Here is a 140075-nt window from a genome sequence, read left to right as displayed (position 1 = left end):
ATTTGCCTAAACGGAGGAGATTTCTGTGAAATCTCCGATAGGCAGTTAATGCATGGCAAGCATTCTTAAAAGACGCAGAAACTGTGTTTCCGCATCTTTTAATTGTCAAATTAGCTTAATGCATAGACCCCTTAACGTTGCTGAACGCAGACCCCTATATTAATTTGGGGACCGCAAGGCCTTTCCAATTTACAAAGCTGCGAAAAGCTTCAAGTCTTAAAGCCATATCTAGATGGCGTAGGCACCAATCATGCACAGGCCCCATAGAAACTTATATTTATCCAGCTGGAGAGGATATCGCACAAGAGAACTGCTCATGCCCATGATACTTTGCCAGTACATGCACAGAAGATCAATAGGAAGTCAGAAGTAAGAAGAAGAATCGTGTAGGATCATCGCATCGGTGTAAGGAGTAATGCAAAGCTCCATCCTCTATCACAGAGGAGAGGGATTTCGCATTGCATCACAAGGCAAGTACTTTTTAATAAATACCTGCCATACTACATTATGCATCGCAGCAATATGACGCAATACATATTGTGGTATATCACAGTACACTGGTGCTGAATTAGTAATTGGATCCCTTAGAACTATATACTTTGTACTTTGTTTGCATAGTCATAGCATTTTTCTATTTTTAGTATATATACCCTATGGGATATATTTACTAAACGGTGGGTTTGAAGAAGTGGAGATGTTGCCTTTAGCAACCAATCAGATTCTAGTTGTCATTTTGTAGAATGTACTAAATAAATCATAACTAGAATCTGATTGATTTCTATAGGCAACATCTCCCCTTTTTCAAATATCAACTTTAAATTTCAGTGCACAAATAAGCTATCAAGTATTTGTGTGCTACATGAAAAAACAGCCAGTATTTAACTTACATGCAAAACAGAATACTAATTTGCACCCCGTGCATTGTAACATGGTTTTGTCCAGGAGACTGAAATAAGAAGTTTCTCAAGTTAAGATCCTTAATGAATCAGGCTCTAAGAGAGGAGAGAGAGAAAGAGCTGTGACTTGTTGGCATTCTGGCTGCCTCTTGTCTTTCCCCAACAGCCTATTGACTCTTAGGGTTAGATTTACTAAGCTGCGGGTTTGAAAATGTGGGGATGTTGCATATAGCAACCAATCAGATTCTAGCTATCATTTTGTAGAAGGTACTAAATAAATGAAAGCTAGAATCTGATTGGTTGCTATAGGCAACATCCCCACTTTTTCAAACCCGCAGGTTAGTAAATCTAGCCCTTAGACATCAGTGGAAGGTAGCCAGCATTTGCTCATTGGGAGGCTTGCCCCATAGTACCACTGGCATGAGTAGGAAAAATGTAAAACTTTTCCTCTTAGCCTGTGTCTGAATTTGCGTGCAAGAGTGAACCAGTATGATGCCAGCTCCTGCATACAGGTTCACATATACTCAGCCAATCAGATTTTTTTTCTTGGGATAGAGGAGGCAGTGCTGGTTGTTACCGCAGGCTCACTGCAATTGCCATCCATTAAAGTCAGCAAAAAAGGGAAAAGTCGCTCAAAAACGGTAACATCCATTAATGTCCCTCTACACGAGGAACCTAAGTACAAAATGAAGTAAAATGTCCCATCAGAAGAGTTCTTCATACTCCATCCTCTGAGTCTAAAGAGTGTCACAAATCGGGGTCTTAGTCCTGTTTACACCACTTGGCGGTACCATATCACCGTACATCTCCCTCCTGGTCACTCACCGAGTGTCAGAGTGAAGATTTTATACAGGCAGGGTTTTGAATTCCCTGCCTCTGGGTTGCGGTCATGTGACCGCCGAACCTGGAAGTGCGGCATCCGGACCAGCGGCGGTGAGAGGTAAGTTCATAACAGTACCCCCTGCCCCAAGGGTGGACTCCGGACACCTTATAGGGTTTCAGGGGAAACTTCTTGTGGAACAGCCTGAGTAGGCGGGGGGCGTGCAGATCAACAGCTCTTACCCAAGAGCGCTCCTCCTGGCCGTAACCCCTCCAATCCACCAAGAATTGTACAGCACCTCGAACCTTGCGAGAATCCAGAATAGTCTTAATCTCATATTCCACCTGGTCTTGATGTACCACAGGAGGAGGAACTCTGGACGGAGTGCAGAATTCGTTGGTTACCATAGGTTTCAACAATGAGACATGAAAGACATCTGGTATGTGTAGGGAGGGAGGCAGACTTAATATTTATGCTACCGGATTGATGACCTCAGAAATTGTGAACAGACCAATGAACTTGGGAGCGAATTTGTTACTGGGAACCTTCAAACGAATGTTTAGCGTGGATAGCCATACCCTGTCACCAACCGACAATTTTGGACCAGGTCTTCTTCTTTTATCGAAGGATTCCTTGGAACGAATAGTTGCTCTCTTCAGATTTATCTTGGTCTGTTCCCAGATGGAGGAGAAGTCACGAAACAAAGAGTCCACCGCCGGAACTTCAGAATGTGCAATATGCGAGAAGGTGGGCAGTTTCGGGTGACAGCCATAAAGGACAAAAAAGGGGGAACTAGAGATAGCCTCATGGAAATGGTTGTTATGGGCAAACTCAGCCCATGGGAGAATATCCACTCAGTTATCTTGATTGCTTGAGATAAATATTCTTAAAAATGTTTCTAACTCCTGGATAGTTCTCTCCGTCGACCCATTGGACTGGGGATGATATGCGGAGGAAAAATCAAGTTTAATTCCGGACTTACTGCAAAAAGACCTCCAAAACTTGGAAATAAATTGGGATCCTCGATCGGAAACAATATGTTGAGGACAACCATGGAGGCGAAATATCTCTTTAACAAAGATATCGGCTAAGGAGGAAGACGAAGGAAGGCCTTTAAGAGCAATAAAGTGGGCTGTTTTAGAGAAGCGGTCCGTGACCACTAGCACCACCGTACAGGATTTGGAAGGGGAAGGTCCGTGATGAAGTCCATGGAGATCTGCGACCAGGGATATTCAGGAATGGGTAGTGGAAGCAAACATCCATAAAGTCTTCTCCTGGGGGTCTTGTGTCAAGCACATTCGGAACAGGCAGAAACAAATCTCCTTACATCCCTCAGTAAGGAAGGCCACCAGTAACTTCGGGACAACAAGTCCCAGGTTTTGCGAATGCCGCCATGTTCGGAGAAAAGAGAACGATGAGCCCAGCCTAGAAGTTGGGTACGTAGAGGTGGGTGGATGAATGTGTTGCCTGGGAGGGCAACCTTTTTTAAGGTGTGTAGCTGCCAAAACCTGACAAGGGTCCAGAATGAATTTACTCTCCTCCAAAGGCTCTGTATCAGCTGTATCAAAAGAGCGAGATAAAGCATCTGCTTTAGTATTCTTTAATCCAGTATGAAAGGTGATGTTAAAATCAAAGCGCGAGAAGAATAAAGACCATCTTGCTTGCCGGGGATTCAGACAACGGGCAGTACGTAAGTATAATAGATTCTTGTGATCCATATAGATGGTAATTGCGAATTGTGCCCTTTCTAGGAGATGCCTCATTCGGAGAGAGCCAACTTGACGGCCAGGAGCTCCTTATCACCAATTCCATAATTCCTCTCGGCAGGTAACAGATGATGGGAAAAGAATCCACAAGGACGAAGTTTGCCAGAAGAGTCCCGTTGTGAAAGTACAGCTCCTGTGCCCACTAAAGACGCATCCACCTCCAAGACAAAGGGACGAGAACAATCAGGCTGTTGGAGGATGGGTGCAGAGGATAAGAGAGACTTCAGTAGAACAAAAGCTTGGGATGCTTCAGCAGACCATACTTTAGCATTAGCAGACTTACAAGTTAATGCAGTGATGGGGGCCACTAGTGAAGAGTAACCTTTGATGAATTGGCGATAATAGTCGGAGAATCCTAAGAAGCGTTGGGTTCTCTTAAGGCCCGAAGGTTGAGGCCAGTCAAGTATGGCCTTCAATTTGGTAGGATCCATTTGCAGCCCAGTGCCATAAATAATATATCCCAAGAAAGGAATTTGTCTCTGCTCAAAGGTACACTTATCTAATTTACAAAATAGAGAATTTTTCCTGATGCGGGACAAAATCTCCAGTACATGTTTGTGATGGGATAATAGATCTTGGGAAAATATGAGGATGTCGTCCAAGTAGATGACTACCGAATGATACAAGGGGTCTTGAAAAAGCTCATTCATAAAGCCTTGGAAGACAGCCGGGGCATTGCATAACCCAAAGGGCATCCTCCTTGTTGTTTCCGTGGCGCGACCTGTGAGGGGAAAAAGTAGGGGAGGGGGGAGGGAGAAGGAGAGAGAGAGAGGGGAAGGGCGAGAGCAAAGGACAGGCGAGGCAGTATACACGATTGGGGTATGTTTATAGCTCTTTTTGCAATGTAGGTCCTAAGCTATTGGGCCTTGTTTATAGCTCTAGTGCCATGTATACTTTGGGGCACTGAGGTTGGTAAGGCTTATGCGGGCACGGGGACTTATGTGCCTTGCCTCAAGCTTGTATTAGAAGCTTTTGCAGATAATCTGCTATAAAATGACTAGGCCCGCTTTCCTTAAAAATGTGTATTGGTGTGTCTGGCTGTGGGGTGAACAAGCAGGCTTTTACTCCTATGAGTGTATTATTGTACCCTAATGGTGGATATGTGTGGTTTGGATACCTTTTTAGGGGGGTGGGGGAGGATAGGTGTCTCTTAAGGAGATGTAGGTGGAGATCTAAGTGGGGTGGATAACGGGGTTTAAAATGGTGTGTGTGCTTTTAAAGCGGGTGTAGTAGAAATGAAAGTAGCTGTTTGCAGCTCTAAAAAGAGCAGTTATGGTATTTTACCTTTATCTTGTAGTTCCTCAGTGAGTGGATGTTGCAGTAAGTGTGGAGAAGTAGATTAGGGCAGACAGTCGCGGTGGCTATGGATCTGCGACTCTCTTCCTGTGTTCTTACTTCCGGTTTGTGTGTTTGGAACGCACAGGCGCCTGTGCGTTCCACTGCAGAGCTGAGACTCTGTTCTTGTTGTTTTTTGCTTGTCGGGAGGTATGCCGGTTCTCGCTGGATCGGGTCTTGTGTAAACTCTTTCCGGATTGCGGGCAGGTTCCTCGTGAAGTGGTCAGTTCCAACGCGTTTCGTCCGGGTGGACTTCGTCAGGGATGTCAATATTCAAAGTGGCCATCCCGGTATTAAACGCTGTTTTCCATTCATCCCCGTTCTTTATGCATATGAGATTGTACGCTCCTCTGAGATCTAATTTAGAGAAGATGGTGGCACCTTCAATCCGATCGAACAACTCAGAAATCAAAGGCAGAGGATACCGATTCTTAATGGTGATAGCATTTAGACCTCTGTAATCTATGCAAGGATGTAGGCCTCCATCCTTCTTTTTCACGAAGAAGAAGCCAGCCCCAGCCAGGGAGGTAGATTTACAGATGAAGCCCCTTTTTAAGTTCTCTTGGACACACTCCTCCACAGCCTTAGATTCAGGAACGGAAAGTGGGTATACACGGCCTTGAGGAATGGGTTTGCCAGGCACAAGGTCAATATCGCAGTCCCAGATCCTATGTGGAGGGAGTCTCGTGGCCTCTTGCTCGCGAAAGACGTCAGAGAAGGCTTGGTAGGGCTCAGGTAGAAGAGTCAAGGGAAATATTTTGGAGTGTTTGAAAACATCTTGAGGAACCACCTTTCGGAGACAGTGGGAGAAGCAGAACTGACCCCACGACAGGATATGACTGGACTGCCAGTCAAATGTGGGAGAATGGAGACGCAGCCAGGGAAATCCAAGGATGATAGGATTAGTGGATCTCTAGATGACCAGGAAAGAGATGTTCTCCTGATGGAGTGCCCCTATTTGAAGCAGAAGAGGAATCGTGCGAACCCGGATAGAATGTTCAGGGATCCTCCCTCCGTTGATGGCCAAGAGGGAAATAGGTTGGTCCAAAGTTTCCGTGGGAATGAAGAGTTGTTTCACCAGGGCGGCAGAAATGAAATTACCCGCGTCTCCGGTGTCAAGGAGTGCGGCTAGGGAGAGGGTGGAGGAACCCTGGTGTATAGAAATTGGGATGGTAAGACAATCGTTAGCTTGGCAGGTAGAGGGGGATTGACTAGAGAGGCCCAACAAAATCCCTCCTGAATGCGTTAGACCTTGTCATTTCCCGGACGTTTATGACAAGAACTCAGAAGGTGACCACTCTCCCCACATTACAAACATAGCTTATTACAAAATCTTCTCTCTCTCTTCAGCTGAGAGGCGAGTCCTTCCTAGTTGCATCGACTCCTTAGGAGGAAGAACTGGTGTTTGGAGACTCTGAGCTAGGCGAACATGCTGCAACGGGTTTGTTCTTTCTCTGCACTGCGTTCCTTGAAACGAAGGTCTATCTTAACACAGAGAGAAATTAGATCGTCCAAAGATGGGGGAAGTTCCTGGGATACCAACTCATTTTTAATACGGTCAGAGAGACCCTGCCAGAAGGTGGCCACAAGAGCCTCGTTGTTCCAGCTGAGCTCAGAGGCCCACAGTCTGCATCCCCTGGCGCAGACGTAACAGGCTGGTGGCAGCATTGGAAACTCTTCCAGGCTCATCGAAGATCTTCTTAAAGGTGGATAAGAAGGTGGAAAAATTGTGCAATATAGGGTCATTCCTCTCCCATAAGGGTGAGGCCCAGGCCAAGGCTTGGACAGAGAGTAGAGAGATTACATAAGCTGCTTTGGATTTCTCAGAAGGAAAATTCCCTGGCAGAAGCTCAAACTGAATGGAGCACTGGTTCAAAAATCCTCTACATAGTTTAAGATCCCCATCAAATTTGGGAGGACTAGGAATACGCATCTGGGAGGATGAAGCAGCTGCGGAAGCAGGAGGGTCCGGTGCAGACACCACGGGTGCCGGTGGTCTGGTGGCTACTAAGGTATTCTGAATGGTGTCCATCCAGGTGGATAGGATCTGAAGGAATTTTAAAAGTTGCTCCTGATTTGCCTCTTGTTTCTCTACCCTCCCCGCTAAATGCTCCAGGAGGTCCCTCGCTGCAGGATCCATGGTCAGAGCAAACTGTAACGGATTACTGGATATACTACAATCTAAATATAGCTGGCTTACCTGAGGTGCGGAGTCTAACGATCTCCCCGGTGTTCACCAAGAACCGCAGCAAGGCGGGATGGGTTTTGCTGCCAGGAGTCGCAGGTCGCGGTCCTCAGGCTCGCCCTTAGATGTTGTGCAGCGTAGTAGGAGCAGGAGTAGTGTAGTAAGACGGGCCGGGTCGGTACACTGAGAGGCAATGCAGACAGAATCAGAAGGCAGGCTCGAAGTCAATCAGGTCGGGTCGGTACACGGGTCACCAGAACAGGAGAGTAGTCAGTAAGCCAGGTCGGTACACTGGGACTGAAGATGAAGAATGGTCAAATAGGCAGAGGTCAATACTCAGGAATCAGCAGGAGTCTAGGAAGCAGAAATCCACAGGAAACAGGAGCCAGGAACAGGAGAAGTTGCTCTGACACTCACCGAGTGTCAGAGTGAAGATTTTATACAGGCAGGGTTTTGAATTCCCCACCTCCGGGTTGCGGTCATGTGACCGCCGAACCTGGAAGTGCGGCATCTGGACCAGCGGCGGTGAGAGGTAAGTTCATAACAAATACAGCATTCTATCCTGGGACAAGCGTGACTTCTGTCTGCAGTAATGGAGGCTGCCATCTTGGGTGAGACATTTGCTAAACATCCTGCTGAGTCTGAAAACCTGATCTCATCCATCAATTGGCTTCCTCTGCAGACTATAAGAGTCTCCTCCTACACTCAGCAAATTGCCAGTGCAACACTTTTCTAGTTCCTGATCATCACAGTTATTGTTGTTTTGCTGCCTGCTGTATACAGATCTCAACCCTTCATGTGAATTCAGCTTCATCCTGGTTGCTGTTTCAATCTTCCTGCTGTATACAGATCTCCACCATTTATCCTCTGAGGGAATTCAGCCATATCCTGCAGTTGTGTTATGGACTTCTCTGTGTGAGTTCAACTTCATCTTGCTGGCTGTTATATGAACTGCAAACCAGTAACCCTTTGTGTGAATTCAGCTGCTTCATCTTATTGTTGTTATATGAACTGCAAACCAGTAACCCTTCGTGTGAATTCAGCTGCTTCATCTTGTTGCTGTTATGTGAACTGCAAAGCATTAACCCTTGTCTGAATTCAGCTTCATTCTACCTGCTGAAATAAATACTTTGGTTTTATTCCTTGTGTGGATTCACCTTTATTCCACCTGCTTGTGTACAGATTCCAGCTATTATCTTCTGTGTGGTGCCTCTTCCCAGTTTCCCCTACACTCCTGCCGCAGCTAGTCCCAGGGGTCCCAAGGCCGATTCCAGAAACCCTATTGCCGTGACAATTTGCACTGGCCCAATGGATCCGGCAGGGGAACATACCCCAAGGGCGGACTCCGGACTAGTCCGAAGCCTAGTTGAACGCATGGAAAAACAGGAAACTACTTAAGAGCAAGTGATGAGATATTTGCAAGAGCTTTTTGCTTGTATGGCAAACCTACAGACCGTATTGACACAATAACCTACATAAATCCCTTCATAGAGTACCAGTGCTAATGTTGTACCAGGTTCTCCCTACGCCAGCCAAATACGATGAAGACCCAAACAGCTGTAGAGGATTCCTGAACCAATGCAGTATTCACTTTGAGCCACAGCCATCTAATTTACCTACAGACCAAACTAAGACTGCCTATATTATCTCCCTTATATCAGGGCAAGCCTTAGCCTGGGCATCCCCACTCTGGGAGAAGTCTGATCCCATTCTGTCCAACATCAATGGGTTCCTAACCCTTTTCCGGAGAATATTTGACGAGCCTGAGGGATCATCATCTGCCGCTGCCAACATTCTGCGGTTGCGACGGGGTCAATCAGCTGTAGGACAATAGGTAGTCTAATTCAGAACCCTTTCATCAGAACTCTCTTGGAACAATGACGCACTAGTGGCAGCAAGGTCTCTCTGACCGCATTAAGGATGAGTTAGTCACACAAGACTTGCCCACCAACCTGGATGAACTGATCATGTTGTGCAATCGGATAGATCTGAGGTTCCAGGAAAGAAGTTTAGAGAAAAGGGGTTCAGAGTATATCAAACCACATCAGACACCTCAAATCTGGTCTCCTTCTCCCTCTCAAGGGAAATCTTATCCCCAGAGTTCGGGAAACGCCACCTCCTAACCAACAGTGAGGAGGTTGGGTTAGAAGTTACTGTTCGTCATCCTCAAGCTAGAGACTGTGTTCTGCGTGTGAGGTTGAGACTGTCTCAAAATCCCATGTACACCTCTGCTCTCTTAGACTCAGGAGCTGCAGGCAACTTCATGTCAGCACAGTTAGCCAAGCAGTTAGCCATTCCTCTGGTCCAGATATCTTCACCTATCTTTCTAACAGCTGTAGATGGGAGGCGTATCCCTGGTGGCACCATCTCCTGCCTAACATCTCCAGTAACCTTGCAGGTAGGGGTCCTAGTGATTCCGAGGCCACCAATTTACTGTTCTTGGTTTCCCGTGGCTCCAACACCACAACCCCTGGTCTTCTCCCCAAGTGCTCTACTGCGGCCTGAAATGCACTAAAACCTGTTGTCAGGATTCGAACCCAGGGCTTCTGCCTCCGTGGACTGCTGCTCTGCTGACTGAGCTATTCTGGCTGCTGGACTGTTCCTTGTCTTTATTCAGTGTTCTAGATCAGTTCCAGTGATCTCCTGATCTTCCAGCATGCCTTAGCTCCACCCCTTGACTTCCTATAAAAGCCTGGCCAGTTCCTGTCTCCAGTGCCTGATTATTGTGCTCTGTGCCTGTGATCTAGCTCCTGCTCCTGTTGCTGTTCCTGTCTACCTGCATTTACTACACGTGTACCGACCTCGGCTTGCCCTCCACTACGCTTCTGCATCAACCTTTGGACCGCTACGCCTCTCTGTGTACCGAACCCGGCTTGTTTGACCTTTCTTCCATCTTATCTCCTGTTAGCCAGCCTTCCTCCCTGCCACTGGGCTCCTATCCAGTCTCCGGACCGTGACAGAATAACAGGCCCAAAAATGAATCCCGTGGGAGTAACTGCGCTAAATACTCTGAAAAACCAAATAAAGGAGTTGCAAGAGTTTGCCTGCATTTCTCAGAACAAGATGAGAGAACTAGAAGTCCTTGTTGAAGCTCAGCAGAAACAAATAGCTCAATTGCATAAAGAATTAAAAGATTATGATGCCACTGCTGCACAAGTTTCGCATCCACCATTGCCTACTAAATTCTGTGGCGATCGTCGGTTATACAGAGGCTTCTTAAATCAGTGCAACATTTATTTTCACATGTTACCTACACAGTTCAAAGATGATAAGATGAAGATCTTCTTCATAATCAATCTCCTGATAGGGGAAGCCCTAGCCTGGGTCTCTCCTTACATTGAGCAAGACAGTGCTATTCTGCAAGATCTGGATTTGTTTACGTCCGCCATGGGACAAGTCTTTGATGATCCTAACCGATGTGCCACCGCTGAAGCTAAACTCCATAGACTGCAACAAGGAAGATGCTCGGTGGCTGAGTATACCGCTGAATTCCGATGCTTGGTTGCAGACACTACATGGAACGATTCTCCAAAAAAAAGTCAGTTCCGTCGCGGCCTTTCTGAGCAAGTAAAGGATGAACTGGCCAGAGTAGACACCCCAGATGATCTGGACGATTTTATCCAGCTGTGCATTCATATTGATCAAAGGCTAAGTGAGAGGAAAAATGAAAGATTAAGAGCCTTCAGTATGAGCAGTAATTTGCATCAGTTTAATAGACCTACAGTGTTCAAAGCTGCACCATCAGACAATCCAAGCATCTCCCCCGACCAATGCAAATTGATGCAATTAGGAAACCACTCAGTTTTAATGAGAAACAGAGACGCCGGGAGGAGAATCTTTGTTTATATTGTGGTGATCAAGGACACTATGCCTTCACTTGCCCAAATAAGATTCACCAGACCATCGCTATGACTGACTTAAAGCAAATGGACTCCAAAGAGTCTAGTCAATCCAGTTCCATCTCGCAATCACTTAACCCCTTGGCTCATGAAAACGGAGATCCTCTGCCTCAACAATCACATTTTGTTATCCCAATAACACTTTCATCCGGGTCTCTTTTAATTTGCAGTTTGGCTATGCTTGACTCGGGTGCTGGTGGCAATTTCATGGATATCACCTTTGCTCAGGAAAACTGCATTGAATCAAAGAGTACACAAGCTCCTGTAAATTTGGAGACTGTAGATGGATCCCCTTTGTCTTCTGGGCCAGTAACTCACGAAACAATCCAGCTACAAATGACTATTGAACCAGGGCATCAGGAGGCTATAAGCTTTCATTTGATTGCTTCACCTAAATTTCCCATTATACTGGGAATCCCCTGGCTGTCTACCCATAATCCTTCTGTCAACTGGGATACTCGCACTTTATCCTTTCCTTCTGAGCACTGCAAACTAAACTGCCCATCTAGAACTGTGGTATCTGTAGATCAGCAGGTCACCGAACTTCCTTCTAAAGATTTGAAATTGCCTCTGCAATACAGTGAATTTTCAGATGTCTGCGATAAAAAGAATGCAGATATATTACCTCCACATCGCCCTTATGACTGTCCTATTGAGCTGCTACCAGGATCATCCATACCTTTTGGACAACTTTACTCTCTATCCGAACCGGAGTTGAAATTCCTTCGGGAATTTCTGGATGAAAATTTAAACAAAGGCTTCATTCGCCATTCTACTTCACCTGCTGGTGCTGCCTTATTCTTTGTTGAAAAGAAAGATTCTACCTTACGCCCCTGTATCGATTATAGGGAACTCAATAAGATTACAGTTAAGAATCGTTATCCACTCCCCTTAATTCCTGAATTATTGGAGAGACTACAGAAGGCAAAGATCTTTACAAAGCTTGATTTGCGTGGGGCATACAATCTTGTTCGTATTCGACCCGGGGATGAGTGGAAAACCGCCTTCCGGACAAGATATGGACATTTTGAGTCTTTGGTCATGCCTTTTGGCCTATGTAATGCCCCTGCAACTTTTTAGCATTTCATCAATGATGTCTTAAGAGACTTATTAGATCAATTTGTTGTTGCCTATCTGGACGACATTCTTATATTCTCTGATAATCTGGAGGAACATCGCAAACATGTCTGTACTGTATTCGAAAGACTTCGGAGGAACCAATTGTATATCAAATTGGAAAAGTGTGAATTTGAACAAGCCAAGATTCAATTCTTAGGATACATAATTTCCCCTGATGGTCTGAGCATGGATCCCAGTAAGATCGATGCAGTCATTAACTGGCCTGTACCTAAGAACGAAAAACAAGTGCAACGGTTTATTGGTTTTGCCAATTTTTACCGAAAATTCATAAGAAACTTTTCTGGAATCGTTTCTCCTATTACACAACTTACAAAGAAGGGCGTTCCTTTTGAATGGTCACCTGAAGCTCAAGAAGCCTTTACCCAACTAAAGACTCTTTTCACATCAGCACCAATCCTGATACATCCAAATCCTGAATTACCCTTTATTGTGGAAGTTGATGCCTCTGATTCTGCAGTGGGAGCAATTCTTTCTCAACGTGCTGGCGAGAAGATGTTGTTGCATCCTTGTTCTTATTTTCCTCGCCAGATGACATCCGCTGAGAAAAACTATGATATTGGGAACAAGGAATTACTGGCCATTAAGTGTGCTTTCTCAGAATGGAGACAACTTCATGAGAGTTCTATCCACCCTGTGAAAGTCTTTACTGATCACAGAAATCTTGAATTTTTACGCACCGCTAAACAATTGTCTCCTAGACAAGCCAGATGGACTTTATTCTTCTCTCGCTTTAACTTCATAATTTCTTACCGACCCGGATCCAGAAATGGCAAAGCTGATGCACTCTCAAGAATGTTCTCCGATCCGCATCTAGAAAAGGATTCTGGAAAGACTATCCTACCTAAGCACAACTTCTTAGAGGCAACTGTTCCTACGGATTTACTCTCTCTTTTGAAGAAAGGTTATGACAATGATCCTTTCCTCAGAAGTCCTACTTCAGATGTTAATTTAACTTTTAATAATGGCTACTGGACTCAGCTTCTTCGCCTTTATGTACCAGAGTCAGTACGAATTGAAGTACTGAAATTAGTCCATGATTCCAAACCCGCTGGACATTTAGGAGTATACAGGACTCAAGAATTGTTGACACGTTCCTTCTGGTGGCCAAAGTGTAAAAGCGATGTTAAAAAATATGTTTCATCGTGTCTGACATGCGCCCGAAACAAGACTCCTCGCTCCTCACCACTAGGTTTGCTACAACCTCTTCCAATTCCATCTCGTCCCAGGAGCTCTATCTCGGTAGATTTCATAGTTGATCTACCTCCTTCCAAAGGGATGACAACAATTCTGGTGGTAGTGGACCGTCTAACTAAGATGGCTCATTTTATTCCTGCTAGAGGAGTACCTACTGCTGAACAGACTGCAGAGCTTCTAATTCAGGAAATATTTAAGCTTCATGGCATCCCTGATGACATAGTCTCTGATCGTGGTGTTCAGTTCACTTCTAAGCTCTGGAAAAGTTTTTGCACTGCTTTGGGAATAAAAATTAATCTGTCCTCTGCTTTCCACCCACAGTCTAATGGACAGACTGAAAGGACTAATCAGACACTTGAACAATATTTGAGATGTTTTATTAGTTACCTTCAAGATGATTGGATGAATTTTCTTCCCACTGCTGAATTTTCTTATAATAACTCTGAACACAGTTCAATTTCCCAGACACCTTTCTTTGCCAACTTTGGACTCCATCCAACGTTTATTCCAAATCTCCCGGTTTCCACACCAATTCCAACAGTAACTGATAGAATCAGAACATTACAAGAAGTTCAAAAAAGGCTTATTGAAAATTTGAGAGAAGCCCAGGAACATTACAGACAAGCTGCCAACAGACACCGTAGAGCTGCACCCAATTTTCATGTTGGAGACAAGGTCTGGCTATCCACTAAAAACCTTAAACAACGGATACCCTCATCAAAATTGGGTCAAAAGTTTATTTGGCCATTCAAAATTCTATCCCAAATTGGTCAAGTTGCCTTCCGCTTAGATCTTCCTACCTCTATGAAAATACATCCGGTATTTCATACTTCCCTGCTCAAACCCTTTCGAGACAACCCCTTTCCTGGCCGGATTTCTGTCCCACCACCACCAGTCATGGTGGAAGGAGAAGAAGAATTTATTGTTGAAGAGATCCTGGACTCCAGAATGCACAGAAATAAATTACAATATTTGGTAAAATGGAGGGGATATGGTCCAGAAGAAAATTCATGGGAGCCTGCAGAAAATGTCCATGCCTCCAGATTGACCGCACTGTTTCACCAGAGACATCCTGGTAAGCCAGCTCCTGAGACGTCCAGAGGACGTACTGGAAGGAGGGGAGTACTGTCAGGATTCGAACCCAGGGCTTCTGCCTCCGTGGACTGCTGCTCTGCTGACTGAGCTATTCTGGCTGCTGGACAGTTCCTTGTCTTTATTCAGTGTTCTAGATCAGTTCTAGTGATCTCCTGATCTTCTAGCATGCCTTAGCTCCACCCCTTGACTTCCTATAAAAGCCTAGCCAGTTCCTGTCTCCAGTGCCTGATTATTGTGCTCTGTGCCTGTGATCTAGCTCCTGCTCCTGTTGCTGTTCCTGTCTACCTGCATTTACTACACATGTACCGACCTCGGCTTGCCCTCCACTACGCTTCTGCCTCAACCTTTGGACCACTACGCCTCTCTGTGTACCGAACCCGGCTTGTTTGACCTTTTTTTCCATCTTATCTCCTGTTAGCCAGCCTTCCTCCCTGCCACTGGGCTCCTATCCAGTCTCCGGACCGTGACACCTGTCTTCAGAAAATATTGCCCCATCGCAATACCTCCAACAAAGAGACTCCTGTTATTCCTGTGCCCTACCGATACTTCATAGATGTCTTTAGTAAATGGGCTGCAGAGACTTTGCCATCTCACCGGATCTGGGACTGCCTCATAGACTTGATACCAGGAAAGATTTCACCCCGTGGTTGGGTTTACCCTGTCTCTGTTCCTGAGACACAGGCTATGTCTGAATATATCAAGGAGAATTTAGAAAGGGGCTTCATTCGCCCATCTTCTTCACCTGCTGGGGACGGATTTTTTTTTGTTAAAAAGTAGGATGGCAATTTTCGCCCCTGTATAGACTATCGGGGACTTAATAACATCACTGTAAAAAACAGATACCCGCTGCCTCTCATCACAGAATTCTTTGATTGGGTCAAGGGAGCTACCATCTTTACCAAACTTGATCTCCGTGGAGCCTATAATTTGATCCGGATTAGACAAGGTGATGAGTTAAAGATGGCATTTAACACCAGGGATGGACATTATGAGTTTCTCGTTATGCCCTTTGGTCTCAGTAATGCTCCTGCGGTCTTTCAAGGCTTCATGAACAAAATTTTCCGAGATCTTTTGTACAACACCCTAGTAGTTTACCTGAATGATATTCTTATTTTCTCTCCAGATATCAAGTCTCATAGAGCCCGTGTCAAGGAGGTCCTTCAACATCTCCGTAAGAACACGCTGTACTGTAAGCTGGAAAAATGCACCTTTTGAGGTTAACTCCATCCCTTTCCTGGGTTACATCATCTCAGGAACCGGTCTACTCATGGATCCAGACAAGGTACAAACAATTATAAATTGGCCTCAACCTACCATCTTGAGAGCAATACAACATTTCCTTGGGTTCACTAATTATTACCGTAAATTTATTCGAGGCTACTCTACGGTAGTAGTGCTTATTATCGCTTTAACCCGAAAAGGTTCCAACCCTACTAAGTGGTCTCTTGAAGCACAGAGAGCTTTTCAGCAATTGAAACAAGCATTTGTTTCGGCTCCTATCCTCTCGCAACCTGACATTAACTGCCCATTCTATCTGGAGGTTGATGCTTCCTCCTCAGTTGGTGTAGGGTCCGTACTTTCCCAGAAGTCTCCCAATAAACAACGGCATCCATGTGGATTCTTCTCTAAGAAATTTTTCCCAGCTGAGTGGAATTATGCCATCGGAGACAAAGAGTTGCTCGCTATTAAGTTGGCTATAGAAGAATGGAGATATTTGCTGGAAGGGGCTCGTTATCCAGTGACAGTTTATACAGATCATAATAACTTGTTGCACACATCATAGCAGCAAATGCTTTGGGGGAGGACAGTAACCAACACTGGGGCTAGGACATACCTGTATCCTACACCCAGTTAGGTTAACTGAGAATCTTAGGGAAGAACCTACAATGACAGTTGATGTATCTGGTGTAGCACAAACATTTCTTGTGGATACAGGGGCAGCCAGATCACTAATAACTTCTCCTTTAAGTCTACAGGTTACTAACAAAACTGTTCCAGCTATGGGAGTAACGGGGAGAGTGCTACATTATCTTTTGACTAAACCTGCAGAGGTTACTATCGGGCCCTTGCATACTAAGCATTCTTTTCTCTTGGCTGCAGCAGCTCCTACTAACCTACTGGGCAGGGATTTATTGTGTAAAATGGGATGTATCATTTACTGTAGCCCTGATGGTGTATTTCTAGTCATAGCAGGGAAGGTTGCACATGAGGTACGGGAAATATTGGACACCCTGCAAAGGTTAATGTTGCACTCTGCCTTTCTAGAACAAAGTTCATCTCGGGTAAAGGAAATGTTATCATAAATTTCGGGTTCCTTATGGACCAAAGATGGACAGGACACTGGATTGATAGCAAATGTAGCTCCTGTATTGATTAATCTGAAAAGCGGCAGGCAAGCCGCAAAAATCTCACAGTACCAATTAAAACCGGAGGAGGAATTATGGGTGTATCCTGTAATTGAAAGACTGCTGCAAAAAGGGATTTTAATTCGTATATCCAGCACAGCCAATAGTCCCTTTTTTCCAGTGAAGAAGAGTGGAGGGAGGGGCTACAGATTAGTCCAGGATCGAAGAGGAATTAACAAAGTTGTTGAGAGCCAATACCCGTAGTGCCCAATCCAGCTGTCATCCTTATGCAGATTCCAGCATCTGCCAGTCATTTAACTGTCATTGATCTCTGTTCTGCCTTCTTCTCTATCCCTCTTCATTCTGACTGTCGATATATGTTTGCATTCTCCTTCAAGGGGGTGGATATACATGGACAAGGTTTCCCCAAGGGTTCATTGACAGCCGTAGCATTTTCTCTGAGGCCTTACACGACTGTTTGCAATCCTTTCAACCAAGCAATGGATCTGTTCTAATTCAATATGTAGACGATTTATTGCTGTGTTCTGATTCATTTATGTCATCTGTGAATGATACTAAACTGTTGTTGCTCCATCTCTCTCAAACAGAACACAAGGTTGCAAGGGATAAATTACAGCGATGTCAGACCAAGGTTAAATACTTGGGACACTGTCTCACCCAGGGGCTAAGACTTTTGACAATGGACAGAATACAAGCAATACAAAACATGACCCTGCCGCAGAAACAATAGCAGATCCGTACCTTCTTGGGGATGTGTGGATATTGTAGATCATGGATCCCAGGTTATTCTATTTTGGCATAACATTGCAGGAATTAGTCTCGTCCTCAAAGCCTCAGCATGTTACACACACACACACACACACACACACACACACACACACACACACACACACACACACGAATAAGAGCAGACTTTCTTTAATCTTAAAGATAGTCTGACTAGAGCACCTGCATTGGGAATACCTGATTATGAGAAAAGCCCTTTGAGTTATATTGTACGGAAGCTGATAGTTGTGCAGCAGGTGTCCTCACTCAGAAACATGGTGACGCTAACAGACCGGTAGCATACTACAGTGCAAAATTGGACACTGTGGCAAGATCACTCCCAACGTGTTTAAGAAGTGTAGCAGCAACTGCTCTTCTGGTAAGTAAGCGTGAGGACGTAGTATTAGGACATGATACAACTGTCTATACACCACATGCAGTATCTGCTCTGTTAAATTCAGCCCAAACCAGACATGTCTCTTCGGCTAGGTTCACAAAGTGGGAACTAGCTCAGATGGCACCTGCAAACATCACCATCAAACGGTGCAATACTTTAAATCCAGCAACATACCTACCATATGTGCCTCGAGATGCACAAAGGGTGGAAGGAAAAGAGACTCTGGCTGGGGGTGAGTTTTGCAGGTATACTGATACACATGATTGTATGGAATATCTGAACCAGACTTTTACTGCGAGACCTGACATACGTGACACACCCTTAGAAAATATAGATATTACGTTTTACATGCATGGGAGTTGTCATAGACAGATACAGGAGAACTTTATACCGGTTACACTGTTGTAGATGGCAAGGATGTTATAGAAGCTGAACCCCTTGGCCCACTTCACTCAGCATAAGTGGCCGAACTAGTGGCACTAAGGAAAGCGTGTGTGTTGCCAGAGGGTAAATTTGCTAATATATACACTGACTCTAGGTACGCCTTCGGGGTAGTGCATGAGTTCAGGGCCCTTTGGCATCTTAGGAACTTTATGATAGCAACAGGCACACCAGTAGCACATTCACATCACATAAAACGACTCTTGACAGCGATACAGTTACCTAAGGCAGTAAGGCAGTAGTCGTCATCAAATGCAAAGCCCACACATACAAAGAAAACCCGGTGTCAGTGGGCAATAGCAGGGCGGTAAAAGCTGCCAAATGGACAGCAGGGTTATCTGTAAATGTATCAATTGATAAAATTTTGGTTTTTCAGACGACAAACACACAGAAATTAATTGAAATGCAAGATTTGTGTTCCTTACAGGAAATGGCGGTCTGGATGGCGAAGGGATGTGGGCAAGAGTCCTCTGCAATCTGGAGAGATGGACAAGGTAGGCCCGTGGCTCCCAAACCATATTACCGAGGCAGCACATGATCTGACTTGTCTTGGTAAAGAAGGTATGTGTAAGCTGGTTAGAGCATACTGGTGTGCACCAGGCTTTTCTTCTCAAGCTGGTAAGAAGGAAATGTCTTGTCTTATTTGTTTGAGGGAAAATGTCGGGAAGGCAATACCAATTGAGCCATCCCATATCCCTCCTACAGACGGACCTTTTTAGGTAATACAAATTGACTTCATCCAATTACCACCTTGCAGGAATCTCAAATATGTATTAGTTTGTACTGATGTGTTTTCTAATTGGGTAGAGGCATTTCCAGCTGCCACTAATACTGCTGTTTTTACTGCTAACAACATTTTTCAGGAATTTGTATGCAGATATGACATCCCTAGACTTATAGAAAGTGATAGGGGTACTCATTTTAATGGTGCTATCTTTCAGAACATGTGTAAACTTATGGGAATTGATAGCATACTCCTTACCAACCGCAAGCCAGTGGTAAGGTTAAAAGGGTAAACAGTACCATTAAGAATAAACTAAGTAAGATAATGGCTGAAACTGGATTTTCGTGGCCGGAAGCTTTGCCACTAGTCCTCCATAGCATCAGAACCACTCCCAGACCTCCTCTTAATCTGTCCCCTTTGAGATACTTTATGACAGATAACCTCATTTGATCATAGGTCCACAGGACGATTTAAAGTGCAATAATGAAGTGACTGTGCAATATCTCATAAAAATCAGCAAACAGCTAAAACAACAACAGAAACTCAAAATGCTGTCACCTGGTATGCCAGAAACAAACTGTCATGATGTGAACCTGGGGAATATGTTATGATCCGCAATTTCTTACGCTCAGGTTGTTTAGCAGACCGTTGGGAAGTGTTGATGATCAGTACCACATCTCTGAAGGTAGCAGAAAGAGACACTTTGATCCATTCTACTCACTGCAGGAAAGTCAATAACACGGAGAAGGTACAAGGCAAAGCCAAGACTGACAACACAGATATGTCACTTGCGAACCTGTTCCGGGAGACCTAAAAGACTGCAGCTAAGACACCGGAGTCAAGGACGTTGAACAGACTATCATCCCAGCAATGGAGTGGCAGTTTTTATACTTTTTTTGTTCCAGAATTTTTCTCATTTTTATTCTTTTTAGGACATTCTATTTTTGTGATGGAAGACAGATGACGGAGAAAGGGACCAGTAAAACTCAGTTCAGGAGTCATTAAAAGATCTGCTAGCTCTGGAACTCAGAGACAGTGTGAGGGGCTATTGTCTGAGGAATATTGTATCTGTAAATACTGTGACTCCCTAGTTGAAGAGAAGTGCATCCAGCAATGCCGGTCCAAAAGTAATCTGGACTTTGGCGGGCATCCTCTAGATGATTATCATTCCTTAGTGGGTAAGGTCTTAAACCAAACCAAGTGCTGGGTGTGCTCTCATGTGCCTCAGGGACAACATAATGTAGAACTAGTACCATTCCCATTTAACATCTCTGAGGTCCTCGAATAACTGGGAGGCAGCACCATAGACGGGAGATATATCACTAGATCCCCTAGTCTAAAACTTCGCTAATACTCCTTAGATCGGTCTTTGTTATGCCTAAATCTTTCACATATGAAGAGACTAGAGAATTAAGAAACTGACCTACCTGATCAGACAATGGCTCGCCACACCTGTATTGATGCGAGAATCTCAACAGCACCAATAACCAGGAATAGCGATGGACATCATAGACGAGGATATATTAACAAACATAGGAGAGTATTCGTTGGGAAAGTTCCTATAGGTTGTCATCAAAATGTTATCCATGCTGAAACTTGTCTTGAACAGATGGAGACAATAGGCATGGGTAGTTTCGTCAAAACTTTATGTAATCTTATCAATGATCTTACTATACCTTATGTTCTCCCAGATGATGTGTATTATGTTTGTGGAAGGAAAGCTTACTCCTGGTTAACTCCGAGTTCCAAGAGTTTATGTTTTCTAGGAAAATTGGTTCACCAAGTTATTATCATTGATGAAATGATTGATATCCATAGAACTACATCACTTCCATACATGTATACACACAGTATGAACATCGTAGCAAAAGAAACAGGATTCCCGATGAAGAACCTGTAGCTACCAAGTTAATTAGTGAAATTACAGGTTTTCAAATAATGGTTGCATTAGACCCCATTAGGATCGCTCGGGAAACCTTACATTTTAAGTATATTCAAGACCTGGCTAAATTGATAGACAATATCACTGAGATGTATGATGACACTTTCAAGTATATGGGTAAGGAGCTACTAGCTTATAAAAAGGAGTTAGTGAACACAGACTGGTGTTACATTATCTCACATCTATTACTGGTGGATATTGTGTCACGCTAGCCACACAAGTTGGTGTCAAATGTTGCACATACATTACCAATAATACAGACGATCCCAAAGAAGTTATTGACCGGAAAATGGACGAAATCTTACAATTAAAATGGGAGTTTCAGAAGAACCATAACTGTTCGCTGTACGATATAGGAGAAAATGTAGCAGGATGGCTTTCATGGTTGAATCCTACAAAATGGTTCTCAGGTCTAGGGGAGTGGTACAGGAAATAGTTGCTAGTATAGGTAAGTTCCTTATTCTTATATTTGGTTTCATCTTAGTAACTGGCTTATGAGTCAGATGTGTTCCTACTGTGTTGAAGTGTTGAAAACGTTCTGCTGAGGTAAATACTGAAAATGAAACTGTAATGGTGATGACAAGGACAGGTATCATGGTTAACGAAGAACTGCATTATAATCCTGTTTTAGAAAGTATAATTAGGTAATAGTTTTCTACACTATCAAAGGGTGGAACTGTGGAAGTCGAATTGGATGGAGTCGTTTCAGTTAATAACCATCAATTTAATTTTTATTGTATGTGAAAATATGCGAATAGCACGCTACGGCGTGCTATGGCGTATTTAGCAATAACACTTGCGAACACTTCTGCATACACTTACACTCACACATTCACTTGTAATTAGTTCACCTTGATAAAGTTCCAACACACAGTCTTTTATACTCGAATGTAATTGATTAATGGTTTAAAATAATAATGTTAAAACCACTTTGTTGATATCTAAGGTTCAGTATAAAGGAAACATATCATATTTAGTGTCGATCTAATCCACATTTTCCCATCAGACATCCGCTATGATCGGCTAAGCGGTCGCATCTTGCGTATGCAAGATATGGATGCTAGAGGAATAATTATCAGAAAGATATTGTGTGTATAATGCAAATATACCAGTTTAAACTAGTTTTTTGGCAGGAAGACACGTATGCAGCTGTTGGAGAGTGGCCCCCCGACCTTGAAGGGCATCATCATCATCACCATTTATTTATATAGCGCCACTGATTCCGCAGCGCTGTACAGAGAACTCATTCACATCAGTCCCTGCCCCTTTGGGGCTTACAGTCTAAATTCCCTAACACACACACACAGACAGAGACAGACTAGGGTCAATTTTGATAGAAGCCAATTAACCTACTAGTATGTTTTTTGAGTGTGGAGGATACCGGAGTGCACCCGGAGGAAACCCACGCAAACACGGGGAGAACATACAAACTCCACGCAGATAAGGCCATGGTCGGGAATTGAACTCATGACCCCAGCGCTGTTAGGCAGAAGTGCTAACCACTGAGCAACCGTGCTGCCCAAACAAGGGCATTGTTTGAACTGACCTATGACTTGCAGTATACTGCGGCGAAAGTGGGCTTGAAGACCCTTGCCTCCTAAGGGTCCTTGTGGCTTGGGCATTGGTGATGTTAAGGGGCCCCCTAGCTTCGGCAAAGGGGGCCTGAAGGCCCTTATTCTCCTAAGAGGCCTTATGGCACCTGGGGAAAAACAGAGACATATCCCTTTAGGGAATGGTTCAACAAGCCAAGCTCCCAGCACAGGCTTTTGCACTGCACTGGGAGATTTGGAGCACCACACTTGGGGCTTCAGTTAAAACAGAAATATATTGCAGTGAGTGAAAATGTTTTATTAGGCAATATTTTAAGTAAATATGACCAGCTGAGCAATGCTTAGTTCCTGGTGATACTTGCTAGAGTCTTACCTCTTCCCGAGCCAGTCCTCTGTACATGCTGGAGTCAAAATGCCGGCTTGGGCCTGCGCCCTGGAAGCCTGGACACGGTAATGGTAAAACATTGAACATTTTCACCTCGCCTGCAGGAGTTAACCTCCTTCCCTGATCAGCGACTGCACCTGTTCCACTACCTTATATACCTCCCCCAATCATTGCTCCCTGCAGTTCATTGATTGTTCTTTTTGCTGCCATTTGTCTGTAAACCCTGTGAATATTCTGCTCCAATCTGATACTCAGTTTTGACCTCTGCCTGTGACCTGACCACCCCTGATTGCTGCCTGGATTGACCTTATTGCTTGTGACCCTGACTACGTATATCGCTGCCTGGACAGGCCCTTTTGCCTGGTGTTTGACTCCGCCTATCGTCTGTAATTCCAATTCCCAGCCTCAGGTTTGTGGTGCCCGCTATCTGCTCCATTACTTACCTGTGTTTCATCATCCAGATTTACAGCTCAATCTTGCTTCTACACTTTCTCTTGTTCTGTGTTGCTCTCCAACACCATCTCCACATAGGCCGCAACTGGCATTACATCCATCCAGTGTCGGACTGGGGCATGAAGGGCCCACCAGGGGACAGCAACGCTAGGGGCCCACCAGAGGGGGTGTGGCCAACCATCAAAGAGGCGAGACCAGACACTAGAGGGGGAGTGGTCAACCCACAAAGGACAGCTAGCACAATAGTGTAGTATATAAAGAATGCAGTGTGTATAAAGAGTACGGTCTTGATCTGCACCTTAGATTGGGCAGAACAGTCACCAAAAATCGGGATTATCCCACTAGACTAGGCTTGACTAACCTGTGGCACTCCAGGTGTTGTGAAACTACAAGCCTCAGCATGCTTTACCAATATATAGCAGCCTATTGCTGGAAGGGTATGCTGGGACTTGTAGTTTCACAAAACCTGGAGTGCCACAGGTTAGCCAAACCTGCACTAGACTCAGAACATTTGACAGACTGTCCTACCTGTTCTTGTCACCACCTGTGGCTGCTGGTTTCTTTAGCTGCGGCTTGTCTGGATCCTGGAATGTTGAGGGGTCCTATTTGGAAAAAATAATGGGTACATTTAGAAAATTCCAACCAGCCCCGGCATTAAATCAATAGGACCCACATTTAATACTTAGGACTTCCTCCAGCCTCAACATAAAAGTAATAGTATTCCCATTTAATAAACCTATTTCCCTCCCAACAGACAGCCCCTGCAATAAATTAATCACATTTACATATAATAAATATATCTATTTCCTGCAACCGTCACTGCCATTAAATAATTCATATTCACATTTAATAAATATACCTCATGCTCCTCAAACTCAGCCCCACATTCAATTAATAGCGCCCAAACCACCCCAGCTTAAATTAATAGTCCCCACTATAAAATTAAATTGCCCCATCTTCACCCTACAAAGAAAATAGCACCCATTATTTAGCCACCACCTACCACACACACATTACATTGCCACAAGCCCATTGTGCCATCACACACACATTACTACGCCCCTTCATCACCATGATGTGCCTCCTTATAATCACACTGCACCCTCCATGCTGCTTTTGCTCCACCCTTCTCCTGGCTCCCCTTCACACACTGCCATACTGTCTTTGCTCCCCCTTCACTCTGCCATGCTCCCCCTTCACTCTGCCATGCTCCCCCTTTACTCTGCCATGTTCCCCCTTCTCTTTTCCATACTCCTATTTCTGTTCCATGCTCCCCCTTCTCTGTTCCATGCTCCCCCTTCTCTGTTCCATGTTCCCCCTTCTCTGTTCCATACTCCTATTTCTGTTCCATACTCCTAATTCTGTTCCATGCTCCCCCTTCTCTGTTCCATGCTCCCCCTTCTCTGTTCCATACTCCTATTTCTGTTCCATACTCCTATTTCTGTTCCATGCTCCCCTATCATTTACCTTTTCTATCCGCTTCTTCCTTTTCTTCTCTGTCTTGCCGGCGCTCCTCACTGAAGGTCGGGCGTGATGACGTCACGCCCGGCATTCAGTGCGAACGGAGCCGGCGCTGCGGTCACGTGAGATTTTTTTTTTTGTTGGTTTTTGTTTTTTACTATTAAAGTTTCTAGCTCCCCCCACCAACGAAGAGGGGAGCGATTCAGGGTCGGGGCCTACCGGTGGATAGTCCGGTCCACCGGCGGGCCAGTCCGACCCTGCATCCATCTTCAACTCTACACTGCCAAGATTCCCAGCTTACCAGACCTCCGTGCTACCTGTGCCTGCAGATCACCTCACGGGCCTGGTAACTAGAGTCCTCAGCTCCACTGCTTTATCATGCAATCCTGCCATCCTGTGCCAACACTTAACCTGTTACCCTGTGCCGCAGTTTACCCTTTACACCTTGGAACCTGCTGATTTTATGAACTGAATTCTTGACTTCACTGCATTTGTACCTCATTATATTATCAGAGTATACCTGCTATTTCTGCTGTTTAACCCTGCAATTCCTATGAACTGAGTCGCTGTTTGATATTGTCTGCACCAACTGGCTTTCTGTGTATCTCTGCCTTAATAATAAAAACGCTTTGTTTTTTCAGGCACCATTGCCTCTCCCTGACTTCGTACTAGGAATCTTAACAGGATGAACTGCCATAAGATTTGAGCTTGCTGAATGCACGCGTTCTGCTTTTGTTCAGGAAATTCCTAGTACCTTGGTTTTGAACTCTGTATTTGGCATCCTGGAGACCATGACAGAAACTCCACAAATTCAAATGCTTTAAATAGACATTCTACAGCTCCGTTCTCAAATTACACAGGTGTCTACATTACTACAAGAATTGCTTAAAAAGCTTCCTGTTCCTGCTTTGTGTAGTCACTACCCAAATTTCAGTTATGGAGCAGAAAATTCTTTTTTCAGAGACAATGTACAGAACGCAATACCTTTTCCGGAGACTTTTTCTGATCATAAAGACTTTAATGGTGCAGCACCTGTGCTAGTGCCCGAAGCGTCTACCTTTGAAGATTCCAAACTGGCAGGTCACCCACTTCCCTTTGTCTAAGGAGGGACGCACGCCCAGGAGGGTTAACCATTTATGCCTCTACTGTGCCAGCCCAGAACAATTCCTGATACAATGCATGCTGCGCAGACCCAAGTCACCTCCCAGTTATTCCAAGGGTTACTTGAGGTTACTTTCTGAACCTACACCAGAGAGGGTTCGGTCCCTCCAGCCGGCTCCAGAGGGGGTACGGTCCCTCCAGCCGGCTCCAGAGGGGGTTCGGTCCCTCCAGCTGGCTCCAGAGACTGTGCTGTACCTTCAGCCAGAGCGGCCTCATGGCTTTATCCAGTTAGAGGTGTCTCAAAGTGCTGCCCAATTCGAATTGTGTGGCCAGTCTGGGCCTTCCATGTTGTGTGCCCAGTTTGGGTCTTCTGCCAAGTGTGCTCAGTGTGAGCTGCCAAGTGTGCTCAGTGTGAGCCGCCAGGGACGAGTGCTCAGTGTGAGCCGCCAGGGACGAGTGCTCAGTGTGAGCCGCCAGGGAACTGTGCTCAGCCGGAGCCGCCAGGGACGAGTGCTCAGTGTGAGCCGCCAGGGACGAGTGCTCAGTGTGAGCCGCCAGGGACGAGTGCTCAGTGTGAGCCGCCAGGGAACTGTGCTCAGCCGGAGCCGCCAGGGACGAGTGCTCAGCCGGAGCCTCCAGAGGCCTTAGATATTTTCATACATGTTTCTTCCCAGACAAAGCATATAACTTCCTAAAACTGTATTCCACTGGATTTAATATACAAGTCTTATTATATTTTATAATACTATATAAAATATATACAGTACTGTGCAAAAGTTTTGAGGCAGTTGTGGAAAAAATGCTGCAAAGTAAGAATGCTTTGAAAAACAGAAGTGTTAATGCTTTACTTTTTATCAATTAACAAAATGCAAAGTGAATGAGCAGAAGATAAATCTAAATCTAATCAATATTTGGTGTGACCACCCTTTGTCTTCAAAATAGCATCAATTCTTCTAGGTACACTTGCACACAGCGTTTGAAGGAAAATGGCAGGGAGGTTGTTCCAAACATCTTAATGAAAAAGCCCAAACCATATGCCAAAGGGGGGTAGTCAGGAATTGTCAAGGTCAAAACCAGATAAGCAGAAGAGCCAAATCAGATTACAAGGAGAATGGTCAGGGACAATAGCAGAAGTTAAATCAGGAGTCAAGCAGGATATGTTTTAAGCACTGGAGCATTGCATGAGACCCAATACCGTGGTAGCAATAAGCTTTATATAGAGGCTCAAATTAGGCAGCCAGTGATGTCACTGACCGCTGACAGCGCTGGGAAGCAACGCACCCAGTTTCCTAGCAATGGAAACGCATGCGCACTGGGACTGGGCCCCAGACTTAGAATAAAGTGATACAATAAAAAAGTATTATGTTCCCTGTTTCATCAGAAATCAAATAATCCCTTTTCCTTCATGCGTGCAATTAAACACAATGAGGTTTAAATGTATGAAAAAATAGACCATAACTGTATCTGTAAAGAGCAGACAAACGGGGAAGGAAATATGGGGAGGATAGTTATTATAGATTAGTTACCTTTTCAAAATGTTCACAGAGGTGTTCATAGGCTAATTCCATAAAATGCAAATTTACAAATACAGTGCAAATTGGCAAAGCAAAATTCAATGATTGTGTTGCTGGAACTTTGGACCCCTGCAAAAGTCCTGATCTACCGCAAAACACTATTTACTAGACATTTTACAGCAATATTAGTTTTTATGATGTGAAGTCTGCTTTGTGTACTGCACAATCAGTATTCTGACTAAACTCAAATTCTGAGCTGCTGCATCTATGTTGCTCCTACTTAGCAACTCTTCCTCTGCACAATTATCAGGTATAGTGTAAGTAGCAGAGACTGAGACCCTATTCATACTGCATGAAAAACCCAGCTTTTTGCCGGGGAAGCCCAGACGACCCAGGTTTAGGAGCAGTATGAATGGTGTTAGTGAAAAATCTCGGGTCTAAAAACCCGGGATTTAGACACAGAACTTTTGGTGGGGTAATTACCGTGTCTGCCCTGGCATCCTGCAGTATGAATGGTGAGACCCGGGTTTTTCAAACCGGGTCTCACACATAAAGCAGCTGATTGGGTGTCTGGGACGCTTGAGGATGAGGTCATCGTTATGCTGCTGCAGAAGCGTCTACACAAAACTGACTTGTCGGCCATGATTAAAGCTGTGAACAGTCAACACCCACTTTGACCTCATCTTTGTGTGCAAAAAAAACTAGTCCCCTGTAATGACATCAGTATAGTATTTTTCAGCCAATGAAAGCTCCTTGTGTGATGACTCACACTTATTGCCAGGGCAGACCCGTGTTCAGTATGAATGGGGTCGACCGAGGAAATTCCCGGGTCCAAGGTGCAGTGTGAACGGGGTCTCTGAGCTGGGACGCTCGGAAACTCTGCAAAAACCAGGCTTGAAAAACCCAGGAAATTGCAGGGGCGACAGTATGAAAGCGGTATGAGTGAAGGTAGCAGCAAAATCAGTTAAATGCCTTCTGTAATTAAAGACAATCTTTTCAATACTGTACTAATGGTTGTAAGAGATGGCAGAGAATCAGACATTTTTCCATTTCCTGGACACGTAGCCTTACTGTATAATATATGTATTAAGAGGTGTAGCACAGGGTATGGTATGCCCCCCCACCCCCCAGTACAGAAGTGTGTCAGGGGAAGGAGTAGGGATTGCAGGTTGGGTGCAGGTTAAAGTGGGAAAAAAAAGGACAGTACTCTTCTCTCCTGCCTGTTATAGCAGCTATCACAACCTGCTGGTTTTTTTGTCTGGATCCTGGAATGTTGGGGCTGGTTTGTCAAATGTATAGGTACATGAAATATGGAAATACATATATAGTCCTGTGTTATGTATATACTACATAACACAGATCATGCAGTGTATAATACCTACATCCAGTCTTTAAAAGGGCAGCAACTCCTCTTAATCAACTTGAGAAAAGTGCTGTGCTTCAGCACGAAATGCGTCAGATAGTTCACACTTCATACTGGATGTGTATTCTGTTATTCTCCCTGTTTAATAATATCAGGTTGAGAGGAACAATTTCACCTGCCTATTTGTTTCCATCTAGACCGCAATTAAGGTGATAAACCGCCGACGCGGGATGCGGAATTAAGGTGTGAGACGGACGGCAGGATTGATTCCTCTTTATCACATTGGCTCTACTGCTACTCCCTCCGGAGGGTGGATAATTGGCTGTTACCGGTAAGAGACTTCTACCTGTGTGCTATTTCCTGTGCCAGAACGAAGCCGCATCTCATTACTGTCTTGAGAGAAAGAATGGTGAGGATCCATTATGCCCGCTGAGGTGTTAATATTGGGAACCGAACCCCTCCTTTACTGTGGTATTATTGATGACTACGGTTTCATGTGGTTATTGGTATATAAGAACATTAGTTTTTGACTTTCTGAAAGTGGATGTTGATATTATTGGTTCCCTGCAACCATATGAACTATTGATGAACGAGCTATTTTCATCCAAACGATTTCTTTTAAATTGAATATTGTGTTATATTACAATATTTTTATTTTTTTGTTTATGTCAATAAATGCGTGTTTTTAAAGAACCAATCCTTTATTTCAGTTAATTAAGAGGAGTTTTCTCTCCATTATTGTTATGGACATTTGATTCATTATTTTTTTTTTAAGTTACTCTCCACAGCGTGGTCCTCTTGGTTCGTCTCTTCAGAACTTTTTGCTATTTAGTCTAACAATTTCCTCCCTTCTTGGATTGATGCATTGGGGAAATTATTTGTTTTTTGAAAATCCAAAGTCCTAGGAGAGCATGGAAACATTTTCCTATACAGAATAGTGACACTTACCACATGCATTCAGGTGCCAGGTCAGAATAGTACCTTCCATTTCCCTTTCATATACTTTTTTATTGGTCAGCACAGCAGCACTACCTTATGGTGCAGCACCGCCTTGGTCCTTTCTCTTGTCATCAATACATAGACTCGCCTCCTTTCAGTAATAACCTCTGTCACCGGTTCTCTGCTGCAAAGTGATTGGCTGCAACTAGAGCTCGTCTAACATAGCTGCTAACAAGTGAATGTTAAACAAGGAAGCCATGTCCATCAAGCGCTGCCACTTTTTTTCATGCTAATTCTTGTGCCCGTTCACCACTGTGCCTGCTGTCTATTGGTAGACTCTTCCTGCAGATGGACATCTGTGCTCCCTGCCTTATGTTCAATCTGGCAACCCCCTCTCAGAGCTGGCACCCGGAGCACCTGCTCCAGTTGCTCTGCCCATGCTACACCCCTATATGCATGTCACAGAACAATATTTAAATCTAAACTCTTAAGATTGTGATTCAAGAGCAGAGTCTTACTTGCACCTGCATTACCTGCAGTCCATTTCTCGCTGTAGGGCTAATTACACAGTGGCGGTGCATTATACAGTTATCCAGGGACACCTCATGTCAAATACAATTCTATTTCATATGCTGTGGTTGACATGGGCTTGCACTTTTGGTCAGGGGAGTGAATAGAGGACAGCGGCCCAAAACCCAGCATGCAATTCAAGCACTTTAGATGCAAATGCAAATGCTGGTGGGAATTGGGTAGTTAGAGCCAATGGATGATCCCATTGTCATATCTCATCAGGTCCCCTACTCTGTATCCCCTGATGACAACCCGCTGTCATAAGAAGATGAGGCAGGGCACACACACAGACTAGGGTTAATTTTTGTCAGCAGCCAATTTACCTACTAGTATGTTTTGGGAGTGTGGGAGGCAACCGGAGCACCTGGAGAAAACCCACACAGGTAAGGCCATTGTGGGGAATTGAACTCACGACCCCAGTGCCAGCAACTAAGGCTAGGTACACACTGAAGAATTTTCCGACCAACGTGTTATCTCAAACAATTGTACCTACGACTGAAGGTCCGATCAGATCCATAATACATGTACATATATTTTCCCAACAGGCTCCAACATTTGAGGATCCAGATGAGAATCGTGTAGCAGGTTGTAAAAGCTGCAATATCAAGTAGGAGAGACCAACACAGTTTAATATGTAATATGTCATGTCCAAAAGAGCGCAGCTACAGCCAGTATGGCCACGCCCTATCACATTGTGACCACGCCCCCTTTGGAGGTATGCATACAACTACTCTTATCAGGGGGCCCAAGAATTTACTGTAACTGGGCCCTAAGTTCCTCTTGGCGGACCTGGTGATGGGGCAGCTCCCAGAAAGTACCAGCCTCATACTGAAAAACATTGGTCCCTTTACAGACACCCTGGGCGGTGGGAGCTGGATAATTAAAAAGATTGACACCACTGGAATGGCAAGTTTACCATTGCAGTGTTCCCAGTATAACTGGCAGTGGTCTCTAAGATTGTTGCCAATTATACCAAAAAAGTAAAAAAAAAACATTTAATTCTCCCAGAGGCTACAGGCCCCACACTGAAAAGCAACCGCACTGAAGAGCACTGGGGTTTTCACTGAATAACTGACCCCCCAAAAGTTTTGTTCATGACTTTATTAAATATAAAATAAAATTCCTTTTTCTTCTCCCTTGATCCTCTGTAATCAAAATAGTAATAATAAAATCTTCCTTTTCTTCTTCCATTTTATTCTGTCATAGTCAAAATGTTAAAAAAAAGAATCCGAAAATCTCCATAAAATAAAACAAAAAACTTCATCTGAAAAAATGAAAAAGTAAATGAGTATACCTGGTAGTAAGAGAGGGCATGATTCATTAAGGAAAGTTAAGTAAAAAATTGAGCAAGCAGTCTCCTGGAAAAAAACATGTTACAATGCAAGAGGTGCAAGTTAGTTTTCTATTTTGCAGAAAAGTTAAATACTGTCTATTTAATGTAGTACACAAATATCAACTTTAAATTTCAGTGTACAAATAAGCTATCAAGCAGGGCCGTAACTAGGGCTGTGCGACAGGGGCGACCGCCCAGGGCGCAACGCTGAAGGGAGGCGCAATTTAGTAATATTTTTGGTTCATTTGGTTAAAATTGAGTGTTAGGGGGTTGGCAATTGTCTTTCTCGCCCCAGGCGCTAGAATTCTAAGTTACGGCTCTGCTATCAAGTATTGATGTGCTACATGAAAAAGAAAAACAGATCCTGGGCCCAACCAACCAGAGAAAGAAATAGGAATAGCACTAGACAGGCTCTGATTGTCCAATAGGCTGCTTAAGATGCAGCCTAGGGCTCAAGGATTTTGGTTGGAGGGGACGTATAATTTTTGGAGGTATAAACTGAAATTAATTTTAAAATAAAAGAGAATAGTTGTTCTCCAAAGTAAGAAGAGATCATTAAAGAAATGTAATAAGATTTTAATCTTGATGTATTCCCATGGTAAAGACTGAAGACAATGGGCCTGAGTCATTAAGGCAAAAAAGGAGCAAATGTTCTCTGGGACAAACCATGTTACAATGTAAGGGGTGCAAATTAGTTTATTATTTTGCACATAAGTTAAATACTGGCTGTTTTTTCATCTAACACACAAATACTTAGCTTTATTATTACAGTGAAATTTAAAGTTGATCTAGGACATGCCCTAACCAAACTATAAATCTGTACCCACATTTTAAATTTACCTCCACCTCCAATACAACATGGTTTTACCCAGGTGCAAATGTTACTTCTTTTTTATGCTTTGCTCTCCTTAATGACTCAGGCCCAATGAGTCATGGATGCCAACAGAATGGAGTATTTGCAGTAGCAGGGCTGTATATAGATCAGGTCGTGTGCTTCCATTTTAATGCATACTTACTAAAAACAATCTCAGAGTTTATTTTATGTTCCACACATGTATATAGAATACATGAAAATGAAGGCAAAAATAGTGCTATAGTTCTCTGCCTCCAAAACCTGCTGCCAAAGACATTTGCAATAACCCTGATATCTGGGTTCACAGACCCTCCACCTTGGTCTCTTTCATACAGTTAAAGATGCTCCTAAATTTTCCTTATAATTTTCCATTGCAGATACCTTGCTTCAATTATTTAATTAATGTTTAATTGCACCTCTCTCAATTAATTCAGTCCACATCAGGGCCGGACTGGCCATCTGGCACTTCTGGCATTTGCCAGAAGGGCCGATGCCTAGATGGGCCGGTCCGACTCCCAGCTGTAACCGATCGGCTTCTCCTTCTTCTTTATCCAGGCGCCGGCGCTCGCAGTGCTCTTCAAGCCTACCTGCGCTCCCGATGTAACGTCATGACGCAGACGTCATGCGCAGCAAAGTAGAAGCGCGGTCTGGAATCTGGAGCCGCCGAGTGAATGCCGGCAGCGTAAGGGAATACAAGGTAAGCCAATAACTGCGGGGGGGGGGGGGGGGAAGAATAAGTAAAAAATACTGCAGGCGAGGCAACGGCTGTAGGAGGGGGAGGGTGTGCTTAGGAAATACCTGCAGTGGGGGAATTAGTAAAAATTACTTTGGGGGGAGGCAGTGGCTGTAGAAGGGGAGGTAAGTAAAAATTACTTAGGGGGGAGGCAGTGGCTGTAGAAGGGGGTGGGGTAAGTAAAAATTACTTAGGGAGGAGGTAGTGGCTGTAGAAGGGGGAGGTAAGTAAAAATGACTTAGGGGGCGACAGTGGCTGTAGAAGGGGGGGTAAGTAGAAATGACTGAGGGGTGCCAATGGCTGTAGGAGGGGATGCTAAGGAAATACCTGCAGCGGGGGGAGTTAGTAAAAATGACTGAGGGAGGGGCAATGGCTGTAGTAGGGGAGGTAAGAAAATACCTGCATGGGGGGACAATGACTGTTGGAGGGGGTATTGAAAATATCTGCAGGGGGGAGTAAGGGCAATGCCTGCAGGGGGTAATGAAAATGGCCGAAGGTGGGTAATGAAATGGATTTTTCTATTAATCAAGAATTTTTATATTATATATATATATATATATATATATATATATATATATTCAATTATGTACATTTCTATACACTTTACTGCCTACAGCGCTGTTCTTGTGTTTTGTGTTTAGATGTGTGGTTTAGTTAGAAGAAAAGCAATAGTCCCTTTTAACAGCTGCAGCGGGAAGTATTAACTTGTTTGGAAGTACACAATTTATTTTTGTGTATAGATGAGTTTATTAAATTAATTTTGTATTACTTTTTTACGCTGGTTTTCTCTTTTAATAGCACTGGAGATTATTTGTGCAGGGGTAATAAAATATCTTGGGGGTATTTAATAAATAGAGCAGCTTTGGGGGGAATGATCTCTTTATTGTGTGGTGGGTACATGAAAGCTCTCTGTGGCCTTAGCGATCACTAGAATACTAAATACTTCTGAGATGGGGCTGGTAGAGGTTAATATTTGACAGCAAATGTTCAGTTATTGCCTTTATATGCCTGTACAATGGGGTAGTTTTATTTGGCCATAATGGAGTGTTTTGTTTGAACTAAATGGCCCAATCATTCAGGGTTTATTAACAGTTTGCATTATAATAAAATATGATACAATGTTCAATACAGGACTCCAACTTTACAAAATCCATCAAAAAGACAACAAAGCTGCAAGAACAAGCAAGAGAGAAGAGCAAGAACAGGTAAGAGACAACGGCACAATCTGTCTAAACTTGAATGCTGGAGATTACATCTGAATATTCATATTAATGAGTATTTCTAATACATTGGAGGGGAGGGGGGGCGCAACCAGTGTATTCTACTAGGGCAGGCAGAACACTTAATCACCCTTAACCCTTTTTTTTTGCCTTACTCTCCTTAATGACTCAAACCCTATATGTTTAATTTTTGCAGAGAACCATTCCATTCACTTATTCTGCCTTAGTGAATTTAATCAAATTTAATTATTTGCACCAGTTTTTTGCAGCACTGTATTTTTTAGTCTTTCTGTCTTGAGTTGGGACATAGAGGGGCACATTTATCATTATTCACATAAAGTAAAAAATTAGTTTTCAATCCTTATCGCAATGATAAGGATTGAACTACTTCTCACATTTATGTACAGCCGTGCACAGAAACAGCAGTTCCGAAAAACTGCTGTTTCAGTGATAAAAAAAAACATACTTACCCCCCTCTTCGGAAGCGCTGTCTTCGGGTCTTCTCTTCACTCTTCAAGTGCGCATGTCCAGTTCCAAGAACTGGACATGCGCACACAGATCCCCTCTCTGTCTCTGCAACGATAGTTGCAGAGAGAGCGCACTGAGTGACAGGGAGGGATCATGTGATCCCTCCACACATGCGCTGTACAGCTCTGCTCTCCGGAGCAGAGCTGACAGCATTAGATTTCCTGAATTCGGATGATGTACGCCAGCTGCAGCTGGCGTACATTAACATGACAAGTTCCCGAAAAAAATGTTTTTTCGGGACTTGTTAGATTGCGGCCAGGAGCAGTCACCATTCTGTTGAATGGTGACTGCTCCCAAAAACGAAGAGGAGTGCAAAGCAGCAGATATCCATGATATCTGCTGCGATGCCCCCTTAATAAATTTGCGGAGGACACTGTGGGACCTTAATGACCCGTTAAAAGCACTATCGTGCTTTATTAAATATGCCCCATAGTAAGGTCCTCTATTACAGATGCAAATAAATTTTCCAACTGGTAAGAAGCAAGCTCAGCACCAGAATTTGCTCGTTGGTTATATTTTATAGACTCATAAACAAACAGTAAATGTAAAATGTAACTTTCATTAGGTATATTTAACATAGACGGAAATTACCTTAAAGCATTAAAATGATCCAAAGTGATTTATTTGGAAATGGCTTAAACAATATGTAAAAGATGCAACATTTATATCACTCCTTGTCCACAATGGAGAGATTAGAATCAATAACTATACCACTATATAATTCAGTCCAATGTTGTATCCTTTAGATATTGCTTAAGCTTATTTATACCGTCTGATTTCCAAATTATTATTTTAATACTTGAAGGTAATTTCAGTATATATTAAATATACCTAATAAAAGTTACAGCAAAGGTGACAACAGTCATAAATGGTGTGGGAAGTCCAGGGGCATAGCCTCTTGTACCTGGTGGAAGGGGTCATGTTGGAGGGTCTGCTGACTTATGGTTTGCTTAAATTTCAGTAATTAGGTCTTTTATTTCAATTCTATGCAATATTTATGTTTTACATGTTAATTTTAGTTGTTATATAAAATACTTGTTATTTTTGGTTTGATGCTGTGGCTTACTTATAGTATATTATGATTTAATAAATTGCTATTGCCATTGCATCTCAAAAAATTACTGTCTTATATGGTGCAGTGGGAAGTAGCATGGACACACTATACATTCTATTTTAACTATATATAATTTTTTTTAAAAACAAAAAAACCATTGTGGTTTTGTGCATTTTCCCAGTACTCCAGGTGCATTGCACAAAAAGGGAATTGATCAGGGTGGGCAGAAGACAATTTGTGATAAATACATTTGTGCTGAGACTTTATATTGCACTGCACCAGCAACACCACATCAGCACGCAGCAATATTGTGCATGGAGCCCACAGCAGGTGGGCCTGTGTACTTTAAATGCCAGGGCTGATTTTTAGTCCCAGTCCGGCCCTGTGTCAGGCATATGAGGTGGGTAAGAAACATAGTTACTCTAGTAAATGGAAAGGTAAACTCAGAAGCAGATCAATTTGTATTGGTTGGAATGGGTCATGATGGAGATTCTGCGAACCCTGACACAAGGATATGCAAGTAGTCAACTCAGTTTCACTGAACATACTGTAGAGCAAGGCTGAATCATTTAAAAACTAAGGGAAAAATCAGTTATGATCTGCAGCAGATCTAAGGAAGGGAAGGGACACAATTAAAGAAATAAACGAGAGAAACAGCTTCAAATAGTGTGTGTGGAATTGCACAAAGGGCACCATGTTTGTTACCTCAGACCCAATTTAGCCTTTTCACACTAAGGGGCACATTTATCAATCTTATCATAAAGTGAAAAATAGTTTTTAATCCTTATCGCATTGATAAGGATTGAACTATTTCTCACATTTATGAAAAACGCATCACAGAAACAGCAGTTCCGATAAACTGCTGTTTCTGTGATTAAAAAAAATCACTTACCTCGCCTCTTCAGAATGCGATGTCCACGGATCTCCTCCTAGTCCTCATTTTTCTTTACACAGGAATTGCGCATGTGCACATGCGCATAGACATCTCCGCTCTGTCTCTGCAACTAGCGAGCGGTGAGTGACAGGGAGGGATCATGTGATTCGTCCACACATGCGCTGTCCAGTTCTGCAGAGCTGACAGCACTGAAATCTTTCAATTATGATAATGAACGCGTACATTATCATGACAAGTTACCGAAAAAAACTTTTTTCGGAACTTATTAGATTGCGGTTGGGAGCAGTCACCATACTGTAGAATGGTGACTGCTCCCAAAAACGAAAAGGAATGCAAAGCAGCAGATATCCACAATATCTGCTGTGATGCTCCTTTCTTAAATATGTGGGACACACAGAGGGACCTGAATTTCACGGTAAGTGCACGATTTGTTAAATATGCCCCTAAGGTTTCTAAATGGGGGAAAAAAAACCTGGAAAGAAAGAGTTAAAGCCTAATTAAATGAGTATTACACCATGAAGAGTTCCATTTACAAATTGCAGGGTTGCTACAAACAAGTTAAAATTTTTAACTTGTATTTCGAGCTACATTAGTTTAGGGGACACAAAGTACTACATGTCCTTTGGATCAGAGCCAAAATCCCCAAAAAAATGTAATTTACTGTAGGTCTTTGGCACAGTAACCAATTGTTATTCTGAGAAAATGCTCTTAACTCAATAAACTATTGTATTCATAATAATTATATAATAGCAAAATATTTTAAAAATATATATATATATATCTGTGATATCCACAACAGTATCTACCAGTGCGCTGTAGAGGAATGCGATAAGTAACAGTGATCCAATTAAATGAATAACTTTTAAGCGGTGCCAGCTTCAGCAGCGGCCAAACGTGGAGTTAAATGCCCTCACCAGCTGATAGTCACACGGCAAGACGACGCATGCGCAGCGACACCTAGTGACGGGGCCTGAAAATGGCGGAAGCCCAGCGAGTGAGTGAGTGATTAAGTAAGTGAGTGAGTGAGCAAGCGAGCGGCTCAGGTTGTGGTGGGCGGGGGTAGATGTGAGCAGCAGAGACCGAGCCGCATAGGACTATTAGGGTAGAACGTGCTGCCAGACGAAGCGGGTGATACTGGAGGGGGAGGGTGGGCAGACATGACCCCTTACTGGGGTGAAGGGCTGGAATGAGGACAGGTGACAGATTACTATCGGCGTTATGTATGGGAATAACAGGGTGTTTGGGGTTACTAACATTTATTATGCTGAAACCATTAGATTTAACCGCATCATCGATAAATCATCGTGCGTTTAGCTTGTGATACGTTAGTCACATTTACCTTGCGTTCCAAAATTGCATTCTTTTACTTTAACTTGTCCATGCTAAAGAAAAGCAGGGTTTTAATAAAATATTTATAATCAGCAGTGTATTTCCTTTCCAGACTCCGCAATAAAATATTATTATTTTTTCTTGGCTTGCTGTTCTAGTTGCACCACTTCCTAGCTGTGTATACATCGGACATATGGAAAATCTTTTTCTAAATATTTTTAGTATACGTCATATGCAGAGTGACTATATCCTGAACTTAGTTATCTTGGCACATGGTAACATCACCTTCTGAGGGACCCAAGCCGCCTATTTCAAATGCACACGGATTGGATTTACCTTTTTAATGTGTAATTACTGTGTATTCCAAATCAAATGACAGAAGGTTAATTTCTGTGGGATATTTTGCTTGTTAATTAGATGTAACGTTTTCATGCATGGTTCTTACCCCTTAACGTGAAACATCTGCATAGTTTTATGGCTATTGTATTTAATACATCTTTTACAGTTTGCACAATGGTGGAGCAACTTTTAAATATGCAAACATGTAAATTGTTTGCCAACATTATAATCAGAATTTGTTAACAGCTTATCTTAGTCTTGTATGAAAAAAGTGTTTTTTTTTTATGACACGAATACATAAAAAGTGAGATTTCCTCAGTGTTCTTTTGCATTTTATTTAGTTATAAGCCTACAAATTGCCAATAGATTAAACATGAAGGCATTTAATTGGTTTCTATGACTATTATTTGTGAAATATCCACATGTTGAGAGTACTTCATATTAGGTTTTCTGCTCAACACACACATACATATACTGTTCTCAATGATCTGCTGTCATATTATGACTGTATGTACCAACATGTCTGATAACCATCTGATTGATTCCAGTTTGCTATTACATTGTTTTTTGATCCACACACAAGCTGTGATATTGCAGCACTTGGCTAGCACTGAAAGTGAAGTAATTTAGGTACACAGTAACTTCTTTCACCAATATTGCTAGCTCATTAGCTTGTGACATCCAGTATGATTTCTTTGTCTTTAATACCTACCTTTATATTCCTTTCTCCAAGTATAGAGCAGGACCGTGTACAGAAGTACCTTTAGGGGTCATAATCACAGGTAGTTTGATCTCCGCTTGTGGTGCTTTATTACCACCAGACTACACAAATACAGAATCTTCTGTGCTCCTAGTACACCCATAAAGAACAGCACAAGAATTCTATTCATCTCTTTAACTGCCCCCCATTTTAATCTATAAACCCTATCACTAATTTAACCACTAGTGGGTAAAAAAATGAAATGAAAAATAAATTCCAGTTTTAACTACTCCACGTCCCTGCAGCCTTTCTCCACAACATCTCCGCACTCGCCTGGCAGGAAAGTCGCATGTCAACGTTGCTTGGCAGTGAGTGCTGGGTCAATCTAGTGAGCTTGTGTGCCCACCAACCCTTTACCTTTCCTAATTTTTAGGCCTTCACTGGTCGTTCATTGAGTTTGGAATATACATTCATGTTAGTGATGAAAAGATCACTAGTTTAAGTTGTACATATGGTATGTTCACTTGAATACAGTGCAGGGTAAATCACCACAGGTGGATGTCAAACTGCCTTGAGGGTACATATCCTTAGAAAATCCTCAAGTAGGAATTTCTATTTGACTTGGTATTAATTGCAATGTTATCTGGAAAAGCATAGCTCTTTAAAAAGAGCAAAGAGGGCTTTGTTTTATTTGCAAACTTGTGTGACTACTTTTCTTTCCAAGGCAGATTTAAATATCACAGTGGAGCCATGGAGAATGAGCATACTGTAACAACATCCTCAACATCTCCTACAACGAGCACTTCTGTGTCCCATCCTCCACCCATCTCTGTCTACAGCTCAGACCGCCATGCCGTGCAGGTATGTCAATATCCACAAGCCAGCATTATATTAAAACTACTTCTTTTGAATACTATCTATGCTTGTATGACTTTATAGTGTTTCCATGTCTCTGATATACTTAATAGTATTGCTTGATAATGCCACAGAAGTTTTCTTCCATTTTTCATTTTAAAGTACATGAGGTGTCCTAAGGCGAACCCAGGGAGGACAGAAACTTCCTGTGGAGCAGAAGGGCAAACTAGTGGTCTGAGCTCCTTCTTTTATTCCGTCTTCAGTTCTTGCTTGCCCAGGATATACTCCACTTTGAAATGGGCGACTATTAGAACAACCTGTAGCCAATGAAATCATTGGAATGTTCTGTTCACTTCAGCTGTAAATGAGTGATGAGACAGTGACTTGTCCATTTGTTGTGTCATCCTTCGTTCACATTGCTGACCAGGCATTATACCAGGTATATGAAACCGGAATATTGCCGGGTCTCCGTGGCAACATCACTGATTGGCTCCTCTTATAATGTTTGTGTGTGTGTATATCTAATATATATAAGCCTAGTGGCGTGTGTTAGTCTGTGTGTGTGGAAAAAAATAAAACCAAGCTGCAGCGCCACCTGCTGGGCGGAGTTATACACTGACCTACTAAATTCTTAGTGTGTGTGGGGAAAAAAAACTCAGAAAGGGCTGAAATTTGGTATACTAAGATTTTTTTAATTTGTTAATTTCATTTGTTAATTGTTAAAAGTGTTTATAAAGATTTTAAAAAAATATATATATATATTTCTTGAAGGAGAAGTGACAGTTGAGAGTGGTTGGTGGTTGCCGGGGGTGACAGTGGGGAGTGGTTGGTGGTTGCCGGGGGTGACAGTGGGGAGTGGTTTGTGGTTGCCGGGGGTGACAGAGCGAGAGGAGTGTGATACTCAGGACCGCTGAGAGAGATCCCTGTGTCTGGATAGACATCTGGATAGATGTGGCGATAAAGATGAAGGATGAGGTGATGGAGAAAAATGATGAGGTGGTGACATGTGGACAAAACCACGTTAAAAAAGGGCGCTTGCGTCGGGAAGTAACGCTCTTCCCCTGAGAAGACCTGGGCTATGGCCCAAATGCATGACAAGAACCTTTTTAACACCTTAAGTAGCTTGCTTTGACTAGAATACATGAGTATCATGCACGGGTTAACATGTGTGTGAATAAATATATATATATATATATATATATATATATATATATATATATATATATATATATATTTATATTTATTTTACCTTTCAATAGTTTTCGGTGAGACCTGGGTTGAAAAACCCGGGTCTCACCGTTCAGGCTAGAATCTGCTCGGATTGGATCCGGGAATTACCCTTCAAAACACCTGGGTTCAATTCATGGGTCATCCAACCCAGGTAGTTGCAGGGGTACCCATTCCCACTTTGCCTCGACCAGGGTTGCTGGGGCTCCCCCGGTAATAACTCGGGTTTTTGAGGCAGTGTGCACGGGATATCAGTCAAGACAGGGCAGGGTCATGATGTGAGGTGTGGAATGGAGGTAAGAATAAAGTCCTAAAGAGACTTAAACAGTGAAAAAGACAGGGTTTCCCAAGAGTAAAAAGTAATTATGTGCGAGTATGATCAGACTGGTACAAGAAAACTGGTGGTAAACTTTGATAAGCTGGGTACACACTACACAGTTTTCATCCAATAATCGGCTAAATCAGCCGACATATGACCGCTCGTTCAAAAGTTGGGTCAGTGTGTGCAGTGACACGATGGTGGAAAGTCTGCCAAAATGGACGATTGTCGTCTCATTTGGTTGGTCGTACTGTTTAATATTTTCGTTCCAATCTTGTTTCCGCTGTGTAGTGTGTATAAACTTCCGACCGATCCACAACAGTGAGTACGAAATTACAGTCATTGCTCACGACAACATGGCTGTAAAAAGTCGCTAAAGGGACGTCCGCTCTTCCCTTTATGGTCCTAAACAAGGCTAGTGGGTATGCAGTCCACGGACCGAGCGATCGGAACATCGATCGCATGTAAAATCGCTCGGCATAAAAAGTTGGTTGAAATTTCTGTAGTGTGTACCTAGCTTTACATAGCATGACGTTCTTATATCTAACTTGTTTATAATAATGCAATTTTCTAATAGTATACCGGTGGCCTCCCATGTAAAGCAATACTAACAGATCATGTCAAATTGATCTAATAGTAGTACTACCATTACTATTTCTGTACTAGCTCGTATTTTGCATTGGATCTATTAGTGCTGAAAATAGTCTCAGGTGACCCCTTGAAGTATCTCTTGTTACCAAATGAAAGACCTAATGCTAACGAAATAAAAAAATAATAATAGTTAGAATTAGAAATAAAAACAAATTATTCCTGGTAAAGCCAACACGCTACAACAATTAAGCAGACAATGTTCCAGCCATTTAGGGGTTAATCATAGAACAATTGAATAGAACAACTTCTGTATGTTAAGCAGAAATCACAGATATTAAGACATTACTGCGTTTCAATTAGGGATGAGCGCGCTCGGATTTCTGAAATCCGAGCCCACCCGAACGTTGCGGATCCGAGTCGGATCCGAGACAGATCCGGGTATTGGCGCCAAATTCAAAAGTGAAACTGAGGCTCTGACTCATAATCCCGTTGTCGGATCTCGCGATACTCGGATCCTATAAATTCCCCGCTAGTCGCCGCCATCTTCACTCGGGCATTGATCAGGGTAGAGGGAGGGTGTGTTAGGTGGTCCTCTGTGCTGTTTAGTTCTGTGCTGTTTAGTTCTGTGCTGTTTAGTGCTGTGCTGTTTAGTGCTGTGCTGTGCTGTGCTGTGCTGTGTTCTGCAGTATCAGTCCAGTGGTGCTGTGTGCTGTGCTCTGTCCTTCTGAGGTCAGTGGTGCTGCTGGGTCCTGTGCTGTGTCCTGTTCAGTCCAGTGGTGCTGTGTCCTGTGCTCTGTGCTTCTAAGGGCATAGTTATTTCCCCAATATTCCCCTGTGTTTAAAAAAATAAAAAAAAGTTTTTTTTATAAAATACCAAAAACTACTTTAATATTTTTTAATTACCACAAAATTTTCACAACCAATCCTGCAGTATAAGCCCATTGGTACTGCAATATTACCAAGTTCACACATTCAGCAGTAAAAGTCCAGTGGTACTGCAATATTACAAAGTTTACACATTCTGCAGTATCAGTCCAGTGGTGCTGTGTCCTGTGCTCTGTCCTGCTGAGTTCCGTAGTGCTGCTGGGTCCTGTGCCGTGTCCTGTTCAGTCCAGTGGTGCTGTGTCCTGTGCTCTGTGCTTCTAAGGGCATAGTTATTTCCCCATTATTCCCAAGTTTGTAAAAAATAAAAAAAAAGTAAAAAAAAATAAAAAAATTAAAAAAAAAAAAAAATATATAATAATTATAACCAAATTTGCAAAACCAATCCAGCATTATAAGTCCATTGGTACTGCAATATTACCAAGTTCACACATTCAGCAGTAAAAGTCCAGTGGTACTGCAATATTACAAAGTTTACACATTCTGCAGTATCAGTCCAGTGGTGCTGTGTCCTGTGCTCTGTCCTGCTGAGTTCCGTAGTGCTGCTGGGTCCTGTGCCGTGTCCTGTTCAGTCCAGTGGTGCTGTGTCCTGTGCTCTGTGCTTCTAAGGGCATAGTTATTTCCCCATTATTCCCAAGTTTGTAAAAAATAAAAAAAAAGTAAAAAAAAATAAAAAATTAAAAAAAAAAAAAATATATATAATAATTATAACCAAATTTGCAAAACCAATCCAGCATTATAAGTCCATTGGTACTGCAATATTACCAAGTTCACACATTCAGCAGTAAAAGTCCAGTGGTACTGCAATATTACAAAGTTTACACATTCTGCAGTATCAGTCCAGTGGTGCTGTGTCCTGTGCTCTGTCCTGCTGAGTTCCGTAGTGCTGCTGGGTCCTGTGCCGTGTCCTGTTCAGTCCAGTGGTGCTGTGTCCTGTGCTCTGTGCTTCTAAGGGCATAGTTATTTCCCCATTATTCCCAAGTTTGTAAAAAATAAAAAAAAAGTAAAAAAAAATAAAAAATTTAAAAAAAAAAAAATATATATAATAATTATAACCAAATTTGCAAAACCAATCCAGCATTATAAGTCCATTGGTACTGCAATATTACCAAGTTCACACATTCTGCAGTATCTTGTGCTACATATAATGGAGACCAAAAATTTGGAGGATAAAGTAGGGAAAGATCAAGACCCACTTCCTCCTAATGCTGAAGCTGCTGCCACTAGTCATGACATAGACGATGAAATGCCATCAACGTCGTCTTCCAAGCCCGATGCCCAATCTCGTAGTACCGGGCATGTAAAATCCAAAAAGCCCAAGTTAAGAAAAAGTAGCAAAAAGAGAAACTTAAAATCATCTGAGGAGAAACGTAAAGTTGCCAATATGCCATTTACGACACGGAGTGGCAAGGAACGGCTTAGGCCCTGGCCCGTGTTCATGACTAGTGGTTCAGCTTCACCCACGGATCTTAGCCCTCCTCCTCCTCCCCCCCCCTACAAAAAATTGAAGAGAGTTATGCTGTCAGCAACAAAACAGCAAACAACTCTGCCTTCTAAAGAGAAATTATCACAAATCCCCAAGGCGAGTCCAAGCGTGTTGGTGGTTGTCAAGCCTGACCTTCCCATCACTGTACGGGAAGAGGTGGCTCGGGAGGAGGCTATTGATGATGTAGCTGGCGCTGTGGAGGAACTTGATGATGAGGATGGTGATGTGGTTATTGTAAATGAGGCACCAGGGGGGGAAACAGCTGATGTCCATGGGATGAAAAAGCCCATCGTCATGCCTGGTCAGAAGACCAAAAAATGCACCTCTTCGGTCTGGAGTTATTTTTATCCAAATCCAGACAACCAATGTATGGCAATATGTAGCTTATGTAAAGCTCAAATAAGCAGGGGTAAGGATCTTGCCCACCTAGGAACATCCTCCCTTATACGTCACCTGAATAACCTTCATAGTTCAGTGGTTAGTTCAGGAACTGGGGCTAGGACCCTCATCGGTACAGGGACACCTAAATCCCGTGGTCCAGTTGGATACACACCAGCAACACCCTCCTCGTCAACTTCCTCCACAATCTCCATCAGATTCAGTCCTGCAGCCCAAGTCACCAGCCAGACTGAGTCCTCCTCAATACGGGATTCATCCGAGGAATCCTGCAGCGGTACGCCTACTACTGCCACTGCTGCTGTTGCTGCTGTTAGTCGGTCATCTTCCCAGAGGGGAAGTCGTAAGACCGCTAAGTCTTTCACCAAACAATTGACCGTCCAACAGTCGTTTGCCATGACCACCAAATACGATAGTAGTCACCCTATTGCAAAGCGTATAACTGCGGCTGTAACTGCAATGTTGGTGTTAGACGTGCGCCCGGTGTCCGCCATCAGTGGAGTGGGATTTAGAGGGTTGATGGAGGTATTGTGTCCCCGGTACCAAATCCCCTCGAGATTCCACTTCACTAGGCAGGCGATACCAAAAATGTACAGAGAAGTACGATCAAGTGTCCTCAGTGCTCTTAAAAATGCGGTTGTACCCACTGTCCACTTAACCACGGACATGTGGACAAGTGGTTCTGGGCAAACGAAGGACTATATGACTGTGACAGCCCACTGGGTAGATGCATCCCCTTCCGCAGCAACAGCAACAGCTGCATCAGTAGCAGCATCTACAAAATGGCTGCTCATGCAAAGGCAGGCAACATTGTGCATTACAGGCTTTAATAAGAGGCACAACGCTGCCAACATATTAGAGAAAATGAGGGAAATTATCTCCCAGTGGCTTACCCCACTTAGACTCTCATGGGGATTTGTGGTGTCAGACAATGCCAGTAACATTGTGCGGGCATTAAATATGGGCAATTTCCAGCACGTCCCATGTTTTGCCCACACCATTAATTTGGTGGTGCAGCATTACCTCAAGAGTGACAGGGGTGTGCAGGAGATGCTTGCGGTGGCCCGCAAAATTGCTGGACACTTTCGGCATTCAGCCAGTGCCTACCGCAGACTAGAGGCACATCAGAAAAGCTTGAACCTGCCCTGCCATCACCTCAAACAAGAGGTTGTGACGCGCTGGAACTCCACCCTCTATATGCTGCAGAGGATGGAGGAGCAGCAAAAGGCCATTCAGGCCTACACAGCCACCTACGACATAGGCAAAGGAGTGGGGATGCGCCTGAGTCAAGCGCAGTGGAGACTGATTTCCGTGTTGTGCAAGGTTCTGCAGCCATTTGAACTTGCCACACGAGAAGTCAGTTCCGACACTGCCAGCTTGAGTCAGGTCATTCCCCTGATCAGGCTGTTGCAGAAGCAGCTGGAGAAAGTGAGGGAGGAGCTGGTAAGCCATTGCGATTACAGCAAGCATGTAGCTCTTGTGGATGTAGCCCTTCGTACGCTTTGCCAGGATCCGAGGGTGGTCACTCTTTTAAAGTCAGAGGAATACATTCTGGCCACCGTGCTCGATCCTCGGTTTAAAGCGTATGTTGTGTCTCTGTTTCCGGCGGACACAAATCTACAGCGGTGCAAAGACCTGCTGGTCAGGAGATTGTCCTCTGAAGAGGACCGTGACATGCCAACAGCTCCACCCTCATTTTCTTCCACATCTATGGCTGCGAGGAAAAAGCTCAGTTTTCCCAAAAGAGGCACTGGCGGGGATGCTGATAACATCTGGTCCGGACTGAAGGACCTGCCAACCATTGCAGACATGTCTACTCTCGCTGCATTGGATGCTGTCACAATAGAAAAAATTGTGGATGATTACTTTGCTGACACCATCCAAGTAGACATGTCAGACAGTCCATATTGTTACTGGCAGGAAAAAAAGGCAGTTTGGAAGCCCCTGTACAAACTGGCTCTATTTTACCTGAGTTGTCCCCCCTCCAGTGTGTACTCGGAAAGAGTTTTTAGTGCAGCGGGGAACCTGGTCAGTGAGCGGCGAAGGAGGTTGCTTCCTCACAACGTTGAAAAAATGATGTTTATAAAAATGAATAATCAATTCCTCAATGAAGTACAGCACTGCCCTCCAGATACTACAGAGGGACCTGTGGTTGTGGAGTCCAGCGGGGACGAATTGATAATGTGTGATGAGGAGGAAGTAGACACTGTAGGGGGAGAGGAATCAGAGGTTGAGGATGAGGACGACATCTTGCCTCAGTAGAGCCTGTTTAGTCTGTACAGGGAGAGATGAATAGCTTTTTTGGTGTGGGGGCCCAAACAAACCAATCATTTCAGTCAAAGTTGTTTGGTAGGCCCTGTCGCTGAAATGATTGGTTTGTTAAAGTGTGCATGTCCTATTTCAACAGCAGACCTCTCAACTGCAGCTCATCCCTCCTCTGCGGGGATAATGTCTCCTGTGCTCTGACACGTCACTCTGTGTACTCTCAGCCTCAGGATCTGACACTACAGCTACCATGCCTCTTGTAGCAGCCCTCACTCCAGGGCCTCTTCCATGTGCAGTGTCCCCCTCTCTCTTGGGTTCACTATAGTGGCATGGAGTTCTCCCCCTCATCCAGGGCACACATTCCTTGCCCTGGCTCAGTCACCACGCTCAGACTTCCAGGCAATGCTGGGGGAGCCTGGGAGCTTCCACCCCAGGTCCCCAGCTACAACTCTCCTCTCCTGTGTCTTCTCTCTCTTTCTGACACTTGAAAGATCGTGCCTTTAAATGAAAAAGTCAGTCTTGATTGCACGACTATGTGCAAGTGCAACAGGGACATTTTTTTGGGTTTACAAAGTCAAACAGTAACACTACGACCCTGTCTGTCTGGGGTCTGTCAATGACGAATTGTCTGGAGCATGTTTTGAGGAGGTATTGTGGCCCCGGTATCAAATTGGGTACCGGGGCCACCCCACTATGCAGTCCAGATACTTGTTTGGTGGAATTCCGACACGTGGAGGGTTTTTTAATTATATTGTGGCCTCGGTACCAAATTGTGTACCGGGGCCACCACACTACGCAGTCAAGATACTTGTTTGGTGGAATTCAGACCAGTTGAGGGTTTTATTATTATATTGTGTGGACCACTCTATCTATACCACACTACAACTCTATACCACTCTATTTCCTACTTTAATTCTATTTAATTCTATTTCCTACTTTAATTCTATTACTAATTAATTACCATAAAGAGGAACCAAAAAAACCAATTTTACCAAAAGTATAATATGACTTAGACTTACAAACACTACACTTGAAAGATCGTGCCTTTAAATGAAAAAGTAAGTCTTCATTGCACGACTATGTGCAACAGGGACAGTTTTTTTCTTTACAAAGTCAACTAATAACACTTGGACCCTGTCTGTCTTTAACATACTTAATGGGATCTCAATGACGAATTGTCTGTAGCATGTTTGGAGGAGGTATTGTGGCCCCGGTATCAAGTTGGGTACCGGGGCCACCCCACTACGCAGTCCAGATACTTGTTTGGTGGAATTCTGACACGTGGAGGGTGTATTTATTTTATTGTGGCCCCGGTATCAAGTTGGGTACCGGGGCCACCCCACTACGCAGTCCAGATACTTGTTTGGTGGAATTCTGACACGTGGAGGGTGTATTTATTTTATTGTGGCCCCGGTATCAAGTTGGGTACCGGGGCCACCCCACTACGCAGTCCAGATACTTGTTTGGTGGAATTCTGACACGTGGAGGGTGTATTTATTTTATTGTGGCCCCGGTATCAAGTTGGGTACCGGGGCCACCCCACTACGCAGTCCAGATACTTGTTTGGTGGAATTCTGACACGTGGAGGGTGTATTTATTTTATTGTGGCCCCGGTATCAAGTTGGGTACCGGGGCCACCCCACTACGCAGTCCAGATACTTGTTTGGTGGAATTCTGACACGTGGAGGGTGTATTTATTTTATTGTGGCCCCGGTATCAAGTTGGGTACCGGGGCCACCCCACTACGCAGTCCAGATACTTGTTTGGTGGAATTCTGACACGTGGAGGGTGTATTTATTTTATTGTGGCCCCGGTACCAAATTGTGTACCGGGGCCACCACACTACGCAGTCAAGATAGATAGATGCGTATCATAGATAAAGTACATTCAGTGGTGTGGGGCAAATTGAAAAATATTCAAAATGCACTGACATTATCAAAAACAAGAGGTTGTCACATGCTAAAACTCCAACATGTATATGATGGAGAGGATGGAGGAGCAGCCGTATGTGTAGTGTAATGCAGACCTGTTGAAGGTTTTTTATATATTTTATTGTGGTGCCCAGTGCCCACTCCTCTACGCAGTCCAGGTACATTTATTGGTGCGAATCAAACAAGTTGATGGTTTTCTTATTATATATATTGTGGTGACCCACTCCTCTACGCAGTCCAGGTACATTTATTGGTGCGAATCAAACAAGTTGATGGTTTTCTTATTATATATATTGTGGTGACCCACTCCTCTACGCAGTCCAGGTACATTTATTGGTGCGATTCATAAAAGTTCAGGGTTTTTAAGATATTGTGGTGACCCACTCCTCTACGCAGTCCAGGTACATTTATTGGTGCGATTCATAAAAGTTCAGGGTTTTTAATATATTGTGGTGACCCACTCCTCTACGCAGTCCAGGTACATTTATTGGTGCGAATCAAACAAGTTGATGGTTTTCTTATTATATATATTGTGGTGACCCACTCCTCTACGCAGTCCAGGTACATTTATTGGTGCGATTCATAAAAGTTCAGGGTTTTTAAGATATTGTGGTGACCCACTCCTCTACGCAGTCCAGGTACATTTATTGGTGCGAATCAAACAAGTTGATGGTTTTCTTATTATATATATTGTGGTGACCCACTCCTCTACGCAGTCCAGGTACATTTATTGGTGCGATTCATAAAAGTTCAGGGTTTTTAATATATTGTGGTGACCCACTCCTCTACGCAGTCCAGGTACATTTATTGGTGCGAATCAAACCAGTTGATGGTTTTCTTATTATATATATTGTGGTGACCCACTCCTCTACGCAGTCCAGGTACATTTATTGGTGCGATTCATAAAAGTTCAGGGTTTTTAATATATTGTGGTGACCCACTCCTCTACGCAGTCCAGGTACATTTATTGGTGCGAATCAAACAAGTTGATGGTTTTCTTATTATATATATTGTGGTGACCCACTCCTCTACGCAGTCCAGGTACATTTATTGGTGCGATTCATAAAAGTTCAGGGTTTTTAAGATATTGTGGTGACCCACTCCTCTACGCAGTCCAGGTACATTTATTGGTGCGAATCAAACAAGTTGATGGTTTTCTTATTATATATATTGTGGTGACCCACTCCTCTACGCAGTCCAGGTACATTTATTGGTGCGATTCATAAAAGTTCAGGGTTTTTAATATATTGTGGTGACCCACTCCTCTACGCAGTCCAGGTACATTTATTGGTGCGAATCAAACCAGTTGATGGTTTTCTTATTATATATATTGTGGTGACCCACTCCTCTACGCAGTCCAGGTACATTTATTGGTGCGATTCATAAAAGTTCAGGGTTTTTAATATATTGTGGTGACCCACTCCTCTACGCAGTCCAGGTACAATTATTGGTGCGAATCATAAAAGTTCAGGGTTTTTAATATATATTGTGGTGACCCACTCCTCTACGCAGTCCAGAAAGATACCTTGTTGCAACGTTTTGGACTAATAACTATATTGTGAGGTGTTCAGAATACACTGTAAATTAGTGGAAATGCTTGTTATTGAATGTTATTGAGGTTAATAATAGCCTAGGAGTGAAAATAAGCCCAAAAACTTGATTTTTAAACTTTTTATGTTTTTTTCAAAAAAAATCCGAATCCAATACCTTAAATCCGAACCGAGACCTTTCGTCAAGTGTTTTGCGAGACAAATCCGAACCTCAAAAATAACGAAAATCCGGATCCAAAACACAAAACACGAGACCTCAAAAGTCGCCGGTGCACATCCCTAGTTTCAATAAGTGGGGTCATTTAAAACTTTGTGCAGCAGTGTTTTAAAATAGGACAGGGTACTTATGTGGTTCCTGTATAAAGATATGCTCCTTGCAGCTGCTGCCTAATCAGCTGTGTTTATAGTGGTGTCTCTGGTAACTGGCTACCCATGAACAAACTTATGGAGTCGTGACTGCCTCCCTGTTATCTGCTAATATTCATACATTTTGGATCTCTTTACCTGTCTGTGCCTCTAATGATGTCCCTAATGCATCAGCCTCTAAATAATTTGTAATCTCCCATTTGCCAAGGAGACACTTTCAAAAACTAGTGTTGGAAAAGCTCAGATTTAACATTATTGTACCGAAGACTAATAATCCTTGCATAGATATACAGATAAAAATCCACTTGGTGGTCTAGTGGGGTCTGGAAGATGTGATGTTGGCCATAAGGGTTCTTATGAACCCCCAAGGAGCATTGCCTCCTGGGAGTCAAAGGAGGTCAAAAACTGCAGTGGAGCTCAGTGAGATCTGGCTGCTTCCCAGGGTCTGACTCCCAATCCCCCTGGAGCCGAGTTTGTCTTTGAGGTGATGCTAGATGTGTAATTGACACTCACAGTTGATGAGTGGCTGGCTTGGTCATGTGGTGCAAGTAGTAATCCTTGATCCCTAGCTGCTGAAAATGCAAAATCAAAACAAGGTGTTTGTGCGGTTGGTGATATAGTAAGCCTATCCTGTCAAACCACAAATGAATCTAAATGTGACACACAGGTCCATCCTGCAAATAAACCAGACTATGCATGCTTTCAATAAGAAGCACTTCAATGTTCATCTTTTTGTTTTGTCCCAACCAGTGTGACTGCCTTACTTTTATTATACTTCTTGTAAAAGACTTTAACAGCCCTAGTGACGCACATATCTACACACAATTGGCTTGGTGTAAACAATTCTAATTTGTTTCCTCCTGTCTTTTTTTTTCCTGCCACTTTGGTAGGTAAATTTCTTATATTGGTTACAGCCATCATTAGAACAAACCAAATAAAATGTAAAATAGACAGGCAAGATGGACCACTTGTTTTTTTTTTCTATTAGCAATCTGTGTTTCCTGTCTGCCAAGTTGCAATTTTCTGGTCACTAGGTAATGCTCTATAGAGTTGTTTTTAAATGGCAAAGAAAGGTTGAGCTAATTCAGTTCTTTTGTGATAACACATAAAATGCAGCAGATGTTTCCCTGTTTATGACAGGCATGCTGCACTATTTTACAGTGGTAATGTGTATTCCCTTGGAATATGAATTATGTAGATTCTATATCAGAAAACAGCCTGAGAGAGTTAGCAATGTGCTATCTATTGAGAGATCCAAACTGAGTACTTCAGTAAACAAAATGAAGTCCATTATTCTCTATATTACAACTATGCACTTCAGGAAGAATCGTGTTGGAAGAATCTATGCATTCCGTAAAGTGAATCTGTCACAGTGAATTACCATTTTTTTTTTGTTGTGCCAGCCACTTGCTGCAGAAATGCTGTGCTTGGTAGCACATCACTAATGCACTCAATGTTTTGAGCTATTTAGTGGAAATTATTGTGTGTGAGATTTTGGTTGTCCCAGTGATTACATGTACAACAGTTTTATGGGCTAACGTACTAACCTACTGTTAATTATAAGACTACCACAAGTCCCAGAGGAGTTCTATGACCATGGAATGTCATGAGGCCGCAGGTAAAGAGCTTTTATACAGGTCACGTCTCTCTGAGGTGACATCTAATATCCGTAATGATTTACAGTAGGTGGTGTATAAATATTATCTTTTATTTATCAAGCGCTTGCATACTACACAGCTCTGTACATTGAAGGGACATTGTGGCTGCTGGTGGGGAAAGTATCTGTGGCTACACAGATTTTACCAGATTGTGTGTGTATATGTATATACACAGTATGTATGATGGATAGTGTCGGGAATCTTTGTTGTAGAGCATCTCTAATGATCTGTGCTGGAGAGCAGCAGTAATTTTGTTGTAGTACAGATCTTTTTCCTGATGGATAAATATGTTGCTGAATCAAACATCAAGCAAATAGATGCCACACAGAGGAGAAGTCCTCCGAGGCAACAGAGCTGGTTTTAAGGTATAGGGGAGAATACAACAGTAACGGGATTAGGGGCAATGACCAGAAGCAGTAGGAGGAGAGAGTTGGACCAAAGATAAAATGCAAGCAGGAATGAGGAGTGATTAGGAAAGGACAGACACACATTTGAGGGAGGATCAAGTGGGGGTGAATTAAAAAAAAAAATTCAAACCATCAAATTCACTTACATTTTCCATCCGCTCCTAAATTTCCACTTCTATCGATCTATCTATCTATCTTTACTGATCACTTCAAACTAGCTCACCACAGATAATTTTTAGCAACTCTAGTTGCTAGGTGCAACAATACACTTTGTTTTTGCACCAATTTTCAGAATGGTTTTCAATATTGACCTGAATGTACAACTGCTATGTGTAATTTAGGGACGTTCATGGGCTAGCCCACTAGATGGTGCTGGTGAACAATATAACATGAAGCTCAAAATACATCAGTCTATAACTTTCAAACTATGTGATATTTTCAAGTATAATATTCACTACTTATTTTTGTCTAACACACACAGCAAGTGGTAATATCAAATACATATTAAACAAAATTATTGCACAGGAACTGTACAATTCCCACAGCTCATCTTTCCAATCCAGGGAAAACATGTTTTGGGAAAGTATTTATTTTTATGAATGGAAAGCGTGGTTTATCTGTTCAGCCCCCTTCCCCTTCCCTCTTCCATAGTTTGCTTGGTATGATCTCAGCAATAATATTCCCAGCCATCAGTCTTATTTCAAGGGAATTCCTAGAATTGGACTCAATACAAAAAAGGGCATTCAGCACTCACTAATAGCCCTTCTTTCCCATACCATCTCTTTTCCAAAGAGATACTTGTGTTGGTATGAATGGTTCTAAAATCTTTATTTACTAAATTGTAATGTGTTTGATGCTTGTAGGATGTTTGCCAACCAGAAAAAAATAAATAAATTGCTAGCCAAAAAAATTACCATGACCTGGCAGACACATTGCCTTCTGTTTATTAATGTAGCCTGCAGAAACCGTGCTCTGGGATTAACCTTTCACTTGTAGGATCAAAGTATATGGACTAGAAAACACTTTCAAGAGCCACTATCACGTATTAAAAAGTATGGGTATCTTATGTTCCCAAAGTACGAGGCAGCCGCTACACAACTACTACAGTGGGGAGTTGCTTTCTTCACAGTTACATCGCTTCATATATATACTTGGTAATATCTGTAAATATTTGCAAGAGACCTCGGAAAATAGATCAAAAGTGTGCAATATTATTTATTTAGAAAATAAATCCAAAAGTAACTTTTAAAATGTTATGGAAATGAAATAGCATATAACCAGAAGTGTACGTATATATGGTGTTATTGTATTGTTGAACGAATGAATAGGTTAATATTTTTATTAGACCCTGAATTTTGTCTGCTTTTTGTTTTCGGTTGTTTTATATCAGTATTTAAATTCAATATTGCCCCCTACACTGCCAGCTTTGCCACAATACAAAATGCCAAAGAAATGGTGTTTGTTTAACATTCGCAACACAATGGGCAAATTATTTGTAAAACAAAATACCATAGTGCAGAAAATAAAAGATTTAAACATATGCAGGCAAAATATGTCATCACTTTGGATAAATAACAAATAAAATAGAGTATGATCTAAATTAAGTGGGATTTTTTTGGAATTAAAACTGAACCCTGACACTTTTTTGTCTACAGAACTCTCATCATCATCATCTATTTATACTCTAAAAATAACCTTTGAAAATATATTCATTAAAAAAATGAACTGTAATTATTCAATCTCTCCTGTTCTTTTAGTAGTAGACAACATTAACTTTATCCACATGTTGGACTCTATCCTTAGAAGTTATATTTTAAATCTTCTGACATGACTATATTTTTCTTATTGATGTTATAAAAATAGTATTTTATTCATGCACTCCTAGGTCATCCAACAGGCATTGAATCGTCCTCCAAGTTCGGCAGCCCAGTATCTTCAGCAGATGTATGCAGCCCAACAACAACACCTAATGCTACAGACAGCTGCCCTACAGCAGCAGCAACAGCACATGAACAGCGCTCAGCTCCAGACTCTGGCCTCTGTTCAGCAGGTACTTTCTTTATCTACTGTCTCAGCATCTATGGAGAAAATGTAGGCGTATGTAAGAGCTGGCATAGATTCTTTGCCAATATGCGATATACAGATGGTGTGATAGGACTGCTTTTAGCACTGGTGCAAGGTTGTTTTTTTTGCTGCTGGAACCTTTGCAACTAAGTCAGAGTGTAAGTATTCAAAAATTGTGGCAGAGCCACATAGCTTGTTTGTTGTTCTTTCACTCGTACAGCAGGAACACATAGAATAAACCATAAAGCAAGACGTATATTGTCTTCTACCTTGCAGATTTTGCAATGACCAGTTTTGACACTTCATACTGTGCTTTTTATTTCTTTATTAACTCATTTTACATTATTAAGGCCAAAACATATCATCATCATCATTTATTTATATAGCGCCAACATATTCTGTAGCGCTTTACAATTGGGGACAAACATAATAAACTAATAAACAAACTGGGTAAAACAGACAAAGAGGTGAGAAGGCCCTGCTCGCAAGCTTACAATCCCGCCGGAAAACTCTCAGCTTGATACATTTACCCCCTGATCTTAATCTCTCCCTGTCTCTTCTTCTGCACTATAGTTTGTCTTACCAGTCTCCTATTGGTGTTAGCTAGATGGTAATAAAGAGATGGGTATTTACTGAGTATTCATGTGAACTGAAAATATATACATATAGATCCATATGTTAACATTTGCAAATATAGCAAATAGGGTTCTGCAATTTTTGCAGGGGTTTTACAGGTAGTTGAGGCAGTTCAGCACCTGCACAACATGCAGACTGACTAGCATGCAATGCACAAACACCAACTGCTCTTCAAAGAGGAAAGATCATCTGTAGAGAAACCTCACCTCTTATTCCTGCATCCATATACACACTGTAATTGTGTGTGTCTAGGGGTTTGGTGCCATAGATACTGCAGCCTGCTCTGTCATGCCTCTGTGTGCTCTTGGAATTTTACATAAAAACATAATTGTCAGACCTGCAACGAGGTTCCATTTACCTCACAAAGCTTTTTATCAGTATTTGCAGAATCAACACTTTACACCAATGTAGAGACCCTCCACCACCATTAGCTTTCATACAACTCTAGATTTCCTGTATCTTTTAAACTTCACTTCATATAAATTGTTACATTATATAGTAACCTTAATGCACCTCTCAAATGTATATAAATTTTCATATAATCTGTAATGGGAAAATGAGATGGGGTGGTTCTGGGAATCCTCTACATGTCAGAGTTCAAAAGAGTGCTTTCAACTCTTTTCCCAGCATCCATTGGGGGGGCTCCGGGAACTTTAAGGTGTAGGGGATCCAGGCGTGCGTGCACTTTAATAACTTAACATTTGACCTAGATCCCCCTCTAAACCTCCCGTTAGGCCTCAGTTTTGTTTAGCGCAATACTGTGGGAGGACATGCTTTTGATTTGGGGCTTTTGGGCAGAACTTTTTATTAATTTTTTAAAATTTTTTATTTCTTTGTTTACTTTGAGACTTTTGGCTTTTGTACCTAACGGAGCAGCATCGGCAGTTCCGTGGAGTCGCGATTATGCTGGTCATTTCTGCACAGCGCGGATGGCTGTGTTCTGCTTGGAGCTGAGGATCTGAGGTGCCATAGGGATGCCTCCCCCACTGCCGCTTTCACCACTGGACATTGCCGGAGGATCCGAGGGCAGCCGCCGCAGACTGTGCCCAGCGTTCCTTACACATAGTTAATGTATGTGTAAACATTAATGTCTGTCAATATTTCATTCTGCAGCAGGTATTTTTTCATAGGAGAGCATAGTTGTTAATGGTTAATTTTTTTGCCAAGCAGTATCCTGAGGATTATTTTGGCATCAAGAAAGAAGAAAAGATTATTTTCAACAACCTTTTATTATTATTTTTTTTATTTAATGGACAACTCCCAGACCTTGGATGATATTTTTTTTATGGACAACCAACTACAGGACCTGGGAATATTATGATTTTTTTTTTATGGTTTCAAGCAATCTGGATTAAAAGTTTACAAGATCGGATTGCTTACAGATGAAGACATCAGATGTTAAGTATATGGGTATTTATTATTTTTAATAAACATGTGTTAACAAGGAGGTGTCTGATTTATTTACATTTTAGTTATTTTTTTTTAAATTAAGTTAATGTGGTTGTAGCGAGGGGTGTGTTTTATTTCTCTTTTATTCCCCTGCTATAGTGCCACCAGCTGGTTTTCATGAAATCGCAGGGACCCCACGATTTTTTCCCCCTGATTTCGTGGCAGCCAGCACTAGGCTGGCAGCACAAGGATTAATATTATTAGGAGGTGGGGACTCCACACAGGTGTTTTTTTGTTTTTGTTTTCTTTTAATTCTTTACCTCTGTACAGAGACTCAGATCAGCCCCATAGCTGGAGCAAGAGATACTGCTGAAAAACAAGGATTCATCTTGGCTGCATGCGCTCGAGTGTGGCACACCCACACTTTAAATATTTACTATCAGAGACCACCTCTTGAAATCAGACGAAAAGGACTACATTGCCGGATGTATCTGTCTTTCTGAGCATGCGCAGGGTGGTTTTGCGCACAATTCACTCAAAATCAGCAGATACGTGCCTCGATAAAGCAGACCCATTATGTTTTATGTTCGGGAGGATGTTTCTGGTTTCCTCTTTCTCTTATGCCCATCTAGCTTGCCTTTTCAAAAATCAGGAAAAATGAAGTTAATAAATAAAAGGACAGCCTTAGAATTGCTTCAAGCCTTGAGAAAAGTCCACATATTAGACTTAGGACTTTGCTACACTTAGGAGCTCTATTCAACAACATTTTTTCTTCAGTATCCGAGGTTACACTAATTTTATGAACTTAACTTTGGCAAATCCTGTGAAAATATGCAATTTGCTTCCTTAATTGTGCTCATTTCTCTCTGTCATAGAACCATACATTTAAAATAGATGTAAATTTGGTATGGTCACGAAGGGGCATAAATATACCAATCATTAATTGTTATTATTAACATTTACTTATATAGCCCCAGAATGCACCATAGCACTTTTACTGTTGGGAACACAGTAATAAAACAAGACTAGGTATTAACAGACCGGTAAAGAGGTAAGAATGCCCTGCATGTAAACTTATGTTCTATGGGTAAACTGGTTACTATCCACCACACTTCTTATCAGTAGATATTGTCTAAATTCTTAATGGTTGTCTTGCTTTCTTTCTTATGTGTAAAGGTGAATCAGAATAATTTAGAATGTTGACTACAGGCTTAAATATAAGCTACAACCTGAAAGGAAGTAGAGCGGCCCATTACAGTCCTGCGAAATACAGAGATTGCAAAGTGCTTTTGCCTAACAAAACTGTGCTACACCTACCTGTGGAAGCCTCAGCTGGGCACTAGTCCTGTGTTTCCGGGTCCCTACACCGCCCCTCTTCTGACGTGAAAGTGACAACTGAACGCTTGACCACTTGTCCCTCTGTCACAGGGGATTGCTCATCATCCGACCTGTCGCTCTGTAGCTGGACCATTTCTGAAAAAGAAACAGATATGTAAATGGCCGAGGTAAAAGTCAAAGGCATACATCTGACATAAGATTTCCATTCTGGATTTTCTGTCCGGATCAGAGTGCATCGCGGCCAAATTCTTACCTTTAAATTCAGCCAGTTTGCCCCTGTCGACAGCCAATAACAGTTTGCTGATCTTGGCTATTTGGAGTGTACCTTCTGGGAGGCAGTAAGACTGCTGGTGCACCCTGATGTTGTGCCCAAATAAGTCTGCCAACTGATCCAGTTCTGTGTTGTTTAGGTTGAGAACCTTTGAGAGAGTGGCAACATGCTTTTGAAGCTTGTGGAATACACCATGTGGGGATGTTTGGCCCCACACTCTCAGGCAATCGGAGCCCCTGAAGTGTGACAAGGCAGCTGGTCTGGCAAACATGTAGACATTTTGTATATCCACTACACATTCTTAACGCTTCTCTGCCAGAAGTTCCATTGCAGCTTGCATGGCTGGTGTCAGCCTTATAAATAAATGATGATGGATATAATGTACAATATAAAATTTAGCTAAATTAGCAGTCCTATCCACACGATAATTAGTTCCCAAGTAGTTCTATAGTGGTGATGTCATAGCTGACTGTCTTATGTCAAGGGTGATACTATATACCTCATTGCACACTTTTTTTGTATTATTTTTTTTAATATTGTTGGTTTACTAATTGTTCTTGTTTCTAGGCAGGTTTGTCTAATGAAAGGCGTTCTGCTTCCCCTAGTATTACTAACCAGCAGTCAAGTGTTCCACAACCCTCTGTAAGTACCAGAATAAACCTTTTTCCCCACCATGATATTGTCTAATTGACCATTTCTCATTCTTTATTTACCAATATGTTAATAAGAAAGTATTTGAGGTATGATATTCTGAAAATATCTTTAATGTTCTGCCTAAACATATCAGCAGAGAATTCATCGGGTGTTTTAATAAAATGAAATATAGTCACAACTATTTTTGCGCTGCCCCCCTCCACTGGAACAAGCTCCCTCCCTCCATCAGAACTTCCCCTAATCTGTCCAGCTTCAAACGAGCCCTAAAAACCCACCTTTTTCTTAAAGCCTTTCTGTCTCCCACTTAACTTCCTACCTTATCTTCTGCCTCTGTCCCCCTACTCTCCCTCTCTCCCCTGCGTCTCTCTGTCTGTCCACCCCTCCCCTTAGATTGTACGCTCCTCTGAGCAGGGCCATCTCTCCTCCTGTTTCCACCACTTCTAACTCTGCTCTCCAGCTACTTAGCCCTCCTCCTCGAGGGTCCTCCACCCCACGTCCACTCTCGCTCCCTCCTCCCCCCTGGGGGTCTCCCTGTCTTCCGCGCCCTCCTTCTTGGGCCCCGTCATTTGCGGATCCTCCCTCCCCCTTCCCCGCCCTCTCTAGCTGTGCATTGAGCGTACTGAGTTGCTGTGTTTACTGTACTGTGCTGTCTCCCATTGTATTGTGATTTTGTTTGTCTCTGTACGGCGCTGCGGATGCCTTGTGGCGCCTTATAAATAAATATTAATAATAATAATAATAATAACTACTATAGCATTAAACAGTGAAACGATAAAGTAATTTCAGAACTTTATTTTTCTATTTAAACACATGACAGGGCCAAGCTAATATGTTTATGTACTTGATGTGCTTGCTTAGAGAATATCTTTCTTGTAATGCAATATAAACTTTATATAAATGATTTTCTAGTTTTACACAGTTGGAAACATTTCAGGAGTAACCTCAATTGAGGTATGAAGTTCAGGAAAGTAGTTGATCACTAAAGTCTAACTGTTACTGTACTTACTTTATTATATGGGACTTTTCAACACAACCTATAATCACAATTAAAAGTTTGTACTCATTAGCTTATGGCTACAAGTGACCAACACTGTTTTCTGGGAACATCTGGTGTTTATTCACTAGTGAGTCACAATTTTCGGTATTCATTCTTCAGCTGATTAAATTAACTTGGAAGACCCTAGCAGCAGTGATTAAAATGAATTGCTTATTGCTAGAATAGACAACTGTTTCTCTTTCCTGCCATTGGGGGACACTGACCATACAGTATAGCAGGTGGACCTGGAGCTGGGACTATTCAATAGTTTAAACTATTCAGTGTGTAATTCCTCCCTTATATAGCCCCTTCATCTGGTGCTAACTTGAGTTTAATTCAAGTCCCCTTTGGAGTAGGGGGTCTTTTAAATAGGCCTCCTGCCCTATGTTTTTATATTTTCATGTTCATTTTTTAGTGTGTGTGTGTTTTATTTATTTTTTAATTAAAGGAAAGGCTTACATCAGTGATGCTTCCAAGGGAGTGGATATCCAGTGAGCTGCCTCCACTCTGGGTCCTTGTGTTGAGGTGTGCAACCTGTGGGCCTCTCTCACCTCTCTCTCCTCTCTCTCCTCTGAGAGTGCATGGAGAGCAGTGTGCTGCATGCTTCACTAGCCTCCCCTCTTCAAAACGAGCAGTTCTTCCTAGGAGGAGAACGACTCATAGGGAGATGGCAGGCTCAGGCAAATCTCTGTCACAGAGAGAACAGCTGAGCAAGCGACGGAACGGTGAGTATTTAGGTGGGCACGCAAAGTACAGTGATTTCCGGGAAGCGCAGGTGGAGAAGGCTTTGAGTATGTTCTCCTCCCCTGTGTGTTTAAAAAAGGCGGACTTGCTCAGCAGAGGTGCTGTTTCAAAACTACTCTGGGTTTTCTTACTTACCTGCAGGTTCCCTTCTGTTTGAATTGAAACAAACTAGGCTTTAATAACGTTTTTGTTTACGTTTCTTTTTCTGTCTATCGGTATACTTGTTTCAGTGAATTTGTATGTCTCATTAAGTAACCTGTTTGTTGCTCTATGTAAGCAGTCAGTAATTACTTATGACTGGATCACTAATAAACAACTTATGGTATAAATTTATTTAAAGGAAATAGCGCAGGGCACTTATTTATATAATTGCACATGCACTTATTTTTGATATTGTGTATATTTTGGTAAGAGAAATCTTTAATTTCTGAGACCAGGGGGAGAAAATTTGTTTTTTTCTGTTTTAACCTTTCTAGAGGAAATGTCTTATTTTTGATGTTTATATCTGATACAATAAGCTTTTGTTTTGAAAGCCTTTTGTATATCTTGGTGTAAGGAAATATATTGTTTTGGGGTTTACAACTTTTCCTGGTGAATTCTTTTCTTTGGAGGAAATGTGTATTCTGCAACTGTTGGAAGAAAGGACTCATGCTAATTTCATGCTAATTAGACCTTTTGATGTGTGAGGGTCATAGGAAGATGTAATTAGACTTGCTGTCCACTGTAAGATGCAGGATATCACAGTAAGGTTTTAAGATATCACAGATAAGCGTAAATATTATTAGCTTTGCAATGCATGTAAATCCATGTTTGTGTAAACACATTGCATCCTGATTCTAAAAATAGCCTGTGTCCAAATCAGTATAAAAAGCACTGTCTTGTACACTGAAATGTATCATTCTGATGTTCCATCTGATCTGACCACTGATACCTTTAATCAATGGAACTGTCCTTGTCCGGGTACCTGAGCGAAATAAAACATCACTCTTTGCTTCAAGACCCTTCTTCAACATTGCTGTAATCCTGTGAACTGCAGATTAGACCCTAAACCTAATCCGTTCTCCGGTTGTTTCTGAGGTTGGACCCAGCTCTCCAGTACCACCGCTACCCAGCAGCTTTGGCCAGTGTGATAGGCCAGGGGGAATCCATCCACAGCACCCTGATCCATAGATCCATAGTAAGCGGTCAGGGGTACCAGCCCAAGTGTACCAGCATGGGAGTACACTGGTGGCAGCAGGCTCCTCCTACTACGGCAGTAGGGGCCTATTCGGAATAACAAAAGGGGACTGTAGCAAAGTAAGCCTAGCCCGTCCCCAGCAAAAGCAGACAGTGTGGCATAGGCGGTCCATCCTGTCACATATACATATCTATCTATCTATATATATATATATATATATATATATATATATATATATATATATATATATGCCTAGTGGCGTGTGTTAGTCTGTCTGTCTGTCTGTGTGTGTGTGTGTGTGTGTGTGTGGGAAAAAATAAAACCAAGCTGCAGTGCCACCTGCTGGGCGGAGTTATACACTGACCTACTAAATTCTTAGTGTGTGTGGAAAAAAAAAATTCAGAAAGGGCTGAAATTTGGTATACTAAGATGTTTTTAATTTGTTAATTTAATTTGTTAATTGTTAAAAGTGTTTATAAAGATTTAAAAAAAATATATATATATTTCTTGAAGGAGAAGTGACAGTTGGGAGTGGTTGGTGGTTGCCGGGGGTGACAGTGGGGAGTGGTTGGTGGTTGAGGCCTGGGCTATGGCCCAAATGCATGACAAGAACCTTTTTAACACCTTAAGTAGCTTGATTTGACTAGAATGCATGAGTATCATGCACGGGTTAACTTGTGTGTGTGTGTGTGTGTGTGTGTATATATATATATATATATACACATCAGTGTAAAGGATAAGCGCTGAGAACTGTCTTTTTGTTATATATGGGCATTCATATTGCCACGCAGCTGGCACCATATATAATATGGGATATACTGAGCGCGGGCTTGTTTTTCCTCTGATGTGTGTGTGTGTGTATATATATATATATATATATATATATATATATATATATATATATATATATATATATATATATATATATATATATATATATATATATATATATATTATACATACACACACACTATATATATATAAATATATATATATAGTATCATGTATGTGTATGTATATATGTTTGTGTGTATACATCATCATCATCATCTATTTATTTATATAGCGCCACTAATTCCGCAGCGCTGTACAGAGAACTCATTCACATCCGTCACTGCCCCATTGGAGCTTACAGTCTAAATCCCCTAATATACACACACACAGACCGAGAGAGACTAAGGGCAATTTAATAGCAACCAATCAACCTACCAGTATGGGGTTTTTTTTTTTTGGAGTGTGGGAGGAAACCGGAGCACCCCGAGGAAACCCACGCAAACACAGGGAGAACATACAGACTCCACACAGATAAGGCCATGGTCGGGAATTGAACTGATGACCCCAGTGCTGTGAGGCAGAAGTGCTAATCACTTAGCCACCCTGTGTGTGTGTGTGTGTGTATATGTGTATATGTATATATATATATATATATATATATATATATATATATATATATATATATATATATATATATATATATATATACATGCACACACACACACACACATATGTATAACACACACACACATATATATATATATATATATATATATATATATATATATATATATAAATATATAAATTTCTTCCACAAATACTTCTTTTAAAACATCTATGATTTATTTATATTCTTATAGCATTAATGATTTCGCTAGACAATCTCATGATAAATGTTATCTAAACAATTTTCTTCATTTCTTGTTGATCTAGATCTATACTAATGTTCTAATTAGGACTCAGATATGTATTATTTACACGTCCTTTCACAGAAAGCATAAAGATGCATTGAAATCAGAAAGAACATGAAATAAAATAAAACTAAAAATAAATATAAAAATATAAAAATGGAGTTATTAATGAAAATAAATACAAGTGATAGGGAAATAATGCCAAATTGGAATTTATTTGAAAATACATATACATATAAATATGAGACAATGATAAATCTCTTAACCCATCATCTTAGGAATCCCAAAATACCAGACCTCATACAGTCATGCACACATTTTCTTTTGTATTTCAATGCATTGTTATGCTGTCTGTGAAAGGAATGTCCCCAAGGTAGCCCCGTCCACAGATAGGATGTTGTAGAAAAGAGGATTTTTATACTTACTGTTAAATCCACTTCTCCAAATCAATCTGGAGGACACTGCTCTCCCACCCTTTACACACAATGTTCAGGTTTACCTTATCCTTTGGGGCTTTGCAAATTTTGAACTAAGGATCTGTGGGTATGGGAGAGGGGAGGGACTGCAGTGTTCAGAAGTTAAACCCTTTAGTGGCGAGCTCCTGCTCCCTCACCTCAACCCCAAGGTACATCGGACTCCAGGAGGTTGCTATGTTAGGAGGGAGGTGCTTTATAAAAAGATGGTAGAAAGTGACTGATAGCTTTGCAGACATGGCCCTTTAATGTAGTATTACAGGTTGCTTTGTATGCTACAGTTTTTAAACATTAAATATTAAGCAGCTATATACATACCAATAAGCATTTTCTTTAAAATTAAATAATGGCTTTTTGTGTGTTAGATTAGTTTGGAACTTATTTATGCTTTAGCTTGTAAACATAATTGTCCAGAATCAATATTCTTATGGAAAGCATTTGAGTTATTGATTTCCATAGATTGTTTGATCTATATCTGGTCCCCAGGTAGCTGTACTTATAATAAAGACAATATAAAATAAAGACAAAATGTTATGTTTCTTCTGAGGCAATGTTTCTTCATTATAATTATCTTAAAAATGATCTGCCTTCATCTCCGCTTCCTACTGTAAAGGTACGCTACAGTTATACAGCACACAGGCATATCTCCTGCTTTTAATTTTCATTGCTTAGTGTTGTTTTAATCTTTCCTTGTGAAACTAGTGTTAGAAGCTATCTTTCCCCGGAATAAATGATTAAAACTTGGTTACTAACATTTCTCATATGTGAAAGCTCATCTTTCTAAATGGAAAATTGGAATGACCCTTTCACATACTGGTTGCTCACTCCCAAATAGCATCCCTCTTTATAGGTCGCAAATGCAGTTAAAGTATTACTCGATTCTGTACCTACCAAGTGTCTTAATTCAGGGGTATCTGGAATCTGAAATGTTAAAATATATAAATTTACTCAATGAGGTTACACAATTTTGCCACCAATACATTTAAACAGAGACATACATGAATGCAAGTGAACTAGCAAGATTACAGAGTGCCTGTGCTAGTCCATGTGTCCATATCTCTATAGGCAATTTTATGGACATTTAAAACTAGATCAGTGTTACCTTTAGAGACTGTTGTTTTCTGGTCGATCTAAATTAAATTGGTTTTTTTTTTTTTTGGTTTTTTTTAAGCTGAATCTCTCTACTTCACCTCCTCCTACTCAAATCATTAGTCGATCACAGACCTCCAGCACAGCAAGCAGCAGTATCACTCAGAAAACAATGTTACTGAGAAGTACTTCCCCGACTCTGAGTGCAAGCCAAGCTCAGATGTATCTGCGAGCTCAGATGGTGAGTGTCTTCCTCACCATTGTGTGAGTTTTAGCATGCTATCTCTCAGAGATGATTCAACCCTTTAGTGATGGTCATAGCTGTGCGACTAGATTATTTTTAACATGGCTTTATGGAATAACACTATTGGTTAGTTTACACAAATTAATTTCATATTACTTTATCAAGATATTTAAGGCTTCATGGCTTACATAGTCAAATATATATGCATATTTGTTTTTCAATTTTGGATTATATAATGAAAAGGGGATACAATGTGCATGGTTATATTCACGCAGCTAATGCATTGTGTGGAATATTCCCTAATTCATTCATTCACTATTCATTGATTTATATACCAAATATGACTACTTTACTAACAGATTGACACAGTTTAGGATGCATAGTCATGTGCAGTTACCTACTGTTTCCATTCATCTTGGCTTCTTCCTGTTCAGTTTGTTCAGCTTGTGTGGAATACTTTGGCAATGCATATCAGTGTGACGGTCCTGTTGCCCTCTATATAGGTACCAATGATACCTGTTGTAAGTCTGTTCTACAAATCACAATGAAGCATTAGAGTGTGTATCTGTACCTTTCACAGCTCATTTTTACCCCAGCTGCCACTGTTGCAGCCGTGCAGTCTGACATTCCAGTGATCTCAACTACATCTTCAACTCCCTGTCGGTCATCGGTTCCTCAGGTGAGCAACTTTCGCAGCATTACTTCATGAAAGCAATGTAATTTCATGCATCATTGTGGTGATTTAGTTGTGTTGTCAGTGACAGCAATGGCAACTAGCTCGGGAGAGCACTGTTCTAAGTGAGATGTAGAGAGAGACAAGACCCCTTCCAGAACAATACCCCAAGAAAGGACAAACGTAGAAGAATGACTTTTATTAAGTGGTGCAAGGGAGAGGGATTGGATGAGTCAGTGTTGGGAAAGGTCAAAGGGAACACAATCAAAGGTGATAAGTTAATAGTTCGTTTCTATGAGAATTATTTTCTATATACAGTGTTTGTACTTCAACTACATCAGTTTTGAGGAAACAATAAACACCCCCAATTACTGACATTACAACAGAAAGCTAAGAAATCTTTTACCATCAATAAAATGTAGTTCTGCAGTGTTTTCTTCAATTACAGTCACTATCTTTATGAATCAATAAATGTTCAGTTTTAGCACTGTCTCTTTTCTCTTGTGTAGAACTAACTCCAATTTTTCCACAGCTCTGTAAAGGGCACTGATCAGCAGTAGTAATCTCTCCAAACTCTCTGTTAGGTGTCACAGTTTTCTCTTCATAGGTTTAGCTAATGTAAGCAAACTACCCTAACTATCATATTAGCTGGGTGTGCTGCTATGGGACCGACAGCTGGCGGAGAAAGCCCCATGTGCATATGTGTTTTTTCATGCTCATCTGATATATGAGGGCCCCTGCGAAATTTTGCTATTGGGCCCACAAATGTTTATTTCACCATTTTGTCTTAATAGTTCATAGTAATTGAAACATGCTTGGAATAGACATAAGGATATCTTTACAAAGATTAAATTATCAAATGGGGTTTGAGGTTAACATAGGTTAAAAATTGGGCAGACAAGATTGGCCAAGCGGTTCTTATCTGCCGTGAAATTCTATGGTATCACTTATCTGTCTTGTCAATCCGGCATTAACAGGCTAAGTTGTTGGTTGATATCCTCTTGTTAGAAATTGCTTGAAGAGTGGTAGCTGGCGGTCTTGGTCCTTGATAGACACACACACCTGGGTTTACTCCTGGTAGCTTGTGTTGTCTGCTGCTGTCTCTTACTCTTTCCTCTATCCTATTTTGTTAATTGCACTCCACTCACTATTACCCACTTATATCTCCTCTATCACTGACTTTCCCTCTGGCACTTCCCTTTTCTGTAATATTGTGCCTGCTACCTCCCTTTCCCAGACTAAACTCCCAGTGAATATAAACACTGTTACTCGCTCCTTGTTTCTCACTATCTACTAATTTATTTCTTTTTAATCATCTCTTTTCAGGAAATAATTAAGTCCCTTTTCTTTCCTATCAATTTCTATCTCTCCTTATAGTTCCTGTGTTTAAATGTTTCACTCTTAATCTCTCTCTCATGCTCTGCAGCTGTATAGTTTTCTCTTTAATCTCATTAGTGCTAGGTATCTTATCTTTTCCTCTTTTATAGTCTGTTTATTGCCAATATTTATAATTATCAAACATTATGCTGCCTTCATCATCTGCGCAATTTTTCATCTTTGTAAGTATCTTAAATATTGTCTGCCTTCAATTCTGCGTATAATTGTAAACACTCCTTCTGTTTTTCAGTTTTCTTTAACTCTAGTTTAATTTGTCAGCAAAGCTTCTTTCCTATGATTTCTCCTGTACAAAGACAATACTGGTAGGTTAATTGGCTAATGTCAACATTAACCCTAATGTGTGTGTGTGGCCCATGTAGTAAAGAATATGAATTATTAAGTCCCTCTAGTGTTGCATAATATGTATAACGCGTGGTGGGCACCTTGCTCAGACCCATGTTGTTCTTTGCATGGGCCACTAGGGCAATGGAGACCTGGGTCGACCAGCTGGCAACAGGGTTACAAGGCTCAGAACTTCCCTCCCTGGCTCTGCATTTGAAGAAAGCTTTGTGATACCTGTATGAGGCAACCCAAAACACAGCCTCAATTTCATCATGGCAGTATGGTTGCTGGAGTCAAAAAAAAATCCCTGGAGGCCCTTCGCTACTCAGGTTCTCTGTCCTCTTTGGCCCGGAATTAGACAATATTATGTCAGGCCACAGGAGGTAAGAGCACCTTCCTCCCAGTGTATGTTCCTAGACCATGGGTTCCAAGGTTTAGGTTCTTTCACCAGCCCGTTCGGGGTGGATCGTTGGTGAAAGGTCGATCCGCTGGGGGGCCACTCCCAGAGGGGCAGATCCTCATTCTTAACGAGGCATCCAGTGTCCAGGCTCCTGGATAAACAAGCGGAATGAGAGGACCCTCTGCATGGCTGCGGGGATAGGGGGATGCCTGCTGCTGTTTAGTGATCATTGGGCGGTGTCCTCACAGGATTGGTGGATAAGAGGAATCATGCAAAGAGGTTACATAATTGATCTCTTGGGTCAGGCCCCTTTCTTTGCCACCTTTCTTATACACGATCCCATAAAGAGAGCAGCAATGTGTCAGGCTGTCGCTTCGCTTGTTTCAGCAGGTGTCATCTACCGGGCCCCAATGGGGCAAAGAGGCCGGGGGTTCTACTCCAACCTCTTACTAGTCCCCAAGCCAGACTGTTCATTCCGCCCCATCCTGAATCTCAAGACTCTCAACCTGCATCTTCGGGTGGACAAATTTAGCATTGAATCAATCCAATTTATGATAAACGGTTTGGAGCTGCTATAGTTCCTGGCGTCCATCGATATTCGGGATGCCTTTCTTCATGCGCCCATCTTGGAGGGCCAGCAGCCTCATTTCTGGTTTACAAAGGGAAACTCACATTATCAGTTCTGGATGCTTCCTTTCGGCCTCTCCACGGCACCAAAGGTCTTTACAAAAATAATAGCGGTGGACTCAGAACAGCTGCTGCGGCAGCATCTCGCCCTCACCAGCCAGGTGGATAATCAGTCTCCCAAAATCTCAGTTCTCTCTGTATGATTTTTCTGGGTCTTTTCCTAGACACCAAGGCTCAAAAGATTTTTCTCCCAAAAAGCAAAATGCGTTCCCTACAGATCATGGTGAGATGGGTTCTGACAGTCCGTTTCCCTTCCATGCTTATCTGCATGAGGCTCTGGGGCTAATGGTCTCCATGTTTGAGACACTTTCCTTAGGGAGATTTAATTCTCGCATCTTGTAGTGGGACCTCTTGAGCAAATGGTCGGGCTCCCCTCTCCACTTGGATTCCCATATGATCTGGGTGTCACCCAATCCCGTCTCTCCCTTTGTTGGTGGCTGGGACAGGATCACTTGACTGTGAGCAGGTCTTTTGCCCTCTGGTCCAGGACCATAATTAAACTGGATTCCAGGCTCCAAGGCTGGGGTGCTGTGGTACTTCACCTTTGCTTCCAGGAGATTAGGTTGGCACGAAAGGACTCTCTTCTGATAAATATTTTGGAATTGAAGGCCAAGTTGCTAGCCCTTCAAAGAGCTCAGTGAATCCTTTAAAGGTCTCCTGTCTGACAATGCTACGGCTGTGGCATATGTCAACCAGCAGGACTGCACCAGGAGTTTCGGAGCCATGCACGTGGCTACTCAAATATTGACTTGGATGGAACTCTTCGTCCCGGCGATAACGGCAGTTTTTGTTGCAGGCTTGGACATTTAGGAGGCGACTACCTCAGCAGTCCGGCAGTACTGCTGGGGGAGTGGCCTCTCTATCCAGAGATTTTTCAGTCACTGGTTCAAAAGTGGGGCCTTACCGATATTGACCAGGTTCTGTTCGGGAGCCAGGGATCCCCTGGCAGTTGCAGTTGACATCCTAACCATGTGGTGGGAGTTCCAGTTGGCATACCTGTTCCCTTCCATCCCAATGCTACCCCTAGTTCTCCGGCGAGTCAAGCGGGGAGGACTTCCAGTGATATTGGTGGCTCCTGATTGGCTCCGTTAATTGATTTATGTGCTTCTAAATCACTTTGGTTCGTCTGGTGTGTGTGCCTTAAATAAATTAGTTGCTAAAAACATATTTACTTTGCATTATATACTGTGCAGTATGTTTAGTTTTTCTATTGTGTTTGCTGGAAAATTGCTGGATGTTTGTTGAGCACCTACTTCTGACTATTACACACACATTTTTTTTGGTGGGCCTTCGTTATCTGTAAGGTTTTACATTGGGCCTACCCCATCATTTATTTCAACTTTTTAATTTATCTCCCTGTATACTACTTGTTTGACTCTAATTTTTATTTAATAAACTACTGAAACTAAATGTACAGCGGGGTTTCTTTATTTCCTGAAGCAAGCAAGTTTGTTGGAATTCATGGAAGTACTGTTTCCTTCTACTTAACTGAGGTTAAATTTCAGGTCAATTTGTGGAGCTTAAAAGCCCTGGGCACACAACAGAATTCAGAATATCTTCAAATATGCATAATCTCTATACTTAGCAGATCATTTAAACATCTCAACCTTATTACCTTGGATTTGTGCTACAATAGCACCTACTTATGGAAAGATAAAGATCTTATAGTTCTGCAGATATGGTTATGTGGTTGTGAGCTGTAATCCGTGGTCATGCAAGAAGAGAAAAACTTGACCATAACGTTTCATTTGGAAATGGTTCACCAAAACAAAGATCAAACACGAATCTTAAGATTCAATCTCTTCAAAATCCCTTTCACCCCTTGCTTAAATACCCTTTTCACAGAAGGGAGTCAAGACTAGAAAGATTCAGTAAGTGTCATAACTGGAATGTGTGTGTTGGATAGCGAATTTTTATAATGTAAGCTCCAACAGGGAGAGGGACTAATGTGAATGATTACAAAGTTTATGTACAGCGTTGCATAAAATGATTGGTGCTATATAAATAAAAAATAATTATTTTTCTACAGTTATGGACTGCAATAATTTTCCCTTTTTTAATTGTCTTCATGTTAAACTCATCAGAGTGAGAGTTGTTTAAGTAAAGAATGGTAAATATTCTGTAGAGCTGTATTTGGCTATATGTGCTGCCATAAACATTTGTATACTAATGTGATGTAGGTTAAAGGACTATTGAAATCCAATTCTGAGCGAAGTGTCATTGCAACCTCATGTGAACTGTGCCTATGACGTGTGTTTATATAATATGTTGTTGCTAGAGTTATATTAGTTTTGTGTATTGTTCTTGTATTCCTATGTTGTAAGGTTTGCATCATGGGAACATTGCTGACATTAGCACCATTGTTTTAAGAATCTTAGGGCTAGATTAGAAGAATGCAATATGTTTACTACTGTTTAATTACTTATCTTCATATTATACCATATGATCAACATACCCTTAGCCACCCTTAATTTACTAATTGATAATTTTCAGATATATCTTTATCATTAGTAACACCAGCTCCAACGTATTTCAGATGCCTAACCTCACACTAGATTACACCTGTACCTTAGTCCATATATATATTCCCTTTGCTCCCCTTCTTAAATTCGGAGGTTTGTCCTCACTAAATTCCATCCCAATCCTAATCTTTAATGGTTGCTGATATCACTAACCTCTGTGACCCACACCGCAAAAAAATTATCTGGGAGATGAAAGTAATTGCCTTCCTCTTCTCTTCCTGGAGCGGTTTAAGTTATATTTGTTGTTCTTACATATATGTTTTATATTCTTTGCCTTTTTCTCTCACTTTCCTTATTTCTTCATTTCTCTCACAAAAATCCCGCCCCCACCTTGTTTCCTAGAGTTACTTATAATTTGGTTCTGGTCTCTGGCTTCTAGATATGCACTATATGGTTTTAACCTACCTACATGATTTCTACTCTTAAGTTTCCAATTAACGCTAAAGGTCTAAACTTACCAGAGAAACGTTCACAGGCTCTGAGGGGATTCCAAAAAGAAAGCGCTGATGTTGTTTTTGTACAGTACGCTTTTTAAGCAAGTATCCTCTCTGATGTTCCGAGATAGCTGCTATTCTAGCTCATACTTTAGCAGCAACAGTGCGGGAATGATTTTGGGAGTTGCAACGTTTTACAGAGACCAGACTGGTGGAGGCGAGAACCCTCTTAGTGAAATGTAAATTATATGACACTGTTTATACCTTTGTCAATTTATATACCCCAAACCAGAGTCAACATTTTATTCTCGGAAAAGGTTCTGAGACAGGTGGAGATGCTGGCATTGGGTGTGTTGGTGGTAGGAGGAGACTTCAACTGGTCCATGCATCCAGAACTTGATACGTCTAACCAGTCTACCAGGTGTCCTAAGTCCCTCCATCACAGGATAAGACACACCTTGCACAAGTTTCAGCTGGTCAGAACGTGGAGACTACAACACCCAACTGTCCGAGATTACACTTTTTTTCTCCCACCCACACGGAGTAAACTCTCGTTTTTATTATCTGTTCCTCTCACATAGATATCTCCCATTAGTTCACTCCACCTCCATAGAACAGGCGACATGGGCGAACGATGCACTCATTTCCATGACCTTACTATTATTACAACAGGTTAAAAGTTACTCATGGAGGCTCAATGAGCTTCTCTTATTGTAAGATACAAATTGGACAGGCTATTGACTATTACAGTGAATTTAATAATACGTCAGCAGTATCTGTCTGGGAGGTTCATAAGTGTATCCTTAGGGGCAAACTTATTCAACTGGGGATCTTTTATGAAACAACAAAAAGAAACTCAAAAACCAACTTCTCAATAAAATCAGTCACCTAGAATCCAGACATAAAGCCACTTTATCCTCCAAGGTACTAGTGGAACTGACTGAAGCGAAAGCGGCCCTGAATAAACTTATGTATGATAGAATAAAATGAGACTTTCATAAATGCCGCAATTGGTACTTCCAATGGGGGAATAAACCAGGTTCCATGCTAGCGAAAGGCTTAAGATCTCAAAGGGCCAAGACCTTCATAGCTATGGTTAAAGGTAAGGGTAAAGACTGTAAGCTCACCTCTGGAATGGCAACAGCCTTCTACTCATATTATTCTCGCTTTTACAATATCCTGGTTGGACCTAGCTAATAGAAGCCCAATAATTCTCACTTACCTGAAAGAGATCGACTTCCCCGCACTTTCAGATACCAATTGGACCTCTTAAATCCACCCCCTCTGATATAAGCCCCAGCCCCAATGACTTTTCTATTTCTTATTGTAATGCTTTCAAAAATAAGCTGATTCCCCTGATGGTGCAAGCCTTTAACGCTGTTTGCAAAGATACTTTTTTCTCCACCTAATCTCTAGAGGTCCACATTACAGTATTACCTAAAGAAGACAAGGATCTGTTACAATGTCCTAGTTACAGGCCAATATCTTTGCTCAATGTAGATATTAAATTATATGCAAAACTTATCGCTAACCGAATACAATTTATGTTTCTGGGTGTGATCCACACTGACCAAGGGCGAATTGTTCCAAGCCGTGAGGCACAGGATAACCGTTCTAAAGTTTATTGATTTTAATTAATTTGACTTTACACTCAATTACTTCATCCGGAATGTTGTCCACAGACGTCGAAAATGGCTTTGACCATATTGACTGGTCAATCATGCAGTGTTGATTGGTAATGGCACCAGACCTTTCTTTACTCTGTTCTGAGCGGACTTGGGAGAATGGTGGAACAAAAACTTCTCATGGGTAGGTAGGATCAACATAGTAAAATGAACATCCTCCCGCAAATTCTAGATCTCTTACAAGCTCTCTCAATTCACATACCTGACAGGTGGTTCCTAGATCTACAGAGATTACAGAGATAATTTGTGTGGGGTGGAGAGAAGCCCTGTTTCAAACATGACATCCTATACAGATGGAAACACTTTGGTGGTCTACTACTTCCACAATGGGTTATGATAGAAGGATCACACCTTCCATCCTTGACCAGATGCACCACTTGGCTGAGTAAATTGCCTTCTGTTAAACACCCATCAATTGGACCCATCATCACTAGGTGGTCCAAACTCTGAACACTTACCCATATCTCTACACCCATGTCTCCTATATTTGATAACCCCTTATTCCCTTTGGATTGACTCGACAGTGCTTTCAAGGCATGGGTTCAGGCAGGGATCACACGTGTCAGCCAGTTGATCGGATCCTCAGGTGTGTCTCGCTTTGAGGTGATCCAGGATAAATGGGACTTACCAGCCTCAGAAATATGTAGAAATCTTTAATTTAAACACTTCCTTGTCTCAGGTCTTTCACATTTGGCTACAACCAGAGACCTCACAAAATCTGAAATGTTGTGCACAACTATGAGCTGCCCTCCACACTTACACTCTAATATTTAGAAAGTTCTTATAGAAAACTTGTTTAGCTCCATGCCCAAGTTTACCACAGCTTGGGAACAGGACCTGGGTGATCTGATTTGGAAGATAGACTGGCCAGCTATTTTCTAGAACACCCATATAAGTTCCATCAGAATCTCTTTGGTAGAAACCATTATAGAATACTCATTAGATATAGAGGTCCTGTCCACTTGTCAAAAATCTTCCACGGGGTTTCTGACTCATGTTGGAGGTGCCAAAGCCTGGCACTCCTTTACATATATGGTGGGATTGTGCAATACTTCAACCTTTTTGGATTCAGATTATTAAGATTTCTAATGAAATTTTAGGTGAAGAGGTACCTGATAACCCTGCCTTCTGACTACTCAAGAAGACTAACATTCCAATATCCAGATTCAAAAGATTCATTTTGAAACCTCTTATTTCAACAACCAAAGCAATAATAGCGATCTACTGGAAATCATCCACCCTCTGTCTATATGAGACTGGTTCCAGAGACTGGAATTTTATAGATCCTTGGACGAAATAACACTGTCCACGACGATAAATTCACAGATTAGTGCGCTATTTGGTACCCCTGACTGTAATTCCAAAATCCAGAAAAATTCACATCCCTAGCCATCCCTGTTACAGCCCCCTCATAAAGCTCGAGTCCCAACCTCACTTTTTCTTTATAAAACAAGATTCAAGGCCCCTTGAGTGATATCAGTAACCTTCTGATTATTCTAGGAAACTCTTTCCTCTCCCTTACCGTTCCATTCTCATCTCTATCCCACTCTTGGATACCCTGGCAGTATCGTTTCTTTCTCTATTCTCTTCCTTCTTTCTTCTTCATATTGACATCATAAACTGTATTTGAGGGAGAGAAGTGCGGCAGTAACAAATTGTGAAGTGTGTGGCTCACCCGAAACTCCCAGTGATTAAATGAGGGAGTGCTGTGATGGGGCGTTCCTCCAGAAGTCTCTGTAGTTGTGGAGGTAAGAGACAGCGGCAACAAGGAGGGCGGAGGGGGTCCTTGAGGCTCACTGCCAAATCTGTGTCAGGTGCAGGTTGCTGAACTGGAACTTGATGTGGATGTTATCCCGGCACGGACGCCACTGGAGAAGGGGTCTGCCATACCAGAAGTCGGCCTCCAGCATTCTCTGCGACGCTAGGTGAAGCGGGCTCCAGCACAGTGTACAGAAGGCGCCGGATGGCTCGGACGGGCAGCAAGCTGAATCGCCAGACCGTGAAGTCCGACAGTCTAGGAGCCGGTCAGTTTCCGTCGGGTCCTCAGTTGAGCCTAGGTGGCTTACCCTTTGTTTAGAGCAAGGAGAGATCCCAAGGGATATGTCCGTCCGAGATGGTGCCCAGCCCACCCCTGCCCCCTAAACTCTGTTTGACTGCCTCATTAAGACATTATGTAATTTACTTTGATGGTTTTACCGACCTTGTCTGTATTTATTATACAAGGTGTTATTGATGTCTTGACAACTTAACAAAGAAAAATTATATAAAAAAATATAAATATATATATATCTATATAAATTCATGTTAATTAACAAGTTCCTTATAATGCACATAAATGCATGCACAATTCTATTTTATTTATAAGACATTCTCCAAAAATATTCTATTTATGTACCATATATATACTGATCACTATACTTGGGTCAACCAGGTATTACACACCTGATACTCAATGATCACTATACACAGGTCAGATACCTGGTACACACTAACATTCCCCCCTGCACACCAGCTTTTATCACACATACCATATGGCCACATCACACACAGATTACAAAATGATAATCTCAATCTATACAACATAAAGCAAAAAAGACGGTACCTGTCCTTAATACTTAATCCACCAAATCTAATATCTATATTGGGCATAAATTATATCATTAGCCTTCCTACATCTAATATTCATCTCTGACTCTAGTATTTTTTTTAACTATCAAAAGGCATGTAATACTTAGTATCCAATATATAGTATAAGAAATAATTCCTTTTCCTGGTATTCACAGATAAAGTACAGTATATTGCAGCTGTTATAATATTTTACTAATCCAATAGTTATATATTATTACTAATTATCAGTATTTTATATATACTAATATATAAAGTACTTACTATATGAATAAGTCAGGCCAGACTGGATGAAGAAGCAAGTGTCAAGGTACTTAATTCACACTTACTGTGCTGCTGTCAGGCTGTGTTCTTGTTGTGTCACGTCCACGCTGCTCACCCAATGATGTCACAGATAAGCATCTCCACTGACCGCTTTCTTCTGGCTGAACACTGGGTAAGTTGTCACTGGGATAACCTGAATGATTTCACAGCACAGGTACACATATGATGCGGCATCTATCATGACAGAGCAGCAGATCACCTACCAGACGGCCTAACAACCGGTGAACTGGGAATGGGGGGGGGACTAATTCGGCTCTGGGTGGAGTCACCTCACCACTGCTCCCCAAATCCCTTCACCCTAAACACCTGCCTAATGGTAGCCTGACTCTTACCTGTCTGCTTCAAATCCCTAGCTTCTCTGGAGAAGTACCAGGTAGCAGAGTCCATCCACGTGGGAATCTTGCATTAGTGTTTCTTTGCAATCTAACCCTCACCTAGAACATATAATTGTCTGATGTAGTAGAGGGGAGACATTTAGAGAGTGTCTGAGAAAAAAACCATAGAGAAAATGATCTATAAACCTAATGCAGACTGTGTCTTAGAATGGTCCAAGTACTGATTCTCCTCTGCTCTAACCGTTTGCATCCCACTCTTTAATATCATGTTATTGTGGTGGAAATATACCAATGGTCAGTTTTGTAAGTGATGAGAATGATCTTTTTTATTAAAAAAATAGAAGCAAAATACAACAAATTATATTTATTTTGGAGTCATCAATCGCAGTCAATATTTCTTTAGGCTGGCTCCCCTCAGTAATGACAATCATGCTTTGAAAGCCTTTATTTACATGCTTATTGCACATATGTCCAGTACATCAAAGTTTATCCTAAGACTGAATATTTTGTTATGAGGACATTTAGAACCCAAAACATTTGTTTTGTACATTTAATCTTAATATTTGTTTAGTATTTTTCCTAGGACACTTGCATTGTCTATGAATCATAGTTGATATTACAGCAAGTAAGTTAAAAGACAAATCTCTGGATTTAATGCTAATTCTTTTTAAAGAGACAACCCTCCTTTCAGTTCCATAATAATGAATGTAAGTGTAAACAAATTTATAATTAACACTTTCAAGTAATATCACCTCTTTGTGAAATTCATGCAGTGCCTCCACCCGAGGTGCTCTAGATCTTGTAGAGGTCTACCAAGGGTTGACTTGGACAACCCATTCCAGTCTTCATTTGCTTGTAATCACCACTCACACACCACGAAAAGGGGATAAGCCACTGGCCACATTTATTAAAAGACTGTAAATTAAAGGTCTGTAATCTGATTAGTTGTGAATAGTGTGTACACATTACAAGTTTAATCTAAGGATGAGGTGGCTGAGATCAAATATCAATTATACAATATCTTTGTGAGAAAATATCTGAACAATAGCAATGGATAATGACATTTAAAAGACACAATAATGATGACAATATCCGATATCAACACTCAACAAAAGAACAGTAATAGCAGTTGTGAATAAGCAGTTTCACAATGGCAATACCTGTAACTGACACTGATACGTAGGAGTGAATTCTAGGTTTCCAGAATGTGGTGTTTAAAAGTTACTATGTTAAAGTTTACATTCTCTGCTAAGATCATGAGCTGGCTTAAACTTAAAAGAGGGTACTGAACGCTACTGTTAAATATACTTGAGAGCACACACCCTTAAATAACAAAAAAAAAAACAAGTTACGAAAGCTACGTAACCTAGAGATACCAATCAATTAAAAGAAAAAACTGTATTTATTTCTTCTGTGCAAAATCTCTTCTATTCTGAAACTTCACTGGGATCATCAAATGGTATCATATATGAAAAAAACCATAATATAGTTTAGTATATATTTGATTTCTCTATACCACCGTTTCTGCATAATAGTGCTTCAATGAACAAACAAGTTTTGACCCGTGCCTGGTCTACAATTCACAAGATGTGTCTCCACCAAAAAATGTGCTTAATAATATCTGTCCACTCCCAAAGAAGAAGTCACGTTTTCGTTGCATACCCGTTTTTGTATTCACTCACAATACTACGCCTATACAATAATCTTTCAGTATGTATTGAATATCCGCTGCTGGTCTCACCTTATCTTTAATCTTCAATTTTGTAACTATATTCTCAGAGCAAAGGGAAGATAAACATAATACTCTAAAACATGGTATTCATTTATTTAAAAATTGTACTTGCAAATAAAAACACGTAAAAACTCATATCCCCTTATGTGCGTGTGAAGTTCTCTTACCAGAAACAGTGAGAATTATAGGCGATACAGCAGGTCACATAAAATTCCATATAAGACCTCGGAACGCTTCTGTTCAAGATGTTAATCTTTACCAATGTGTCCAAAGAAGGGGATCCTGTAGCACCAGCATTTTCTTCTGACAGAGTTTGACATTCTAGCAACTCCATATTTTTATGTCTCTATCAACCAACCACAATAAAGTCCCAAATGCAGCTTTAATTTTACAAACAAAATATCACAATGCAATAATACATACATAGGTGGATAATAAATAAAATATACTAGTTGTTAAACTAATTTTATGTTTCAAACAGAAAGAGAGGAATTTAATGAAAATATAAAGAGTCAGATAAACCTGCATGTGTCCAAAACTATACCTGTGATTATGGAGCTCAGTGTAAGCAAACTATTGTTTACCACCAGGTCATATCCAGTCAGGAGCTCCATTCTACTGTGCTGGGTAACATAGACACCAAAAATAACATTAGTGGAGCAATGCGATCCACATCAATACCCACTATCTAAGCAACTATATATATAATATATATATATATATATATATATATATATATATATATATATATATATATATATATATATATATATATATATATATAAGCAAATGGTAGGACAAAGCCATCTGGTCCAACCATGACTTCGGAGCAAACCTGGTCCTATGGAAGAGGTACATAGATGGCATCTTCCTCATCTGGCAAGGGGATGAGCAATCCCTCCTAGATTTCATCTCATATATGAGCACCAATACCTATCAACTCAAAATCACCAACAAATACAGTACAACGGAATTTCTGGATATATCTATATATACGCATGAGAACAATTTAGAAACTTAGACACACCATAAGCAGAAGATGTCAATAGGTATATCTTGGCTATCAGTAATCATTATCCCCTATGGCTCTCTAATATTCCAATAGGCCAATTCAAAAAGAGTTAGAAGGAACTTCTCAGATATTAAAAGCTACATAATACAGGCCAGGCATCTAAAGACACAATTTGAGGAGAAGCTGTATGAGGTGGAATACATGGTTAGATAAGACCCTTTAACATATAAAGACAAATCGCAACATGATAGGGCAGGAAATAACCTGTACTTTATCTGTGTTTCCATTATTTTATGCTGTTGATTATAAACCTTGCTTTCCCTATGGCAACATGTAAAAAAAACTATCCGCATAATAATTAGCAATTGAGCACACCCTGAAATGCATATGATACAATAAGATGAAATGGAGAAGTGAACACCTGCTGAGTGTGAATAATAACTACAGTCTCTGAATTCTGGTCTCTCTCTATTCTCTGGGCTAGACCTAGACTCTCCTTGTTCCTCTGGACTGGACCTGGACCCTCTGGCAGCTTGTACAGGGTTCCTGATGCTTACTCTTTGGCAATGACAGACTCTCCTGCGGGATTGCAAATTCCTTATTTTAGTCTGGCAGCTTTCTCTATTAACCTTGCATCTATTCTTGATAGTTTGCAGATCTTTTGGTAAGACTGACAGCTTTATCTGTTAGGTTGGCAGCTTCTGTCAAACATACCATTTTTTTTATGAAACTTGCATCTCTCTCTAAGGGATGTGTAGCTCTTGTCTCCTGCAATAACTCTATGTTGTGGTTGCCTTGTAGATCATTACCAGTGGCTTCTCTTCTCACTTGCACACTCAGTGATTAAGACCAGTATGCTTTTCACATAAAGATAATCTATTTCCTTTATTAAACTCTATTTTCTATGTTTGTTTTATGCTTCATTCTTGGAGAGCAAAGATTAAACCCATTAGCAGAGAATAGTTTCTGTTTGTTTTTGTATTTTAAATATGAATAAATTAACATTCTTCACAAATAGCATTGATTCCACCCTGAAGTCATATTCATTACATTCATCATCTGAGAGTGACATTTTATCAATATGTATAAATCCTTGCAGTATGAGCTCGGTGTGTTAAATAAAGACTCAGAACAGGAAGACCTGTGAGTTAAATTACAGAGCCAAAGCCAGCTATAAATAACCCATTGTTTCCCTCAATTCATTTTCTCTGGTTATTTGCTTTAAATCCTGATATGACTATTTCATTTTGTGAAAATAAACATTTGAGTAAGCATTCAAACCTGTCTTTTTTATTATCTTCAATATTAAGTAATACATATTTGATTTAATTGAGCTCATCTTTAAGTTTGAAGTTTTTAGTTGTGGTAGGATTCATATATTACATGGGCAGCCTTCTGGTGATGCACACACAGAGACAACCTCTTGTTGTATAAATAGAACTACTATTGTTCCATCACAATAAACAGCATACACTTCGTCAGGATGACACCAGGAAACCTAACACGGACTAGACATACTTTTCCTTTCTGGTCACCGGCCACTGTTTGGCATTGGTTGCATTGCATAGTAGCACAATGCAGGTTTTTATGCTTGAGACTCCTCCCACAGCCTTGATGAACAGGTGACACTCCCATCTTGCCTTTAAAAGGGAGTTCTCTGCAGGTGTTCTGTAATTGCGCCTTACTGCAGACAAACCATGTCCGCTTTGCTGTTAGCTGTGGAAAAGACACTTTCAAAGCATGTAAGTTAAATCACACTTTATACATTTACTTTGTCATACATGTCTTATACCTGTATAACTTAACCTAGGTTCACTGCTATACCTGTGTGTAACCTTGCCTGCAGACTTTACCTGCGGACTGTCAGCTGAATAGCTGATTCCTTTCTTAGAGGCCTGTGGCAAAACACTCCCTTTTTCACAATATATATATGTATGTCTTCTTACCACAACAGGTAAGCAGCATTTACAGGTCTTGCTATTTCTTTTTCTTTTATTTTTATTGCACCAGCACACTCTGCAGCACTCTACAAATTCTGATGTGTTACTTACATTATACACTGTACACCGATCAGCCACAGCGTCAAAAGTAGTAACAAGTGAAGTGAATAACATTTGAAAAGGAAAGGTGTTCCCTGGGCGCCAAGGTCAGAAACAAAATATTACGAACAAAAGTAATATGAATGTTTATGTATTGTACAAATACAATCAGTGCACTGAAAATTACATTTAAGTAAACACAATTGCAAATAGCATATACATATAGAGCTGAGTAAACATGCTCAAATAAAGTCACAAAACAACAATTTCTGTTTGTCTATCCAGTCCCGATCCAAGTCAGAGGGCTAGATATATTAATAAACAATGGACCAAAGAATAGGTTGACAATGGGAATAAAAGAAACCGTGTTGTAACATGTATACTCACATGCAACTGCAGTGAGTGTATATGCATATTAAGATTGGCTAGTCCCTTCAGCTGTTATAGTCTGGTGGGAAGCCTCCATATGGATAGAATAATGGTACAGTTAATGTGGCTAAATGTATCCTCTCCAGTGAGCCAACTGTCCAGAGGCACTAGGAAGTGTGCAAATACTCCAGGTGTCAATCCTGCTAGAATGGTAGGAACTGACACTAGGCTAGAGAGAAAGTTCCATCTCACAAAATAGCGTGATGACACCTCAATATAAAATAGCAGTCCTGGCGAGAATAGTATTCTCATAAACAGTAGCCAATATATAGATAAACTTGATCCAAATGAGGATAGTGCACGAGGAGTGGGGAGCGGGGGTTGAAGGTTCCACTCATCGCTGCTGCTGGTGGGTTGCCCGGAACCAAATTTATGAAGTTTTTGTTTTCATGGACTGGAATGTTCTTGTATTGGGATGACAACTACTGTAATTAAAGTGTGATTATCCTGTGAAGTTTGTGCTGTATACTTGTATAAACTGGTGGAATTACTGTGTTTTGTAATCATGCTTGTAGGAATGTCTTTTTCTTCCATTATCATCAGTTTGAGCTATCTCATGCTAGTCTTTTGAATGTATTTTATCTACTTTTCCTTTAGGTTCAGAATTTAACACTACGGAGCCAACCTATTCTGGAGATCTGTCCACAAAACATTCCACCAAAAATAAATAACCATGACCAGCCCCTAACTATGTGTCACAAGACAACTGTAACCAGTTCTAAAACCATACATACTGACTCCTGTTATGAGACAAGCCGTAAAGGAGAGAGTCCTGGATCTGAATCGCGTTGCACAGCTGTAACACGCACAGCAAGTTTACATCAGCTCATTGCCCCAGGTATATTTTATTGGGGCTTATGGGGATGGTGTTTCTGCTACAACATTGACTTACTGATTTGTGAGGCACAGTGGTGAAAAGAGTTCATGGGCATCTTTTGACAGTGTAGCTGTTGCTGAACTAAAATGTTTTGTGATGGTCTGCTAGCTAGAGGTTCGCTGAGCAACCTCAATATAGTCCAGCAACATAGTCCACAAGGGGGCGCACATTAACTTGGGGAAATGGTAGATTGTATTATTAGCAGAAGCATGACCTATTCCTATAGCCCAAGCAGTAGGTTAATGTTTGGCTAGTCAAGAGCTTGCACTCCACTAGCAGTCAGTAGTGAGAAGACATGACCATCAAATCTATGAATAACCAGCTACATAGAATGTGTGAATGGACTCTGCTTACTCTTACACCAGAATGACTAGGAAGAGGACCAAAAAGGGGAAATTGATATCGTCAGTAGGGGTGTATATGACACCTGGGATGGCCGCATATGGCTTTCAGGTTGCCAGATATCCAACATTAAATCTAGAGGTTATCTGTACTATAATTAATATTTACTATTTACCCACTCCTTTATATAACATTAGACAGCTAGTGCTGTCAACCGTGCCATAAGCTTGGAGATACCCTGCAGGATTTTATACACAGAAAAGCTACAGATGTGAAAAACTCTACCACCAAAACCCAGTCCAACAGATGTCTACAAGCATATTCAGCTATTATAGGAATACCAGTTACTAGATTTGTTAATGCAAATGACTAGGGTAGTAGCTGCTAAGATTGGACTGGGTAAAAAGGAATGGTTATAATAATAATAATACAAAGTCCTCACATGAGTTTCTGGTTAATTTTTTAAATAATGGTACAGCCAGAGAACACATTTTAAAAAATGCACATGTAAAGTAGAACTCTAGTCACAGAAATAATTTTCTAGTAAAGAAGCAGTATGTGTCCAAGGTCCAAGACCCTTGTCCTTGGGGATATACACTGGGACCTTGCTAGTAGCTAACTCTCCTGCCAGTGCTGAAAGGAAAATGTAAGGTTTCCATGCTTACGGCAATTTGTGTTGATGTAGCTGTTGGGTGCCTATGGGAGTCCTCTCTCCACTGATATAAGTGTTTAAAGCATAGACATTAAATACTCTCTAGCGACAGCAGTATAATCAACCATAATCGAGGTGCCTGGAGGATGACTCTTCCCTTTCAGTCTGCTAGTCAGAGGAGACAAGTTTACTATAAAAATATTGCTATGACTACAATTCTTTTAATTTTACCCAATACAAGTGATAAGTAAAACACCTCCTAAAACATTACAAATAAACAATATCTTAAATTTAAATGGTGATGCTATGCTGTGTCTCCATATTGTATACTAAGTTGGTTAAAGAGTATGTTGTCATTTCTTTATTGCAGTGTCATATTCTTCAGTCCAGCCACATTCTCTAACTAAACACCCAGCAATCCAACTCCATCCAGATCCCCCAAAACTGCCACATCATCAAATGATTTTACAACAGCAGCAGCAAATACAGCATCGGCATCGGATTCAAACTATTACCTTACATAATCCAACTTTAGAATCTCCATCTACCCAGCATTGTGTGCCAATCCAGAGCCCAACATTCCTGTCATTCCCCAGCAGTGCTCATTCACACCACAGTACCCCTGCCCAAACCCCACCTCCTCCATCTCTCTCACAATCTGCTCAACAATCTGTAGTAGTATCTCCTCCACCAGCACAGTCCCCGTGTCAGTCCCCGACTATTATAATCCACCCTCAAGCCCTCATTCAGTCTCAACCACCTCTGCTTGTACAGTCATGTCTTCCATCTACAGATACTTCTCAGCATCAACTGCACAGCACATTACATTCAACTCCACAGTTGGCTATTCCAACACATTGTTCATCTGCAATGATACCAGCAAACCATCCTGGATCATCACATCAACAAACAGTAGCCTCATCTGGACAGCAATTGATGTCTCCCCTAGACCCAGCCCAATCTTTACTCCACGCCCTGCCTCAGCATACAGCATCCTCTGCTAATTTACCTACAGCTCAAACTTCACAGCTCCAAGCATTACCTCTGCAGTCCATGCAAGCAATAGCAGTACAACCTGAGATTTTAACTCCAGGCCAAGTTCTGGTGCAGAATGCATTACTCACTGAAGAAGAACTTCCTGCAGCAGAAGCGCTTGTTCAGTTGCCGTTCCAGGCGCTTCCGCCACCCCAGACAGTTGCAGTAAACCTTCACATACCACCAACACAAGTGGAGTCGCCAGTGGTAAGTTTTCAATATGATTCCTCTATCTTCGAGCACACAGTAACAGCTGCATGAAAATTAACCCATCATTTGTTTTTTCTAGTCTAGACATAGGATTAGAACTTTTAAGATTACCAAGCTAACCTCCAAAACTTTTGTATATTGCTAAATTAAATAGTTCCTATAATGCAGAACATTACTATAACTGCATTCTGTTCACTTATTGATGAACTATATGTTTGCATAATATAAAATGCATAGGTCTTCCACCCTAATTAATACTGGATTTATATGTTTTCCATTAAATTAGCAAGTAAAGTGTCTTTGGGCATGAATACGTATCATGACATTTGACTTCTACTCCACACAAATAAAAAATAACCAAAAATTAATACATAATCATTAATATTTCTGCTGCCTTCTGGATGAAAAGCAAGCACATTTAAGTTTTTTCAAATATATCTACTTGAATATAGAAATATTGTTAGCCACAATGTATGAAATTGGTTTGCATTTCATTGCAACAGAACCCTGAATATTGTTGTTTATCTTACTTTTTATTTGTTGCAGCTCTTAACTCTTAGTACTGCAGAGAGAATAGTAAATTTAAATGTTTTTCAACCAAAAGGCAGCAGCAAATGGATCTGAAATGTTTCAAGTCATCCAATTCTTTAGTGGATGGCAGCTTGCAGATACTGAATCTAGATGGTCGGGGTAGTGTTGCGCAGGAGGCGGGGTCCATAGATAGTGACCAAGGGAGAGGAGTAAATGTAGGACCATTACTGGTGTAGATTGTGTGTCTGTGTTTTTTTGTAGGAGTGAGTAATCCTGAACATGTTTTGCCACTGCTAGTGCCTTCCTCAGTGTGTTCTTTTGGATGAACTTTTAGCATAGAACATTCTTGGAAGAGAGACCACTGAAGTAGCCACTACCGTTGACAAAACTCGTTTGGATTACTCCTACACAGAGGACCACCACAGACACACAGTCTACACCAGTAAATGATGCAACTTTTACTCCACTCTCTCGTCATCATCTATGGACCCTGGCTCCTGTACAACACATTTGCAGCCAATACCTGCAAGTAACCCTTCACAGATACGGACAGCTACGTATCACTTTTTGTTAGATTCACTAGTTAGATGACCCCCTGTTTCTATCACGCACATTCTGCCATAATAGTGAACCTATTTTGGTTTGGTTTTAAAATAAAACATTTTTTATGACAATGGACATCTTCTTTACTTAAACTTTTCCAGGGTGCTGTCTCTTCTATTCTTCAGATAACAGACAGTAAAAAAAACAATACTGAGAAAGGGTAGTTTTTCTCCCTTGCATTCCTCTGGGGCACTGGGAAACATGTACTCCTAGGTAACAGAACTGTACAGTGGTGACCTAATGCACAGGCAAGGCCAGTCATTTCTCAGCATTCAAACTGATGTGCTTTCTTTTATCAGTATATGTTTAGACAGATTCTAGAGTTTTGCGTTCAGTACAACTACCGGTATTTTATAAAGGCGACAAAGAAATACAATACAATTTAAAATCATCTTTATAACAAAGATGCAGTGGAAAGAATAAGACTAAATAAAGTAATTTATGTCAATAACTCGTAAAAGAAAATTTCAGATTTCAATTAGCCCATGTCCTATACCATCTAACTGTTCATTAATCTTTATAAATATCATTAAATCTAAATTGCAAGCTGTATTATATAAGATACTAATATTTACAAATAATAATGTAAATATTTTAAAGTGTTTAGAAATTAGTATAACATAAAGATGTTGAAGGTCTGGATGGTTTTCCAGTGCCTCTCCTCTCTGAATGGTAACGTAGCCGTAGTATAAGCAACAGGGACCTGGAACAATGGAAAGGAAACAGGACAATCTGCAGATAATTTGCAGACAGCTAGAACAACTCCAGACTATCCTTGGACCTCTGAGCTGAACCTGGGCTGTCTCTCTCCGTCTAGGCTGGATCTGGACTCCTTCCATTCCACTGTGATTGGCTTCTATCCATTAAATGTTAGTGCCATTCAGTTCTCATAATTATAAACTGAACTCAAAGTGAGCTGAACTCAGCATGTATTTCAGATTACATTTTTTGCCTGCTATTTATATACTGGCATATTTGTTTCTTAGGTTTTATTGATTTAATAATAGGCTCTTGTGTGCAATAAGCGGTTTCTAAATCTGTAGCTTCTATTTAAAGCATAGTATTTGAGGATTATTTGCTATGTCAAAATTAGCAGAATAAAAATAACAGTGTCCTTCAAGTAGAAGTACACAGTAATTAACATAATTTCTTTGTGTGGTGGATATGTTACAGTTAGTGAACATTTTCTCTATTTGTAAATTAATGGATATCGATTGCTGAACAAACTTGCGTACACTGCTTGTACTTTATATAATGAAATATCTACTTGGTAGGAGGTGATTTGTAATCTGAAAGCCAGAGTATCTGTGGAATGACCTAATATTACTTTTTATTTTATTATTTACCCATTCTGAAAGGGGCAGAATGTTACTAATTACATTTGTTATGCAACAGATGGGTCTGCCTCTGCCGAAGGTTAAAATATACTTAAGTTCTATTATGTACTTTTAATTTTATGTGTAGGTTACTTGTCTTTTTACTATATATTGAACACATTTGGACCTGAGTCATTAAGGAGAGCAAAGCATAAAAAAGAGTATCTTTACACCTGGGCAAAACCATGTTCCATTGGAGGGGGAGGCAAATTTAAAATGTGGGGACAGATTTATAGTTGGGGTAGAGTATGTCCTAGATCAACTATGAATTTCAGTGTACAAATAAAGCTATCAAATATTTGCGTGCTAGATGAAAAAACAGCCAGTATTTTCCTTATGTGCAAAATAAGAAACTAATTTGCACCCCTTGCATTGTATTATGGTGTGTCCCGGAGAACATTTTACTCTTTTTTTTGCCTTACGTTCCTCAATGACTCGGGCCCATTTGTGTTTAGACTGTTTAAATAATTATTCTATAAGGGGACGATCAGGCTAAGGTTCTAAGCAATCTGCTTAGTTAAATATGACTGGTAAACACATTCTCCTCTGATAAAACTGTTTTAGTATAGTGCGGAGAAACACGTCAGGATATTTTAAACCTAGATGCTACCTAAATACAATTTGTTGGAACCAGGTCTGCATTGGACATCTGCGAAGAGTAGCGGTGAGCTTGAATAACAATATTACTGTTGCCTGCTAAACTATTGATGATCTGTTCACTGATGAGCTGAATTATTTACCTTCAAAGGAAGTCTATCTTGCTTTACACAGGAAATGCTTATAAGAAAGTTATCTGTGTATATTGAAACTTAGTGTATCAGCTACATAGGGTGCCAGCTGCTAATGATTCATTTGATATGGAGCTATTGCTTATTGTTTAAAAACTTGAGGTTATGCTTGTTGTGGGATAATTAGGAAAGAGCAACAATTTGTTTGGGATTCATCTTACATATCTTCCCAAATTTGGAGTTTGTTGAAAAACTTATTTGAACTATCAGCTCTTATGTGTGTCTATTATATAGTTGCAAGTGATTACAGCTTGATCACAGTAGAAGCTAGTTAGCTTTTATTTTTATGAGTTAGACAACTGCTAATTATTATAGGTCAGCATACATTTGTTATTATTCTATTATGATTTTTTTTAACATTTATGTTATATATGTGAAGAAATTTATTTTGTTTGTTTTAATTCACAAATTGTTTAGTGATTTTTAATAGATCTTACACAGTCAGCTCTCCTTGCTTTTGTTTTTCGAAGTTTATACTTTAGGGGTCCAGATAACCCTTTAGGGAAAACAACTTGTGTAATTCTAATTTATACCAATAGTAACAGCATTGGCAGTGATTTTTAGGTGTGCGCCTCGATTTTGGGGCTGGACCTGGGCTCCCTCTGGTCCTCTAACAGCTTGTACATAATCCTTGGCAGCTTACTCTCTGGCAATTACAGACTTGCCTCTAGGACTAGCAGTTCCTTTTGTTAGTGTGGCAGCTATCTCTAGTAAAGTGGCAACTCTTCATGGCTGCTCTTTTGAAAACTGGTAGCCCTCTCTAACAAGTTGGCAGCTCTCTCTGTCAAATATGCAGCTTTTTCCGTGAGACTTGCAGCTTTGTCTTGGGGTGTGTAGTCTTTCACATCTCCTCCAATTTCTCTGTGCTGTGTGTGGCATCTGTTTCTCTGCCAGCACTTATCCCCACTTTACTCCCTCTCACAGTGATCTGCTCCCTTTCCAACAGACTCAGTGATTGTGGTTGCGATGCATTCTGTCCTTCTGTGACTCCTCAGGGTATGGCAACAGTCCCAGAAATGGTCGCACCTACCTCTGGTCATACTTACATGCTTCTCTCTCTTTGGCGCCAAGCTCTTCTTGTCTGGACGGCTCTGATGTTATTTATTTTAGTTCTCACCCCTCGGGCTTGCTGAGATGTGTAGTTTTCAGCTCCCAGGGCTGCTTTGGACGGTGCCCTCCTGCAAGTGGCTCCTCCTCCCCTGTCTCATCTCCCAGGACCTGTTCCCCTATAAAGGTGAGTACTGGTACGAAGGATATATTTGCTATGGACATCAAACTTTCTGTTTATTGCTCACTGTCCTGTACAGCTTAAAGAACAGAGAAATATAGGTTGCACTTGGCTACATACCATGTAGATATACAATCTCAAATCTTATCTCATGTCAGGCAGAGGAACTTTTACAAACATGTTTTTAAATCTTTAATTATTTTATTTTTTTCATATTGGATGAGCTAATGCTTTTAATTGCTTCTTAACTTTAGTCAAATTTTGGTTTGTACAAAATAATGACTTAAGTGTTTAGGTTAATTGCTTTCTTCCGTAGAAGGAGTCATAAGAAAACTATTAACATTGACATGCATCTATTACAGTGGTCCTGTTAATGGTGCAGTATTCTTTCTCTGTCTAGGTTTATCAAGTTGAAAATATATGCTCAGAAGAGATGCCAATGGAGCAGCAAGACTGTGTACGTGTCATTACGCACACCCCCACACCTCGGACACATCCTCCCCCAGCACTCCCTGTAGGGAGCGGAGAGGAACTTTCTGTAGATCATATTATGCAAGGTAAAAATAAAAATTAAAAACCCATGTGATTCTTTGGGGTCTGTTTATCAATATTGGGCGATATTAAAGATTTAGTACCGTTGCTTGAACAAGAAAAGGTTGCTGGTGCTTGGGCTTCCAGTTCCAGATTATTAAAGGAAAAAATTATAAAGTTTAAAGAAAAAAAAGAGAAAAAAAAGAGAAAAAAAAAAAAACCCTTTCTTTAAAAAAATAAAAGGTTTATCTTACTAATTAAGCATGTGATAGGAGGACAGCAGGGGTACTTGTACCGCTGATGTCCATGTTAAATAGGCTTTGCATGGGGAAGGCTACTGGCGATAACTGCCGGCAATGGTTCTTAGGATTGTTTTCTATTTGATAAACAGACTCCTATATTTGCAAATGTACGCAGTATATTAATGGGTAATAGTAACATGAATAGATTTTATTACTGCGTGATATTGGGAATATGGCGAGCCATCCATTAGAAAAAAGACTCACTGTGGTAGTCTCCCTTAAGATGGCCAAGCAAGTGTTGTATAAATTCTTCTATAGAGGTTGCTTGGAAAACTTTTAAATTACAGGCAGTGGACAAGAAGTGGAAACACCTAGGTAAGTGAGATACACCAAGGCATTTGAAAGCAAAGGCTTGCACACAGGTGTTAATTAAGAATATAACATTTAAGCATGGTCTGGACCATGTATAAAAATACTTTACTTCCATAGTGGCTTAATTCTGGCTAGCATGGCTGCAAAAGGAGTCTTGTGACACTGACAAACGGGTGTGACTGTTAATGATCATGACACTGATGTTATCCTTATGTCATGACGATCTAAACCCCATTGAGTATTTATGGTATATTCTGGAATGACTCCCGAGACAGCGTTTATCACCAACATCAGTCAGACACAAGTTGAATGATATTCTTCCGGAAGACTAGTGCTGCATCTCTCCTGTACAGATCCATACATTTATGGAAAAAAATAGCATAATATATAATAAAGCTGTTTATAACTCTGCTGAATCATAGTGACATGCTGGGTTTTGTTACATATCATAGGTCTCCCGACTGTGGTATCTTCAGTCAGCGCCTCTGTAATTAAGTCTCCATCTGACTCTTCGTATGCCTCTATACCAGCACCTCCACTTCTTCTGCCAGCTGCTACTACAAGAAGCAATAGTACACAGAAGCCTAACAGCATTCCAGGTCTGGATAACAAGGTTCCCCAAGCTATAGTGAAACCACAGATCCTGACTCACGTCATTGAGGGATTTGTAATTCAGGAAGGTCTAGAACCATTTCCTGTAAGTATGGACAAAAAAAAATATTATAGTCATTACATTTTAAATGTATAACTTTATATAGTACCACTGGGTGCAGAAAACTCTGCTGTACATAGTGAAAATGTACAATAACAAATTATATTTAGTCAAAGAACAACTTAAAGGACGTCGGTGCCTATGAATTAATGAAAAACAAAGTTGTAGGTAACGTAGCACAAAAGCATAATTATTAATGGTAATTAAGGAAAGTGGCAAACATGCAGGTTCACATTATATTTCATTATATGCAAATACACCTATTTATCTGCCTTGTGCTTACAAACATTCATACCCACAGTCTGCTTTTGTGAGCTGCCACAGTAAAATTACTCTCTGTTTACTAAACAGTAAAAACATCACTTCAAAACCCTGCATGCTCTATATTACACACTAATCCTAACCACATACATTTTCGGTTCCATTGTGCCATTGCTTTATAGGTAAATCGGTCTTCCTTGCTGGTTGAGGAGTCTACCAAAGGGCAATTTCCTCTGGATGAACAGAATATGAACCTTACTGACTTGGAGTCTGACGTTCAGAGCACAGCCAAGCTTCCTGACAACTCTACAGACACAGATGTGGAGGATCTAACAGCTGAGGGTCAGTAACTTGAATACTGTATCATTTGTCATTGTCTGAAGAGGTTTATCCTACAAATGATGCAACCAATGATCTGCTGATCTCTACTTTCAAGTCATATTCTCTGGTGGAAATGAGTAGATTAAACAAAGTTCACTAATGTCGAGTTCTGAGCGCTTGTTTACAGAGTAGTTTTCTGTTTGTGGCTATGCCTTTTCTTTGAAATTCCATCATTGTTCTGGTCACAATGTGGCTCCTTTTATATAAAGGCAGCAATTTATGTGATTTTACATTGCTCCAGCAATATGAGGCCCAAAGTTTTATTATCTTTTGTATTAAATTATTTACGTGTCCTATCATTTGCTTCACGAAAATAAGACCAACATCTTGCGATTAAAATATTATATATCTATATATATCTATACATATATCTATATCCATATATATATATCTATCTATTTATATATATATATATATATATATATATATATATATATCTATCTATCTATCTATCTATCTATCTATCTATATACACACACACATATACATCGGGAGTGATACATGGAATAAGTAATGTCGTTTTAAAAAGGGCATAGATTAACAGTTCTATTGGACAAAGTAGGCTCAGTAATGTATAACAGTTCTGGAAGATTTGGGAAATACCTTTACGCACTGTGTCCCTTCACATTTTTTTCATACTGTAACAATCAATGGGTATTCCTTAAGGCAGGCATTCAAAACTAAATTAAATTGAGGGCTAGGTCGCAGTGGCTAAATTAAGTGAGTCATACGTTTTAAGATTTCATTGTACATTAATGCTAAATTATTTATAGTATTATAGTTTTATTGTATTAGATGTGGCAGTGAAGCAATTGTCTGCCCCATTACAAGTGTTTTGTCTGCATCCCTTTGTTTCCTGCTTCATATTTTATTTGTATCAATGTCTCTTGTGTGTTTGCTTCCTTTTGCCCAAGTCATTTTTGTGTTGGCACATTGGTAATCGGAATTAGTAATCATGAAATGTGGTGGTCTCACTGTATGAATACATGTCACTATGCAGCACTCTTCCAAGATTTCTCAGTATCCGTCCTCTATTTTTGCAATGCAAAGGGAAACCCCAGAGATGTCCTGGCTGGCGTACAGGCCTTAATTGGACTTGATCCTAGAAGATGCTATATTACTAATACCAGGAAAACAATGTAAATGATCATCATCTTCAATAATTTTTTTTAACACATTTCTCTTATCAAGCCTAAACTCTAGGGCAGTGTTTCTTCATATGAGTAGCGAATCACTATGAGCCAGGGAATTTCTAAATCCATCCTCACTAGCATATGCTTTTGACCAAAGTATCTGCTATATTACCGTGGTACTGAAGCATCCCCTCTTGTTCTAATAAAACACTGTGTAACTAGATTAGATATACAGGAGTTTATGTAGAGATGGACGTAAGTGCAAACAGCACCTTTGCTTACTGGGCATGCCAGAATAAACATTTGTTTCTCAGTCTGCTTTCAAACTGAGACATATCACTCCGTTGTGGCACTATGCTTGTCCGGGCTCTGTTGGCACTAAAGCAGGGAAACTCACAGCTTGGAGACCGCTTGCCAAACCAGCCCTAGGCCGGCCAGCACAGTTCTGTATTCATTTAGGGGGATTGGACTAGGTTTAACCAGCTCCGTGAATCAATAATACACACACTGGGCCTGATTCATTAAAGAAAGTACTTTTTTTTTTTACTTAAGTTTTCTCCTGGACAAAACCATGTTAGAATACAAGGAGTGCATATTAGATTATTATTTTGCACATAAGGAAAATACTGGTTTTTCTCCTAGATCAACTTTACATTTCAGTGTACAAATAAGCTATCAAGTAAGTAATATTTGCGTGCTACATGAAAACACAGCCAGTATTTTCTTTATGTGGAAATTAATCAACTAATTTGCACCCCTTGCATTGCAACATGTTTTTGTCTAGAAATCTTAAGTAAGAAAACTTACTCAATTTATTGCTTAACTTTCCTTAATGAATCAGGCCCACTATTTTTAAATTTAGCATAGGGCGGTTAAACCAAGGGCAGGGGGCCGCATATTTTTTTAATTGGCCCGATCTCCCTAGATGATACAAACCCCTGCTGACTGGCCTAGGGCTGGTTTGGTACTATAGCAGGGGGACCCAAATAAATTATTTATTTAATGGTCTTACAGACTTTAAGTGTGGCTAACGAAGATGTGTGCATTGTGCTTACTATCTGCCTACTGAGTCACACACATCTTAAGGTATGTGCAGCTCGGGATACATAGTAAACGTAAGTGTCCTACTGTATGTAAGGCCCTCAGACAGCACAGTTGAGTGTTTTTGATTCCTGAAGATTGCCAATGCGTTGTACAACAGTTAAGGACAAACTATTATTGTTTTTTTGTGGGTGTTTAAATACACACTGACCATTCCATCTCCAAAACTGGTGTCTAACAGATCTCCTGCCTTGTGTTCTTTTAATAATTTGGTGCTTTAATTAGAGTGCTTAAAATTGTCACACAGTCTGTTAAAGGGTTATTATTTGGGACACTGTTGTTTTTTTTTTCTTAATTTAATCAGATATTCTCCCTAATCCCAGTCTTACTGGTGTACCCCCAAACAGAAGTCTCAAAATCAAGGCCCAGGAACAAAGCACTCCCACTCTGAAGATCTCACATTGGAATTTAGCAGGTGAGGTGCAGGCAGGTAATGCTATATCATGAGCATATAGGTGATGCCAGCAGGACTCCTATCTATTGTTAGTACCGCTGGACACCATCTTGTATGACTATGTTACTCTTGAGCTCAGTGCAGAGTGTGCAGAAGACATTGATATCATGGTAAGTCTTTTCCTCTAGCATGTTTTAAAAAGTATAAACAAACTATTACTATATATATTTATGAACAAATATATATGACACAATGAACTAGAAAGGCAAAGATTCCCAGGGTGTTGTTAAATGAAAACTCCTATGTTAAATAACGTACCAGCATACCTTTTTATTCCCTGTGGTAATGGTTGAAATAAGGACATTATTGTGCGCCTGTCAGCTACATAAATTGGAGGCAGATATTTTATAAGCTGAACCAGTATCCATAAGAATGCATACTGTAATTTCACTAGTGATGGCACAAAAATGGCTGGCTCCACTGTGTGTAGATGATGGATGCAGTTAAAAGAACATTTCTTTGTGCTTCTTCTTTAAACCAAATTTGGTCTCATGCTGCTCTTTGTGCCAAACAATTTCTTATAAGTGATCTGCCATGTTCTGTTTGTGTTAGATGATATCTCATTTGTAGCATAGAAGAACAAACAATACTACATCATATTAAGAAAAACAAAATATATGAGAAATCTGGTTCAAATCAGAAGTCAATCTACAAAGTGCACACAGTATGTAATGAGATGATGCTGTGTGGTGTAACAATGGAAACCTGAACCTCTGCTACATAGGAATTATGGGCCTGTGTCATTAAGGAGAGGAAAGCAAAAAAAAAAGTAGGAGTAGGTTTGATCCTGGACTAACCATGTTACAATGCAAGAGGTGCAAATTTTGCACATAAGGAAAATACTGGCTACTTTTGTCATGTAGCACACAGATACTTCATAGCTTTATTTTTACACTGAAATTTAAAATTGATCTAGGACATGCCCTACCCCAACTTTAAATCTGTCCCCACATTTTACATTAACTCCCCCTCCAATGCAACATGGTTTTGCCCAGGTGCAAAGTTACTCTTTTCTCTATCTTCCCTTGGGGAATACCGGGGAGGGATGATCGTAATCCCCTTGGACCGCAACAGCGCAGCCATGACCACCATGATCTTGGTGAAGAGCTGCGGAGCAGTGGCCAGACCAAAAGGAGGAGCCTGAAATTAAACAGAATAGGGCTGCAGCACAGCTCATTTGCCGGGCACTTAAACTAAACTGAGGAAACAGAAAGTGGGGTATAGAGAGGGAGAATCGACGGCTAGTTAACAGCGTTTTTAAAGTGCCAGTTTACCCTGTCCCTACTCTATAACCCAATGTCCCTGATGTCCCCCAATTGGCTAAGAGAAACAGATTTTACATAAGTATAAAAAAATTTTTTATGTTTGCTTTGCTTAGTGCTCATGCCCTATATATGCAGTTGGCACATTTTGTGAAGAAAAACATTCAGTGATAACACAGTGTTCACAACAGATCTTTAGGACAGTACTACTATATGTGTAGTTGATACATTTCCTACAGAAAAACAGCTAGCTGTGCTCATCAGTAGTTTGCTTTCCTTACATGAAGTGCTCCTTGCTGTGGTCACTGGGGAATTCGTCATCTGCCACTGGATATAGGATTCCTCCAAGAGCTTTTGCACTAAACAAATGATTAGAGTCTCTGAGCAGCAGATTATTTAGTGATGGGAAAAAAGTAAGTATAGCACAGGAAATTGCATATTGCAATTATTTATTGAACAAAAATCAACATAAATGCTATTACTTGGAGGGCCTACAAGTTACTTCATGTCTCTTACTTGGATCCATTGATAACAGAAGTGCTACAAAAATAGAAGTGAGTAGTTTTAGAAACATCAGTTTCAGATATATTTTAATCTTAATGAGTTCATTTAACTTTTTTTTTTGTTTGTTTCAGATTCACTCTCAGGTTTATTTATTTTTACCTGAACTACCAAGTGCAGTTATTGTAGAATACTTACGTTTGTGTATGTATTGTGAGTTTGTGATTAGCATTTGTATAGCTAGTTGAATACACTGACTTCCTTCCTTGGTTGTGATTGGTTTGTAGTTCGTAGAGATGCTTGAAGGCGGTAAACATGTTTTGCATCACAGTCATCAATACACCTTGATTCAAATATTCACATTGAAATTTGCGGTTTGCAGTTTGCTTTCAAGGTTTGGCGTTCAAGTTAAAATTTGTATTTTTAGACATTTTTATTTTTAAAAACTACATAAATAATATTTTAAAAACATTTCACTTTTTTTTAATTTAATCAGTGAACACTTCAGCATTTAGTTAGCGTTCGAGATTCAGTTAAAATGTATGAATGTTTGTTAAGGTTTTGGGGTGAGTAGGTGAAGGTAAAGAGTAGGTAAAGATGAATATCCATGGAGATAGAGCTTCTGGCAAATTCCAAATCTTGTATCCTCTTAAGTTCCCTCATCCGATGGGATACAAAGTCTCTTTCCCATTCAATATCTTGGTAACTCTGTAGCGGAACAGCAAAGACAGTATATTAGAGAGATCAGCCTCTTTGTAAGTTGGGTGATGCCTACAAATGCATTCAAATGGAGATGTAAGTTCCCTGAGAAACTGAGGTGGCAGCAAGTACAGGAAGTGTCAAAATTGGTACTAAAAAGCCTTGAGTTCATGTCACGCGCCATTATACCGGGCCCCAAAGCGCTTACCTGTATGCCAACGGGCTCCCAAACCTCCGTCCCGATGGCAGGCGCCATCTTAGATTTGGGTCCACGCATGCTTAGACCCCACTTTTATGTCCTTCGCTAATCTACCATAGACTGATTAGTTCCCACTCTTCCTCATCTCCAGCTATTTAAGACACCTGTTCCCTTCAGATGGTTCCAGATCTTAAAGTCCTTTGACCCATTCAGTTCTTGGACAGTTTGTCTCCCAGGTGTTAGAAACCCCCCTAGCCGGAACAACACAACCCGGAGTCTGCTCTGCCAGTCAGGTGTTCACTGGAGGCCCTAGTGGTGGGGACAGACTTGGCCGCAGACTGACAGAGGGTCGTGAAGTGTGTACCGTCTGGGGAGAACCCAGGTAAGCGAAGTGGAGTCCAGGCAAGGGTCAAGGGCCGGTAGCAGACAGCAAATCCAATAAACAGGCCGAGGTCAAGGGTCACGAGCAAACAGGAAGGTCGGTAAACACGCCAGAGGTCGGGGTCACAAGAAACACAGGCAGGGTCCAAATCCAGGCAAGGGGTCATACACAAGAAGTCAATCCACAGGTTTTCACCAACAGGATACAGGAGCAGGCTAGCTGACATGCAACTGGACGCTATAACCGGCAGTGAGGCTCAGTCCTCACTGCCTTAAGTAGCACTAGGAACCAATCAGGACTAGGTCCAAAAGTAGCCACAGGTTTTGCTTAATGGCAGGAGTGTAAATGGCCAATAGGAATGCAGTGTCCCACTGCATAGTAACTACTAATGTGCACTGTACAGCTGATAGTAAATAGCCATGGTGGCTAAACTGCCTGTAGCGCGCGCACCCGGCTGTAAATCAGCTGGCCGGGTACGCGGCAGAGAATCCCTTGCGTCCCGGCTGTTGCCCAGACAACCGGGTTAACTTCCCTTTACAATGCAGCGCCGCTTGAAATTTAATCGCGGAAGAGGCTGAACACGCGGGTGTTGAAGAACCCGCAGATTGATACATTTACCCCCCAGGTTGTTTTGAATCCTGGTGTTCTATTTCCTGATCATGTGTGTTTCCTGGCTGTTCCTGGTATCCAGTATATCTGGTATTATCTGCTTCATAGCATTGTCTGGATTCTGGAACTCCTGTAGCTGAGTTCCATCTCCTGTCTCTGGAACCCAGCATTACCCTCTCCCAAGCAAGTCTGGTACCTTGTTGCCCTGTAATCGAATCCCTCTTGCTAATCTTAGTATCCAGCGTCATCTGCTCCTAAGGTAAATCTGATATCTGAAATCTGGATGATCTGTTTCTGGGTCTTGTCTGCCGGTACCCAGAATCACCTGCTTCTATGCAAGGATTTTATCCAGAGTTCCTGTGCCCGAGTCTCGTCTGCCAGTATCCAGGATCATCTGCTTCTAAACTAATCGGTACCTTGGCATTCTATGAGTGATTTGCTCTTGCTGTTCCTGGTATCCAGTATCTTTAGCTCCTAAGCTAATATGGTATCCAGTGATCCTACACTCAAATCTAGCCTGTTCTGCCTGGAATCCACCCTCTATAGCCTCTGGCTACCTGGTTTATAGGTATCCTGTGCCTTGCCTTCTTACAATGCCTGGTCCTGTGTCCAATGTATCCTCATTGTTGGCGCACCTTCTTCCTCTCTTAGTCTTGCCTAGTGCCCATCTAGGCACTAGTGACATCTGTGACCTGCGGGGTGAAGCAGCGAATCCCAAATCTCTTTGTGGGGGTTCTTGGTGAACAGCTTTGCTACATTAGTGTAGGTGGAGTTAAACTGTGGTTGGTGGAGTTAAACCACACAGATTCTTTAGAATCCAGTTATTCTGAGTAGTCCTGTGACAGTTCCATTGACACAGCCAGGAACCTTTCATTTGGATCCAGACCACCTGATTGCTATACACAGTGCACACGAGACAAAGTGAATGCTTTGTACAGTTCATTGCAGAAGCTCAGACATTGTTAAAATGAAATTCTATGAGGTCAACAGGAATTTCGTTTGTTTTTTTTAAATCTATGAAAATATACAATAGTCCATGTGGTACATGAAAGTACAAGAGTTAAAATGTACATACTAGTGACTTTTGGGAAGGACCAAATATAAATGGACATCTTTTCAAGTGAACAGGGATAAGAGATGAGTCAAGGAGAGATAAATAGGATATGTAAACGGAGTGTCTTATTGGCTTTCAGAATGAGAACAAAACATGAAGTTTGGTCAGGAGGATATTATGGGGGGGAATCTGGGATTTGTTTATTGCGTAAAGGGAAACAGACTTCTCTAAAAAGTCAGTCTACAAAAGGATGAAGAAAGGTCTTTAAAAATACAAGTGACATTTTCCATGTTGTAGACATGCCAAATACGACTAATCACAAATTATAATGTGTGCAGATTTTGTTTTCTCCAGGAGCACAGTATTTGACGGCTGCATTAAAAATATGTTGGATACCTTTAGTTTCATTATCTGCAGAGAGCTTCAGTGTCTCAGATCTTTCCTTCCTGTCACCATCTACAAGTGTAACTTGGATCTTACATTGACTGCCATGTCACCTGCTGTTTAGATCCATGTTGCTGTGAATCTACCAATGTTGACTATAGGATAAATCCAAGGAAGGCTTGCCTGGGTTCCTAGAACTGTATTTGGAAACTTTACTTAATGTACATATAGCTGTTATTCCTATACTCGGAAGAACTAGAACATTTTTCAGGATGCACAGATTGGATCAAATGAAATATGTGAAGAACTATGGTTAAGTGTGAGGGTTTATTTGTTAGCTGTTGGTTTTATAACTATTTTATGATAAAATATATATATTTAAATATTAAATGCCATCTGTCTAAAAAATAAAAGCAATTTTGAAATTCACTTGCGTACCCAAAGTAGTTAAAAAAATGACTTTTTAAACAAACCATAGAACAGTTAAGAAACGGACTTTGTTCACAAAGGTATAAAATAACCCCAGTCATATAGGGGGATTACACAACCTTGGTCTTCATGGGAGATCATAAATGTACAATTGACGTTTGCTAGAGATAACCCTGATATAGATCATCAATTAATCTTTAACAGTGTGTTGTTAATTGGCTGCAATGCCAGACATGTTTGTCTTAAACCAGAAACTACCTGTGACAAGAAGAATATGATGCTTTAGATCAGTGTTTCCCAGATCCTCGGGGAGCCCTAACAGTGCAGGTTTTCCAGGTCATAAGTAGAACAATTCTACCACCTGTGGATCTTTCATTATGTGTCCATCAGTAATGACTAAACCTGTGCTCTAGCAAGGGGATATGTGTCTCCATGTTTGTGTAAACAATAAATACTTTCTAGAGGTCTGTGGGAAATGTTGGTTCTCCATAAATCAGTAATAATACAAGCTATAAAGCATAGCGATAGGAGCATATATAGTTTGGGGTTGTTTTCGATCCTGGGTAACAATGAATATAACAGTATAGTACAAAATACAAGAGTAATTTGTAGCCAAGGTTTGATATACTACAGCAATGTGAATACTATGATACCCCCACCCCAAATGCTTTATAATGAGTGGTACTTCATACAGTACATATTTAAAGAAAACACAAAAGATACCATATATGAAGGAGCACACAATTTATTACAAAAATACTTAAATTACATAAACATACAAAAGATTTTATATATTTAGAATAGGTATGTATATATGTTTGTGTATATTTGATATTGTGCTTTTTTGATTTCAAGTGCTGTTTTGTTTAAAGTGTGGAGTTAGATCCAGTAAGGAGTTGAATACAGGAATGGGTTTAATCTGGTAAGTGGCTAGTGAGGTTAGTACTCTCGAGTTCACTGTAGGCTATAAGAAGTTAGGTTAGCCATAATAAGATGAGTGGTAGCAGGCTTGATGATCTCACTCAATGCATATCTTGTCATATGTATGCACACTTGGAGCAAGTGTTCCAAGGTTTATACCTCTGTGAGAAATGTGAGCAATTGGTCTCTTTGGAAGCCCAGGTAACTGATCTAAAGCAGACCATTGCAACATTGAGAGACATTGCCAACCTGGAGCAGAGTTTACAGCTCACCGTTGATGCGTTAGCTGAGCAGGGTGGAGCAGAGACAGAGGAGGATGCACAGGTAGGCAGCTGGGTAACAGTTACTAGGGGTAGCAGAGGGAGGAAGAGGTAGGGCAGTTCTGAACTAAGCAATCCCAGCAGATTTGCCAGATTGGATGAAGAAACTGTGGAAGGCAGTTCAGAATTGGTAGAGTTGGATGAGACTGCTTCCTCTAGCAACCAGGGGAATGGTCTCTCCAACATAGAGGGGACCAAAGTTACTCAGGGACCTAGGCAGATTGTGGTGGTACGGGATTCAATTATTACGAAGGTAGATAGGGCAATCTGTTACCTGGACCGTGTATGCCGAACAGTGTGTTGTCTCCCAGGTGCTCGGGCTCGGCATATTGCGGATTGGGTGGACAGATTGTTGGGAGGGGCTGGGAATGACCCAGCGGTTTTGGTGCATGTTGGCACCAATGACCGAGTTAGAGGAAGAAGGGGTGTCCTAAAGAATGATTTCAGGGACATAGGTCGCAAACTTAAGGCAAAGACATCCAACATAGTATTTTCGGAAATACTACCTGTGCCACGCGCTAGTCCAGGGAGGCAGCGGGAGATTAGGGAGGTTAATGCGTGGCTAAAAGATTGGTGTAGGAAGGAGGGTTTTGGATTCTTAGAGCACTGGGCTGATTTCTCGGTCAGTTGCCATCTTTATTGTCGTGATGGATTGCACCTGAATGAGGAGGGGGCTGCAGTGCTAGGGGAGAGGATGGTTAGAAGGTTGGAGGAGATTTTAAACTAGGCTCCGGGGGGTAGGGGCAAGCAAGTATTTATGGGATAGACATTGAGAGTAGTAAGGAGGAATTTAACAAGAGTCAAGGGGGTGGAGAGGGGGAAAAGGGAAGCATAGCTGATAAGGAGAGGCCCTTTTTAAAGCAAAAAGAAATACCTAAGGGAGGCAATAGACTTAAATGTATGCTTGCAAATGCAAGAAGCCTGACAGGTAAAATGGGGGAGTTAGAACTAGTAGCAATGAATGAGCAGTATGATATTATAGGTATTACGGAGACCTGGTGGGATGATACACATGACTGGGCAGTCAACTTGGAAGGCTATTCTCTCTTCAGGAGGGATAGGGTAAATAAAAGGGGAGGAGGAGTATGTCTTTATATTAAGCCAGAATTAAAACCAAGTATTCAGGAAGTTATATACAAGAATATTGGTGATAATATAGAGGCATTGTGGGTGGAAATATCCAGCGGAGGAAAAAGTTCAGAGAAGTTGCTGATAGGGATATGCTATAAACTGCCAGATATTAGTACGATTGAGGAAGCCCAACTTCTACAGCAAATTGAAAAGGCTACACAACTAGGTCAAATTTTAATTATGGGGGATTTTAATTACATTGATTGGAGTACTAAGACCTGCGGTACAGCTAGGGGAAATAGGTTTCTGAGCACGCTAAAAGACCATTACATGTCCCATTTAGTAGAGGAACCAACTAGGAACCGGACTATACTGGACCTAGTAATAACAAACAATGTAGACGTAATATCAAATATTCAAGTAAAGGAGCACTTGGGAAACAGTGATCATAATATGGTCTTATTTGAAATTAGTTTCCAGAAACAACTGTATAAGGGATCAACTAGGACTTTAAACTTTAGAAAGGCAAATTTTAATCTGCTAAATGAGTCTATAAAGAGCATAGACTGGCACAAAGCCTTTGAAGGAAAAAATACGGAAGAAAAGTGGGCTGTCTTTAAAATGTTGTTGGAAACATACACGTATAAGTTCATTCCTATGGGAAATAAATGTAAAAGAATTAAGTTTAAACCAATGTGGCTAAATAAAAAGGTAAGGGAAGAAATGCAAAGGAAGAAGCGTGCATTTAAATTGTTTAAGTCTGAAGGGTCAGAGGAATGCTTCCGTAGGTACAAGGAATGTAATAAAACATGCAAAAAGGAAATTAGATTGGCTAAATTAGAAAATGAAAGGCACGTTGCAAAAGAAAGTAAGACAAACCCCAAAAAGTTTTTTAAGTATATAAATGGCAAAAGAATTAAAAAAGATAATATAGGACCCCTAAGAAGTGAGATGGGTGAATTGATAAATGATACTAAGGAAAAAGCAGAGGTATTAAACACTTTCTTTTCTTCAGTATTTACCAGAGAGGAATAAATGGCAGGAGTAATACATAAAAATGGAAATGAAACCATGCCATTAATTAGTACTTGGTTGTCAGAGGAAGAAGTCCAAAGGCGACTGAAGAATATTAAGATAAATAAAGCTCCAGGTCCAGATGGCATACACCCAAGGGTCCTTATGGAGTTAAACTCTGAAATAGCTAGACCGCTATTCCTAATTTTCAGAGATTCAATCTCATCAGGCTCAGTACCAAGGGATTGGCTAATAGCAGATGTGGTGCCATTGTTTAAAAAGGGGACGAGATCACAACCAGAGAATTATAGACCTGTAAGCCTGACATCAATAGTGGGGAAACTACTGGAAGGTATTTTAAGGTACAGTATTCAGAATTACTTGGTACGCAATAAAATTATTAGTGGGAACCAACATGGATTTGTGAGGGATAGGTCATGTCAGACTAATCTAATTAGTTTCTACGAGGAAGTTAGTGGGAACTTAGACCAGGGCAGGACAGTAGATGTGGTTTACTTATATTTTGCAAAGGCCTTTGATACAGTGCCACACAAGAGGTTGGTTTACAAAATAAGGGAACTGGGTCTAGGAATCAAAATTTGTACTTGGATCAAAAACTGGTTAGAGAATAGGGAACAGAGAGTTGTGATAAATGGAACATTTTCTAATTGGTCAAAAGTCTTAAGTGGAGTACCTCAAGGTTCCGTGCTGGGGCCACTCCTTTTTAATATATTTATTAATGACCTTGGTGATGGTTTAGAGAGTAAAGTATCTATTTTTGCAGATGACACTAAACTCTGTAAGGTAATAAAATCAGCAAGATGTAGCTTCTCTACAGAGGGACTTAAATAAACTGAAGGATTGGGCGGCCAAATGGAATATGAGGTTTAACACAGATAAATGTAAGGTTATGCATCCAGGGATCAAAAACAAGAACGCAATCTATAAATTAAATGGAATTAATTTAGGAGAATCTATAATGGAAAAGGATTTGGGAGTGCTCGTAGACAGTAGACTTAGCAATAGTGCTTAATGTCAAGCAGCAGCTGCAAGGGCAAACAAAGTATTGGCATGCATAAAAAGGGGCATAGATGCAATTCAGGAAGACAGTGTAATTTTGCCACTGTATAAATCGTTGGTAAGACCTCATCTTGAATATGCAGTACAGTTCTGGGCACCACTCTATAAAAAAGATAATTTGGAACTAGAAATGGTTCAGAGAAGAGCGACAAAATTGATAAAGGGTATGGAGCCATTAAGTTATGAGGAAAGGTTAGCCAGTTTAGGCATGTTTACTTTAGAAAAGAGGTGTCTAAGGGGAGATATGATTACTATGTACAAATACATTAGGGGTCAATACAGAGAGCTTTCATGGGAACTTTTTACCCCAAGGACCATACACAGGACACGTGGTCATCCCCTAAGGTTAGAGGAGAGGAAATTTCACAACCAGCAAAGGAAGGGGTTCTTTACAGTAAGGGCAGTCAAGATATGGAATTCATTGCCAGGGAAGGTTGTGATGGCAGATTCAATAGATATGTTTAAGAAAGGGTTAGACAAATTTTTAGCGGAAAGGTGTATCCAGGGATACGACCGTTAATTAAAATGAAGGATAGTAGTGGATATAGGGTAAAAATAGGACTGCAATATTGAGTCTGGGGGGATTTTCACAATTGAAACAGATTGGCGGTTGCTTACTCTGGAATAATTTCAAATATAAGTGCAGGATCGCAAGAGATCCAAAATAGGTTGAACTTGATGGACTGGTGTCTTTTTTCAACCTCATCAACTATGTTACTATATCTATATCTTAATAACACCATAAAGCATACTAAACAAAAAGTCAATCTAGAGGCTCCTACTGTAGCTCACAACATATTATTTACATTAGTACTGATGGATTACCCCACTCCTTATTATTTTTATTTCAGTCACTTCCATTTTGTTTAAATTTGATTAATATCAGTAATTTACATTACTTAACTCAGTGGATCCCAAACTTTTTCAGTTCAAGGCACCTTTAGAGTTTCCATAATTTTTTCAAGGCAACTCTAATCCAAAATAATTACCAAGTAGTCTCCCTCCTTGCCTACCACTGGCCCTGGCCGAGGCACCCCTGTGAGATCGCTGAGGCACCCCAAGGAGCCTAAGCGCACAGTTTGGGAACCACTGACTTAACTTAATTAAGAACTAATTATTTTTTTATATAATGAATCTATTTTATATGAATCGTTTATGTATATCACTGTAACTTTTATGTATTTAATTATATTTAAGTATTTGGTGGTGTATGGTGTTTTAAAAATAAGATATTGATTAAATGTTAGAGGGTTTTTTTATGGTAAATGTTTCATTGGGATTTTATTTCCAACAATATGCATTAACTCAGCATTTTATGGTGAAACTATGTTGTCTGTCACTTTCGTGCATTCTTCAACTGGGGCATTTCTTTCTATAAAACAACAGCTGACTGAAAAGAATCTTCGTACTCCTCTGCTAGAAAAGTCTTCAGTAATTCCGGAATGCAAAGCAATAGAACTATTGATCGTTCGCCTCTGTAGCGTTTTGATTTGCCATCATCCTTATTGCCATTGTGTCACCTCGCCTTTGCCTTCTGACTGTCTTACTGCATCTGTCATACTTCATTGTCTTGTCATGACTTGTCTCTCTCTACCCTTCCCCACTCTGTGTTCCTGCACCCCCTTTCCCATCTTCCCGGCTCCCCCCTCTTTCAATGTCCCTTCCCTTCATTTTGCCTTACTCACTGTCTCTTCTACTCCCACTTTGCCCCCCTTCTCCCCTTCTCTCCCTCTTCATACTCTCCTGTCCTGTTGTCCCCCTCACTTATTTTCTCCCTGGTATCCTTTGCTCTTACATACCTCTTCCCCATTCTCCCCTCCCAAATCACCTTCATCTCCTCTATCCCTGTCCTCACTACTTTCTCTTCGCCCCTTCCCCCTCCCGCATCCCCCAACCCACCATGCCCCCACTGGAAAGCCCCATACTTACCTCTCTTCTCACTTCAGTTCCCCTCTTTCTTCGCTTCTTTTTTCCTCCGGTGATCCCTTCCCTCCCATTCAGATTACTGTCCTATCTCTCCCTCTTTTCCACCACTGCACTTGCTCCAAATTCAGCCAACTCCAGCAACCCCACCAACCTCGTCTACATCTCTCCTCTTCCCTCCCTCCCCCTCTCCTGCACTCTTTGGAATGCCAGATCAGTGTGTAACAAACTGGCCTCTGTCCATCCTCTTTATCTCAAACTCCTTCAGCCTCCTTACTATCACTGAAACCTGGCTATCCCAACCAACCCCACATCCCCAGTCCGAGGGGCCGCAAGGTGGTGGCATGGGTATCCTCTCACTGCATCTTCTGGGTCATTCCCTGTGATCCCTCTCTTTCATTCTCCTCCTTCGAGGGCCACTCCATCTTTCTCTTCCACCCTGCTTATCTCTACAGTGCCACTTTTTACCACCCCTGGTCCCGTCTCCCAACTGCTTGATAATTTTGCGTCCGGGCTCCCAAACTTCCTGTCCTCCGACCTTCCGTCTTTCATCTTGGGTGACTTTAACATCCCTTTCGGCAATACCACTGATTCCGCCACCTCCAAACATCTTTCCCTTTGACCCTCATTTAGTCTCAGTGGACCTCCTCTCTCTCCCACAGCAGCTGCCACTACCTTGATCTGGTCTTTTGTCGTCTCTGTGCTATCTCTGACTTCAACAACCCTCCCCCTTCCCTCTCTCTGACCACCATCACCGCTCCTTTAACAACTCCCCACAGCCCTCAACTCCTCCTCTCCAATGGCTACTCTCACCAAGTGCAATCTTGACGCCCTTGATCCTGACATTCTCCTCTCTTTACTTACTTAACTCCCCCATCACCACTCTTTCCTGCCCCAACCAGGCTTACTCATTCTACAATTGCATCCTCATCTCTGCCCTAGACTCCACTGCCTGGCTGTCACTCTCAGCCTTCAGCAGTCCCCACCTCACCAATGGCATTCCAAACTGACCTGCTACCAACAAAAACTGAGCGTCTCTGGAGGAAATTATCCCATGATGACTGTACAGGCAGCAACCCCTAATTATTAGGGGTTGTCATTTGGAAAACCAAAAGAAAATGAACAACGCCTCCTCCTTATGCATCCCAGCAAATCTGGTTGCATCACTGCGTTTCCCCTGCCTAGTGGAGTCAGAACTAGATTCTGTCCACAATTTTTAGTTTCAAATATTACAATATTGTTTTTTTATATCTGGCTAGCTAAAGGTGGAAGAATAAACACCTAACCTTTGTTATTCTCTTCAGCAGAAGGTCTCGATGAGCTCGAATATGAGATCTTGGAGTGTGAGTTTTGTGGGAAGGAAGGATATCCAAACAAGTTCCTGAGGTCAAAGAGATTCTGTTCTCTGTCATGTGCAAAAAGGTAATCTATATTGCTTGACCCCTATTGTTAGATATTTTGTACTGTGTATAGGAATACTCCTAAAGAGGGGAGACTGATAAAAAATGTAAGTTTTTTTAATTTTGGAGGATTATCAAGGTAACGCTTTTTTTGAAAATGAGTGTTGCAGCTACTGTCATTGGCTTTAACCACCTACCCTATCAACAGAGGCTAACTACCTATTCAAGTATCCAGTGTATTATACCTGAGAGTTGCAGTCTTTTGTTTATCATAAAACATTCTTTAAAGGCAGCCATATACTTAGCTCTGATGGATTATTTACCAGACCGTCTGGAATACTCTGTGGCACATATTGAATTATTCCATGCATACAGATAGTCTAAACCCATGCTTCCCATTGGATGTATTTTCAACTAGGGTAGCACAACTTATATACTTATAGAGAAATCACTTCATTTGGAAATTAGGTTCATGGAAATCAACTAGCATAACCAAGCCAATATGTATTTTAGTAGACAGAATAATCATTACCCCCTCAGCCAAGGGACTAAGCTCTCTAATGCAAGTTCACACAGTGGACTCTGGTGGCATTTTAGGCTTCCTTCCCCATACTCACTTTATTAGACCAAGCTCTGTGTGCTTCCCTGCATGTTTTCTGGTTTCTAGTTTACAATACAGAGCACATTTTGTTAGTTAGTATACAAAGCTGAGCCAGTTCCAGTGGCAAGGCTGCATCCAATTTGTTGGCTTTTGGTTGAATCCAGTCTGGTGGCTAGTGGTCAAAGCTGAGTCCAGTCTAGGTGGCTACTGGACAAATTTCTAATGCAAGCAATTGCTTATGCCAGGTGATAATACTGCAGGCTTCTAGAAGTTCCATCAGCTGATTAAGCATTTTTTTCTGCCCTGCTCAGAATGTTGATTGTATGCTGGAGTTCATATCAAGAGAGAAAAGACACTGTATCACATATAATACCACTCACCTATAGAAAATGAATCTCCCAGTGGACACATCTTACGTTCCTCCCCAGGCACTGTACCATGATTTTAGTGACCACAACAGGACCCATGCCTCGCTAACAGCTCCTCATGTGTCCTGCAGCATATGTTACCATTATGATCATCGTAATTCCACCCTTGAGTCCCCATAATACAATTATCACACTCTAGTGCAATTTATTTTCTTCCTTACTTTTTCATGGTCTTAGGATTCTAGCAACAAAATGTGACTTAAATAAAGCTGCCATAAGAGAGATCAACCATATGCAGCTTGTGATATAATTATCAAATTGGAATCCTCTGTCACATATAGCCCACAGCTACCCTGTGCAGTATTCTAAGTATCCAATAATCACTTTTTTTTTTATTTATGGATGTAGAACAGGAAATGTTGTTGGGTAATAATGAGGCCTGGATTTCTCTCAAGTGACCTATCTCTTGGGAATCATTTAGTAAGATAAGTGAGCTGCTTGCTTCCCGATAATTACATCACTTGCCTTCAGTTGATCCTTTTTTGTCTTCGGTACACAGAGAAAATATGAGATGTGTTACTCTCAGGTGATATCAACAAGCAGATACGCAGTGTCTATTTCATGTGACAGTATAATGTTACATTAAGAAATGGTAGAAAGAGAGAGCAAACTTCAGTGACAATTTGAAGACTAGATAATCCAATTCCTCAAAGAAATTTCTAACACAAAATTGTCTCAAAGAAAAATGTAATCACACTGAAAGGGTTAAAAATTCAATAAAATGTTATTACAATATTATGTGATTTATTAATCTTGGGATTTCCAAGTGCTCTTTGAGAGCTGCAGTAGAGGTACATTTTGAGATTGTTACTTACAATTGTTTTGAGTTTTTAGCCATAGACTTTAGCGCCATTTAGGTTAATTAATTTTTAAGTAATGTTATGTTAAGCTTGTGCTTTGTTATACAATAAACATCTTTATTAAGGTTAGTTCCAACTAACCGTTTTAAGGTGAACATTTTTGAACGCTACATTTTTTCACTTACAAAAATAGTGTATTGCAGCCCAAGTACAAACACACTGTAGTCAATAGGAACCGCGGATTCGCTGTCGCGCTAGATCACTATTTGCATGCATCATTAGTTTGGTGTCAGCATGTTGCATTTCACAGTAGAGGGCCACCCAACTTGGAGTGGCCCCTTATCTTTCTTTTGTGTTGGTCAGCATATTCTTCAAAATGCATCAATCCCAGATGAAAACGCCAGAACTGACATTATTCTGTTATTTCTACATGTGTGAGCAGATGTATTCTCTGTAATTATCAAACTGTATGCAGTGATGAGCTGTCAACTATGGTAGAGCTATATCTCCCAGAACACAATGACAACTGCTGCAGAGTTCTTAGGATGACTGTCCTATCTAAGTGTTAATCCCGGTGGCAATCTAAGGCTCAATTTAATTTATTTATTTTTTTGTGATTTCCAGAAACAATGTTTAATTACACAATAATAAAACCTCTCTGTTGGATGCTAATATATGCCAAATCACAGGCATTTTTCTACTTTCAAAATTTCTCAAGCAAAAACTGCTGTGTTACACTTTTTATTGCACATAACATCTATGTAATAGACATGTGAATTCCAAACACACACTGTAAGTATACAGTCTGTGTTATACATATGGTAATTATCTACTTACAGCAACTCAGTTTCTATTCCATGGTATGCTGATCTATATACATTGTTTGATTCATTTTATTTTAGGTTTATGTACTGTTATATTATTGAGGGGTTAAGTGCAGTCATTGATCATATGTAGCCCTCTCAAATTGAGTCTGTCTTGGAAGCTGATCTAGTTTTAGTGTCAGTCTGATACAAATGTGTGTTAAAATGATAGTACAGGTACAATTATACATGAGGTGAGGATGAGGGGAACTACTAAAAGCAACAAAATCCAATATCTTCCTGTTAACTTCCACCTCATGCATCTGATTTGTGCACGGCCTGATCACTCCCTATTGAAGTGTTTACAGCCCATACTTCCTAAAGTTGTCTTTTTTACATTTATTTTCTATGCGCTGGGATATTATTTTGAATCTGCTATCACTCTGTATCTCATACCCCCTCTCACAGGTGCACGCTTTCTGTTATTAACCATAATATGCTAAAATCCTTTGCACTTTCTAGTGAATATTCTGTATAACCACTTTATTTCTCTCTCACTCCTGCATAGGGATCTCCATATTTACAATTGTTACCTGCACTGTCTGAGTCAGCTACCCCTATCTAATCCTTCTTATATCATACCAAATGTTATGTCTTCTCACAATCCTCCATGCACTCTTTAATGCACCCTTTTCATACTTACCTCCACCTCCCCTCTCGCCAAAATCTCAGCTCCACTCTTCCTTTCCCTACTTACCCACAATACACCCTTTCAGCTGCCTACACCTTTGTAATACTCTTCTCCTTACACATTCCCAGCCTGCATAAGCTGAAACTGGCCTCACACCCATATATCTCCCTATCTGGTCCTGTTTCTTACCCACCTCATACGCCTGACACAGGGCCGGACTGGGACTAAAAATCAGCCCTGGCATTTAAAGTACACAGGCCCACCTGCTGTGGGCTCCATGCACAATATTGCTGCGTGCTGATGTGGTGTTGCTGGTGCAGTGCAATATAAAGCCTCAGCACAAACTTATTTATCACGAATTGTCTTCTGCCCACCCTGATCAATTCCCTTTTTGTGCAAAGCACCTGGAGCACTGGGAAAATGCACAAAACCACAATGTTGTTTTTGTTTTTAAAAAAAATTATATATAGTTAAAATACAATGTATAGTGTGTCCATGCTACTTCCCACTGCACCATATAATTTTTTGAGATGCAATGGCAATAGCAATTTATTGAATCATAATATACTATAAGTAAGCCACAGCATCAAACCAAAAATAACAAGTATTTTATATAACAACTAAAATTAACATGTAAAACATAAATATTGCATAGAATTGAAATAAAAGACCTAATTACTGAAATTTAAGCAAATCATAAGTCAGCAGACCCTCCAACATGACCCCTTCCATCAGGTACAAGAGGCTCTGCCCCTGGATTTCCCACACCATTTATGACTGCTGTCACCTTTGCTGTAACTTTTATTAGGTATATTTAATATATACTGAAATATATACTGAAATTACCTTCAAGTATTAAAATAATAATTTGGAAATCAGACGGTATAAATAAGCTTAAGCAATATCTAAAGGATACAACATTGTACTGAATTATATAGCGGTATAGTTATTGCTTCTAATCTCTCCATTGTGGACAAGGAGTGATATAAATGTTGCATCCTTTACATATTGTTTAAGCCATTTCCAAATAAATCACTTTGGATCATTTTAATGCTTTAAGGTAATTTCCGTCTATGTTAAATATACCTAATGAAAGTTACATTTTACATTTACTGTTTGCGTATGAGTCTATAAAATATAACCAACGAGCAAATTCTGGTGCTGAGCTTGCTTCTTACCAGTTGGAAAATTAAGTTGCATCTGTAATAGAGGACATATATATATATATATATATATATATATATATATATATATATATATATATATATCCCAACTCAAGACAGAAAAACTAAAAAATACAGCGCTGCAAAAAACTGGTGCAAATAAATTAAATTTGATTAAATTCACTAAGGCAGAATAAGTGAATGGAATGGTTCTCTGCAAAAAATTAAACAAATAGGGTTTGAGTCATTAAGGAGAGTAAGGCAAAAAAAAAAAGAGTTAAGGGTGATTAAGTGTTGTGCCTGCCCTAGTAGAATACACTGGTTGCGCCCCCCCCCCCCCCCCCCCAATGTATTAGAAATACTCATTAATATGAATATTCAGATGTAATCTCCAGCATTCAAGTTTAGACAGATTGTGCCATTGCCTCTTACCTGTTCTTGCTCTTCTCTCTTGCTTGTTCTTGCAGCTTTGTTGTCTTTTTGATGGATTTTGGAAAGTTGGAGTCCTATATTGAACATTGTATCATATTTTATTATAATGCAAAATGTTAATAAACCCTGAATGATTGGGCCATTTAGTTCAAACAAAACACTCCATTATGGCCAAATAAAACTACCCCATTGTACAGGCATATAAAGGCAATAGCTGAACATTTGCTGTCAAATATTAACCTCTACCAGCCCCATCTCAGAAGTATTTAGTATTCTAGTGATCACTAAGGCTACAGAGAGCTTTCATGTAGCCACCACACAATAAAGAGATCATGCTCCCCAAAGCTGCTCTATTTATTAAATACCCCCAAGATATTTTATTACCCCTGCACAAATAATCTCCAGCGCTATTAAAAGAGTAAACCAGCGTAAAAAAGTAATAAAATAATAATTTAATAAACTCATCTATACACAAAAATAAATTGTGTACTTCCAAACAAGTTAATACTTTCCGCTGCAGCTGTTAAAAGGGACTATTGCTCTTCTTCTAACTAAACCACACATCTAAACACAAGAACAGCGCTGTAGGCAGTAAAGTGTATAGAAATGTACATAATTGAATATATATATATATAATATATAAAATTTTGATTAATAGAAAAATCCATTTCATTACCCACCTTCGGCCATTTTCATTACCACCCCTGCAGCCATTGCCCTTACTCCCCCCTGCAGATATTTTCAATACCCCCTCCCCAACAGTCATTGTCCCCCCATGCAGGTATTTTTACTTATCCCCCTTCTACAGCCACTGTCTCCCCCCTAAGTCATTTTTACTTACCCCCCCCCCCTTCTACAGCCACTGCCTCCCCCCAAAGTCATTTTTACTAATTCCCCCGCTGCAGGTATTTCCTTAGCACCCCCCTCCCCCTCATACAGCCGTTACCTCGCCTGCAGTATTTTTTACTTATTCTAGGCCCCCCCGCAGGTATTGGCTTACCTTGTATTCCATTACGCTCCCGGCATTCACTCGGCGGCTCCAGATTCCAGACCGTGCTCCTACGTTGCTGTGCATGACGTCATGACGTTACATCGGGAGTGCAGGGAGGCTTGAAGAGCACAGGGAGCGCCGGCGCCGGGATAAAGAAGAAGGGGGAGCCGGAACGGTTACAGCTGGAAGTCGGACCGGCCCATCTAGGCATCGGCCCTTCTGGCAAATGCCAGAAATGCCAGATGGCCAGTCTGGCCCTGGCCTGACATCATCTCTCCTAACCTGAGATCCCCATGCAATCCCCACTACTCGCTCACATTGCTTCATCCACCCCAATATTTTCCACTCACCGCATGCCACCAACACTTTCTTCCTCATTGTTTCTCCACTTCCCTCTCGTTATTTTTCCTGCGCATTCTGGAATGCTAGAACTTCAAGAATCTTCTTCTCTCTGACAATCTTTGCATTCACCTTTTCCTTTTAATTTCTTTCAACCTCCTTGCCATTCTGAACCTTGATTCTCCTCCTCTGACACTCCTTCCCATGCAGCTCTCTCTTAGAGGGGTTCCTCCCTCACCCGCACTTTACAACCTGGTGACAGACAAGATAATGAATAGGCTTCATGTTCTCAAGCTGGCAGCACCCTCTGAATCATTGGAATCATCCCTCGCCTTCTCCTCCATTTTTAAGCTCATATTATCCTCCTCTTCTCTCCTTCTCTGTGGCGCAGTCGCCCCACAGGCACAGTCTCCCAATTCCTTGAAAACATCATAGCCTGGCTATTAACTTTCATTTTAGGAGAGTGTAGAATCCTAATTGACAACCATGCTGATACTACCACCTTTATACTTGTCTCACTTATTTCCTACTTTGGTCTACCAGTGGACGTCATCTCCCACCCATTACAATAGACACTCCCTGGACCTTGGCTTCTTACATTTCTGCTTCATCCTCAGAGTCTTCATCTTGGCCTTCCTTTTCTTCTACTACATCTTCCTTTCTATCTGCTTCCAAATTCATGAGCACATGGAGACATCTAAAAGTCCTTGACCAGTTACTCTTCTCAGCCTCACTTGTACCACTCATCTCTCCTAGTACTGAAACGGCAGTCTCTTTTTTAAACACTACACTCATCGCAGCCCTAGCCAAGTCAGTTCCAGCCACCAAACCTCTTCTACAGAGATCCAATCCTGACCCTAGCACTCCAAACAGACCCAACACATGCAAAAGAGTTCAGGTACTGCTAAGTGCCCACAAAACTTCCAAAGGCCTGTGATCTACCCGTCATCCTGTGCAAAACGTAAAAAACGTAATAACCTTTCTCCGCACACATACATGCGTAGTTCCATAGAAATTGGTAGAAAGTTTGCAAACATTAATGACATCACAACTGCACTTGCAGAACATTTACACCACTCTGTTGTTTTAGAAATGAACCTTCGTGTGACCCCTATAACATATGAATGGAAATGCCTTGATTTCCATTCTAGTATAAATAGCCTAAGTTGACAAATACAAGAGTTCTCTATCTTATTATACTGTAATGACTGAGAAATGAAATAGTTAAAGTAATTTAACATCATCCTCACACTCCCTGGAATCTGCTGCAGGAACAGAACTGACCAGTTAGAAACCAGGATACAAAGGATCTCCATCATCAACACAAAACCATCACCAGCCAAACAGGACTTTGGTGCAAAGCACTGGTACCATCAGTTCTAAGTACAGTGTGGAGGAGTCTGAACATAGGAGAAGATCAGACCTTCCCTCGTGCCATTGTAGCCCACTGGAAGACAGACTAGAGCAGAATGGGGTTCCAACACATCAGAGCAGACAGGAAATCCGCATTATTGGGGACACGTGCCTTACAAAGGCAAATAGTCATCTCAGACAAGCCTCCACTATTGCTAGAACATCTCATCTCTGCCCCCTGCACCGTGATGTCCCCATAACTCTCTAACACAGTGCTTTGATGCCATCAATAAAAAGTATTTCACAAAAGAACACCGACCCTATACCCAAAGCTAAACATAATATTAACTAAACATAATATTCTATTTCCTGATGAAAATAATCGTCAATCACCAGTAAGTTTCTTAAAATATTTTGAGAGTCAATGCATTTGTTAACTTAGCATGATTTTTATTACTTCTCTATTTGTATCTGATGAATCCACTAGAGCACAACTTTAATTAAAAATAAATCTTCAAGGTACAATATGAGTGGCACAAAGCGCCTTGGGCTTTACAAGGGTGAAAAAAGCAGTAGATGGAGTAGAAAAACTGAAGGAAATCTAAGACTACGTGGGAGACGTCCACTCAGCACCGGAGGGTCAGTCCGAGATCATTACCTAAGACAGGTTTGTACAAAACAAATAACAACATTCATCACATGATGCATCACTTTGAATCCTTATACATTGTCTTTTACTGTATTCTCACAGCTGCCCACAGCTTACTCATGTACAGAAGAAGCTTTAGAAGATTCCATACCTGTGGCGATGACCACACGTCTGCGCCGACAGAGTGAGAGAGAGCATGAGTTACGCCTCCTTCAAATAAGGAAAACATCTTCACCACCTGAGTTGCCGAGAGATACACAGACTGAGCCATCACTGTGGACAGTTGAAGATGTATGGGCTTTCATACATTCTTTACCAGGTACTTACTGTACACAGAGAGGTATTCCAGATAAGGAAACTGCACTCCTTATGATACTACTTTGTGTATTAGTGGGGTTAGGATTGCCATAACAAAAATCCCAGATATATTAAAATAATACTTCTACAAAAAAATGTTAAAAACATGACTGCATCTCTGTAAGCTGAAACCAATCATCTTTCGTAGTACATACAATGAGCATGTGTGATTCTATATATAGTGACCAACATACAGCTGAGTCCAATTTAGCAATTTGACTAAAAAAGTTTATTGTAGAACAAAATTACAAAAATTACAATTATTAGCTGTTCCTGGGTTCATTGTTCAACCCATATTACTGTTAACATTTAAATCACTGTAGTTCTCGTGAACATAGTAATGTCCTCTGTAATTAGTTACTTCCTCATGTTAGGAGTGTGTATTTTCTCTATAGCTTTATCCTTGTTAACTAGGTGATTATGAATTGTAAATTGATCTGCTACTGGATTATTATGCCTGGTTGCGGTGTAAATCTTATGGTCAAACATCGGGAATTGTGTACTCGGCTTTACAGTATAAGCAATATCATCATCATAAACATTTATTTATATAGTGCCAGCAAATTCCATGGTGCTTTACAATTGGGGGCAAACACAGTAATAAACAATACTGGGGAATACAGACAAAGAGGTAAGAATGCCCTGCTTGCAAGCTTACAATCTATGGGACAATAGGAATTGGATACATGAGGTTAAGTCTACATATTGCATATTGGTCTATCCAGATTGCAAAGGATAAGTGATCCAGTCACAAAGCAATGTTGGTCAGAGGGTTCATGTCTTGTGTGAATTGTGTAAAGGGTGATAATAGGGTAATAGGGTAGTGATGTTAAGAGTTTGGTTGAGGAATATTATAAGCTTGCCTGAAGAGGGTTTTCAGAGACAAATTACATAGGTAGAGTCACAAAAAATACCATGATTATACATTTTACCAGGAAGTGGTTGAATCATATATGTTCTTTTCATAATATTTCATTGGGTGCAACTTTTACAGGGAACGCATCCTTTACATAATGTAGGAGTAGTGTACTCAGCGTAACCTTCCTCCTTTCTATAGTAGTAAATCATGTCTGAAAAGAGCTGTAGGAGCAAAGCACTGAGCAACACTTTTATTCAGTGGTGTTATGATACACCAATAAACCAAGTTTCCACCCAATTCAGTGTTTATTTTTTTTTTTTTGCATCAATATTTTTATTCAGATTTTGCAAAAGTATTTGGGGTACAGAAAAAAAAAAGGGGGCGGGGAGAAGAAAGTACATACAATGGGACACACATAGGGGTTCCCCACGCAGGGGGAAAGGAATCACTCAATTAAACCAAGGCACACAGTATCAACAGTATGTATTCACAAATATAAGAGACAGTAAGACATATTCGCTTTAACTTTCACTGTGGTTGTCGGAAGATAGCCCCTCTAGGGGGAGAATACCAGGGGATGGGAGCTGGTCAATGGGCTGGGGGGATTCTACAAGGGCCGCTGGTGAATGAGTCGTTGGGTAACCAGAGATATCCTGGGGAACCCCTGGACCATCAGTGATATATTCATGCCATCTGAACCATTTTATAATAGGGGCTGATGCAGATGAGGCATAGGGCGTATCAGTTGTTTCCATCTCAAAGCTATATTGTATCTTAGAGATGATTCGAGTAATAGTGGGAGGAATGTGGGACTTCCAGTTTTGCGCTATTGCTGCTCTAGCAGCTATCAATATATGGCCCACTAGGTACCGATCATGCTTTTGAATGGATGTCGGGTAGAAATGGAGTAGAGCCAAGGCCGAATCTGGGGCAACAGGGGTCTTTAAAACAGTGGAGATTAATGCAAATACTTCACTCCACAGCGGCTGAAGCACCGAACATGCCCAGAAGACATGGAAGATGTCCGCTACTTGGTCACATTGGCGCCAATTCAGTGTTTATTTAAGTAAATTAATTGCTCTTCTCGATTTCTTTTGTGCTTTTGAACCATATCTTTTGATAAGCGGGGAGCTGCTTATATTTGTATCTCTGTGATGTAAAACAAGGTGATGTCTAGGTGCATTTGTATTATATGTCGGGGCAATGAAAATAGACACCTCTGTCCTGTCATATAAATACATGGCTGATAAAAGCAGATGTACTGTAGAAAGAAAAGCAGTGCATTTATTTAGAATTGCAGGAGGGTATGTAGAAACCAATACAGTAATTTTATATGAATGTGGAAACCCTTTCATTTATTTGCCAGAGTGGATAACACTACTGCATACATTGTTACAGACCCTTTCACATCTCCGTCTTTACTGTGTGAAATAACAGAGCTTATCTTATTATTGCTGTCTAGGGTGCCATGAAATTGCTGATGAGTTCAGAACACAGGAAATTGATGGCCAGGCCCTTCTGTTACTGAAGGAAGACCATCTCATGAGTACCATGAATATTAAGCTAGGACCAGCCCTGAAGATTTGTGCTCGCATTAATTCACTTAAAGAAACATAGTATACAGCAGAGCTGCATTAACTGTCCGGACAAGAAATAGCTGTCTTTACGAGTAAGTTGTGTTACACACAGTGGATAGTTTTGTAAACATTGTACTGTACATTATTGTATCACATCATGACCAGTCGCTACAGGAGTTTTCGAAGCTTTAACGTTTGGCATTGAGATAGACACACATACACAGTACACCTTATAACAACAAAAAACATGGTAAAGTGGTTGGAGTTCACAGGTGCATGTTCATCCAAGACATGGTTATATTTTATCTGCCTTTCTTCACTTTCAATGAACTGGAACATGTTGAGAAGTGAGGCAGAATGAATGACTGGAACCACTGAGAAAATGCTGCGACAACATTCAGCAATGGCATCCTTATAACACTTCAATAAGTGTGCAAGCGTTCAGTATATGTTTTACAGATTGTATTTGTTATTACCCTGAACGTAGCTCAAGTATTGCATAGATAAAGACATTGGTAGTGTTCTTTATAATACAAAACCATTCTCGGTATTATGAATACACCCTGAATGGGTGGTTTACAAACAGGTGCAAATGTGCAGGAAACCACAGTATTGATTGAGCACTAAGCTTTATTGGTCCAGTAACAGCAATGAGTTTTATTTATTACAATGTACCACTGTATTAAAGGCCAGCAAACTGGTGGCTTTCCTGTAGTTTAACGCAAGCCCTGTTAAGAGCTGCTACTCCCTGGTTTGCACCACATGCTGGGAGTTTCAGTTCACCAACACATGGAAAGCAGTAGTTAGCTTAGTCTTTTATTAGGCAATAAGTACATAAATATAAAACATTATGTATGTACATAAAAAGTGCAGTATAGTGTGGTTAATGGAAACTTTTGTTCCAGCGCGTAACATATGCACTTCTTTTGTTCACATTTAAACAGGAAGTATTACTATTTTAAAGCCCCTTGCCAAGTAAGTAAAGAAAACAGTCATCCCTGGATGCTCCAGGGTAAGTTGTACAGTATAACGTCGCAGCAGGACATTGAGGACACTCCTTATGTATAAGCTCACTGGCTAATCAATTATAAGTAGCCTTTGTTTTGCTCCCAAAGTTAATTAAAATCTTTAAATAGCTGACTACAAGCCTTAATACACAGCCCACATTATCAGCTATATAATATGACTGCGCTTCACTAACGAAAAGCATGCTGTACTATGAAGTGACTGCAAGATTTTACAGGCAGTCTACACTTGAACTCTGGCAATAGATACCAATAGCAGCGGGCCTCTAATAGGACTTTGTAAAGTGTGCTCCTGAGGTCAGATAAATTATATACAGGATGTCGGCCATATGAAGACAACGTCAGCAGTACTTTGGCACCCTCAAAACAAATTATAAGATATAAATACTAATATTGTTGCATATTGTAACAGACAAATCTTTGTGAAACTTCCATATAATGACACTTTATGAAGTAGCTGAGAGAGAAGAATGTTTATATCACCTTATTGTCTGGTGTGCATAGAGAAAGTTTTCCCAATTATCTGAAGCAATTTGTGGAACATTATGCTATATACACTATATGTATATACAAACACACAGATTGGTTACATTACCAGAAGGTCTTAACGATGTAAATTGATTTTCTGCCTAAGATAAAATCTATATAATATATATTGCCTTTTATGTTAAAGTTTTATGAATAGTTTTAAGAGATTATTTAATTTTCTGTACACATATGCTTTATAGCATTTTCAGTGTGATGGCAGTATAAAATGACTACATATTATGTCGGATGTGCATTTAACCTTATATACCCTGTGGTAGGAGTAAGGCTCTATTAGCTTTTAAAAGACCATTCATTTCATGAAAATGGTTTGTAGAAGCATCCATCTCATGCACTTTAGTTAGCATTTGCAAATATATCCTTGTTGCGGTACACCATCTGACATGCAAATACAACGTATAAGCTGCCAAACCTGTCTGAACATTGATTTAACACTTGAAAGCAGGGACAGAATGTTGACATAAAGAAAGTTCTATCTGCACCTGGAAGTCTGATGAAAATCCCTAGTTCTCTCCTTGCAATCTCCCTTCGCTCCCATTTGACCTATCCCTAGTAGTTGTCAACGTAACTGGAAAAAGCAGATAACTAAGATCATGTTTTCTTACTACGGACTATTATGCTATATATATTTCATTATTGTGTATTATGTACTCCGATTATGAGCTTGAAAAATAAACACAGTCATCACTTTTTAACTAAGCAAACTATTAACACTTTCATTCAATTTGATCATGTTTCCTATGAAATAGATAAACCAAATTGTATTAAGAAAAAAGATCTAAGCTCACTTTCAACCTAGATTTGTAAAGGAGTGTCTATTTTAATTGAATCAGATTAACTTTATATTTCATATACATGGAAATAGGTTTGTACTTTGAATGCATTTTAATCTCCACAGTCCTCTCTGTAAAGCTTATAGTAGTACTGTGTTGAGCTGACAGCACTGAGGTGTGTGCTAGTATTTGGTAAAACTTATTGATTCATATAGGGGCACAATGTATGTGTCACTGGGATTTTTAAACTAGTAAATTATGATTGTTTACTTATATACTGTATAATTATGAGGGCCACAAAAATTATACATTACTTTTCTAAAGCCGTCTTCCACAACATCATGTGGAACAGTAAGCTCTGCCAAGCCGTGGTCAGGACATGCTGGGACCTATAGTTCCACAATAGCTTGAGAGCCTACCTCAATGCTAACACAAAGTGCTTTGTGACAGTCCATGTGACTGTGTTTTAATTTCCACGTTATAGAGTAACTGAAAGGCAGTATGATGCCAAGCAAAGGGTTAAATACAGGGGAAACATTTCTTCTTTATTAAATGTATATTTGGGTTTGGACCCAAATGTCGAAAACAATTAGGGGACCCCAAAAACAGAGTGCCACGACCAGCTGGTTGCGTACCGTTGCACTGCCCCTCCCTCCCTTAAGTTTTTACTTATGTATTGTTTTCTTTTTTGAAGTCCCATGTCTGTCCTGTTGTTTTCAAGAAGAGGCGCTCTATGAAAATGCGGACCATGGACCAGTCCCCCAACTTCATCATGCACCTTCTGGCACCAAGGTGTCAAACACGCAGTGCCAATAGCTAATACCAAGCCTTAAACAGCAACAATTACCCTTGGGATCACAGCAATTTAGAGCGTTGTTGTTTAAAAAAAGTGGAATTAGCTCTTATGTAGGGATAAAAAATCCACTTTAAATGGTTGTAAAGCATTTGTAAGTTTTCTTGTGCAGGCCAGGTCATTAAAAGTCACAATATCACATATGTGTACATATAATTTCCTTGTAAATAATATATGTAGATATGTCGTTTACCCAATATTGCAGTATTATCTTTCATATAAAGTGTGTAACATCAGCTCTGGTGTTTGCAGGAAGTTTGGCAGTACACTCACAAATCTCTGGCCACAGCCTTATAAATAGATTACTAAATAGACATACAGGTTTTCCGGTTTCTAAGAAATGTTGCGTTATAAGTAATCCGGCTGCATTCATGAGCAAGCACAGAACAGATAATTATCTAGAACACAAACATCAACAAAGGCTGTATTATAAATGCCTCAAACAAACTCCCTCATACTTACAAGCTCATACAACTTAGATTGAGTTGTTTTTACTTCTTTAAATTAACTTACAGTTGAAAACATCAAAGATCTGGTATCCACATCTTATCCATGCTGCAACAACTTTTCTTTTTATTTAAAGGACACAGTTAATCTACAGGCTTGAATAAGAACTGAAGCTATGAGAAAAGTTACTTATCCAACAGAGTTGCATTAAATGCCAGGGACACTACATGCTGAACATGATCACACCTGCCGTTTGTGGGTACTGAGCACTTGCTGTGTGTATGGGGGGGGAAGGAGAAGAGAACACTCCATTTACACCAGTATATTCAACTGCAGTTAAACAGAACAGGCAGCATCAGGGGAGAATACAAATACTCAATGCACATGCAGATTCTAGTGGGTATAGGATCATTAGAACCAATGGTTTTACTAGCATAGAAAACAAACACCAGGAAAATTATTGTAGTGCCAGTGGGTACAGGGCCTTGGCCTGTGTACTTTAAACATTTCTCTGACTTTTTAATGTCGCAGTTTATTTTATATGCAGGCAAGAAAGTCCTGTCCTGCACAGGATCCTAATCACTGATGAAACAGGCTGGCTGTAAATGGATTTTCTGTGTCATGGTCTGAGAACCCAATGGATAAAGCATGGACTCAAAGTGGCTGACAGCTAAGTGTCATTGCCCAGAAGTCTATTCCCAGGGACAGAAGGGGCATATTTGCAGCATGATATTTGAAAATACATAAAATGTCAGATTTAGTAGCATCTATTAAACATTTAAGGCCCAATTCCCTTAATCATTTTTTTTTAAAAGCTTAATGTAATTTTTATAAAATAAGTTTGTATACGTCATTGTTCATTAGGTATACTTTGAAGCAGTGTATCTAATGGCTTCTTTGTTTTGCAAACAATCATCTTATTGAAAACTTTAAACCCTGGGAAACTGTTATATTGGACCCATCCCCACCAGCTGCACGATTTCCCTGACACCAGTGAGGGTATCAAACACCCAGCGCCAATAGCTTTCCAATGGTAGGAGAATTACATGGATATGAGGAAAGGCTTGGGGGACTGGTCTACAGATCCACCCTCTTCTCCCAGTTCAAAGAATTTCCTTTCCAAGGAGCAAAAGGAGTTATTAGATACACTGTACTAGAACCAATTTATAGATTATAGAAGTGACCTTTACAGTATATACTTTTTAAGAAATTATAAAGTTACGGCCAAAAGTTTTGAGAATGACACAAATATTGGTTTTCACAAAGTTTGCTGATTTTAGACCTTTCTGTCAGATGTTGCTATGGCATACTGAAGTAAATTACAAGCATGTCAAAGGCTTTTATTAACAATTGCATTAAGTTTATGCAAAGAGTCAATATTTGCAGTGTTGACCCTTCTTTTTGAAGACCTCTGCACTTCGCCCAGGCATGCTGTCAACTTCTGGGCCACATACTGACTGATGGCCGCCCATTCTTACCTAATCATTGCTTGGAGTTTGTCAGAATTTGTGGGTTTTTGATGGTCCACCCAGCTCTTGAGGATTGACCACAAGTTCTCAATGGGATTAAGGTCTGGGGAGTTTCCTGGTCATGGACTCAAAATTTAGATATTTTGATTCCCGAGCCACTTCCTCATCACTTTTGCCTTATGGCAAGGTGCTCCATCATGCTGTTCGTCACTAAACTGTTCTTTGAGGGTTGGGAGAAGTTGCTCTTGGAGGATGTTTTGGTACTATTCTTTATTCATGGCTGTGTTCTTGTGAGTGAGCCTACTCCCTTGACTGACAAGCAACTCCACACATGAATGGTCTCAGGCTGCTTTACTGTTGGCATGACACAGGACCGATGGTAGTGCTCACCTTTCCCTTTCTTGACAAGTGTTTTTTCAGATGCCTCAAACAATCTGCATGGGGATTCATCAGAGAAAATGACTTTACCCCAGTCCTCAGCAGTCCAATCCCTGAACCTTTTGCAGAATATGCAAATCGCCATCATAAAAACTGAGGCAGTAGACTTTGTGAAAAATAATATTTGTGTCATCCTCAAAATTTTTGGCCATGACTATATACCTATACACACACACACACACATAAAAGTTTGTAAGTGGAGATAGACTTTAAAAAGAGAAGCAGTATTAAAACTAGAGGTGGGAAAAATATATATTTTAGTAGCCTCACATTTGGCCTTTCACTTTGATAAGAGCACACTGTCTTTGAAAAGACATGTTGAGTTGCTAAGTTTCCTACCGAGTTATGGATTCCTCATCTGCATAGCCTGTGTAAAACCACAGTTTTATTGAAGTCATACCAAAATCCTCTAACCAGTGGTGGACAACAGGCAGCACCCCGAGCCTTCACCTGTGGCACCCAGCCATGCCATCATCCAGAGACACCTAGCCCAGCCCACCAACTGCTCTGTCAGTGCCTGGTCAAACCCCTTCACTTGCTGATTTGGCAGTGCAATAAGTCTCCCCTGGCTTCTCATACGTTCGAGGACGAAGGTTGTGATGGGAATTGCAGTTATGGTTAACAGCATATGGTTCGTCACAGTTGCCACCCTGCTGTATGAACCACGAGACACAGAAATGGACATAAGTAGCCGTTGCAATAAAACTTTTTTTTCTTTCTGTTGCGCCTCTCTCCTCCACAATGGAGGCTAATTGCTGGATTTATGGATGAGACAGGCATTTGGAGATGAGTGATGTGGGGGTGCATGGAATTGTTTGGGGGCTGTATTTCATCATCAGCTATTTATATAGCGCCACTAATTCCCCAGTGCTGTACAGAAAACTCACATCAGTCCCTGCCCCATGGGAGTTTACAGTCTATATTCCCTAACATACACACACAGATTAGGGTCAATTTGATAGAAGCCAATTAACCTACTAATATGTTTTTAGAGTAAGGGAGAAAACCGGAGCACCTGGAGGAAACCCACACAAACACGAGGAGAACATACAAACTCCTCACAGATAAGGCCATGGTTGGGAATTGAACTTATGTCCTCGGTGCTGTGAGGCAGAAGTGCTAACCACTAAGCCACCGAGCTGCCTACTTTTAATCTTGAAATAAAGGGCAATGTGCAGTCCTTGAAGCATAGCAGGTTGCCCACCACTGCTCTAATCCATAAGTTTAATTTACCGTTATTATTAAAAGAAATAAAAAAAGGTTTGGCAAATACTGTGCCTTTCTGCTAAGTAAGAAATCATTTAACAGCTGGACATGTGGTTTGATAACCAATTACTACAAGACACAGTTTTTAGCATTTGTTCACATTTACTACCTATTGATCATACTAGACCTGCATTAATTCATTTTGTAGTACTATACATTTTTACCTGTGTATCCATCCAGGGCCGTAACTAGGGCTGTGCGACAGGGGCGACCGCCCAGGGCGCAACGCTGAAGGGGGGGGCAATTTAGGAATATTTTAGGTTAATTTGGTTAAAATTGAGGGCAAGGGGTGCAGCATTTGTCTTTCTCGCCCAGGGCACTAGAATTCTAAGTTACGGCTCTGTATCCATCATCCATATTGATGACTTCTATTTAAAGTCAACAGTATTTGAAGCAAGGAAAAGGATGAGTAGACGGGCTCAGTGTGTATCCTAATAGGTGGGAAAGAAAAGAGGTTTTTGTACCTTACAGAAAAGGAGTAAAAACAACTTATTTCAACATTTCTGTTCTGCTTTTATTACAAACAGACATTAAAACAAAACAAAGTATGTTTTATGTAGGAGATGACATAAGCAGTTATGTACATATATACACATTTCTCCATGCACATATTAATATTATAAATGATTAGTTTAAGTGACAGTATCAGTCATAGCATGCAATGTTTGAGTAGCAAGTTACCTTCATTATACTCCACAAAGTGTAATACAAGCACCTTTTATTTCTCCTGCTGCACTTACCTGTAATAAAGAGTTACTTCCTGCAACTGTATTGTGCTAGCGTTCAGCTTTTAGCTGAATGGATCACCAAGATTTCCGTATCGTTGTATTAAAACTTATACAGTGTACAGATTGTGAGCAAGGTACTTCAACAATAAAAAAAAAGCATTTTTCCAAATGTGAATAAAGTATTGTGTATTTAATCATTTACTTGTGAATTTGTATTAGGCTACCTTATTACAACAGGAGATCATCAAAAGAAAAGAGGGAGGTTACTGTCGCACTGATTAGGGAATGACCCTCCAATATAAAATTCTTAAGAAAATTCCTATCATCTGGAGGGGTGCTACCAATAACATATTTATTATAGTTCAAACAAAAAAGGAAGCTAGAGGTTATTTATGGTGCACAAAGTTTCCCATATCTCTTATTATGACACAACATTGATTAAAATATAACCTTTATTGGTGTGTTATATAAAATAGTCTTCTTAAAATAGCGCGAAATTGAAAGTGATTAAGTGAATATGTGAGTTTAAACTCTGGGTGCGCAAAAACTTCTCTGAATTAATTAATGACCTGTGCAGTATTGTTAATCTAGTAGGTATATACCATCCAAATTAGGCTATGTTTACTATATCCCTCACCAATTCTGTATTGATAACAGGGATTTGTTGTAACATCTATAGAGAGTCAGAAGAATAATTCCCTGAGACTCTTATTTATAGTGGCTTGTAAATTGGGAATACTTAATACCATTATATATACCTAAATGACATTACTAACAACTGAATATAGGATCTCCTATGTAGAATAAAAGATTCTACCTATATAGAGTCCATTCAGATAACATTTTGTTTATAGCTATACTGTCGTTGCAGTGCTTTGATCTCCTTATTGTGACCCCTCGGTTCTATGGTTCACTGCACTTTAGGATACTAATGATTCTAATAGCCCTGCATAACTAAGGTCATATTATATTTTATAGAAGTACAAGCAAGCACACAGAGAAACGCCCGACGCGCGTTTCGCTTAGCTTTATCAAGGACTAACCTTGATTATTAATGCCAACCGACAATGCATCACCCATGGGTCAGACCAAAGTGGTAAACTAACATACAAATGATTTTCTGACTTTTTGGTCTGACCAACACTGTGTGTGCACAAGCACATACATGATCCCTATGTCTATACGAGTCTTGCAACCCTTCCATCCAGTGCACAACGTGAGTAAGTCCAAGTGCTCAACATATTTTTATTCTTGTACTGACCTATGTCACGAATGTCTGCACTAGCATTTCTTTTTAATTACCTTTACAAAGCGTTGCTCTCGCTTGTATTCCTTCTTTAAAAAGCATACATATAGCCAAGTAGGATAGGTGGCAAATTAAGCGATTTTACTAGGTGATGACATTTCACAGTAGAGCTCAAAATCTCATCATTGGATTTACTGTGAGCAGTTGCATTATAACAATCATGCATAGTATTCTCATACATGCACAACTCACCAAATTAAATGTTTGTTTAGTTTGAAGGTAACTTAATTTGACACATATAACAATGATCATATTACTATCACAGAGAAACGCTGCCACATTTGTTCTAGCTTCAAAATCATGGTCATTAACAGTTAGTGTTGCACACAATGTGAAAGCATGGAATAGCCGGGATTTAAAGCAAGTGTAGAATGTAATTTAGTGGCCTTTGGCACAGTAATAAAATACTACTTATATTGAATAGTGTTTTTAGTGTAGTCTAAATTACTTAAGGGGGGGCGACCTGATAAATCACAATTCAGCAAAACCAGCTTAAAAAATGAGCATGTGTAACCACACACTTCAACTTTACAATACTAACAATGCACGCAAAGGTTCATTTACAAAGCGCAAATGTACAATTCCTCAACACAAATGCTCATTTGTGACCACACGCACCTCCTTTGTGCAAACACAGGTAAGTGCATGATTTTGTAGGCCAAGATGCCAGGATCACAAAAGCTTACACTATCCAAATGGAAGAAGTTGATCAGTGTACCAGACTTACTTGCCTAATATGCCTTAGGTACACCTACTTTTACACCAACATGCAAAATATGATTTAGTTTTGCTGTACACGATTATATAAATCAGATAAAGAGGTGGAAAGAGCAAATTTACGGAGTATTTCCTACCCCTCGAGAGGATTTGATTTGAGTACAGGACGTGCCGGAAGCCACGTCTTATACTTGCAATCTGCAAAACCCGTCTAATCCAAACAATATAATAAAAAAAATTCAAATAAAAACATTACATCTAATAAAGACAATGTCCTTTTGCTCTCGTTATTTATTCCATAACTGAAGCTAAACTGGTGCATTTCAGAGGGTGATAAACAGCTGGATTTTGACATAAGGATCCACTCGTTCAATCATGCGCATTTTCAAGTGCATCCTAAAATCTGCATAGATGGACATACTTGTGTACTTCACACTATGTGAAATTGTCAAACCGTTCACATTAGTCTCCATACTTTGGAGTTCCATGACTTGTATTTAACTATTTATGTTCACGGAACTCCTCATTGGCTTCTAAAAGCCTCATCTTTCACAGAAAGGTGTATTATCCATGTATAAGCAGAGAAAGGATTATACAAATGACCTTAGTAACAGTTGCTTTATTCTGTACAACCTGAAGAGTTAACATTTACAAAAAAAAAACTTAAAAAAATAAAGATGCATAAAAATATCAAATAGTCATAACTGAAGATGGCAACTCGTTCAGGAAAGGATCACCTTTGTAATGTTCAGCAGTTATGAAAGGTAAAACACAGTATTTCCAGCAGATAAATGGGTCTATGGAAAAAATATTCTCGGTCACTTGTAGGTCAGGATATTTAAGTCCAAAGGCAACTCCTATGAGGAAACTGTTCATAAAATACAGCCATGGGATATTCATATCCATATATCCTGGGATATGAGCACAAAAAGCAAGTATGATTATTTGAAGCACAAGAAACAAGGCCCACGTGCCCAAAAATGAGAATAGAAGAGCAGATATGAAACGTTTGGCCCCTGAGATGGGCCATTTGTCTCCAGGTGGGAATGACAACAGAACCACTGTGTTCTTAGCAAATGATATTACTTTCATTGTCTTTATTAAAGTCACCATTTCAAAGCAGCAGAAAGCAAGCATCACTACAATGGTGAAAACTAAAGCAACAGACAAGTAAAAACTTTGGCTAACATAAAAAGTACATTGGTATGTAGATTGTTCACTGTCCAACACTAGAGATTCAACCGGAGACTGAAGAACATGGGTAAAGGCTCCAGTCCACAATAGAAGGACACAAATAGTGTACAGTAGTCCAGGGGAAATCCATAGGAGTTTTTTAGACTTTACAATTGTCAAATAGTAATCCACACAAGATACCAAGAAAATCGGGAAATGCATGATGCCATATGTGCGAGATATAATCTGTGTAAACAGACAGATATGGTAACTGGTGAACCGAACACCTAAAATTGAAAAATCCTGGAAGTAGTGGATGGCAGAAATAGCAAATAAAAGGACAAAGTCTATACCAGCAACGGCGATGCAAGAATAGCCCAAGAAGCTGGCACTCACAGTCTTGCGACTTGCCCAAAATATGAGTACGTTCATGAGTACTTTTCCAGCTATTATCAGGATTAATATGCAGGCGGGATCAAGGCTATGGAAGTCTGTGAACAGCAATGTATGTCCAGTCATTGTGCCCAGGTCAGACACATTTTCAGCTTGAAAGCTGACAATCTTGTTAGACATGATGGCATAAAGGGTCTCCACCGGCTTCTTCTTCCTGCAACAATGAACAGAAGTGATGTATTAGTATTTAAGGACAACCATGAATATACCTTCCTTCTGCTTTGAAAAACATAACAAAACATCATAACATAGTTGATGAGGTTGAAACATAAAGACACCAGTCCATCAAGTTCAACCTATTTTGGATCTCCTGCGATCCCTCTCTTATATTCGAAATTGATCCAGATGAAGCAACCGCCTATTTGTTTCAATCTGGAAAAATTCCTCCTGACACAATGTTGCAGTCCTATTTCTTCCTGGATCTACTACTGTCCTTCATTTTAATTAACGGTGGTATCACTGGATACCCGCATCAGCTAAAAATTTGTCTAACTCTTTCTTAAACATATCTATTGGATCTGCAATCACAGCCTTCCCTAGCAGTGAATTCCAAATCTTGACTGCCCTTACTGTAAAGAACCCCTTCCTTTGCTGGTTGTGAAACTTAACCTCTTCTAATCTTAGGGGGTGACCGCGTGTCCTGTGTAAAGTTCTTGGGGTAAAGAGTTCCCATGAAAGTTCTCTGTATTGACCCTTAATGTATTTGTACATAGTAATCATATCCCATCTTAGACGCCTCTTTTCTAAAGTAAACATGCCTAAACTGGCTAACCTTTCCTCATAACTTAATGCAGTGGATCCCAAACTTTCTCAGTTTGAGGCACCCTTGAGTCAAAATAATTAGCAAGTAGACCCCCGCCTTGCTTACCACTGGCCCTGGCCATAACACCCCTGTGAGATCGCCGCGGCACCCCAGGAAGCCACAGCGAACAGTTTGGGAACCACTGACTTAATGACCCCATACCCCTTATCCAATTTGTCGCCCTTCTCTGAACCCTTTGTAGTTCCAAAATGTCTTTTTTTATAGAGTGTGTGCTTGTTTTTGATCCCTAAGTGCATAACCTTACATTTATCCATATTAAACTTCATTTGGCTAAGTGGTTAGCACTTCTGCCTTACAGCACTGGGGTCATGAGTTCAATTTCCGACCATGGCCTTATCTGTGAGCAGTTTGTATGTTCTCCCTGTGTTTGCGTGGGTTTCCTCCGGGTGCTCCGGTTTCCTCCCACTTTCCAAAAACATACTGGTAGGTTAATTGGCTGCTATCAAATTGACCCTAGTCTGTGTTTGTGTGTGTATGTTAGGGAATTTAGACTGTAAGCTCCAATGGAGCAGGGACTGATGTGAGCGAGTTCTCTGTACAGCGCTGCGGAATTAATGGCGCTATATAAATAAATGGTGATCTTCCATTTGGCTGCCCAATCCTCCAATTTATTCAAGTCCCTTTGCACCTACACCTTGCTCTGACTTTATTAGCTTACAAAGCTTAATGTCATCTGCAAATATTTAACTTTGCTCTCTATACCATCACCAAGGTCATTAATAAATATATTAAATATAGTGGCCCCAGCACAGAACCTTGAGGTACTCCACTTAAAACTTTTTACCACTTACAAAATATTCCATTTATCACAACTCTCTGTTCCCTATTCTCTAACCAGCTTTTGACCCAATTACTAATGTTGTTTCCTAGGCCAGTTCCCTTATTTTCATGTGGCACTGTATCAAAGGCCTTTGAAAAATTGAAGCAGACCACATCTACTGTACTATTTATTTTTTGTCTAAGTTCCCACTAACTTCCTCGTAGAAATTGATTAGATTAGTTTGACATGACCTATCCCTTACAAATTCATGCCGATTCCCACTAATAATTTTATTGCTCACCAAGTAATCCTGAATTCTATCCCTTAATATAACTTCTAGTAGATCCCTATAATTGATGTCAGGCTTACAGGTTTATAATTCCCTGGCTGTGATCTCATTCCCTTTCTAAACAACAGCACCACATCTGCTATTCACTAATCCGATCAGTGTCCGAATAATTAAAATTCCCTATAATTATAACTTGCCCTAGTTGTGTAGCCTTTTCAATTTGCTGTTGAAGTTGGGCTTCCTCAATCATACTAATATCTGGTGGTTTATAGCATGTCCCTGTCAGCAACTTCCCTGAACTTTTTCCTCCACTGGATATTTCCACACACAATGCCTGTACATCATCACCAATACTTTCGTAAATAACTTCCTGAATATTTGGTTTTAACACTGGCTTAATATAAAGACATACTCCTCCTCCACTGTTATTTACCCCATCTCTCCTGCAGAGAGTATAGCCCTTCAAGTCGACTGAGAAGTCATGTTTATCATCCCACCAGTCTCTGTAATACCTATAAAATCATATTGCTCGTTCATTGCTATTAGTTCTAACTCCCCAATTTTACCCATCATACTCCTTGCAATTTTAAGCATACACTTAACCATGGCTTCCCTTCAGTATTCCTTTTTGCTTTGATTTCACTGTTTTTCTTATTGCCTTTAACAAGGGCTTCTTCTTAATGGCTACGCTTTCCTTTCCCCCAGCTTGACTTGTTAAATTCCCTCTTTCTACTCTCAATGTCTTCTAACCATCCTCTCTCCTAGCACAGCAGCCCCCTCCTCATCCAGGTGCAATCCGTCCCGACAATAAAAATGGTAACTGAGAAATCAGCCCAGTGCTCTAAGAATCCAAAACCCTCCTTCTTGAACCAATCTCTTAACCACGCATTAACCTCCCTAATCTCCCACTGCCTCTCTAAACTAGAGGTAGTATTTCCGAAAATACTACCTTGGACGCCCTTGCCTTAAGTTTGCGACCCAGGTCCCTGAAGTCATTCTTTAGGACACCCCATCTTCCCCTAACTCTGTCATTGGTGCCAACATGCACCAAAACCGCCGGGTCATTCTCAGCCCCTCCCAACAATCTGTCCACCCGTTGTCGACTCCGAGCACCAGAGAGTAGAGCCGGACATATCATCCAGTAAGTTGGCCTAGCCATGTGGGAAGTTGGCCAAGCCATGTTTTTAAACAGTGGACTGTGGAAACTATTGGCACTATATTTAAAAGGTCTGTGACATTGTTTCAATATATACCTACAAAGGGAAACTGGGATGATTTAAACACGTTGGAATCCATCATTTCAGTGTGCGATGCTGGTGTTTGTGAGGGCAGCAGTCTGTCAGGCTAGGTAACATTCTTTCCCTCAGTTATCAGTAAGGAGATCCGACACTTAATGTCTAGATGTCTTGTAACTATCAAGGTGATTTTTTTCTGTGCCAATAGATCCACAGTTCAATGTTGGGACTCTAATCTATACAACACAGAGCTAGCTGGATTGGAATAAGCACACCAGTCATCATCACTTAATGCTACATTGGGTCATTCAAGCATCAGAAACTTTCTGCAGCTTTCAATTAAATACAGAATCTTGGGATTTCTAGAGATATGGGTCAATATATTCAGCGTAATGTCCAGCCTCAGATTGATTACCTTAGGAGCCGAATTGGGGTGTGGAAGCAGCTGCCATTGTCGGTCACAGGTAAAATTAATCTGGTCAAAATGATAGTTCAACCAAAGTTTCTGTATGTTTTGCAGCAGTCGCCGGTCTATATCCCCCATAGTACATTCCGTTACATAGAACGTCTTATGGCTTCTTTGATATGGGCAGGCAGGAGGGCAAAAGTTAAACTCACTACCTTATATCGTTCTCGAGGATCGGGGGGCTTGGCTTTGCCGAATCTACGGCTTTATTATTTTGCCACCCAGTTAGCACATATTGAAGTTTGGTTTAGGTCAAGGCTGGGTCTAGACTTGCATGATTTTTTGGTTTCTGAGACAGGATCTAGTCATACACGTGTGCAGTTTCTTCTGGCCGGAAGAAAAGTTGGGAGGGACCCACCTTTATTAACACAGGCCATAAAGGTTTGGAGATTGTCATCCCAGATTGGAGGTGGAATGGATCTGGATCCATGCACTCCACTGTGGGACAATTTGGATTTTGAAGAGCTGACTAAGATGGAGGGGGCTGGAGCTTGGCGAAACTACAATATAACACACATTGGACAATTGTATGAGAATGGTATATTATATTCATTTGAGCAACTTCAGACACTACATGAACTACCTAGGGGTTACTTTTATAGATATTTGCAATTAAGACATGCTCTGGCCTCGCAGTTTCGGGAAGCTACTCCGAGCTTTAACGCAGATTCCTTAAGGGTGCAACTGTCAAGGTTGGGCCAGAGGCGGCAAATCTCCTTTATGTATTCAATTTTGGTGGAAGGATCTGGCGAAGGGGGCTTGCCGGAGCTGCGTTTCAGTGATAAGGCATGGGGTATGGTGTTATGTAGCCCAAAGGAGGTCACCGCATCAGTTAGATTTCGCCAAGTTCAATTTTTTCTGCTACACAGAGCATATCTCACCCCTCTTCGGCTTTCTAAGTTCAGTGGCGGCCAGAAAGTGTTGTGTCCCAAATGTAGGAGCCAGGAGGGGGGCTTCTGGCATATGCTCTGGGAATGTCCGCTGGTTTCATCCTTTTGGGGAAAGGTGGAGGACTGTATTAAAAGATTGGAGGTGGGAGTGAATGCCCTGGCTCCAAGGCTCTGTATATTCGGTTTAGGCCTGAACAAAAAAACTCGTAGACTCATTAGATTGCTTATCAATACGTTACTCATGCTGGCAAAGGTAGTGATAGCTAGGAAATGGATGGCACCAGAAGGTCCGACATTGAATAGCTGGATTGACCTTGTTAACGATACAGTCGGGCATGAAAGGTTCATGTATACCAGCAGGAATTTGGTGGATAAGTATGAAAGAATATGGTATAGATGGAGGATATCCCCGTATGTCACGGAGGGATTGAGAGAAGTGGAACTCTCCTGATTGAAGATTGGGGCAGACATCCAGCCGTCTATTATGTTATTAAGATCAACGATTGTATCTTGTATTGCCAAAGCTGTACCATTATTTCACTATATCTTGGAAAAATGTATATATCTTTACTTGGAAATGCGAATGTCAATGTTTTTTTTACTTTTTCTAACTGCATGGTGTACATATACTTGACAATACTTGTATCACTGTATGGGGTATAGTTGGGGGGATAACCTACTGTGTTGGGGTTTTTTCTTGTTGTTTAAAGGAAAAAATGCAATAAAATTTTACCTGATTTTAAAAAAAAAAATACAGAATCTTGAAATTACTACACCTTTTCATTCCTTTTCCTCAAGGTAAATTTCTGACATGAAAAATTCTGCTTCACTTCATAAATAAATTACCTACAAAACCTGACTTTGGTGTTTTGGACATTTTTTTAAATCAAGCTAAAAATCATTCTCCTGCCCCCTAAAGCTATGTTAGAATGCCTTCTGAAATGATATGATCTCTGACATTTGCATTTAATTTTCTCCAAGAGCAATCTGTAGGCCAAACTTGCACAAATGGCAATGGTATCACTGATTGGGACATCTAACAATCAAGACAAGATATATTTAGGATATGGGAAGGCGATAAGTGTATGAAGATGGATAAAGTGGTGGGTGACAGGAAGTAAAGAGTCTCAATGAGAAGGTAAACCTAAAATATGAGTTTATTTGTATGAAATGGTTACAAATAGTTCATATATAATGTTTCCATATCTTGACAGAAAAGCTATTATCCTCTCTTATCAATATTTTGGGCTAAAAACTGTTGTGTCCTTAAATTGGATTATCAAGTTTGCTGTGTAGAAATATGATAAGATCATATAACTTCTATCTACAGATTTGTGAACAGCTAATAGTGCTCTTACACACGCCTAGTTGTTAGTGGTAATTAAAGGCAATGTTTGCTGGATACAGACTGGGAGAAAATCTGATATATACATCTCAGAAGAAAAACAGAAGGTGAACAGCAGGAGGTCGCTTTAGAAGCTCTGAGAACATATATGGGATATTTCCTAGATTGGGGTGAAATATAGGAGCGGAGGCATGAAAGCTTTTATGATATAAGACAGGATATTCAGTTTTACTCTGAAAAGGTATCGGGAGCCAGTGCATGGACCCGTTGATGTTACTCTAGCTTCCCTTGTCCCCACTCTGCTCTGAAAAAAAAAAAAACAGAACATTTTTCCCTTTTCAGAAAAAAGCACAAGTGTGAGTTGGCTTCCATTTCCTTTTAAATAAAAATTAATAAAGTAAAAAAACTAAAACAAACTTGTAAATAGGTTTCCTCATGCTTTCTGGGGAAGAGTCAAGGAGGTCCCTCGGCTACCAGCTGCAATACCAGGGCTTTGGTAAATAAGGAGAAGCCCTAAATTCTGCAATTACCCATTTTTGCAGGATTGAGGGCTTATTTTCCTTTGATAAACAGACCCCTTAGACTGTAAACTCAACTAGGGCAGGAACTGATGTGAGTGATTTAAAGGCCCTATTTATTAATGACAAACATTTTAATCCAAAGATTATCACAAATATAAGGATTGAAAGATCATGTGTATTTATTAAAAATCTTTAAACAGGAACAGCAGTCACGAAGGACTGCGAAGACCTCTATACTATCTTTTCTATGGTGGTCTCTTTAGCGATAGTGACCAGAGGGGAGAGCAGTATGATGCAGTGAGGGATCCGAAGATCCCTCTAGTGCAATGCTGTCCCCATACAGCAGACCTGAAAAATTACACATACGGTACTGTTTGCCAGCCTGACATGATGTACATTACAGTATGTGTAAATGGCTTTTCACCACTTGTTAAATTGCGGAATAGAGCACTCCCCATAGATATATATGGGGGCTGCTCTGTAGTTTGAAAAAAGAAAATGCAAAGCAGCAGATCCGTGATATCTATGATATCTGCTGTGATGCACTATTAATAAATTTGAAGGATACTTAGATTTGTGCGTATTCCTCGAAAACTGCTGTTTTGGGGAATTTACAGTAAAGTAATGATTAATAAATAGGCCCCAAAGTCCTGTCTAACATGTTGGTGCTATATAAAGGTTAATAATAATAATTAGCACCAAGTACAAGACATATATGCAGGGTTGTTGTTTTTTTTTTTAACCTATAACCAGTGGTCTCAGAGCCTGGAAAGTGTCAGGTTAACTAGTGGCTGTGTCTGTGATGCTAAAAATTACATAAAGACAGATTTCCAGCCATTACAGAAGGTCAATTAATTACACAATCATGGCTACATCATACATGTGCCCTGCAAGACTACTTCTTCCTACTCTTAGACCGTCCTTACCAGCCCAATATGAAAAGCAAACGATGTCATTCTATAGATGCAGTATGCAGAGCTCAGGTTACACCTGTATACTTAAAAGCATCTGTATGACACAATAACCAAGATATCCAGTTACATGCAGCCTTTCCTATACATATGTTAAAGCTTTTCTCTTCTATATACATATCAAAATAAATACATTTGCCGGCTTGAGAAGATTTACACCCCACCCTTACACACTTCAAATATCAACCTCACCGGGGCCAGTGCTGGGGTTTCCAAAGCCCCCCTGTCCTATATTTCGTTAAAAAAAATGCTATGATATGTGCTGCAATGCACTATTGATACATTTGAATTTCAATGAAGATTAATAAATAGGCCCCTTAAAGAGAAAGTACTGTGTATGAAACATTAGCTGTGCATATACAAAGACTTAGCAGGTACAGGACATTTATGTTCTTGTTGTACTGATAAGTGAACATTTATATTTTAAAATATGAGCTATTAGAATCGGTTACATCCCACAAAATCAATTTTATTATGCTATTTATTTTTATGTTTTTCCCCAATTATCAGTACTTTTCAAATCTAGGCGGTCACTAAAAGTTACAGAGTAGTAACACAAACATAGCAAGCTGCATTCCTTACAAACCAACATGAACGTGCTGTATTTAGTGCAGGGTCACAACCCCAGGAACAGGACAGCCTGCGCCCCATACACCTTGTTCTTCCCCAACACCTACACGTCTGGCACCGTGCACAGCTCTACACCCTGCAGTCCCTGGAGGTACCTGGAGGTACACCTGAGCTCTCTGCGTCCTGCTTCCTCGGCTATTTTCTTTTCCTGAACAACACATGACGTCCTATACGGCAGGGCCATGTGTGCCTGACAGACAGTGAGACCACCTACCTGCTCCCCACACAGTGTTACCGGTGTGCTCGGTACAGCACAGTGTATGTGGTGATCTGATGGACTCCCCCAGGGACTGGACTAAGCGCTGATACGGCCGCCTCACTTCACTGCAATGTGTGAAGGATCCCAAGTGTCTACATGACCTCTCTCAGCTGTAATTACTACATTACTCGTTTTTCTGGTTCAGTGGGTGTGAGCCTTGAGTCGTAATTCAACACTTTGCATACTCGGGCGGCTCCAGAAGAGGCTCAGGTGTGACAACAAGTCGTATTGTTCCTGTTGTGGAACAAGATCAGCAGAAGTAATAGCAATAGAATCATATTTATTTATGCATGTGCCTTTAGATTCACCATAAATGTGCCCAGACTGACAGGCACTTTCTGTGTAGAAGGGATGGATACATGGGCCCCTGTTTATTAATTATCAAATTTTTATCACAAACCTTTAATTGCAAAGATAACGATTGAAAGATCATGTGTATTTATTAAAAATCTTCGTTATGAACAGTAGTTACTAAAAAATGCTGTTCCTGCAAAGACCCTTCTGCTATCTTTCCTACGGTCACTATCGTAAAGTGACCACCTTTGCAATAGTGACTGGAGGGGAGAGCAGTAAGATGCGGCGAGGGATCTGAAGATCCCTGTACCGCAATGCTCTCCCATAGAACAGACCTGAAAAATTACACATACGGTAATGTGTGCCATCCTCAGCTGGTGTCAGAGCCGGATTAACAATAGGGCTAAAGGGGCTGCAGCCCAGGGGCCTCGGTAATCTGGGGGGCCTGCCAGCACTCATTGGGTCGGGGGCGTCCCCACCCTTTGCTCCGACTGTCACTTGTTCAAGGAGAATGGCAGGCAGCTAATAGCAAATGTTATGCTGTTAGCTGCTTGCAGTCACTGTAGTACTTACGTGGTGCGCAGTAATCTCCTTACCGAGGAAATCTCGTGAGAGTGAGACTATGAGTCATGTGGGGGGCCTCA

General features: G+C 40.7%; 2 protein-coding genes across 7 annotated transcripts; one reads left to right on the top strand and one right to left on the bottom strand.

The window, feature by feature from the left end:
• The first annotated feature begins 37844 nt into the window (after window positions 1-37844).
• PHC3 (polyhomeotic homolog 3) lies at window positions 37845-122029 on the top strand. 6 transcript variants are annotated; one of them, XM_075202107.1, is made up of 15 exons: window positions 37845-37927; window positions 40010-40146; window positions 55104-55268; window positions 59484-59558; window positions 65857-66015; window positions 66599-66697; window positions 83232-83472; window positions 84876-85747; window positions 90677-90833; window positions 91874-92118; window positions 92577-92736; window positions 108619-108733; window positions 116832-116979; window positions 117064-117280; window positions 119640-122029. In XM_075202107.1, exons 2-15 carry the CDS (start codon window positions 40036-40038, stop codon window positions 119792-119794), a joined length of 2919 nt encoding a protein of 972 aa, XP_075058208.1. In that variant the 5' UTR covers window positions 37845-37927; window positions 40010-40035; the 3' UTR covers window positions 119795-122029. The 6 variants fall into 6 exon arrangements, with proteins under 6 accessions (XP_075058208.1, XP_075058203.1, XP_075058204.1 ...); XM_075202102.1 differs by having other exon boundaries at window positions 108616-108733; XM_075202103.1 differs by having other exon boundaries at window positions 37875-37927; window positions 40014-40146; window positions 108616-108733.
• A 7897-nt stretch (window positions 122030-129926) lies between these two features.
• GPR160 (G protein-coupled receptor 160) lies at window positions 129927-139262 on the bottom strand. The gene is made up of 2 exons (XM_075200572.1): window positions 139093-139262; window positions 129927-131102 (listed from the first exon to the last, which is right to left on the bottom strand). The coding sequence occupies exon 2, from the start codon at window positions 131066-131068 to the stop codon at window positions 130013-130015; it is 1056 nt and encodes a 351-aa protein (XP_075056673.1). The 5' UTR covers window positions 131069-131102; window positions 139093-139262; the 3' UTR covers window positions 129927-130012.
• Between the last annotated feature and the right edge of the window lie 813 nt (window positions 139263-140075).

Source organism: Mixophyes fleayi, chromosome 3 (genome assembly GCF_038048845.1).
Source record: "Mixophyes fleayi isolate aMixFle1 chromosome 3, aMixFle1.hap1, whole genome shotgun sequence".
NCBI lineage: Eukaryota > Metazoa > Chordata > Amphibia > Anura > Limnodynastidae > Mixophyes > Mixophyes fleayi.
Note: the sequence above shows the minus strand (reverse complement) of the source record. Positions and strands in the feature narration are given on the sequence as shown.

Bases quoted from the DNA above. Each gene is read 5' to 3' on its own strand.
- PHC3 (XM_075202102.1), top strand. From the start codon at position 40,036: ATGGAGAATGAGCATACTGTAACAACATCCTCAACATCTCCTACAACG. The intron at 55,269-59,483 runs GTACTTTCTTTA...TCTTGTTTCTAG, and splicing joins CTCTGGCCTCTGTTCAGCAG to GCAGGTTTGTCTAATGAAAG. The intron at 66,698-83,231 runs GTGAGCAACTTT...CTTTTCCTTTAG, and splicing joins GTCGGTCATCGGTTCCTCAG to GTTCAGAATTTAACACTACG.
- GPR160 (XM_075200572.1), bottom strand. From the start codon at position 131,068: ATGTCTAACAAGATTGTCAGCTTTCAAGCTGAAAATGTGTCTGACCTG.